This window comes from Calypte anna, chromosome 4A (assembly GCF_003957555.1).
Source record: "Calypte anna isolate BGI_N300 chromosome 4A, bCalAnn1_v1.p, whole genome shotgun sequence".
Classification (NCBI taxonomy): Eukaryota; Metazoa; Chordata; class Aves; order Apodiformes; family Trochilidae; genus Calypte; species Calypte anna.
The window spans coordinates 1,553,891-1,670,751 of NC_044248.1; the positions used below are offsets into that span (position 1 = coordinate 1,553,891).

At 46.4% G+C, this 116,861-nt stretch overlaps 6 protein-coding genes across 14 annotated transcripts; 2 read left to right on the plus strand and 4 right to left on the minus strand.

Moving 5' to 3' along the window:
* Positions 1–443: 443 nt before the first annotated feature.
* Positions 444–8,735, minus strand: DCK (deoxycytidine kinase). The gene is made up of 7 exons (XM_008497401.2): positions 8,630–8,735; positions 7,355–7,473; positions 6,786–6,979; positions 6,348–6,495; positions 4,773–4,888; positions 4,273–4,372; positions 444–1,735 (listed from the first exon to the last, which is right to left on the minus strand). The coding sequence occupies exons 1-7, from the start codon at positions 8,697–8,699 to the stop codon at positions 1,709–1,711; spliced, it is 774 nt and encodes a 257-aa protein (XP_008495623.1). The 5' UTR covers positions 8,700–8,735; the 3' UTR covers positions 444–1,708.
* Positions 8,736–12,319: 3,584 nt separating this feature from the next.
* On the minus strand, positions 12,320–42,814 carry MOB1B (MOB kinase activator 1B). Its single transcript, XM_030449716.1, has 6 exons — positions 42,687–42,814; positions 23,961–24,127; positions 21,217–21,310; positions 18,053–18,186; positions 15,825–15,988; positions 12,320–15,254 (listed from the first exon to the last, which is right to left on the minus strand). The coding sequence occupies exons 1-6, from the start codon at positions 42,698–42,700 to the stop codon at positions 15,177–15,179; spliced, it is 651 nt and encodes a 216-aa protein (XP_030305576.1). The 5' UTR covers positions 42,701–42,814; the 3' UTR covers positions 12,320–15,176.
* Positions 42,815–47,638: 4,824 nt separating this feature from the next.
* GRSF1 (G-rich RNA sequence binding factor 1) lies at positions 47,639–55,940 on the plus strand. 3 transcript variants are annotated; one of them, XM_030450171.1, is made up of 10 exons: positions 47,639–47,868; positions 48,338–48,482; positions 49,253–49,408; positions 49,773–49,913; positions 51,184–51,313; positions 53,273–53,433; positions 53,573–53,697; positions 54,420–54,555; positions 54,748–54,831; positions 55,809–55,940. In XM_030450171.1, the coding sequence occupies exons 1-9, from the start codon at positions 47,686–47,688 to the stop codon at positions 54,804–54,806; spliced, it is 1,236 nt and encodes a 411-aa protein (XP_030306031.1). In that variant the 5' UTR covers positions 47,639–47,685; the 3' UTR covers positions 54,807–54,831; positions 55,809–55,940. The 3 variants fall into 3 exon arrangements, with proteins under 3 accessions (XP_030306031.1, XP_030306034.1, XP_030306033.1); XM_030450174.1 differs by having other exon boundaries at positions 55,813–55,940; XM_030450173.1 differs by lacking the exon at positions 55,809–55,940 and adding an exon at positions 55,452–55,768.
* A 1,674-nt stretch (positions 55,941–57,614) lies between these two features.
* On the minus strand, positions 57,615–100,138 carry RUFY3 (RUN and FYVE domain containing 3). 6 transcript variants are annotated; one of them, XM_030449519.1, is made up of 20 exons: positions 99,650–99,733; positions 92,327–92,775; positions 83,085–83,138; positions 77,112–77,285; positions 76,147–76,264; positions 75,552–75,653; positions 74,745–74,868; positions 74,063–74,124; positions 73,259–73,324; positions 73,087–73,156; positions 71,069–71,161; positions 70,058–70,138; positions 69,357–69,524; positions 68,560–68,657; positions 65,355–65,474; positions 62,942–63,044; positions 61,270–61,349; positions 60,034–60,061; positions 59,466–59,534; positions 57,615–58,277 (listed from the first exon to the last, which is right to left on the minus strand). In XM_030449519.1, the coding sequence occupies exons 2-20, from the start codon at positions 92,502–92,504 to the stop codon at positions 58,134–58,136; spliced, it is 1,932 nt and encodes a 643-aa protein (XP_030305379.1). In that variant the 5' UTR covers positions 92,505–92,775; positions 99,650–99,733; the 3' UTR covers positions 57,615–58,133. The 6 variants fall into 6 exon arrangements, with proteins under 6 accessions (XP_030305379.1, XP_030305375.1, XP_030305374.1 ...); XM_030449515.1 differs by lacking the exons at positions 83,085–83,138; positions 99,650–99,733 and adding an exon at positions 99,836–99,921; XM_030449514.1 differs by lacking the exon at positions 83,085–83,138.
* Positions 100,139–103,565: 3,427 nt separating this feature from the next.
* UTP3 (UTP3 small subunit processome component) lies at positions 103,566–105,250 on the minus strand. Its single transcript, XM_030449520.1, has one exon. The coding sequence runs from the start codon at positions 105,205–105,207 to the stop codon at positions 103,627–103,629; it is 1,581 nt and encodes a 526-aa protein (XP_030305380.1). The 5' UTR covers positions 105,208–105,250; the 3' UTR covers positions 103,566–103,626.
* Positions 105,251–105,271: 21 nt separating this feature from the next.
* Positions 105,272–113,566, plus strand: JCHAIN (joining chain of multimeric IgA and IgM). 2 transcript variants are annotated; one of them, XM_008497400.2, is made up of 6 exons: positions 105,272–105,440; positions 108,640–108,794; positions 109,387–109,498; positions 111,952–112,087; positions 112,723–112,803; positions 113,292–113,566. In XM_008497400.2, exons 1-6 carry the CDS (start codon positions 105,404–105,406, stop codon positions 113,491–113,493), a joined length of 723 nt encoding a protein of 240 aa, XP_008495622.2. In that variant the 5' UTR covers positions 105,272–105,403; the 3' UTR covers positions 113,494–113,566. The 2 variants fall into 2 exon arrangements, with proteins under 2 accessions (XP_008495622.2, XP_030305382.1); XM_030449522.1 differs by lacking the exon at positions 105,272–105,440 and adding an exon at positions 107,112–107,157.
* The last annotated feature ends 3,295 nt before the right edge of the window (positions 113,567–116,861 follow it).

Below are 116,861 nucleotides of genomic sequence, written 5' to 3' on the forward strand. Positions count from 1 at the left end.
CAAGAATGTTTTTAAGGCTTCTACTATGTGTTTCAAGAAAATATGAGCTGAAGCTTTATCCATTCCACTTCATTTCCGGAGCAAAGATCTTAAAAATCTTTCCTTTTGCTAGGCAGCCTTCAAGTCCAAAACAAGATCTTCCACCATGCTACTGCTGTATTCCACCAGAACACGTTTTTTACATGAACACTTCTAGTGATCAGTAAATCACATACCTGATACACCTTTTGGTTAATCCTGTGTCTCTATTCCACAGCTCATTTCCCACACAGGAAAACCCTCTGAAGCCAGTCAGTGTTTCAGAAATCCTCAAGAACTTGCACACCAAATACACCAAGGATACATCATCTTAAATTCATCCGTACCAGTATTACATACCAGCAATCTACAGTGTTATTTCTTCTCTGAGACAAGGGAACCAACACTATTAAGCACCAAAAAGATCATTCCAATCACTTTTATTTTTCAGTCAATGCTCAGAGAACACCAGCACAATTCCAACCACACAGGAAGAAATTTCATCTCAAATGAGCAGGTAACACAGGCACCACAGCAGACAACAAAAGGCTTTACAAAACCATTCAGAACATTCTGCATTCAAAAGCAAACTGAGCAATTGATCAGAAATGTTTAAAGCAGGAGCAAGCAGCTCTCAGTACTTGAGATGTGTACCCTGTGTAGGTTACATGTTCAGCACCTGAAACAAAGCAGCTCAGTAAATAAATAAACCAAAAGGCACCAAACCAGCAGAAACTCCACCAAGATCTCCTTCCCCTTCTTCCCACAAGAGGATGAGAACCCACAGCCTGCTTCAACTACTTCAGGGTCTGGCAGCACCCAGCAAGCCCAGTTATCAAATGGAGAAGCTGGGACAAAAGCAGGAAGCCACCTCTGACATACCAAATGTGATGAAGGTTTAGAAACATGTCATTTACAGATGGAGGCCATTTCCAAAATTTTCTTCTTCCTTTTAGGGTACCCATCAAGCAAACATACTCCTCTACAGGAAGAGAGCACTCACCACCAACAAAAGCCAGCTTTGTTTTATTCAGAGCTTAAAGAAAAAAACAAAAAAAGGAAAAAAATCCAAAAAAGTAGAGAATAGAAAGCCTCTTAATATCCTAGTTTGCAGTGCACCATGGAAACAGAGCTAAAACCTAATCTGCTATCTACAGAATTTCAGCTGTATCTGGATTTGTTTCAATGCTGTGAAGAATTTCATGTATCAAAATTGCCAATCAATGTTGTTTTATACCTTACAAAACTTCAGGCTGCATTAAAATTCCTACACCAGCAAAAATGGCTTTTACTTTATTCTTCCTCAGAACAATGACACATCCATTACAAATCTAAAAAACCACTACACCATCTTGAAAATCAAATAGCTCAGCACCAAATAAATTAACAAATACCATAAAATACTCCAGAAGGACTTATTGTTCAGATTAGAAACAGGCACAACATTTGGGAATTCTCAGAATTCTATTATCTTCAGCACTTGTGGGTGTTACTTAATATTATACTGAATAGATCTACTGATTTATTGAACAATTTCCCTATTCACAAAGTTTGTTTGTTCCTCACAACTAAATCAACAGGATTGAGTCCTGCCTCTCCAGGGGCCCTCTATAAAAGCAGAAGCTGTACTTCAGACTTTGATCACACAGATGGTTGGAAGGGTTTGACTATGCCTGCACTTCAAAGAGGATTATAATGTGCTCAAAAATTCTTTGACCTGCAAAAAGAAACAAATAATCAATCAAACAAAAAGAAACAAACAGTCAAACAAACAAAATATTTATCAACAGAAACATACAGCAACTTCAGCTACCTCTCCACTGCTTTATGCTTTACTACCACCTACAGATACAGAAACTGGAAAAACAATCTCAGGCTCAGCTATGTCACTCCTTGTCTGTCAAGAACTTTTTCAGCCACAGTACCTGTAATTTAGCAGGTGTGGAGAGAGACACATTGGAATGGCACTCATTCCTCCTCTGCTCCTAAACTACAGCTCTACATCCCAAAGGAATTACCTAGGCCTAACCTGAACACGAGGAACATAATGACCACCTCAAAAGATCTGTCATTTGGAAAACACCAAGTCACACCTCCTGCCAGGACATGGTTCACATTTGGTGTCAGTGAACAACCCCATCCAATGAGTATGTTCCTTGGAATCTGAGGCTGGCAAATACATCATAGAACAATACTTAGCAAAATCATAGTACTTGAAAAAAAGCTGGTACTGTAGAATAATGCCATAAATAGTTCAGCTCCTGTTGAACCCCATTTCCATTATTTGGAGAGTGGCTCAAATGGCTACAGCTACTTAAACATCAATAGTGAGGTTCTGGCCCACTGAATGCTACCCAGACCCCTGAGCTCTGTGATCCTACACTGAGCACCAAGACCCAGAGAGCACCTCAAACACTCCAGGCACCTGCATGAGAGCTGGACAAGCCAGGCAGTGTGGCAAGCAGGGGCCAGCACTACACTGAGCAGTGGGCAGCACAGCCAGGCTGAGGCTCAGGTCACTGCCCAAGGCTGCAGGAAGACAGTGTGTAGAAAAAGCACCTCTTGCCACAGGTACTTTGTGCTGTGCCCCCTCCACTCCTCCTCCCCAAAGTAAGAGTGACTCCTCCCTGCCTTTAAAGCAAAGGGGTGGCAGTGAGGGCCACACCACCTTTTATAAAATATACCAACCCAGCAGATTCAAGACCCAAGGAACCCAGGTTAGGCACACAACTCCCATCGCCATTCCAAGAGCATCCTAGCACAGAGCCTCAACTGGAGCAGTTTCCTCTCTGTCCATAACTGCACTGAAAGGACTCAAAAATGGAGTACAGCCTGGTGTTACTCTTTTGGCAGAGGCCCTCATACACAGAGAGCATCTGTAAATGTTCTGTCCAAGTTACTGATGTGAAGGGGAAAAGCATCTTGGATCACTCTCCAGCTGTGACCCCTCCCTTCATAGTTCAGGGATCAAGGGGGTGGAAGGAAAAAACCAAAAACAAGAGGTCAAATGCCTTCATGTAGAGAAGGGAACACATAACCATGCCAATACTCTAACTTGAAAGGGATGACAAGGAAGCCACCCTCCACTTCAGAAAGCAGCACCAGTGACACTGCCCAATGCCCCTTGTCACCATTTACACACCAGGCAGAGTTTCAGGATGGGTGTCTGTGAGTGTGGCAGCAGAGGAGAGCTGGAAGCAGCCAGGGTTTAGGTCCCCACTGGACACAAGTGGAGAGGCCACAGCACCCAGGCTCAGAGAGACTGCAGCAGTGCTGGGACTCCTCTGAGGCAATGCCAGCACCAACATACAGGGATAAAGTCCTCCAAAATCCCACCAAAATCTCCTGGTGCAGATGCAAAGCTGCAATGGTGTCACTGCACCAAGAACAGGCCTTGGAAGAGCAGAGACCACAAGGGCTGGATTTAATCAGATGAACACTTCTACTCAATGGATAAAATGAGATGAAAGGACAAAGGTTCTTTTCTTGTGAGGTAAACAATTCATTTTCAAAGAGTAGAAGAATGTGCTCCTGCCCTCACTGCGGTCTGGAACTCATTGCAACTGCTCAAAGTCAAGTCAAGCTGGATCCCATCAAGATTCAAATAGCAAACACCTGAGCAGTTAAAATGTTGATGGTTCAGCCTAGCTTTAAAATATATTTTACACCTCTTTGTGCTAAGGATTGGACCTTCTGAATGCAAATAGAAACCTCAGCTTGGGATCTTTTTACATCAAATACACGTTATTTTCCAAATACAAAACCCACTTGGTATCTATACAGCATTACTTCCTGAACAAAACTAAAAGTTACATTTGAAAAGTACTCCCTGAAGTTTCAGACCACTGCTTTGAATAGCACTTGAATGAACACACCTGAAGGGAAAAACTTTAATGATAGTGCAAATTTAATAGCCAGGACTAAAAACAGGGAGTATTGCAGCAGGGTGCAAGACTGTGCATTTTCTGAATGCAACTTCCCAAATGAAATGTTTTGGGAGGATGATCATACAGCAAAGCATATTTTCAGAGCAAAGGATCCCTATTTGTATTAGCTGTACTGCCCTTTGCTGTGACATGCTAACTAGAAGCTAAACATTTGGAAAATCTGTGTAGGAAATAACAGGAAGAAGCACAAGTTCTAAGTCTAGTGTGACTTCAAAGAATGCTACACTGTGGGATGCAAGAAGTATCCTGAATTCAGTGTGACATGCTGGCAATAAATCATCAGTTTCTACTGCTTGTAAAGTTTTACCTTTTCAGTCATGTGATCATATCTGTCCTTTTTGCCCTTGAAGTCTTCATTCACATCTAATGTTAAAATAGGTATTTCCTGTAGATACTCAAAATCTGTTCTGGATTGAGAAAGGAACAAAGAAAATTATTAGCTGAAAACAAGTGTACACCATGGAAGTCTCTGCCAGCACATTCATTGTCAAGAACCAGGAATTCCAAAGAAGAGAAAGCAGCTTGAATTTCCAGGCTGGATCCCTGGATATAGGATATATTCTTCAGTGGCCTGTTCCCCCAGCACCTGAAGTTAAACCCAGCTGTGTACTAGAATGAGTTCAGACAAATCTGGCTCTGTGTGAAGAGAACTCAAGGCACATTGCATGCCCTAGCAAAAATCACCATGCTGTAAAGGCAGTGCTGCTAAAGAAAGACAGGCAGAAACATTCCTCGTTTCACTAGTGGAAAAAAGACTTTATGGAACATCCCTCCCCATCTCTAGAGTAAACACCAAACAAACCCTACCGCAGTGTCCTGTGCTGAAGCCAACTTTCATGTTTGTAGTGAAGCTTCTCCAGGTACTCAATGGGGATTTCTTGCTCTTCATCTCTCCCACGCAAGTAAATCCTACTTAAGCATTTCTAGAGACAAAAAATATTTTAAACAAATAAATAACATTGATTGCAAAGCTCTTCACTAAAAGAAGGAATATCAGTGTATGTCATCAAAAGAGCCCAGAAATACCCACTTGACATTACTGACAGGTTTTCACAATCTCATTATATACTTCTGCCTCTCAGGAGCCTCATATTCAGCCATAGTAACCCATTTGTTTCTGTCCTGAACACAACAACAAGCCAGTCAAAACTATTCAGAGCTGTTGCAATTTAAATATGTGTTCTTGACTTAGAGAGGAAAACAACCAAAAAAAAGCCCTCACTAGCAAGCTTGGTAAAAAAGCCCCCAGAGAAACTCTGGTATGTTACATTACACAGTTGTTTACAATAATAAAGTTGAAAGGATAAAAGCTGGAAGTAAGGAAGAAAGGAAGTGACCTGCAAGTTAATTACTGCAATTAGAGATTTTCTAAACTCCCATTTTTCTCTTATTCACATAGGTCTCATACTCAAAACATATATTCATTATGTTGTTCTCCTCCTCTAAAAAATTGTAGATGTTCAAAGAGAAAATCATTGTCCTACAGCCTCACTTACAGTAGGTGCATTCATCAGTGGAGGTGAAAGGGCTTCACAGACACAAATCAGCTGTGACATTAAATATACATTGTTTTACCTACCACACCAATGTTCCTATACTTATTGTGTACTTCTTTTTAGTTCTAGAGGTACTTTCTGGTTTGCCTTTGTTGTATATTCTGGTTTTATAATTAAAAAATCATTATCATCACATTTTATTTCAAAATACACAAGCTACACTTGAACAAAAGTGGTTTGTTGGGGTTTTTTGAACGTTTCCAGAGGGCATGAGTCATAACTCAAGTATTGCAGTCTTCAGGGGAATACTACAGTCTGAGCTGAACTCTAATCACTGAAACTCTTCCAGTGGGAGATAAGGGTAGCTCAACATTTTCAGAAATGTCAAGGAGAATTTCTCAACTGTCTCCTTGCCCAAGATGTTCAAAACAATGCCTAAAACAAAGAGACAGTGATAAGCAAGGACACACAACTGTGACCTTGCTGCCATCGACTGCAAACATTTTACCCTTCTATCACAAAAAAGGTCAAGAAACAAAATTAAACTCTGTAGTGTAACGAGGCAACCAGGTGCTGCTAATTGCCAGGGAGTGAGCATTATCTTGTGTCAAGCCCACCTGTGCCTAATTAGGGTACCTTTTATTGGCCCCCTACTCCTGCTCATGTGCAGTTGGGGCCCACCCTAATTGGGCACAGGTGGGCTTGACACAAGCTCATGCTCACACCCTGGCAATTAGTGGCACCTGGTTGCCTCGTTACACTACAAAACTCTACAGTTTTTAGGAAAAAAACCCTACAGAAGCATAGGCAAAGATCAAAGTTTACAGGCAAGGCACAGATGACATACTGTCATTCTTTATGTGGTCATAAGTTTTTTATTCCTCACCTCAGGAGTGGCTCTGAGATAAATTATTCCATCCAGCTTAAGGCTTTGCCCTAACTGTTCATTCATCCAGTCATGCCAGTCTTGGTAAATAGTCCATTCAGTCTCATTCATGCAATCAGACTCATATAAATTAGCTGCAAAGATGTACCTGTGAACACAAAACTGTTATGTTAACAAAAACCAGCTGGAAAAAACAGAGTTTTCTCTGGGTTTGCCTGCAGTATTGCCCAGTAACTGGAGAAGCTGAGCACAGTAATTCTGTAACTCCTCTGACATGGACAGGATGCATATCTCCATCCTGGAACTGTGTCCATTGCAGCCTTCCCCAGTATCAAAATTATGGTCAAAGCAGACCCAAAACTCAGCCACGCTCTTTTATTTCTGGCTTTTACTTAGGACAATTCTGATCTGCATTTGAAGGGCTTCAGTCTAAGCTACCTGTCACTGTAGACTGATCTCTCGAAGAAGAGCACAGGGTTCTCTGCCTCTCTGAGCTTGCCCTCCAGGGCTCTGAGCTGAGCCCGGATCCTGCTGAGACAGGCGTAGGTCTGGAAGGTGAAGGCCCATCTCTGGGGCTTCTCATACATCCTCTGCAGCACGTTCCCACCGCTCCTCTGGGACCCACTCAGCTCCTGATTTCACACAAAGAATTTCTCTTTAGGCTGAGAGAGGACAGACAAGGTATAACAGAATTGCTTTACTATGTTAAGCTGTTCAGCCTTGATTTCAGGTTGTGTTGCATGGTTTGCCTCCCAACCCTGTCTGTAATTACAGGGCAGCAGTGCCAGTAGTGTTATTCCTCCTGTGGCACAGAGCTGAAGACATCACTGACATCCACAATGTCAAAACACTTGGGTACTAAAAAACATTTTGATCACTACTTTGAATCCTAATAAAAGAACAACATCCTATCAGTACAAAAAAACAACAACACTGTGGAAAAGCCCAGACTCTTTACTCTAGCAAGCAGGATTTCAGGAGTTTCCCCTTGGTTTCTGTCACCATACCTCACACTCATCCGCAGGGTTCTGCTGAACGTTGCACCATCTAGCTACAGGCTCGGGAACAACTTCCCATTCCTCACCAGCTTGTTTGAGGATACTCACAAACGTGGATTTCCCTGCAGCTGCAGAAAAAGCATTCAGGAAGGACAAGCAGTCAAGAAACAGGGACAGTGTTAAAATTTAACTACCATACAACTCCGGGTTCAAGTCCTACAAATGAGTCTCCCACACCCAGGGACTTGTGACTTGATGACAAGCATGAATCACAGAGCATCACCTACCCCAGATCATCAACCAACTGCACAAGGAGGTTTGGTTTCTTCCTGTCTCACCACACCATTAACCAGTTTAACAGACCAGGCATGACAACAAGTCCCAGCCCACATCAGTTATCTAAGTTCTAAATAAAGCTGCAAACAGATCACCAAGTCTGGAATTTTTGAAGATAACCCAATCTCAGGCAGAAAGCTGCAGTCTTCCTAAATTACTTCAGTTGGGGGGAGGGAAGGCAATGACAAAAGAACCAAAAATCAAGTTTATCAAAGGAAAATACAAAGACAGCTAATTCCAGCAGCAGAGGTCATTAATCAATTGAAAAAAAGCCCATAAATTTAAAGAAATATACTTAAAGCTAAAGGAGGCCACCCAGCTGGCTACCAACCCCCAGAATACGTATTTATTAATTAATTATTAATATTAATAAACAGGCAGACGCCCTGGTGACTCTTAGCCACAAATTTCAGCACAGCCTCTTGCCAAAAATGCTTAAAATAAATTAAAAAGGCAAAAAGAAAACCAGCACAAAACCCCTTCCTCTCCTCAATAAAAGACAAGGTCTCGGTAACTCCTCGCTCCGGTCTTTACGACCCTCAGAGACCTCCCCGGGGAACCGGGAAGAGCCGGGGACTGACGCGGGGGTTTCACGGGAAAACTGGGAAACTTGGGGGAGGAGCTGATGGGACTTTGCACTTTTAAAACGGTGAAAATAAATTAAAATTTGTAATAGAAATCTCCCCCCCCCCCCCCTTTATAAATCCCGTCCTTTTCACAGCATGAATCCCTCAAGCGCCAGCATAACATCTCTGAATTTGCTCCCTGCTCTCCCGAGCTTCCCCCAACTCCCCCACACCCTTTTTCCCTGAGGAAAAGCCGAGAAGCGCCTTGCGGGAGCGCGCAGCCCGCACCTGGCTCCACCGCGCCGGGCAGAGCGGTGCTGGGGAAGCCGCCGGTGCCCTCCATCCCCCCCAGTCCCCCCGGGACGCCACCGGCCCCGCTCACCGATGTTGCCTTCCACAGCGACCTTCTTGATCCTGCCCTCCAGCCGCCCGCGCTTGGGAGGAGTGGCCATGGCTGGGGGGCTGCGGGATGCGGGGCTGAGGGCTGCGGGGTTGTCAGACAGGGCAGGACAGGGCAGAGCGGAGCGGTGCGGAGCAACGGCCGCAACGGAAATAACGGAAATAACCGCCGCCGCTCGCGCCCCGCCCGCGCCACCCCCCTCCCCTCCCGCGCGGCCGCCCTTCGAATTTGGCGCGCTGCGAGCCGCTGGGGGCTGTGACGTCACGGGGCGGATCGATGGGCTGAGACCCGGCCCGGTTCTTAGCCCCGGTACCGAGAGAGCGAGGCCCTGGCTCCCGGTCCCGTTCTTATCCCCGGTACTGAGAGAGCGAGGCCCCGCTCTGGTTCTTATCCCCGGTACCGAGACGGCGAGGCCCCGGTTCTCTATCGCCGGTACTGGAAGGGTGAGACCCCAATCCCGGTCTGGTTCTTATCCCCGATACCGAGAGGATGAGGCCCCGGCCCGGTTCTTATCCCCGGTACCGAGAGAGCGAGGCCCCGGTTCTTATCGCCGGTACTGAGAGGGTGAGGCCCCGCTCCCGGCCCGGTTCTTATCCCCGGTACCGAGACGGCATCTCCCGGCCCGGTTCTTATCCCCGGTACCGAGAGGGCTCGGCTCCCGGTCTGGTTCTTATCGCCGATACCGAGAGGGCGAGGTCCCGCTCCCGTCCCGGTTCTTATCGCCGATACCGAGAGGGCGAGGTCCCGCTGCCGTCCCGGTTCTTCTCCCCGGTACCACCCCGGCTCCGCCTTCCCCGCGTCCCCTCCCGCCGGCGCTGGGAGCGGAGCCGCAGAGGCCCCGCGGTGGCTTCCGCGGGAGCGGCCCCGGAGTGAGCGGAGCTGGAAGCGAAGCGGGGATCGCTGAAACCCATAAAACCGCCCCAAAACAGACAGGGTGGGTCCCGCAGCACCCCCGGCAGAACCGCGGTTTGGGTCAGGAAGTGGGGCAGAGCCCTGGCACATCAGGGCACACAGGAGGAAAGGCAAAGGGGAGCAGTGGGTTTATTGCTGTCTGCAGTACAAAGAGTCACAGAGTCTGGGGGATGGTTTGTACAATATAGAGGAAAATAACCATCTGTCTACAAGAGAATTTAGAAACGAGTCCAAGAAGGAAATAAAAGACAGTCATGGTCAAACATAGCTATTTATTTTCTCTTATAAACAGCCTTCAGTTTCTTATTGAAAAAAATCTAGATTTTTAAATATTCTGTCCCATCACATACAACGATCTGTATACAGTATTTACAACTCTCAAAATAAACATGTTGCAGGTTTTTTTCAGACATTCAACTTCTTTAATCAAAAAGCTGTTTTCATTTAAAACTAAAATCCCAATCAGTGACTACAAACTGCAGTGATATTGGCACAGTTAGCTTACAGTAAGGGGTCCCATCTTGCACTTTCAGATTTTACACTGCATTTTTCTCCCATCTATTTTTAGGATTCTAAAGGAGGAGGAAAGTTAGTGCTGCTTTCCAATTGATTTTTTTTTTCTCTTGAAACCTCTCACTTTTATTGCATTCTTCTGTCTTCCATTGCACATCAAGGTGTGTGCTCCTAGGTACTACACAACACAACCTCAGTGTTATCTAAATAGTAAAACAGCCATGAAAATAATTGTTCCCTCCACGACATGTCTCTGAAAATTCAATGTCAGAAGTTGCAAACGTACAAAAATAATGAGTATAGTTTAGTGGCTATAAAAATTAATTTCCCCTAAAAATACAATACTCTATGAAACAGTTTAGGGAATTGGTTCTTCAAACAAACAAACAAACAAAAAAAAAAAAGGAGTTTGATATTTACTTAGGCTGCAATGTTAATCTGGAGAGAGGAAACTGTAAGAAAAGGAGGAAAATAAGGTGGTTTAACACTTAAAGTAACTAATGTTAGTATCATAAAAGAGAAGGTATCCAGGAAAAGACATCAGGCCTCCACAAAACTGCTAGTGGTTTTGGTAGTGCAGTTTGGGGAAAAGTAAAAGAAAAAAGGAAAGGAAAGGAAAGGAAAGGAAAGGAAAGGAAAGGAAAGGAAAGGAAAGGAAAGGAAAGGAAAGGAAAGGAAAGGAAAGGAAAGGAAAGGAAAGGAAAGGAAAGGAAAGGAAAGGAAAGGAAAGGAAAGGAAAGGAAAGGAAAGGAAAGGAAAGGAAAGGAAAAAGGAAAAGGAAAAGGAAAAGGGAGAACTGATCTCAGCAGTGAAGGAAACAAGGTTCAGCCTAACAGGGAATCTTTTTGGGGAAGAAAAGCAAGAAGCCTGTGTTGGTGCTGCAGCTCTTTAAATACTCCAACTAAAAGGGGGTGGTTTATGTACAGTAACAGCACTCTGGCAGGGAGGGGAAAAGAGAAACTATCCAGAAGGATGTGTTTATAGTAAAATTGTGTCCAGTGAGGTGAGGGGAAGGGAGGGGAGGGTGAGAAAGAGAAAGGAAGGATGTGAAAGTGAAGTCCATAGCAGCAATAGGTATCCTCAGCTCTTCAGGAGGGGCAGGCAGGGAGCAGAGTGCTCCTCTGGAGCTGGCAGCCCCAGTCCCAAGCTCTACATTGCATAGAAAGCAGTAACACAAAGCTGACCCTTGCAGAGGGGCTCTCTCCCTCCCTCTCTCCCTTCCCCTTTCACCCAGGGGGGTGCTGGTGTTGCTGTTTTCTGCTCGCAGGTGAAACCCCTGAGTGGAGTTTCCCTTGCTGTGCACACACCTCACCCACACCACCTCAACCAAACCAACCCAGCCTCAGCAGAGTTTGCCCCAGCCCATCTCGAGGTAGATGACCTCCCAAACCACTGATGTGGTCTCTCACACACTGCTAGCTGAAAAGCACCCTAAAACACAGAATTTAAGGACTCTACTGCATGGGAAAGCCTCAGCCAGCACTGGCAGCCCAGCTTGCTTCAACCCCCCTCCATGACACCAAAGCTGAAAGGTTTTGCCCCAAAACACTGATGACATGGGGCCCAGCTGTAACTTGGGGGGTTGTTTCTCTGGGTGCTACCTGGGGGAGTGAAGGGGTGTCCTCCCCCTCCCCACATAATGCACTGCTTTATAAACACATTCACTGGATCCAGGTTCCACTGGTACCACTTGGCAAGTTTTCCATGTGCCCTTACTCCAAAGAGTGTAAGCACACATCAACTTCTGGTCCCATGTCTTTTGGAAGCAAAAAAAAAAAAAAACAAAAAAACAAACAGAAAAAAAATTAAAAGCTGCAAATATAAACAGCATAGAGATAGGAAATCCCAAACACTGCATATGTATCTTTCATCTTGTTGTTTTCAAGTGTTGTATAATTAAACAATGTGTTCATACAGCTGTTAGGCAAATCATGATCTCCAAGCTTTTATTACATGCCTAGAAACTATTCTGTAGCAGTGTCTTCAACTGCCAGGTATTAAATACAAAAAAAGCACTATCCATGGAAGCCTAGTTTCTTTTTGCAGAATACATTCTAATTCTGACTGGCTGAACTGCAGCAGCAGATGCCTCCCAGTTTCTAGAATTGGCTATTTCAAAAAAAAAAATCACCAACAAAGAAGAAAATCACCTCCCAAAACTTCCAGAGCAGGAATGTACCAAAAATGACAACTCTCACACTGGTACCACGCCAAGCAAATTCTCACTTTGAACTATTTTTTGTCTGGTTTGTTTTTTTGTTTTTTTTTTGGTACCTGGCACCAAACCAAGACAGCTTTAAACCTAAAGGAGGAGGAGGCTGCTGCTGTTCTCCCTCTCCTGCTGTGCTGCCACTGGGTGAGAGGAGCTCCAGCCCTGGCTGAAAGGCTCCTCTCCAGCAGCACCCAGGGCTTTCATTGGGAAGTTTACACAATTTCTGATATCAAACTGCACCTGCAGCACTCTTCACTTCTCTGCAGCTGGAAATGTTCAGTCATTAAGGGCTCCTCAACCAGAAGCCCACACAAAAAGGCTGTGTGCAAGATTCTTAACTTCAGCTTCCTGGAGCCTGTGCAGTTCAAATCTGGGAGTTCAGCTGCTTTGGGACAGTCAGGCAGGGGCTGACTGCTCCTCTAAGACTGATTTTCCATCCTGAAGTAAGAAAGCTCTCCTAGCCTGCACCCACAGCTACCACTGTCACCTCAGATGGGACACCAAGTCCTGCAGCTGCCAGCCCCCCAGCAATGCAGTGTCCAGGCAAGCACTGCCTCCTCACACACCTCTGCACCAGGGGACAGAAGGAACACTCCTCCTACAGTTATTCCACAGGATGGTACTTGCTCAGTCCAACACATGGGATATCCTGCTCCTTCTTCCTTCCCAGCCTGGGATTTGACTCCAGAGAGCAGCATCTTGGAGAACTGCACAGGGAAATCCAGCACCTACCAGAGCAGACATACCCTACTAACAGCAGGGCTGACAGAAGCTTTGGGGTGAACCCTGCAGCTACAACTTGCCAAAGCAAAGGAAATTGTGCTCCTGCTTCCTCTTTGATTTTGCCTCTGATTTTCTTATGCCTTGGTGGATATTTTTCCAACCCCCAACTCCCTGAAGAGGTGACAGATATGGAGCATCTCCTCTCTTCTCCTCCCACATTTACACACACAGGAGAGTCAAGATCCTTTCTGGCTGAGAAGGGATAAGATCTTACACTCCACCTTTTCTTAAACTGGTTGTTGAAGGTTGGTGAAAACAGACAAAAGAAAGGAGCTTAAACAGACCAGGAAATCTAACTGCACTGAGAGTAACACAGTCCTGAAAAGAACCTCCAAATGCTCCTGAAATACCTGGTTTCAGCTCAGAAGCTGTGATTCTAGTCTCCCAACTTAGTATATGTTTCTTACTGTGCTTAGATGCTTATTAGCTGCCCACACTAATGCCCAGATCTCTATTTTGCAGGCTGTGGAGCAGTATTTTCCACCTCACTCAGCATTTTCAGTCAAGCAAAGGTACACAAAATGTAAGCTCAGCTTTTCTGTCTCATGCTAACTGTGGCTTCAGCTGTGAATTTCAGAGCTTCAGGAGTCTTTCTAGCACACACAGATCAGTTAAGGCCTCCATGTTATTCAGGTCCAAACCTGATGTTTTTGCAGAGTCACACTCAAGCAAAGCCTGGCACCACTAAACCCCCCAGGATCACACACTGCAGACCCCAAATGCAATGGCATGGAGCAGATGCACAGATGAAGAGATGAGCCAAGCCATCAGGGCTCCTTCAATGGGCACTAGGACTGATGCAGCTGCAGCAGCAAGTGCCAGGGCACTGTTTCTCACTGCTCTGAGAGAAGGCAAGGCTAGAGAAGCACAGACACCAACCCAGGTGGAGGAAGGCCACAGTTTGGTTTGGTTCTCTCAGGAATAGAAGATGCAACTGAGCAAATTACAAGCCACTCAAAACTCACCAGTATGTCCCTCTGACTCTTCCAAACTGCTCTAGTCCCTTGGAGATGAGCTGGGGTAAGCACCATCCCACTAATGTAAATCCAGAGTGGTCCAGGAAGTTATATTCCCTCTGAAATACATTCCCTGCCACAGAAGACACTGGTCACCAGAGCTCCTCCAAAGAGCCAGGCTTTCTATTCCTTACAAACCTCATTTCACCAGTTAGTTTTCAAGCCAGATTTTTTTCTCAGCATCACCTTGGTGCATTTTTTTTTTTATACTGAATATTTTCCCTAACTCTAGTTGTGCAAACTAACCACTCATTTGGCAAATGCTAGGAAATGTAACAGAAATCACTGTCCCAAGTTGATGATTCCCCATTAAAAAAATAAAAGCAACTATGAGAAGGCAAAAGCAATGGCAACAGACTGGTAACCACCTTCTAAGCACAGTTTCTTTAGAATTCTGACACCACCTTTGTCGTTTCACTCTAGTGACTGGAACTTCACCATCCCTTTTCTCTATAAGAAATATCTACTTTTGAAAAATTCTCTATTAATCTCTAAAAAAATAAGAAATATTTGTATTAAAAGCTGGAGATCATTGATTTCAGTAAGTTATGGCTTTTTTTTTTTTTTTAAGTGTAAGCATATATATATAACTTTCTAAAACAAGTATCAGTAAGTGTCCTGGGTGTTAGTTCATACTGTTTCCAGCAATGTTCAGTACTGTATGTGCTTTGCACCTCAGAAGTGAGTCTGCCAAGGCACTTAAGAGAATGTAAGCAAGTCTTTTAGGGACTTGATGAGAATGGGCTACCACTGACACAACACAAGAACCCATCCACCAGCAAAGTCAATCCCCCAACCAAGCATGTTTCCCAGACAAACACTCAGCACCTCCTAAAATTCCACAATGAGTAACAATACCATAAAGGAAAAAAAAAAAAAAAAAAAGAAAAGAAAAAAAAAAGGCTATTTACTGCGTGTCACTAACAGGTAAAAGATTTCCCCTAACAAAAGCACAGAAAGTAGATCTTTGCTGTCATTAGTAACAGCACAGGGTTTTGTTTTGTTTTGTTTTTGGAAAAAAAAATAACACGTATAAAACAAATACCACACGCTTGCTTAAAGAAATAAATGACATCAAGAAATCCTCTTCCTTTTATCTGTCCTTAGAGGTGAGTTTTTCAATCAGTTCTTGAAGTGGTGCAAGTTCTCTTCTATCAATAAGGTTGAATTCCTGTAACAAGGGTGAGAAGAAAGACACAAATTCAGGGTTTCACATGTGCAGCTCAGGTAAGAAGTCTTACTCAGGCAGAAGCCTCTTCCAGACCAGGTTTAGCCACTTAGCAGCATTTTCTGCCTGTCTACTGTTAGCTGAAGAGCAGTGTTTACTGCCTGAAGCTTCTTCCTCCCACTTAAAAGGAAGGAAACATCAGATGATGTTCTTTTTTTCATAAGGGGAGGGGGCAGAATGTAGCTCTGAAGCAAGCACTCTCTTCAATCTAGCCTCAGATGCCATCCTCCCTCTTTCTTTTGTTACCAAGTACTGTTCTGCTGCATTGTTTGGGAGGGAACACTTGTCAGTATTCCATTTTGTACTAAATAAATACTTCATTAAATCTCCTCTACTCCTTGAATGCTTCTAGCAGAGAACATACACGAAATGGAATAAGCTACTTATCTCGGGGTCCAAGAGACTCTCCTATGAACACACCAGCTGCCAAGAACCTCCAGAGGCATTACTTGCCAGGTCATTTTACCAGAATATAAACATAACCATGATGCTCCTGCCTGAACACAGACTTACCTGAACAAAAAATATAAAGTGCTTGAAAGAAGTGTTAAGATGTGCCTCTTCCTGTAGCTGGATCACTGGGTCAAAGTGCTGGTGATAAATGTGAGCATAAACTCTGAAGAGACGTTTTAAAATTGTCTTTGCCACTGACATGAAATTCTTTGGGAATGGTACACCTGGGAATAAGAAAACAGGTGGCTTATTTTTCAGTGCCTAACCCATGTTCATGTGCTTTGAAAGCCATTAGAACCCAACCCTCTCTTGCATAAGTTCTGCTTCATTTAGCAATCCTGTCTGTAGCTGACACAAGGTACTTGGGCTGAAGCATGACCAGCTCATCCCAAGAGCAGAGGGCAAGATGCTCTCCCATCAGCACATCAGTGGCTCATGAACTTTTCCCAAGACAAATATGACTCCCCTGCCACCCTGACCTCTCCTACCTTCAGCTACCAGCTACTGAATCTCACTGCTTCCCTGATCTCTGACACTGCAGAGCAGGCTCTGAGGTCCCTGCACGTGTGCAAGATACCACAGGGACACCAGATACCTTTGTGCAGGTATCTGAAACCACCTCTGGTACCAACCATGGTGTTTAACACTTCTCTTGGCTCAAGTAAAACCAGAAACATCCTCTCTTCCACTTGTCTTGTGTCCAGCAAAGAGACTCCTGCTTCCACCCTTTACCAAAACTACTGCTTTAACTACCTGCTTTATGCTCTGAATTATGCTCCTCTTTCAGTCATTTCAGTGAAAACCCAGGACAGGCACAATCAGTTTCACCAACAGATCTTTGTCAGTGCACAAGTTTTATTAAAATTGCTTAGGAAACTGCAGCCACCTCCTGGGAGCAATAATCTCTGGAGCTGACACATCCACAGGCTAAAAAAAGATTTGTATCAACCCTCTGAAAGAGTCAACCTGGCTCACTTCTCATCCCATAGCAGTTTTCCCAGTCAGCTCAGCTCTCTGGCAGTCATTCCAGTTGCTGAAGCCCTCTCTGAAGGCAGAGACCCAGCCTGGATGCTGCAGGCCAATCCTCACCTCAGCAAGGCTTTCAAACCCTAGCAGTAAAATGTTCATACTCCTGAAGCCTGCCCTGCTTCCATGTACATCATGTCTTTCACTGGCTGCTGCACTGCAGGGGAAGTTCACTTTTAATTGCTTATCCATTGTGGCCTTTAAATCCCTTTCAGAATCACTACCTTTCAGAAATACATCCTAGTAAAAATGTCTTCAGCAACGTATCTGGGGCAGCTACAGAAAGCTCACGTCCTGATGCATTCTTCTGAGCACAACTTCAACTCTATTTCATATCATTCCTATTTGTAGTAGATTTCCACCCCAGCTCTCTACTTGACCCTGGAACACTAAAATGAACACCCTGGTATGCCACAAAACCATGTTCACATCTACTGAGCGGGGAAGTTTTAGCTTTTTGTCACTTCTTCCCAAGCTAAGCAGCCTTTTTTGGCACAGAAAACACCACTTGGTTCTGACAGGTGGCTCCCCCCCTGTTTTTTTTCTCCTGAAGAGGCTTACTGAAAATGTGTCAACTGCTTCTGAAGCCATTCACAAAAATAAAAGCAATTAAGAAACCTCCCTTCCTTTTTTTCCACCCTGGGTCATAAGGAGCTTTAAGAACAACTAGTCCTTCATGCCTCCAGAAGCAGGGTTTTCTCCTCATTATCATTTCTCAGCTGGTGGCTGTTCATTATTTTCTTCCTGCTTGCCTAAAAGAAACCTCTGGAAAAAATGTACATTCTTCATCTTCCATTGAAAAGAAACAAAAAAATCATTAACTGAAGCTTGAAGATGCAGCTCAGCTTCTTTGGAGGCAAGGCCTGGGACAAGTTCCTGCATCAAAAACCTGCCTGTTTGTACCAACTGCTGGTTATCAGGTTTTGAGACCCTCTGCCTTCATTCTAAGGAAACAACCCACTGTTCAAAATGAAACAGCATCAGATTTGATCAACAGTTAGTTATGAAACAGAAACAGTACTTCCTGCATTCAGAACTGTGATAGGTGTTTACTAGGAGTATGAGAAAATGGATCAGAGTCCACATACCACTACATTATTTTTATCTTGAGATAAAAGTGCCTATATATATATATAAAATGTAACCTTTTAAAATTGCCTTATTTGTCAGACTTCTAGGAGACCTCTTAACACTGTAAGACTTTCATTTTCCTGTACAACTGTCACCCAAATACATTTGTCAGTTTTACTCATTTACTTTACCTATTTTAGAAGGAAAAAGCGTTTCATCATCCAGCTGATCCTGGACCCAAGTCATCAGGTAATCAATGTACTTTGGTGCAGAGCACTTAATTGGTTTCTTTATGTTTGTCCCATCTGCCCAGTGGTACTCATATCTGGGTTGGGACAACAACAACAAAACATTTCTTAACACAAGTGAATCATTGACATCAAAGCTGGAAGGCAGCTCAGCCAGCTCTGCTCCCCACACCCCCTCCCACAGCCCTGCCTTGAGAACGAGGTCCCAAAGCTCCCTGAAAGGCCAACACCTTCCCTGGCCTTCTGAAAGCTTGGGGAGTTCAACGTTTTTACCCCTCCAACACAGAAACATTGCAGACTGGTGAAGTGAAACATCAGGGAGTTGGGTGAGGTTCTCACAGAACTGAGCCCCAGGGCTCAGCTGGGTGAAGGGAATTTCCCTCTCATCACCTCTAACCATGGGGTTTTCTCTTTCACCTCCCCTGGCAGAGAGCTGCAAAAGAAGTGGCAGTGCTCTGCATCTACAGGAGCCACCAGCCAGAGACATTAAACCAGAACATTTAGGGAATTACTTGACGTTTGAAAATACTCAACTTGATTTTGCACAACTGAAGGCCAAACTAGGCTGGCTCTTGCACCAGTATTTTCTTCAAGTTGTTAGGCAATGAGTTGTACAGCAGCAGCAGCAGATCTGCTCTTGAGCTGTATGTCAATCTTCAAGTAACTCAGTGTACCAACACCTTGGTAAAAGCCAAGACAGCAATTCTCCCCACAAAGCAAAGTCCAGAAGAAATGAACGTGATCCCACAGCACACAAAATGCACCTGCCTCAGCTAAGCCCTCTTGTTATGATGGCCACCAAAAAGAACCAGTGGGCTGGAGAAGTAGCCACACAGCCACAAGCATCAGCTTAGAGGTAGCCCTTTAGAGAAGGTAACTCTCCCTGTATCAAACACAAACCACAGAGAAACCAGACACAAAGCTAGGGGACCTGTCAGATGCCAAGGGGCTTATTTTACTTTTATTTTTTCAGTTTAAATTTTTAAATTATTATTTTAAAGGGATTTTAAAAACAAAACACCAGTAGCAGGTAGTGCATACAGGGAACATCACACTTCTGCTTTGGTTACCCTCTCACTTCAGACATCTGGTTTAATTTTTCCACAGACTGCTACAAGTTTGTAGTGTAACGAGGCAACCAGGTGCCCCTAATTGCCAGGGAGTGGGCATGAGCTTGTGTTAAGCCCACCTGTGCCCAATTAGGGGCACCTGGTTGCCTTGTTACACTACACAAGTTTGTCAGCTGTCCTGTGAAAACTGTGACTGAGCCAGGAGAAGTCCTGAACAGGACTTTGCACCCCTTTTTTAACACATAGGCCATCAAGTATTTCCCAGTGGGAACACAAAAACCAGGCTTCAGAGCCACAGAGTGGTTGCTGCTCTTGGTTCCCTCCATCTACCCATGCTACACAGCTGCCCAAACTCTCCTAAAAAACTTCATGGGAGTTGTTTCAGCTAACTCAGACTCTTTTGTCTGACACAGATGAGGATGCAATGCCAGTGGTAGCTGAACCAGGGGTGTGAGCAGACAGAAACCTTCATCCCAGAAGCACTGATGAGCACATAAACCTCAAGGCCTCTTCACCTAACACACCTTGAGCCAGAAAGGAACAGAGATTAAAAAATAGAAAAAAAAAAATCCTTCAATATCAGTGCTTTCATCCTGACAGGTTTTCCAGCAGTATTTCCCTGAAAACAACACTGCAGGCTGCCTTTTAAGAGGAAGAAAGGCACACACAAACTAAACTCCCACTGGACATGCTCTGCTGGCACCCACCAGCAGCCTCACAAATTACAGCCCCAGCCCCTCCTGGGCACAGACACTTCTGACCCTTCCATAAAACCCATCCCTGAGCAAAGACAGGAGCTGCAGAGTTTGGGGGATGCTCTGCAAATCCTAGAGACATGATCCCTGAATTAAAACCTTGGCAGAATGCATCTTCCTGCTTCTACCTTCTCTTTTCTACCCCATTTCATACCCATCTGAGTCTGACAGGCATTTCTGTCAATGGTTATTGGTCTCTTTGGAGAGAAATCAATGGTTCAGTCTGGCAACCTGGCAGCCAAGCCTTTAATCATTAACCTCCAGCCCCAAATGACTGCTTCTCAGCAGACAAACAATAAAGCAAAGCAATATTTCCATATTCTGACTTAAGAAACTGGAGCCTGTTCCACATACACAAAGCAGACAAAGGGCTATGTTACTGCACAAACTTACTCTCAAGCTCTTCTGCAGAAGAGTAAACTTCTATTCTTACTCTATTCTGACCCTTCTGTGGTTTGCAGCAGCAGGTCTGCCTACCCACACTGGTTTTGGCATTCAGCAGTGTCCATTTTTAGTTTCAGAACCCAGTGCCAAAGCTTTTCTTGGTCCTCCTGGCTGCTTCCCCCCAGCAATGCTCCTTCCCTGCTGCATGGCCTCAGCTCTGCACCCCCAGGAACCACAAATGGCATTAGAAAGGAGGAGGAAGGGGAGGACAGGACTGTTTTTTTTCCTTGTTTAATAAAGATTTTACAGTAATTTAGAAGGAGGGCCCTCCCTCCCCACAAGCTTAGATCCACAACTGTTTTCTTCTCTGGAAGACACCATGCAGCCAGAGGAAGAAAAACCAAACACTGGATGCCTGCAGAAAAGCATAAGCAAGAATCCAAGATGCAAAACTTAGTGACAGCATAGGGGATTCTTATCCAGGTGACTGAAAACTGTAGCCAAGTGTATTTCTACTGAGCTGCCTAAAAGAAGGATTTTGGTAAGACCCAACCAAATGCTTGCATACAGAAAGTTCAAATCTTAATTCAAGGAGCTCTCATTAACATTTGGGGGGGGGGGAAAGAAAAGGAAAAATAATCTTGAAAATCAGTTTACTTCTCAGCTTTAGGGAAAAAAAAAATTAAAGCAAACAAAACAAAAATAAAAACAAATGCTTTTCCATTCCCTGCTTCCTGAATGAAGGTAATTTCTTTTCTTCCACAACTAACAAGAAATCCTTCCCACCCACAGAAGGTGCCTTAACTCTGGCACCCAACTGAGTTAGACTCAAGTTTTCAAACGCAAAATCCTCTGAAAAACTCCACACTCAGAACACAACGTGTGAAAAGTCTCTTACTTTGGGCCAGCAGACATGACAGGGCAGCTCTCCTCTGTGCAGAAGTCTGTGATGGTCCCATAAAGCATGTTGATCTGGTTGAAGAAGTCGACAGCTGTAAAGCAGTGAAAGCATCAGTCAGCACCCTGCAGTGCCCCAGCCACACACCTTCCTGCACCCCTCACTCTGAAATGCACAGGGCTGTAAAATCCACCTGGATTCCCACATCCCAAAGGTCAGATACAACTTGCTGTGAAAGGAACTGGAGACAAGGGAGGGTTAAATCCTGCAGCTCCCCTCGTGGATTTTCCCAGAGAATAACCCTCAAAGCTTCCACAAACACCATGCCACAAGCTACAGCTACTGTTCAGCCAGTGCTACAACTGGGTGACAACTTCCCAGCTATCCAAAAAAGGAAGCAAATAAAAACTGGTGTGGCACTCACCTACCACAGCTCATCCCCAGCAACATGTCCCCCCCATGCACAGCATGAGCAGAAAACAGAAGAACAACTCTGGGAAAGGTTGATAAAAAGAGGACCATGAGGAGTGGTCCTAAAGCTTGTTTGGGCAGGGGGAGGAGGAGGCAGTTAACACTGAAGGCAGCAAGAGGAGTGTACACAGGAACTGTTAATTAAGTTTCCATTCCCTGCTCCCAGCAGAAACCACAGCCCAATGTTTGCTTGGAGGCAAGGATGGTGCAAAAGCTCCCCCAGACCTGGACCAGAGGCACCATCATTGTGGATCCCCCACCTGCAAGTCCCCAAAGGCCAGGAGACAACACCCAGCACCAGCAGCATGTGACAAACAGAAAGACACAAGAACCTCCTCTCCAACATATGTGAGGCTGTACAGTGGCTCTGCCTCTTCTCACTTCCTTTTTTCACTTGTGCTGAAGATCCAAGGCCTTAGATTATATTTCTACTCCAAGAAGTGCTTGCTCTCTGGTGTTCTTACAAAGAAAGGGTCGAGATGTCCTTCTGAAATTGTGTTTATTATTATTTTCAAATCAAGGAGATTTCACATGAAACTCAAACCTCATTACTCACTTGTTGCCTTTTTTTTTTTTAATTTTGAAAACATATTTGAAAAGCCTACATGTACACCAACTTGTTACCTTAAGTCATCAGTAACAACTGAGCAAGAACTAGAAAAGCAGAGCATGTTTCCTGTGCCATCACTACTGTGAAGGGCAACACCAGTGACACCAGTCAGACATTTTATTTCCTTTTCAGACATCTCAGCCAACAGAAGTGGCTCACAGCTACCTGTGAGTAGCATTAAGTGTGGTAGGGGGATGCTGTGAATGAAGGGAGCACGTGTATTTAATTAATCACTTCTAGACAAACAGAATGAAATATTAAACCCCACTTTGGTGCAGGAGGTATGGAAGATGACCATTTAATAACAGAATGCAGTCACCTCCAGAAGGCAGCTCCCACTCTTGTGCTTCACTGCCTTTTGCCACCCAGCTAATTTAGCAGCTAAGTCATCTGGGAGGGGAAAAACATTGCTGCCACACAGGAAAAAAGAGCCATGGAGTGGAGGAATCACCAAAAGGAGAGGATGCCAGCAATCTGTGAAGCATCTTTAGTAATGCTTACTCATAAAAACAGGCTGGCTTTTTTTTTTCCTGACAGTTTTGCAATACAGCATGAATAAACTTTAGTCAAGAATGGTGTCAGCAATTTCAACATCCCCTGGATGCAGTTGTAAGTCATACACCAGAGCACCAGGAGGCTCATTAAGAACCAGAAAGTTCAAGTCAGTAGGACAGTTTCAATTCCCCAACGTGTCCAAGAGAAAAAAGAGAAATAGGAAGAACCACATAAACAATTATAAACATTTATCTTGAGTGCAGTTGCAGGATCAGTATCATACAGCCATGGAAATGTGCCAAGCCCAAGAGATAAAGGGAATATATAATGGGGAAATACCCAGATGAGGCACAAAGTCTGTGGCAACCAAGACTCTGCATGGGCTCCAGGGCATGACAGGACTTGGGGTAACACATTTTTAAGAGCAGAAGGTGGGAAGCAAATTCATGCTGAAGAAGAGGAAGCTGGAGGAAGCGTGGTCAAGCAATCAGAAAACATGAATTTGGGCATCATTGTTTGGCCTGACCTAGCTCAAAGGAAAGAGCTGGGACAAAGAGCTTCAGAGGAAGTTAAAATAATGACATCAGAGACTTAGCTGAGCAAAGGCTCACAGCTTGGTAGAAATAAAAGGAAGCAATTTCCCTAAAGTTAATGCCTAAGATTGATCTCTGCAGTTGTTACAGGCAAAACAAAAGCCAGGCCATGCACATGACCACACTCTTGAACATCTTTTAGAACCTGCCCTCACATCTCAGTAAATTAAGGTTTTACACTTAGCATGTGGATGCCTGACTGGGTAACAACCTCAGCTGAAAAAGCTAATTAAACAGAGTAAGATGGCACTGACAGGCTACTTTCTAACAACAGCAGTGACATTGCTTCTTCAGGACTTGTGATCAAGCAGGCAGACCTTAACCACTAAGAACAAGCATTATTTCCTTAACAGGAACATATTTTTGGCACAAGATTAAGGAGTTTTTGTCTCCAGTGAACTGCTCTGCATCTGTCAGCTCAAAATAATTCCACGTTCACCCCTCCCAACAGCAGCAGAGTGGTGCAAGCAGGACAGCAAAGCCTGATGTGCTAGAAGGGAGTACACAGCAGTCCTCCCACAAGGTTCAGCCCACATCCAACACCCCCTTGTGAAAAAAAAAAGGTCAGCACTTACTGTTAACTGCAACCCATTCATTTAAGTCTTCACCCTCTGGCAGCATGACAGCCATCCGCAGGTTCCCGCTGCCCAGCGTGGCTTCAGCATGTTTGAGCAGCTCGTACTGGTGAGACCCCTCTGGAATATTCTTCTTTGGTTTGAAGGTTTTGGAAGAGCGACTACCACTGGGAAAGGGAGAGGAAATGTTTAGAGGAGTTGTGGAATGGGAAGAGGAGAAGGAGAGGACAAGTCACCCATAAGCACGGGGTCAATGGTGAATCCTTTCCCCACTCCTGTATTTTCATGCTTGAAAAAGGAGATTTAACAAACTGGGATGCAAATCAACAGGTGCTTTGACTTGCTACTTTAAACAATTAAATGATTTTCCCATATCCCTTCTTCTCATCTGCCCACCCTCCTGTGAAGACAGGCAGACAACTGGGAAGACTCAGCCTCCCTTCCCTCCCCCAGTAAATTGGATTACGGGCAAGATGAGAGCAAAACTAATTCCTTCCCCAAAAGCTGGACAGCCACTTGGGAAGGCAGCCCAGCCACACACAAACCTTTACTCTGAATAGCTGTGAAGCTGGTCTTGGCAAGTAAAGATAATATTTAACAGAAAAAAACATGTTCTTACGAGGTAGCCAGAAGGTAGAGACAAGCTCTTCAAGCCTGTCTTTTCAAACCAGGTGTAATGTGCTAAGGAGTTCCTGAAAAACCAGCTGCTTTCTGCAGACCTACCTGGTTCAGAATATTATCTTGGCTACCAAGGTGGAATAACTTTTCTAGTATCTGGTATTGTTTAGAAACTTACTAAAATTTTACCCAAAAACACACCAGCACTTTAGCTGATGACTGATACAATTCCACACTGTCCTCAATCTAAGTTATCTTCCCCTGGTTTCACAGCCAGACCTTTCAATCCACCACTTAGGCAAGAAATCAAGAACTTAAACTTCCATAGAAGTCATTTTCTTACTCTTTTGTTTGAAAAACACAGACTGACAGTTTAGCCATGACAATGTTAAATCATGGCAGTGAGCCTGGATGCACATTAACCCCTAACATGCCAGAAACATGATGTGTAAAGCTAAATATTTGCAGGAAAGTGTCAAATGAGTCAATATTTGTGAATCTTTTAGTGTATAAGCTGAGAAAAGGTTTCTGTCAGAAAACTGAATTCTGAATTCCAAAGATGTGAAACCCAGACAGCAGAATTTTCATTACAAACATTACCCACTTTTCATTTCAATCTTTGCCAAACTTTCACCAGCTATCTACAGGACCAAACATATTTTTGCTACTGGGCTGTAAGAGTTCTCCTTGGCTCCCTAAATATTTCAACCTCTTGTCTGAACACACTGGGAGGGCAGTTTATCCTTGGGGCAGTGCTATTGCACACTGTCACACAGAAGCACTCCAAATAACTTAATTCTGCACCTTGTTTTGCCCCACCACACCACACCACGCCACACTATGGCCACCAACAGAAGACTAACAGATTAAAATTAACTTTTACAACCTTGAATACCAACATCTCCATCAGAGACACAAGGAGCACCAAAGAATGCAATAAAAATTGCTCTTTCCCATACAAATGCTGGATGATCAAGAACATGTCGTTTGCTGCTCATTAGGACTCACTTCAGACCTGAACGAGAGCACTGGAAGAAAACACACTGAAACTGGAGCTCAGTAACGAGCTCCCCAACTTCTTTGGGGCAGATAACACCACCTTTGGGTATTGAACAGATCCCACAGGTCCAGCTGGTTAGAGATTTACATGGCCCCAGCCCTGTGCTGGCACTCCCTTGCTGCCAAGGTGCAGCAGCATCCTCCCTCTGCTCCAGGTCTCCATGGTCATCCTGTCCCCCAGCCCTGAGGAAGCAGCACTTGGAGGGATGCTGGGATGGTACAGGTGTGACCCCACAGACACCCACCCAACACAACCAAGAGCCAGGAGCAGCAAGAGGAAGGCTGTGGCTCCCATACAGCCTGTTACAGGAGGTGTCTAACATGCACCCAGCCATTTGCATTTCAGCCCTAAGCAAGGATCCCAGATTCAAATGTTAAATGAAATAATTAGCTGCCAGTGGGAGCCAGGAGCTCCTGTGGCTCAGGGAGTGCCCTTCACCTCCCACCCCTCCAGCCACCTGCACTTGTTGCCAGGCCAGCTTCAAACCAACTCTGAAGAAAAGGCAATTGAAAAAAAAAACTCCACCAAACAATAAAACCCAAATCTTTTAAACGATGACTTAAGAGACCCAGGTTTTTCTCTTCAGGAATGTAGCCCCTTTATAGCCACTATGCCAACACAGGGGGTAAAAATCACAACTTCAAAGTCTGGCACTTGGTTTGGTGTGAGGCTGGAGCAAGGTAATATCCACAACTGAAGAGCAAGAGCCAGGTATTGTTAGCTTTCCACAGGTGTCAATGGCAGCAGAAGAAACCCAGCACATGCTGAAGACAAGCACAGCACTTGTTTGCTCACAGAATCCTGTGCTCACTCCATCATACCCAGCCAATGATGCAAACCAAGTCCCAATACTTTCCTGAAAAGGAACCCAAAGGTTTTCACAGCCTTACCACCACTCCAAAGCTCAGGTCATCCATTCTTCATAAATGAGAAAGAAAAACAAAAAGATTTCCCCCTTCTGCTGCTGATTCTGAAAATCTCCAGTCCTCCTTTCAGCCCTAAGGTACATCAGCTCCTCCTCCACATTGCCATGCAGTGATGAGGACTGAAAAGCTGAACTGCTCTTCCTGGCCTGGTAAAGTCACCCCAGCCAACACCTCCAAAAGTCAGTACAGACTTTTACTGCACAGAGGAGGAAAAAAAGCTGTATCCAGGCAGGGAGCACTTACCAAGAGGATTCATGTTGCAAAGAGCAGCACCCCACTTACAGCTTCAGCAGGGTCAGGAGAAGATGGTACAGAAACATATGAAGCAGTTAAGTGGAAAAAGGTTACAAACTCACTAACCCAAGAAACTTCAATTTTAGCAAACAGGATAAGCCTACAGAAGGGATGAGTGTCCAAGAACAAGGCACAGAGCATTGGGAATGAACTCTAAATAAAAAGTTTCTTTTCAGAAAACCCTGAGAAGACATTCACACCATATCTAGCCCAGATCAGCAGCTTCTCAGATAACAAACCAAGTCATTGCAGCTCTGTTGCATACCCAGTAGAGATCTTCTGGGGTCAAGGAAGCACAGAATGCACAACACACTGGAAACTCATCAGCTCTCCCTTAATCCCTGCTACCACTTTCCCAAAATAAGGGGGTTCTTTCCATTAGCTGGCAAAAGCTGTCACAGCAGAATACACAACGATTTGGTCTCATCAGCTAAATAAATATCCTAAATAAACTCTAACTATGCCATTTGGATTTTGTCTCCACACTGCCTTTCTGGTGGCTGCTTCTCAATTTCAACACAGACACCCTAAGACTGCAGGAATGGTCTCACAGGAGAGGCAGGCAGTAATCCACAGGGAAAAGCACTTTGGATAAATGCAGGCTGCTCGTTGTCCTGTGCTATGGCAAGCTCTGCAATTTTGGCCATAAATTATCAGGATTCCATGCATTTATGCAGGTCACCATATGTGAATCCACTTATCTGTATGCATGGTCATACAATCCCTGGTACAAACTCAGGGACTCCACAACCTCATACAGCTTCTCTAAACCAAAACTCTTACAGGACATATTTGCTTTTGGGAATCCTACCTGTAAATGTTGCTGTAAACATTATTTCAGCTACCTTAATTCAGATGGTCTCCTAATACTAAAAAAAAAAAATAAATTATTTCTGCCTTAGCACCATCAGTTAACCACCTCCTCAAATGGTTGGCTACCCTACTAAGTAATCCAGCTTCATCCCTAAGCCCTGACCACAGCAGCATCTTATCCCTGCTGTCCTGCATTGTGAGTCCCAACACTGAGCTAAAAGCATGTTAAAAAAAACCACACCATGATTATTTTTAACTATTATGTCATCCTGTTACATGACACATTTAGAAAGTCTTTTTGTTCCAGGACTATTTCCTCAACTCCTTAAGCTTCAGTGAAAAAATAACTTTCAAAGAGTTGTGCCTGGTGGCCAGCAACACACACAGTAATTGATGTCTTGACCAAGTATAATGTTTTATTTTCACCTCCATTCTGCAAGACAATTTCTCCTGACATTTTAAAGTGCTCCAAGCTGGTGGGCAGCATCTGCCTTTCCCTGGGAAACATCACATTAATGCAGAAGTAAAAAGGGACAGAGAAACCCTCAGAAATACCACAGTGAAGATCCTGTTTTCCTTGGCCTTCCAAAGGCCATGAAATGGGGAACACATTGCATTATCCCCATTGTTTGTCACAACCCATTTGTAGCCATCCAAGCAGAAGTGACTTCCCAAAAAGTCTCTAGCACTTCCAAGGATGTTTAGCTCCCTTCACTCCCACATCCAACACTTCTAGCAGATTAGGCCCCTCTGTTTTTGTGGGTAAGTGGAGCTGCAGGACTGGCAGCTGCTAATCAAAGCCCAGCCCTCCCAACCACCAGAAGCTCACTCTTCCCACTGTCAGAAGCCCACACACTGCCTGGCCTCACCAAGATGTCACAACATGCTTGCAGGAAGAACACCCAATTTCCTCCAAAGCTGTAATTTTATCTAGTCAGCTGCTGGGAGGGAAGGGCTTCTCATGAGGCAGATCCTCCAGGCTGCTCTGCCTCTAGGCTGCCAAGATGATGTTTCTAGAAGAAAGGAAGCTTTTTCCAGGCACCCTGCTGACACCCAGCAGCCCACCTCAGCTCCCAGCACAGCACTGGCCCATCTCCTACCCTCACACCAGCTGCAAATCCAGCCTTGACACACTTCTTGTTAACTGCAGGAAAAGCCACTTGAAGCTTTGCACTCTGAAAGCAGCACTTTGGCTGCCCTAGCTGAGACCTCCTCACACCCAGCTCTTCACTGAAGCTTTTTTGGCTCTTTTTATGTCATCTGCTGCACATCCGGGGAAACCTGAATTAAAACAAACAAGTTTAGGCTCATAATGCACAGAACTTAACAGGTTGCTCTTGCCTCAGTACTCACCTGAAGCTCCCACCTTCTCTGGTGCCAAACCCTTGTCCTGAACCCAGTGTGCTCATGGGCAAGCAGGGGGATGCAGACCCAGCCCAAATCCTGCCTCCACCCAGGCTGACCACTTCATCCTGCAGCAGCATCACAACCCAAACCACTGAAATACTGCTCCAAAGTCTTCCTTCAAGTCCTTCTCGAGTGACCAGAACCAGCCCAAGTTACCCTGTAATGCACAATATTCATTACAGCATCTCAAACTAATGCAGTGCTTACCCTGTATGTGATTACTGTGCCATGGGCAAAATAGGAGACACCACTCTGAAGAGGTAAGAATCTGAAAACCTTTTCCTTTTTCCTCTTCTGCACACCTGCTCACACATAACACAACAAACTGGCACGTTTTACACAAATTAAGATTTCAAAATACCACAAGTGCTTGAGTTTTATGGGCAGTGGAGAAAGCACTGCTCCTCCAGTCTGGTTCAGGCTGCCTTTTAGGCTCAAGAACACAGGGCTGCAATTCCTATAAATCTTTACATTCAGGGCTCCTCAGTGGACTGTATCAGACACTGGAAAAGACTGAAACTTGCACTGAGGAACAATAAATAAAAAACATTGCAGGGGCACCATTTGGAGTGTGCATGTGTGTCCTGTATTCTTCTAACTGGTATATAATACTGAGGCAGTGGGACATTATCTTTCTTTCCCTCTTTCCTTGGGAAAGCCATTGAAACAAGGAATCTAGAAGTTGAAAAAGGTGAAAGTGAGGGTGCTAAGAAAGGATTCTTCCCAAAGCTAACACTGCCCTTGGTAACCAAGAGGCCTCCAGGTCAGCAGGAATGTCTGTGTGTGATAACTCACCTACTGCTGCCCCAGCCACTACCAGTTGCCAAGGGGACATCAGGCTGGTGCCAGGCTTTGTAACCCCCCTTCTAACCCACCCAGCTGGAGCCAAGTTCCTGCTTCTCAGGTTCCAGCATGCTCCTTCTGCAGCCCTGTCACTGGAAAAGCTGTGGGGAACATCTTCAGGAGCAGCATCTGCAGGAGTAAGCAATGGTTTTGCCTAGGAACAATTAGGCTTCCAGCCATGCCCATGCAAACCCATCCCTGAAATGTTCCCACTCCTTTTAAAAGAGAAAAGAAGAAAAAAAGCTTCATTTTCGAGACCATTTTTTGAAGGACTGAACACAGTGCTTAAAAAGAAAGCCCCCAGCACACAGGAACCCAACAGTTTCCTTAAAAAGAAAAGCCCCAGCAAACATAATCCAACAGTTTCCTGGTCTTAAAAGAAAGTCTCACAGACCTGGGGAATCTGAAGCAATTCCTGTATCCTCCTGCAGGTGGGACTGACACCAGCAACACAACACAGGTTACTCCTCAAGGAAGAGCCTCCTCTTTCAAAAAAGTACTGCTACTGAAGGGGGTATTTTTATGATATTTTTTAGTTCTGTACCTATCAAGGCAGGGACTAAACTCTGGCTTCCATTTCTCAGAAAATCAGCTGTCTTCCCAGCCTGAAGTTTCATACAGGATGGTAGCTAAGAGGAGGCAGATCAGAAAGTCAGCAGCAGCTCTCATAACACAGAGGTATCACCACACACAAGACTCTACGTGTTAAAAGAGCAGAACTTTATCAGATGATTCAGATCCAGTAAGGATAAAGTTATTTAAGGTAGCCTTAAGGAATGGTTTTGCTTTTGCTTCCCCCAGCCATCACCACTCAGTGTTGAAAGCTGTCATAACATGTCCACATTCTTAAGGGTTTTTTTTTCTTGTATACATACACATTTCTGAGCCAGTGAAACCAAGCACCAGTGGGCTTCCCCCAGAAGTCAGGGCAGTAACCAGAGCAGCAGCCCAGCATCTCCTGGCTGAGCTGTGCCAAGGGGACAGGTGACAGACTGGCTCCCAGCAATGGGCCATTTAACTCTTCCCTCCCTGCCCTGCAGCACCAAACTCGGTGCCAAACCCACAAGGATGTCAGGTGCCCACAGCCCATTTTCCAGCAGAGCCAGGCACTTATGCTTCTCCCTGCCTCTCTCCACCTCTGTTTTCTGTCTGGAAGCTCAGAATGTGCCTGTAAACAAAGGGGAGGTGTTGGTGCTTCTGCTGTTTACCAAGTTGGATGCAACACTTTTCCCAAGGAATCACAATTCCTAATGCAAGGGAAAAACACGGGTCCAGAATGCCAGCCCCAAACCAGGAAATCAACACCAGTTTGCTGTGCTCAGACAAAAGACATTCCCTTGTTTCATTTACAACGTGTTCATTTAAGTCCACTTTCATCTCCTGGAAAATCCTCAAAATAAACAAGGCAAGTCCCAGCTGCCCTCCCTGGATGCTAGCACTCAAACCACAATTCCCAGAGCAGGCAGCAGTGGAGGAAGTGACTCAACTTCTCCAGAGTTGTGCTCTGGAGGAACAGCAGCAGTGCTGGGCAGGGCAAGGAGAGGGGCAGACCAGAGACACACAGAGCAGCATACAAGGGGAAAACCCATCAGCAAAAAGCTCAGATGAAAAACTAAGGCAGTGCCATTCCCACACCTGACTTGAAGGCAGACACAGCCAGCAGAGGAACTGGGATGTGCCCCTGGAATAAAGCCTCCAGGCTCCCAAAAGGCTCACCCATCACCCACCAAGTTACTCCACTGACTCTTCCAAGAGCCTTAGGACATAAAGGTCACTTCAGGCAAGTTTTCACTCCAATTTGAAGAACAGACACTTTCAGCAGAGACCCCAGCTCTCCTCTGGCATCCATATGAGACCCTGTTACGTGAGAGGAATTCAGATTATACAGAAAGTTTTGCTGCCTGCTCCCAGGTATCCAGATTGCCCTGCAGCAAATGCAGCACTGTCTTCACTCACAACATTTGTCTCCCTACAGACAGAAATTAGATTTTCAAGAAAACTGAGGATTGCTCTTGACTATTTAGTCAGTTTCCTCCAATCCCCCCCAGATTCAACATCCTAACATCATGTTTAATCCTAACATTTGCTGTGTACATACCCACACATCATGGAATTATCTGCCATAGTAAAACCTAGACTTATTTCTGCAGATTCTAATATCCAAAGATTCATGTGCTACTTCTTTAAAAGAATGGGCTCCTAGCAGCTTTGAAGAAGGTAAACACAGAAGTATTCCTTCCTCTCCAACTGCTTTGTTTTTTCCTAAGGGCCACGGAGATGGAATCCAGGACTTTTACCACTTCAGTCACTAAGCTCTCTGCAAACTAAACAGCAATATTTTCTCACTCTTTTCTCAGGAAACCTTCATTTCTGTCAATTGCCATTAGCTTGCTTAAAAGGGGGTGGGCACAGCATGAATTCAAAGAGCAGTTAGAAGAACTTCACAGTTCTGCTTCAAAGTTCAGCTTCCACAAAGGTTCCAACCTCAGTCTGCTGCATGAACATCCCTAATAAATCATTCAGAGGTAACTACACCCCTTTTGTAAAACTCACCCTTTCCCATACATAAAACTTGGCACTAAAAAGCCATCTGAACACTTATTCCTGCTGTACAGGAGTGCATGGAGCATTTTCTTTTGAGGAAAGAGGACAGCACCAAGCTGTAAATAGTAACTACTGAAAGGAAGCTGAAAAGGATGCTGTGGGTACCCTGCAGCCAAGGACTGCTGCACAGCCCTTGCCATGGAGAATGCAGCTCTGCCCTCTGGCTTAAAAAAACACTTGGATGCCTGCAACAGGGAATTATGTAACATTTGTTTTAAAAAAATACACCTATGTGCTCCATAGCCATCAAAACCTGCAGAGAGGCTCAACCCTGGGAGCTCCCCTCCCTCTCCTTTGTTACAGACAAGGATGCAGAGGCAGGAGCAGAATGCCTGCCTGGCTCTGAGAAATCCTGAAAATCTGTCACTCGGAAGCTTCCAAGAAAATGTCATGTTCTAAAGGAAAACAGTTACACAGAGGGAAAATGCCTGGTAACGCACGTGGGAGGGAGGATGACACAGCACATGTTCTGCAGATGCAGGGAAACATGAAAAGCAGCATGAGGCAACTCAAATGTCATGCTCAGCTCAAGGGAAAGGAACCTGGGGCTTTATTTATTTTTTTGTTTAATGGGGGAAGAAATAACACTCAAAAGTCCTGGCCTGGTGAATACTAACAGGAGAGGGAAACAAATCAACATCAGCATCCACAGATGAGCAAGAAATCAAAACCAGAAAGTCCCATTATGGATACAACTAAGCAAATCATAAAATAAATAAAAGGAAATAAATAAAGCTACAAGTCTGGGTTATTTCTTCCAATAACATAATTGACTGTGTTTAAAGGAAAGATACTTGAAACATTAATAAAGGAAGAAGGTTTACTAAACCATTTAAGTAGGCATGAAGGAGCTGAAGATCTTCCAGTGAGTAACTGGAAACATGGGGAAGTGGCCTGGAGAGCTTCAGCTTCCCTGGACCCTGCCAGCCCCATAAAGCATCACCCAGCTTGTGGGGCAGGAGGAAAGGGGAGGGGTGTCCTGTGCCACATAAATAAAGCAGGTGATTAATAGTATTTACACTCCTTTGATTACTTTCCCTTAGTATCTGGCAAAACAAGGACAAAAGTAACCTACCCAAAAGGCAGGTGCAACTTTTTGTAGCCAACTCTTCTGCCAGTCACAGAGATTTCCTTATATTCAGCTGAATTCTCTTTATGTCTTTCTTTACATTACTAAATGCTCTCTGCAGCCTAAGCTGTATCTGCTGGTAACAGTCACACTCTTTAAATACATTTAAGAAAGTAGAAAGCAGAGCTGTTCAGAAAGAGATCTCCATGCCACTGAGGATGATAAATTGCAGCAATAAAAGTTTGGCTCTAGCATCAAATTAGATCCTTACTTATGCACCAAATATAGTGCTGGGAGAACGTGCCTCAGAACATGGATGGTTTCCCAAAATGCTGATCAGAGCTCTGGAAAACCAATGCTTTATGAATGACTAAAGCTAATCAACTCACACACAACCTAAGAAATCTCAGCAGGGCATCTAAAAAAAAAAAAAAACACTAAAAAAACCTAACTTCACTGTTTAAAACAGTCCTCAGTCCTTCTCAACAAGAAAACCAGCAATCTGTCAATGTGCTTAGGAAAATAAGGAAGCTAAAAAAGGAGAAACCTAAATAAATTCCAATGGGGGGAGAGTCACTGGAGCACTTTATAGAAGTGCTGTATTTTGCTGTGATCCTCACTCAAACTTGGTTGATGGTATAAAAATGGCAAATGAGATACCCAGCAACTTCCCAACAGCAAACCTCAAGCATATATGGAAGAATACACTTCCACTTTGATGAACAGGTAAAATGGAGGCTGAATTCAGGAAATAACAGCAGATTACAGGCAAGAAATAACACAGAGAACAACAGGAAGAAGATGTGGACAGGAGGCAGCAATGAGTAATCTCACAGCTTTCCTCAAACACCCTGCATTATCTCATCACCAAGTATTCCTTACACACCCCCTGTACTCCAGAGAATCTTGGATGCTCTGCAACTATCTTCAGTAAAGTTTGCTTAGGTCTGGTGAAGAATCACATCAGGAAAATCCACCTGCCTGCAGGATGTGAAAAGGAACACCAGCTCCTACACAGACAGCAGAACATTTCTTCTGAAATTCCTGAAGCTTCTGCATCTGACAGCTGACTCCAGAGCCACTTCAAGTGTTCTGTGGTGAATTTCAATACACAGATTTCTCCTCTTTTCCACTCACGCTGCAGAAAGAAATTTTAGGACCTGTCAACCACAGAAGTTAATAATAGGAAATTACAGACACAGGAATTTTTTTTTTTAAAGTTCGACTTCAGTATTAGAAAAGAAAAAAAAAAAAGTAATTTGTTGCCACAAAGTATGACAAGTAAAAGACACGTTAATGCCACCTTGATTCTTGGGTCTATAGCACTCAGCAAGTCCCTAAAACAAGCACTCCATTCAAGCAGGACTGTGCTACTGAAGTTGGGAGAAAACATAATTAGCACAGCAGCTAGCAAAACAAAATACAGGTTATTTTATTAAGGTCAATAGGAAATCTACCTGATCATTAGTTGGGTTGAACTTATTTCTACACCAAAAATTAGATTTCTCCATTTTTAGCAAAAGAAGAATTTACCAAAGCTTACTTAAGCTCATTTATACCTTTTCTCATAAAGAAAGGAATTACAGACTTGTGATAAAAAGAGAACAAATCCAGGCATTACAAAATCTTCTCTGCAAGATGTTCTTACCAAGGAAGAGATTAAGATTTTCTGTGTCAGGAGTGCTCAGGTCTCTAGGACACAAGCAATTAACTCTGGAGATAAGCTAACAAATGTAAAGAGCAACCACAGACAGCATCAACAGCAACAACAACCACAAAGTATATGGAAAAGAAGCAAAGTTAAAATAAAACTCAACTGAACTACGGGTAGGATCCCAGGAGGTATGAAAGCATAACAAAAGGAAGGAATGGATGACTGCCAAGAAACAGCTGTGAACTGGAGAGGGAAGAGAGGAGTCATGAACAAGATGGAAGTGTCTTCACAAAAAAACAAAACACCACAAAAAAAAACCCCATAAAATCAAACAACAACAACAAAACAAAACAACCACAAACAGACAAAAAGCCACCAAACCAGCAACAGGGACAAGCTAAGGTCATAGCTGGATTTCAAGAGGAATGGGAAAAGACAGAACAAAGGAAGAAAGACCATTTGCAAGTTGTATCAGTGATCCAAGTCAATGTTTTGAAAGGCAAGGCCTGAACAGCCCCAAAAGCTGCATGTTATCCTTAGCTTTCTCCTGAAAAAAAACAGAAACAAAAAAATGCAAGAGAAAAGTCAATTAACTCCTTTCCAAATCCTGCTTTTTAAAGTTTCAAAATGTAAGTGCAAGGAAAAAAACTAGTGCTACCTTCAGGACTTCACAGAGAGGGATGGTCTTGTCATTAACACAAAATTACCATCTCATACACAGGAATTTACTGTCTGCTGACTCAGGCTGGGAATTTGCCACGGGAAGCCAAGAAGTGAATGGAACAGAACATGTTTGAAACTCACATCATGCTTTACTACACAGCAAAAACTGGGTGTCAGGTCCTGGAAGGCACAGACCCACTAAGCTGACTAAGAAACAAGGAGTCATTTCAAACTCCCCAGAACCAAGTTAAGCTGCACAGATCCATGGCACTCCAATCCCCAGCTCAATCCTCCAGCTCTCCTTCCCTTCTTTCAGATCCCTTGCCCCAAACACTGACCCGGGCAGCAATCCCCTGGAGCACACTTGAGATCCACACACACTGCCCACCAGGCACTGGGAAATTCTGTGAAATATTACCAAGTGAACTCTGTGCTTACTTCTTTATGATGTGCTTTAAGCTGACCCAGAAAAGCTGCACACACATGGTTTTAAATAAACTTAGTTGGAATGCAGTGTAACTCTGGAGGGAAATTTACAGCACCCTGCTCAATTGTAAAATTCAGTGTATTTCCTTCCAGAAGAAGTAAATGCAGCAGATGTCTTCCTCGGGAAGACAGCTCCATGAAAACTTTAAAGAAAAATAATTTGCTTGCCCTAAGTTGTCTTGTAGGGTGCAAAACCAACCTTTTCAGTTTTTTCCCCCAAAAGCTTTCAGCATCACTCATCTGTGATGACCTTCCTGCAGCACAGCATGGGCCTTCACACCACCACAAACACCTCCACCACAACCTCTCCAGAAACGTTCAGGTATCATGCAGCAGGTGACATTATAATACTGACACCCAACATGACACCAGTGCCACAACAGTGCTGGGAAAGGGAAGACAATGCCACATATAACCAAGCAACACGCACAGAGCTGACAAAGCAAAGCACTGAGTCCTGTCAATCCCTCATTGTGAAACTCACAAGCTACAAGTTTTTAAAAAGTCTGTGAAAAGCAATTAAGTTATACTGAGTTATAACTGAAGCAGATTCTACAGGATTTGTAGAGATAACTCACAACCTCCTTGGGTACTTCAAAAAAAAAGAGACAAAACCCAAACAGAGGGTTAATTGTAGCTCAGCTGCAATAGGAAGTGGCTGAGTTGACAAATGCTAAAAGCTTCACAAAGCACATCCTGCAGCTGAGGTTGATTTGAGGGTCAAAATCTTATTGATAGCTTTGGCAGCAATATTATTGTTATTGCTTGCTAGGCAAGACCTGAAGTGGCATAATTAAATGCAGCTATTTACTTCTCAAAAGAAAACCAAGCAGCTCCATCCTGTCAGCCTTGGGCATGAAAACACATCATCACACTTGCAACTTTCAAGCTGCTCCTCATCAAACAAATGCTTCTCATATTTTATCCTTTTCCAAACAAGATAAAAACCAAGACCATTTATCTCTCAGGACACCCATGGTGCAAGATGTAACAGTGACCCCCGGGCTGTCCTCACCGTGGTTATCTGCTGCCATGAAGAGGTCCAAGGCCTGACAGAAAATTATCAAATGCTGCTGGCACCTTTTAAAGATGAAAAACCAAGGCACTTCACATGTGCATAAATAAATCTTCCCCTGAAACTGATCCCTGTTCCACCACTATTGTGCTCTGACAAATGTAAATAGCTAATTGCATAGGTTCACTTACATTCCAAACACAGAGAGAGGAGGACAAACAAGGGAAAACAATTGTGGCATAAAACAAACAATTAGGAAGCAATTAAGACCGGACATCACTGGATGTAGTAAACACAACTTTCACACTGCACACTGCCTTTCTTCATTGCCTGGCTTTGTTTCTTGTTTTGGTTTGGTTTATTATCCAAACTAACACTTCTTCACTGAGAAGGAAGCATCTAAGAGCATTCAAGAGTGCCAATCACTCCATTAAGTACATGTTGTCTATGCCAGAATATAAGAGACAGAAGTTTTTCTTCAAAGGCAATTCCAAGCTTGGACATCTTACAGCCTGAACTGCTCCTCACAGCTCTGCTAAATAAAATAAGAAAACCAATAAGTAAAAAGCATGGCAAGAACTCAACTACCTGGCAGGTGAAGTCTGAAGGAGCAAGCTGGTGATCCAGCTCAGCTCAGATCCATTGTCAGTGTGCACAGAAAAAAAAAATAAGGAAGAAGTCTCCTGTTCTTGCCATGCCCAGACATTCCTGCTGCTTCCACCCAGCACAGCACAATGACACCAACTCCATTTGCAAACATCTAATCCCACCAGAAAGGAATTGATAGTTTTCTGCTGGTTTAGCTTCTTCAACCAGCTCATTAAAAAGGATGAGAAGTGCTTCAGTGAGCTCAATCCTATCAACTAACTGCACCTTAACTCTTCTGGGCTCTCTGGGAGGCTCAGTGAAGAGTTCAGGAGAGTGACAAGCACTGAAAATGGTCCTTTTCAAGGGTCCTTTACCACAGGCAGCACAAAGGGCAACATGAACACCTCTGGGTAAGTTTTTTCTGGTTTCTGGAAGGTTCCTGTTCCCTGATAGCAGCTGTCAGCCAAGGGACACATCTTTTGACAGCAAGCAAACAAATAAGAGGAAAAAAACCCAATTTTACTTTCTGCAAAGTTCACTGTCAAAGCTGACTCTATATAAACTCTACCTACAACCAATTTTTTGCTTTCCTCAAAGCTAAAATTACTGTTACTAAGACTTAAAGAAAAAAAAATTCTTCACAAAGCTGCCAGTAACTTTGCAGTCCTCTCTTCAGTTTACTCAGAGGCAAACTCAAGAGACTTTTCATTTCTGGTACTCTTTAAAAACAAAGACAGAAGGCATCACTAATAGCAGAGGTTGAGGAACAGATTTTGAGGTCATGTAACACATTCATGTGACAAGACTCTGAGCCCTGCTCTCAGAACACAGCCTGCTCAGTGGCCTTACACTCATCAAGCCAACCCTAAAGAAAACCAGCACATCAAAATAGAGGGAGAGAACCATCTCAGTGTGGGGCAACCATGTACTTCCTGTTTCTAACAGTCCACAAACACCTACATGTCAATTTTCCATCACTGAAATTCCTGTTTAGAAGTGCCCAGCAGTCTCCTGTGGAAATCCTCAATAAAGAGACAAATCCCACACCTCCAGCTTCTAACTGCAGAAGGAACACTCAGGAGGAAGCACTGGGATGCTCTCCAGTCAGAGCAAGCTGAAAAACACTCCCCACTTCAGCAACAGCTTTCACTTGGTAACCAGCAGCAACTCAGCATCTAGGAAAGCTGAGGAAGGGAAACAACAGATAAGTCATGATGTTCTGCAGGAGCAGACTGGGAGATCAGGAAAGCCACAGTGCTTGTCACTCTGGAAACCAAGACAAGCACTCAGATGTTGGTATTACTCTGCAAGAGAGGCCAGGGGCAAACGTGATGTCCCACTGCACCTCCTGTACATACATACACACACAAGCTCTCATATTTTTATTTTTTTTTAATTAACCCACACATACCATCAGAAGCAGCTGCTAGGCTCCACCAAGCTGTGTAAAAAGACAGAGAAGAAGAGCACACCTTCCCCAATTTGGTTTACAAGTTAACTTTATACTGATGCATAAACCCACACTTCCCAAAGCACAGCTACTCATCCTCACCCTTACCTGCTTCCCTATACCAGCTCCCAGTCTTCCACAGTCCCATCAGCTACAACTGCTTACATCAATCTCATTTTTTAAGAACTATATGCTCAAAGTAAGAGATTTACTAATACTTAGGTGGGTTTTGCTTTGGTTTTTGCTTTGTTCTGTTTTGGATTTTTTAAGGCAATTTCAAAACTCCAAGAATAAAGCTGAGTCTTTTACTTTTAAAAATAAATGGATTTTATCTCACTTCTTTTTTACGTAAGTTTTGCCAGAGCAGGATAACACAAGCATGCTACCATATGGCACGCCTACCAGAACTATCTTTAATTTTTTTCCTTGGAGACGTAAGCTAAAGTACCTGCAACTATGCTGTAATTTCCTTTCCGAGAGAACAAGTCCATTTTTCTTGGAACCAGAGATTATTTTCTACTCCAATTCCCATTTTTTTAAAGGTAAAAAGGATAATCCATTCAACCACTGGAGAGGTTTATACAGAAAGGAAGAAACAGATCAGAAAATAGCAGCACTGAAAATAATAACTGCGGTCAAAACTGAGCTGTATTAATTCAGTGGCTCGCCTCACAAGACAATCTTTTTATAATGTTACCCATAATGAGAGAAGACAATGGTTTCCCTTGATTTTTACACACACCCCAGCACAGCTTTATATGTCACTGGCCCTAGCAACAGTGAAGAATAGCCATGGATTTGTCAGCAGACAAGGACCCTGCGAGGGGGGCCCCAAGCACCCGGTGTTAACAAAGCACAATCGGCCTCTTATTTGACAACAAGCAAGCCTGGGAGCTTTCCGGATCACACTCCTGTGTCAAACTGACAAACTACAGCCAAGCCCTGGTGATAAACCTGTGTGGCAGGTTGGCTGCCACTTGGAAAACCTCCCCAGTCTGAGGGCGCAGGGACAATCTTCATCTGCTGCGTCGTTGTGGGGAGCTGAGAACTGTGAAGTCAGTTCTGGAGAAGACAGAAGTGTCAGTGGCACAGGGAAAACAGCACAGACAATCAACTTTGCTACCTCCCTACCAAGGAAACTCTGAGTGAAAAAGGGAGTGAATATGTGAAAAACTGTGAAAAACTATGTAAAAAGTACTGTGGAAATAAGGGGAGGGGGTGGTGTGTGTGCAGCTCAACATAGGAGTTTGTACTACTACATCAGTAAAAGTGCAAAGGTGTCCAAACACTGTGAATAACTCCATCAAGCTAACATGAAATTCAAGTTTGACAAAAGATGATGCTAACTTTCTGGATATTAAAAAAAAAAACAACAAACTAAACCGCACAACTAGCACAGTAACACAGAAGGTTTCCCTGGCTGCCCTGAGACCTACCAAGCTTATTTTAAAGTTACTTTTTTTTTTTAAATCCCTTTTAGGCTGCAGATGAGCAAGTATATTAGGTGCTGTCTACACTACTCTGCCAACATTTCCAGCTCTGCCACGCAACAACTTCATTTTCCATTTCTGTGTTTCATCCAGCGCCAGGACTTGAAACAATGGAGGTGGGGGGAAAGGTTTGCCTGGTTTGCTTTCCTACCTTTCAGAAGGGTCTGGAAAAAGAAATGAGCATCTCATTACTGCCTGTGACAGAGGGTGGAGGGTTTTCCGTTACCAGTTAACCAAATGCCACGGAGAAGGAGGCTCTCTAATTTGCAAACCAGACTCCCAGGACACCGCCACCATCCTCCACATCCCCTCCCCTTCTCCATCGCAGCAGCTGAGAATTGTGAAGGAGGGAGACAGCTGGGCTGCTCATTAGGAGCTGGGACAGTCATTTGTGCTCACCTCCCATGTGCAGCTTCCACCCTGTAGCTGGGGGGTGCCTTTCACAGCCTCTCCTGGGGTAGGCACAAGCACAATGACAGCCAAGATGGGTTTGGGATGGGAAACAACGTGATGGAGAGGTTAAGGAGGCAGCCAGTTGGATGTTATTTGTCTCCTACGAGTACATAACTTACCAAAACACTCCAGTGCCCAAGATAAAATATCTTCTCTCAAAGCAGGCTACTTCTACATCTATTGGTGATCAATACCAGCCTTTAACAACTGTCAGATCCCATGGTCATGGCCCCACCAGCTGCTCACACCCAACTCTGGGGGCAAAGGCCCTGATGGAGCTGGGCTCTACATGGGTGCCTCTTTCAGCCGCCCGGATTTCCCTTCCTTCCCCAGAGCACATCTTCACTTTAATTAATAGGTCACTGAACCGGTTTATGTTAATTGTCATTAGTACCTCGTCTTTGTTCCCAAGGGGAGGGACCAAAGTTCATTCAGCTGTTGCCTACGAAGCGAAAACTGCGAAACGTCAAGGGGTTTGGCACACACACACCTAAACTGCCACCGAAGCCTACGGAAGGCTTTTTTTTAGGTTTGGTTCTTTTTTTTTTCCCCCATGCCGCAGTAAACAATCGCCTCATGCTGAGCACCGAGCATCCTGCCAGCCACCCCGCCCGGGCCCCGCTCCCTCCCCGCAGCTGCGCAGCCCTCTACCTGAGCCGGGAATTAACTTTCCCAAACCCCCGGACCGCCATCCCGGATTAACTCAGAGACCGCAGACATGGCCACGGGCAGCAACTTCTGCCCGCACCGGCCTTGCGATGAGTTAACAAAAAAAAATTTTAAAAATTAAAAATCTATTTTTTATTTTTAATAAGGTGTGAGGGGAGGATTATTTCCCCCCTACGGCGCCTGCTCTTTAAATCCACCTCCCCCCGCTGTTCCAGAGCCTGTGGAAGGTCGGAACCCCCCTCCCGGGCCGCCCTCCAAACGCCCTCCCGGCCCCACAGCCGTTAACTCCCCGCTCCTGCCGCCGTTACCGCCCTCAGCGCGGCCGGGACAGCCCCCCCGAGCCCCGGGCCACAAAGGGACGGAGGCAGGGAAGGGAAGGAGCGGGCAGGAGCTGCTCCTCGGAGCGCAGCGGTGCGGGCAGAGCCGCCATGCCGGCGGGGCGGCCGCTCCCTCAGGGCGGCGGGGAAAGGGTGACGGGCGGTGGCCGCATCCCCGCAGCGGGCTGCCCTGCCCTGCCCGGCGGGACGGGGCAGAGGAAGGGACGCTTTTCCCTCCTCAGGCAGGAGCAGGCTCAGCCTCCTCTTCCTCCCCACACGCCGCCGAGACCCTTCCGCGGTTACTCACAACAAGAAGCTCATGGCGATGGCGGCGGAGCGGGACCGGCGGCTGCCTGGGCTCGGCACGGTTCGGCTGGGCTCGGCGCTGCTCGGCTCCCAATGGCAGCGGCGGCGAAGGGCGGGGGTGCGCGGGGAGAGGGCCGCGGGGCGGGGACACGGGCGGGGACTCGGATCGTCACCTCCCGCCTCCCGCCCGGCCGCCATCGCCCCCCGCAGGATCCGCCGCACATCTTCCCTCAGGCCGGCGGACGGGCCCGGGACACCGGTCTCCGTGTCTCGGGTATTCCCGTGTCGCCTCTTCAACAAGCCCTGGTCCCTCAGACCTGTCCCCTGGGACACCCTGTGCCTCCAAACATCCCCCTCAGCTCCCAGACACCCCGGTGCTTCACGGGTGCGACATACCCGCCCCTGACAGGCTTTGGGCAGCCCTGGCGGGGACATTCATCCTCGGTACCTCCCAAACGTGGCAGGAGAACCATTAAAAGTGCCTGAGCAATAGCGCGGCCTCCCAGTGCTCATCCCGCTTCTAGAGCTGCCTCCTGGGGAGTAAGCGAGTAAGTAATGAAGTAAACTAATACATTTTAAATTAACTTACTACATTTTTTTTTTGGGTGAACTTAAAGCAGTTCGCTCTGCTTTATCACCAGGGACACAAAACACGTCACAATTGCATTGTTTATGCCATCCAGGGTTCCCTGGGCAGTCTGCTCTTGTTCTTCAGGGTTCAACTCAACACAGACAACCACCACGGTTATAAAAATAAGGAGATCTTAACTTCAGCATTTCTGCCTTCCTCGCTCACCAGTCTGACCCTTTTGAAAACACAACTTGTCTAAATGACTTGTGGTATTTCCTCACAAACGTTTGATTTGTGAGCCATTTTTAACACAGCTGTCGGGCCTGCAGTCAGAAGGGACACTGCTCTGAAGATAGGAGCAAATCACTGAGGTAAAAAACACCCAGTTTCCTTGCAAACCCTTTGCAAAGTCCTTCATCTGACCTCTGCCCTGAACCACCTCCAAAGAAACATCAACTGCAACATCCAGAATGCTTCAAAATACAGTATTTGCATTCATAGAAAACAAGGACCACTCATTCTGCTGCCGACTTAGCTACATCCTTGCTACCACTGTATGGCAGAAATTACAATCCCATTTCATGTCAAAATCTGCCTCTCTTCAGGTCAATGAGAAGCCAGCTGGATTTTGGAGAGGAGACAGGCCAGGCAGCACGACCCCCAGAGATTCCCCCTGGCCCCAAGGGGACTCTCCAAGCCCTGGCAACCCCCAAAGCCCACCCTGTTACAGGTAGGCCAGAGGAAAACCTGGTGACTCTCAATTTATCAAGCACATTATCTTGAAAGATGCTACAGTCTGGCACAGCACTAAGTTTCTGGCACATAAGGGGTGTCAGTGTAATGCCTTACGTAGCAACATTGACAGCCCTCTGCTTCTCTCATGTTTTTAAATGCTGAAACTGCATTTTTCTACTATTCTGGCTCTGTCCTTCAGACCAAGTCAGAATGCCAGGTCAGTGCATTTCTAAGTAAATTAAAATTACATCGCTGGGTTTAGGACATTTTTTAAATAAAGTCTTTTACTGAGCAGCAAAGGCATAATTAAAAAGCATTTCATGACATTTGCAATTTTCCTTTTGGCTGTGTTAGTAACAGCAGGTATGAAATGGGTCTTGGGGCACTTTTTAACAGATGCTGTCAGACTTACATGGCCACATAAAGTAAAAGAAAAATATTGCTAATCTCTCTGGCACATTCATGTTAGGGCACGAATAACCTCCATTCTCTCTTCCTTCCTTCTGCCCACAGAACGTTTTATTTTTGTGGCAAGTTAAAATTAAACGTCTGTTCCTGCAGCAGGAAATAGTTGGCCTGGGTGGCTCTGAGGAGAAACGTTTATGTAATGTGTACATTTGATGTCTCCCATGAATACTGGCCCATGGGGGGTGGCTGGGGGTCACATGAAGTGCTCACTTCAGGGGACTGGCAGTCTGCTGCAGTCTTGCATAAGAGCTGAACAGCTCAGTTGCTCCAGGAAAGGCTCCGTGGCCTCAAATCTGTCATCTCAGTTTATCCACTACACTGCAGAGCTCAAAGAATTACTCTGAAAGGGCCCTCAAGCTGACAAAGTGCTTGGTCCCCAACTGAAGTTTCCAGCTACTGCAGCACAGCTTGGTAAACACTGAGCATTCCAGCTGAAAAAAGAATTAAAAGATCAGAGATAGTAACACTGAGCATGTATGTAATCAGGAATAAAAAAAAATTGTTTTGAAATTTAAATAATGCAGTATGAAAATACTGTAAACATTCTCCCCACACTCTATCAGTAGCATCCATCAGGTTTTTTAACAGGATCTGTGTCTGTGCATTAAGGGATTTGATTTGTGAAAAAGCAATACCTACAAGGCTACTCATACAAACGTAGTGATTTAAACACCAGATTGAACCTGTGGTGTGTACTTTAATTATTTCCTACAAAAAAAAATGCAATGCATGAAGAAATTATAGGAATTAGATGGTTATTACAGCGTGGTCCTGAGAGTCACCATAATTCTGGAGCTGGGAGAGTACAACCCCTCAGCCTTGCAGAGAGAGCAATAAATTTGTCCCTCTGTCACCTTCAGTGCTGTCACGGGGCTCAGATGTGTGTCACTCCTCCTCATGCATGCACTTCACTAGTAATGCCCTCCAAGTTATTTGTATAGGAACTGCTCCACAACTCTCATCATCTCATCTGTAGCTATGCTGTGGACACCATCTGCAGGGGGTTTTATGATACTTTTCTCCACAAAATATGTTTTTTTTTGTTTTTTTTCCTTACAGAGTCATTGGGTCTGGCTAAGCATACTAACTCCTGTTATTGCCAAGATAGTTGCAGATGAGCAATTGTTTAACAGGCTCATTTTCCATAGAAAATGGTGGAAGTCCCACTGCACCAGTAACTTGCAGCTAAACAAATAATTCTGGAAAATACCACAATATAAGGTCATTTTTTCGTGATGACAACAGAGTGATAAGTAATGTTTCCCAATATAAGATAAGCATTTGTTTTACTAGCAACCCAGATGATTTTGCTTTTGCCTCTGATTAAACTAAAGAATTACTGGTATTAATTAGTCTTAGAAATTGCCTATTTAGTACTAGCCATTGAAAAAGGCATCTTCCAAGGTTGACTCCTTGGTCAACTGCAGCATGGAGGGGCATCTCCTGAGTCTTTGTTTTACACCTACAGTAATGTATTTCACCTCACAAGCTGACTTCATCCAACACCAATTCTATCAAGTGAATAAGAGCAATTTCTATTGGAGGATTTATTACTCTTATCACAGATGCAGAGGCTTTGATCCCTCACGTTGGCTAAGGAAGCTCCAAGATCCAGGAAAACTTCAGTGTCAACCGTGTCCCAACAAAATGGTGCCCTCTAAAGGTAAGTCACACACACTGACAAGCTACGAGACAAACAGCAGTAAGTTGTTTTTTTAAATGTACTCGGGAAGCAAATATATTGAAGGAAAAATAGGTGGAAGATGTGCATCTCAAAGAGACTCTTCCCTGCACCCTGCTTGGTTCACAAGAGAGGAATGCACGTAACATTCCCTTGGGCCACAAGATTCAGGGATCTGCTTATTCAATCATACTTAAAGCATGAAAATCAATATAGATAAAGTGTTCAAGAGGAATTCCTACAGTTATCTTAATTTTTTGCTCCTCTAAAATCTGCCTGCTTGTTTAAAGAAGGTTTTTAACAGAACCCCAAGGTGTAGACTATGAAAAAGTGGAATGTGAACCACTTGAGTGCTGAGGTCAACATTCCTTTGAAAAATGTGTATAATACATAATTTACCTTGAAATTCCAAGAGACTGAGAGTGCTCTTGTCAAGAGACTGTGCTGTTACCCAGGTAATAATCTGTCATAAGAAAGTTTGTTGCAGGAAATAGTTTATAAAAGCAAAAACTGGCAACAATGAGATGACCTAAAATAGCTTGTTAACATTTTCAAAATGCAGATAAGAAACATTCAAAGCTCCTGAGAAATTAATGGGCTGGCAAGACTACCAGCTGGAAGGCTTCTCTTGAAAATAACAGGACTGTATTTTTGAGTGACAGTTTGCAATGGCTTCAGGTGGCAACCCTGAATTGGTGATCTCACATCTAGAGCTACAGGACACCAGAGAAAAGGGGAAAATCTTCCCTGTGATGGAGATATATATATATATATATATATATATAAAACAAGCTTGTACACCCTGAATCTGAGTGACCACTCTCACTTGGCTTCCTCCACTGTTGAGGTTGATATTTTTGGCTTGTCTTTCCTCCCTTTTTTCTTCTTTTCCTCCATCCTGAAGGTTTGCCCCTGGGCTCGCATCCCATCCTTTCCCTTCCCCAGGCGTGCACTTACAAGCTGGTGCTGGCTCTCTCCCTTGTCCTTCAGATGCAGCAACAACACCAGGACTGATTTTTTTCCAAATCAGCCGTTTCATTTTCCTCACAGACGGGTGTCCAAGCCAGCACCACGCCTGGCAAGCTGAGATGAGAGCAAGGGGGAAAAACCCGATCCCAGTCTCCACTGAAAGGCTGCTCAGGGCTCATCGAGCTTAAGCCTGACGTAAAACTTACTGTCACAAATATACCGAGGGGTTATTTCCTTCCTGTTTTGATTAAAAAAGCAATAAATAAAAGACGTTAGCCTTGTTACCCTCTGAATGAAGGGCAGTGACCTCCGGAGCACGCTTATTTACTTACTTCCCTGTCAGTAACGAGCGTTTCGCCTCCCGCAGCTCCCGCCCGCCCTCCGCCCGACACCCAGCCCCGCCACCCGCCCGCCTGGCAGGGGTCACCCCTTCGCCTCTCCCCTCCGCCGAGCCCCGCTCCTTTCCCCTCCGAGAAGCCGAGCTCTCCCCGCGGTTTCCCGGGAGCGGGCGGTCCCAGCCCCGCCGGCGCCTGCTGGGAAGGGGAGGCGGAGCCCCTCAGCGCCCGCCCGCCGCCCATGGCCGCCGCAGCACGCCGGGGTCTGGCTGCCCTGCAGCTCGGTGTCAGGCTGCGGCTCCGCCTGGGACCGCCGCCCGCACGCAGCCTCCCCGCCACAGCCACCGCCACAGCCACCGCCCTGGGGCTGGGCGGCCTCAGAGCTCCGGCTCCGCTCTGCCCTGCCCTCCGCAGATACAGCCAGGTAGGGGCCTAAAATGGCGGCGCAGGGAGCGGGCCGGGAAGGAGGGAGCCCAGCGGGACGGGACGAGCTGGAGCCGCGGGATACTGCGGGAGGAAGGGAGGGAAGGAGAGGGAGAGCCCCGGGACACAGCGCTCCGAGCACCGCCAAGGGCGCCATGTGCGCCCTGCTTGCCCTTGCTGCTCCCTGGCGGAGAGGGTTTGGGTGGGAAGAGACCTTAAAAATCCCCCGCTTCCAACCCGCTGCACGGCAGGGACACCTCCCACTGGGGTGCTCCAAGCCCCATCCAACCTGACATGGAGTATCGTCAGGGATGGGGCAGCCACTGCTTCCCCCAGCGGACTGTGTCAGTGCACCCCAGCCCCGCACCTCTGCACAAACCCCAAGGCAGCTGAGTGCCCCTGCTGAGACCTGCAGGCTCACACTTACTCATCTGTTGTCCGGTTTTCTGTGTGTTTCTTTTCGGTGACAGATTACAGATGCTCCGTCCCAGGAAGGTCACCTCTCAGAGCAGGAATCAGAGTCATCCAAGGCAGAAAATGACAACATCTTTCTCATCAGGGCACAAGGATTCCCCTTCTCATGCACCGAGGAAGATGTGCTCAGCTTTTTTGATAGTATGGGAGTTAATTTTCCTGCCTAACTGTTCAGCATGGTGTGTTATTGAACTCAGTAATTATTAGCTAGCAGAAAAGCAATGTAGAGATTATCTTTCCCTGGCTAGCAAGTTTCTAATATTGCTCCCAGATTGTTCAGTGTACACATATAAACCAAATAACCAGCCTCCAAACTGCTGGATTATTAGAAACTGATCTTCATGATGTTATATATTTAACTGAGCAAGCCTTTCTCTTCTTAGTCTTGTCTCCACAGAAAAGGCAATCCAATTCAAAGTGGTTCCTTTAAAGACCATTATGATTGGCTTCTTCCTTTCCCAACTCCCCTCTTCCCAAACAAACAGGAGTGGTTTTTACTTAGCATTTTAAATTACTGTTGTTTTCCTGATCCTAATGAATAGGCCTGTGCATACCTTTGCCCAGCTGATCCCTCCACACTGTAATATCATCATCCATCCTTCCAGATTTGACCATATTGCCAGATAGAAATTCTTTAATGGGTCAATAACCTAAATTAAATGAGTTTGAAGTTTTAAAGGGCAGGAGCACAGTTGTACAGCTGGGGAAGCTAAGGGGTGAGAAACATTTAGTGCCAGAGTCAAGGTTAGAAGTCAGAGCTCCCCATCCTTTGTTTCAGAGCATTTTTCCCCACTGTTGAGGGTGATGTCTGTGCAGGAAGAGCTTCCACACCCCCCCCAGCTGGAGGGCTGCCCTTTTTGGTGCAGTGGGGTGGGTTTGGGTGTGTGTCTGACATGTCCCTTGGTTTCCAGGCTGTAGAATTCGGAATGGTGAGAACGGGGTCCACTTCCTCTTGAACAGGGATGGGAGGCGCCGGGGGGATGCCCTGATCGAGCTGGAGTCCAAAGCTGATGTCCAGAGAGCCTTGGAAAAGAACCTGAGGTACATGGGCCCACGCTATGTCAAAGGTGGGTTTGAGACAGCAGGACTTACCTAGGGAGAAAACTCCTTGATGAAACGAATAAGAACTGCTTGGATTATAAAGCAGGAGAGTGGGGAGAGGGGCAGGACAGGGGACAAAGCAGCAGATGATCCAGTGAGGCTCCATTAAGCCAAAGCCTCCTGGGCCAGCCAGGAAAAGCAAAAAGTGCTTTAATAGTCAAAGGTTAGACTGGATGATCCTGAAAGTCTCTTCCAACCAAAGGCATTCTGTGATCCTGTGAGTGACAGGATGTGGGCAGGGGAAGAAACATGAAGTTTTGTGGGGAGGGGAAGAGCTGCCTTGCAGAGTGCCAAGAGGGAAACCATGTTTTGCACCTGTGTTCCTTGCAGTTTTTGAAGTGCATGACAGTGATGTGGCAGGCTTGCTGCAGACCCTGAGGGATGAGTCTCAGGCCATTAATGATGGAGTTGTGCTGCTCAGGGGCCTTCCCTTCAGCTCCACCAGGGAGGACATTGAAGATTTTTTTACAGGTAAGTCAGCCTCAGCTCTGCCCTTGGCTCACAGGGCATTTACTTCACCCAGCTGATGCTTAGCTGGGCTGCTGTTTCCCAGAGTGGGAAAAGGCAAAGCACACACAGCCTTGTGCACTTGGGAGGGTATGAAGAGTGGCTGCTCCTCTGCAGCTAGAAGTAACTAAAGCTTTCTCAACACACTTTTGGCTGCAAGGCTTTTTTTGCACCTTTGACTTTGTGCAGTTCTGACCTAAAATCCATGCTTGCAGTACCCTTTGTGGGGATGGGGGAAGGAAAGAGATCCTGTTACCTGCAACTGGATTGCTCCCCGTGCATGATTTGGTGAAGTTAAGAGGGGCAAAATGCCTCTAGGATAGTTAAAGTACAGATGAGTGCAGCATGGGCATGCCCAGATGTAAAATAATGACTGTTTGATCATTTGTACCACTGGTAAAAGCAGGTTTTTTTTTTCTTACTGGCTTGTTAATGGTTGTGGAAGTTAACTGCACCAGTTCTCAGCTGAGCAAGCACTGCACAGTGGTTGTGTCCCACAGTTGGTGCTGGAGCAATCCAGGTGGCTGCTGTCTCCATTCATTAGCAAATAAACCTTTAAAGCTGGTAATAACCAGCAGCATCCTGCAAGCAACCACCACCCACAGCAAAGCTCTCACCTGATAACCAGCAGCTGGGGATGTCTGAGGGCATCTAGAAGCAGAGTTACCCCAATGAGATGAGTGGGACAGCATTTTGGAGCAAGTATTCCCATGTCTTTAGGAGTCTTGGAGAAGGTAACACATGGAAAGAGGAATGCAAAAAGGCATTCCTGAAAAGTGCAGGAGCTCAGCCAAGTGTGTCCTCTGTATCCCCCAGGTACAGCTGTGTGCAGGCTCCCCAGGATATTGTACAGCACAAAACCAGAAGTGCAGGAAATCTGACCTGGGTTTTAAAGAGATGGGGGAAAAGGGCCATAATAGTAAGGGACAACTTTGAGAACATTTCCTTGCTGTCTAGAACTCAGATTCACTTGTTGTCATGGTTAGGTGAAGCCACAAGTTGACTCATTACTGGCACTTCAGCCTGTGAAAACTTAAACCCAGTTAATTGAGTTTAAAAAGTTTTACAAAAGGTATGTAAGCAGGATGAGCAATTGTTTCACAACTATGTAACTGCCTGATTACTTTGTCAAGGGAAAAAAAAACCAAAACAAAGCAGAAAATGGAAGAAACAGTCTTGGAGCTGTATGGCACAAGCTCCTGACAGTGTGAAATCCTTTTTCTCCTTCCCCTAGGTTTGAAAGTCACTGACATAGCTTTCATTTACCGGGGAGAAAGAAGAACAGGAGAAGCTTTTGTGCAGTTTGCAGCCCCTGAGATGGCAGCTAAAGCCCTGCTACGACACAAGGAGTACATGGGCAGTAGGTAGGTGCTGGCCAGGGAGGGGGAGCATGGCAGGAAGGCTGCTGGGGACACAGCTGTCCCACACTCAGGGTAGGATGGAGGGAGATTATGCCCTTGTTACACTTCAAACCCATAACTCAGACTCCAGAGTCAAGTATCAGTAGAAACCACAGCTCAGTGTTCCTCACACTGGTGTCAGGCAGTCACCTGGTGGCTAAAAGCATTTTTTTTAGTAGCACCACCTGCAACACTCTGCAGCCCAAGTGTTACCTCCTCTGGTGAGGCTTTCTGGGCAAAACTGGAGTGAAGGAGATGAAGCCTTTTGCAGGCTCCTGTGCAGTGCAGAGGCAGCTTCAGCACTTGGGGGAATTTGGGTCTCTCAGAATAAATATTAGTTGCTTTTAAGTATTCCTGAAGACAGCCTCATCCTAACAAAACCAAAGTGATAGGATTAAGAGTGGGGAACACCACACAGACACCACACACCCATCACAAGTGCACAGGGATCCTTCCCCCCTCCTGCAGATCTTTTCCCTGTCCCATATTTCCACCAAGTTCTCTGGTGCTCTTCCCTCCAGCCCAGCCTCAGGCACAGTCTGTGCCTCCCTGCTTGCAGAGGACATTGTACCAAGCACAGCTTGCCACTCACCTCTGGCTTGAATCCCTTTCCAGTGTTGTCTGGAGGCCAACACCACACAGTCCTCTTGGCTTTTTGGTGACCACATCCCCCTGGGCTCTTCTCCTGCCTCAGGAATCCAGGGATAACCATTTCCTTCTGAAGCACTGAGCCCTGTGCCACACATTTCCTTCACCAGAGCCTCTTTCTCAAGGAGAAACCTATGCCATTTTTTCTCCAGAATGCTGAGCTGCTCTCAGGAAGGCAGGAAAAAACCCAAACACCACCCTAAGGTTGCTTTTAACCTGCTGAGACTGCTGACTTGGCTTCTGTAATTCCCTACATTCTCTTTCTGAATACCAGGCAGCAGCAAACCTCTCTCTCTCCCTTACCACTTCTCCTGCACACCCCCTTCTTCCTCTCTTTTATTTCCTGCCCCCAGCCTGCATTTCCTTGTTTTTGTCCCCCCCCACCCATGTTAAAAGAAAACAGCTGCTGTGTAGGTGTGCCCAGGAACTGAATTAACTGACACATTCCCTGCCCTGCAGTAGATTATTTCTCAAACTGCCATTCATTTTTCCCTCATCATGATTCAACAAGAGCTGATCTGCCTCACCTGCCCCAGCTCACATACCTGTTGTGTGATGAGCTAAGAAACAGAGTGGTTTCCAGAACTCTCAGCTTGCTCTCCCTCATTCTTTGATTTTATTAAAAAAAAAATTACATGGACCTGTGCACAGTTTATGGGATGTTTGAGCTGTCCCTTAGTGTTACATCACATACTGCTGTGCTCTGCCCACCACGTTCACACACCCTGTTAGATTTTATCCCATATATTTCATAGCAGCACATAAAATCTGATTTAATGTGTGCCTGTGCACCTTGTGTGGCTGCCTGCTTCTGCAGTCTGCTTTGGGCTTGGGTGGTTTGGGTTTTTAATTGGGTTTGTAGAGATGCAACGAGATAAAAGAGCCTGAGGTGCTGGGCTGCTCAGAAGGGCTGCAGTACTACTGAAACAGAAGCCAGGCATCAGAGGAAGTGTCTCCTTCTGTGCCAAGACAGAATTTTGGCCTGTGATTGATACAGCTTCTACCAGCACTGTGCCTGAGGCTCTGAACTGCAGCCTTTGTCCAGCCCAAACTGGTGCCCAGCCCAAACTGGTGCCCAGCCTGGCTCAGCAGTGTGGGTTTAGGCAGGAGAGCCCATCCCTGCAGGGTGAGCAGGGCTTCCAGAAGCCTGGCTGAGCAGCTGAGAAGGATTCATTCCTCCCAGGGGCAGGAGGACACCTGCAGGTGTCATCTCAGGCCCTGGAGTGCCTCTGGAGGCAGGAGCTGTGCCATGGAGTCTCTTCCCTCCAATTCCAGGTACATCGAGGTGTATGTGAGCAGGAGGCACCACATGCAGAAGCACATGCTGTGTGACAGGCACCTGCCACCCTTCTCCAGGCTGAGAAGAGAACAGGAACCTGCCCCCGAGGAAAGAGGGCTGAGCCACACAGGAGGCAGCCTGGCTGAAAGAGAAGGCAGTGAGTCCCCTCCTGTCCTGTTCTCTGGGACCTCTTCCCCTGTCTGCTGGGAGCATGACCCTTCCTGGTTAGAGCTTTCCCACAAAGGAGGTGACAATTGCAACCATTAATGATTTTTCTTTTTTATTCCTTTCTACAGGGTTGTGCAGGGAAGGAACAGAAACCTCCAGGCAGGTTTTAGAATCTGAGAACATCTCATCACCTCCACACTTTGTCCACATGAGGGGTTTCCCTACCCAAGCTAGTGCCCAAGACATAATAGATGTGAGTAAAACCAGGAGTGAACCCTGCTTAGCATCACCAGTGCAAAGCTTCAGCAGTGGTTACAGGGGAAGGGACTGCAGGGGGTTAGTACATCTTTGTCAGGCCTCAGTGCTGCAAATGGCTTTGGAAACCTGAGTTTGCTGAGGGATGGAGGCTGCTGGGGTGGCTGTGGACAGGGAAAGGCTCCTCCAGAGACAAGGAGAGATGAAAGCTTGCTGGGCTGGCTTAGTGCCTGCACTGGGAGCTGAGCAGCCATTTGTCACCTGAGCTGGAGTTCAGACTGCACAAAAATGAGCTGAAGAATCTCTTGAGTACCAGCTGTGCTTTGTTTGAACAGCACAGAGCACTGCAGAGCAAAGGCACCTGCACTTGGCTGTGCACACACCACATCTGCTGTGTCAGGATTGTTGTTCTCTCAAGAATGAGTCTGCCAGGGGCTCACAGGGGGTGGGAGGCTGTGCCTTGGGTGTGCCCCAGCTCCCCCCAGCCTGCCCCGAGGGCCTTGTGCTGCTCAAGGGCTTGGGCAGGCACATGGCTTAGTGGTGACCTTAGAGGTGACCTTACAGGGTTGGGCTGGGTGATCCTCACTGCCAGCCAGCCATTCAGTGATGCCCCCAGAGCTGGGCAGGCTTTATCTCCAGAAATCTGGTTTCTCAGCAGGAGGGTGTGCTGCTGCTCCTTTGGGTCTTTCTCTCCAGACTCTTGTTTTTCTCCTTTTTCAGTTTTTTTCTCCGCTGAAGCCCACGAGGATCATGATGGAATACAACTCCCATGGAGATGCCACAGGAGCAGCAGATGTGCACTTCAGCAGCAGGGAGGAGGCAGTGGCTGCCATGGCTAAGGAGGGCTCACAGCTCCGTGAGTACAGGGGAGGGGTCTCACAGCCCCACAGCTCAGCCCCTCAGGGGGGTGGGCACAGCTGCTGTCACACCCTGTGCAAAACCTTTGACTGAAGTCCCAGTGACCCCATAATGTGAGGTGGGCTTTGGGGCAGAGCAGAACAAAGCAGAGGTGTGCAGGGCAGTGAGCAGAGCCTGCCTCTCTCCCCAGAGTGCAGTGCCATCCACTTATCCCTGAATGAACACCCAGAGGTGAAACAGGACTGCTAGGGACAGTGGCACGGTCTCAGCTTTGGTAAGTGCATCCCCCTCCTCTTGTCCCTGCTTGATTTCCAGCAGCACGTGGCTCAGGCTGGCTGGGATGGGGGCAGGCAGCCTGCAGCCTCTCAGCTCCCTTCCCAGGTTCAGCCAGAACTTGCAGTGCTGCTGCTGCTGCCCCTTCAGCTCTGTCAGTGGGATTATCAGAGGTGCTGATGGGGTTGTGCTCCTGGCAAGGAAAAGGAGACACAGCTCAACCTTTTCCAGGGCTGTGGAGTGACAGTAGCAGTTTGGCTTTGGGTGTTTTGTTGGGTTGTTTTTTTTTGCTGGGAGGTGCAACACTGCTTCCCATCACAGAGGATGGAGTGTGACAAGGACCAGGCTCCAGCTTGTATTTTTCTTTCTCAATCCATCCCCTCTGTCAGTAGCAAGCCAGAGGCATGGCTGAGGAGTCAGCTTGTCTTCAGTGCAGACAGGCTGGAAATGTTTTACCATGATGTTAGCAGGAGGGGGGGAGGGGGAGGTGTCCTGTGTCAGGGCAGTTTTGGGGTGTTTTTTGGTTGTGCTTTTTGTTTGGCTTGGGGGTTTTTATTTGTCTGGTTGGTTTTGTTTGGTTTGGTTTCTTTCAGGGTTCTGAGTTGTTTTTTTTCCCCACAGACTCTTGAGTCTCTCTCTCTGCCATTTACAAGAGAAAAACTGGGGCTGTGATGGGTGTGAGCAGGAAGAAAGTGTCCCCCCTGCAGGGGTGTGGCAGCTCCTGTGACACCAGCTCACAGCCCTCCCGCTGCTGCAGGCTGCTCAGCTCTGCAAACATCAGAGCAGTTTCTGACCTCTGCAGAACTGAACATCCCCAAGCCCCTCTGTGGGTACTGGGAATGTCTCACCTGCTCAAGCTCTTTGCATCATCTCAACTATTTTTTTTTGTTGGTGAGATCTTTTAGTACTGCTGTGGTGTGGTGTTCTGTTGTTGGAGACCATAAAAAAACAATTACTCTTTTTCCTCTTCATTTTTAGGCAGAAGTGAACACATTCCGTGGGTATGAGCATGGAGATGGAGTATCAGTGTTGCTGCTCAGGAACAAGGATAAACTGTACAAAATGTAGTTGAGCACTGTGTGAAAGCAGGTAATAAATTGTGTTGCTGTACTTTGGAGAAGATTTATCTGTTGCAGAAGCAGAACCAGCTGTGCTGGGGGAATGGCAAGCACTGCAGGAGGTTCTGGAGCAGTTCTGGTCTGCAGAGCATTACCCCAGCCAGCAGCAGAGCAGCACCCATCACCCCTGGGTGTGAAACACCTCAACACACAGAGCCAGAGTGGAATGGACAGACCACTCAGGTGTGGGATCCAAGTGTCACCTTTTTTATTGTTGTGTGAAACACCCTGAACAGCAGCACCCCCACCCCTGCTCCCCCCAGCCCAGCCCCCCAGGTGCCAGCCCCTACTCCAGCCTCACAAGCAGCACCTGAGCAAACCTGCCTGCAGCACCCACAGCAGCACCTGGGGCAGAGGAATTCCCTGGAGCCTGAGGCAGCAGAACCAGGCAAGTGCTGACCCAGTGGGCAGCATCTCACTGACCTCTAAATGCCTGGGTCCAGTCCAGCCCCCAGAGCTGCACTCAGAATGTTTCAGGCACCTGCCAGCTCCACCAGAGCTCTGCTGTCACTGCACTTCCCCAAGAGCTGTCCTGCTTTTCAGGTGAATGTACAGGACGTGCCTCGTTTCCAGTTTAATTAAGATGGAAATTGCTTGGGATGGGTGTGGATGCAGGAATTTGCCATCAGGTACCCAGCTGCTCCCTCTGCCTGCATCTCTGGTGCCTCAGCACTGTGCCCACACCTCAGCTCTGGGCAGTGTGGATCAGCACTGCTTACACCAACTCCTGATCTACTTCAAGGGAAAGCAGCAAGGAAATTTATCTGGGAACCAGCAGGAGGGGATAAAAACCAAGCAGAAGAAAAACTAAAGTTTGCCCCCCTGTGAGGTGCTGTGGCTCTGAAGGGCACTAACAGGAGGTGGAGAAACTGGGGGCTCAAGATGCCAAGGCCAAGAGGGAAGTACAAGGGAGTAACTCCTGGTACAAACTAACACCAACCACGTAAAAGCCTCAGCTCTGACACCTCTGAAAGCAGTGCCAGCCACTGGGGAACAGCAAATCCCCTCTGAGGAATTAAACCACTAAGCCCCAGTAAAATCTGTACAAAACCAAATGCTTCTGTCACATATAAATTTATCAGTTTTCTACAGGCTACAAAACATTCTGAGGTCTTTAAAGACTGAAGCAAGACTTCCAGTATAAACCAGACCAAACACAACTGGGACACACTGTGTGCTTCATGAGGAAGCCACCACTGCTCTCTGGAGGAACACAAAATCCCTTAAGGTAACAGCAACAAAGAACCACACAGCCTGAACTGTCCAGCCTCTTCAAACTGTTCCAAATCAGAGTTTCTTGTAGGTGAGAAGCATTCCCACTGCATCTCACCTTCCTTTTGGTCTAGCAAAACAAAGAGCAAAGCTCCAGGTTTATTACCTTTTAATTTTTTTATGTGCACAACCACAAAAAGGTGATGGAAGTGGCCCTAAACCTTCTGTGGCATGATAAGGATTTGGAAAATCCTGGGGAATGCAATGTCTCCAGTTCCCACAGCCAGGTACAGTTCCACCCCCAGCTCTGAGCACTCTTTTGTCACCACAAAGTCACAGTGAGGGTCTCAGAGGTGCAGATCAGCGCAGGCTGTCAGCTCTCCCATGGTGCACACCTCAAAACCACCTACATCCCCAGCCCCTAAGAAATACACAACTTTCACAGCTTTTTTTGTTTTTTTTAAATACATATATCTACACTGATTTACCTAGCAAGCCCGTGGCCAGAGGGCTGAGCCCAAGAAGTGAAGCTTGGAAGTGTCCAGTGGCCTCTCCCCTGGCACTGGAGCAGCAGGGCTGGGTGGCACAGGGCCCTGGGGAAGGGGCAGAGAGGAGGCTGCAGGGTGCTCCCTTCCACCCCACAGGCTGCTCCCCCTGCACCCAGAGCTGCTCTGGGGAGGGCTCTGTTCTCCCTGCAGCCCAGGCTGCTCGGGCACACCTTGGGGATGGCTGCAGGATGTCCCCAGAGCAGCTGTCCCAGCAGGAGCTGGGGCTGAAGACAGGCAGAGGTTGTACAGGGAAGGCTCAGGCTGTTGTAGTCACAAGAGACTCTAAACACCGTGGAGCTGCTTCCCCCAAAAACCTCTGAAGAAAACAGGCAAGTGTCTTCTCCCCACGTTGCCCCAGAACAGCTCCAGAACCCATCGCAGCTACAAGCCCCTGTTTGGTGACCTCCCCCGGGGCTGTCCCCTCCCTACACGGGGCTGGAGCAGTACTGCTGGATCAGCCGCTGGTGGCAGGGGTTGCAGACACGCTGGGGGTTAATGCTGGACGGGAGGGGCAGCTCATGGGCTGAGCAGGCTGCACAGAAGGTGCCACCACAGTTCTTGCAGATGTTCTGGAACGCAGGAGAGGACAGGAAAATCGTAAGGAGATGCACAAGACACAAACAGCACAGAGAAACTTCTGTCACTCTCATTCCACCCACTGAAAGCCTCCACTGGGCTAGAGAAAGGCACCCCAGAACTCCACTCTGCACCTCTGAAGTCAGAAGTTTGCTCCTGTGCCCATCTCCAGTTTACAGCAAAGCTCCTGAGGTCAAATGAGAAGAATCCCAGAGTGCCAGGGTGGAAGGGACCTCAAGGATCCCCTGCTCCAACCCTTCTGATATTATTGTTTCTCTGAGATCTCTCAGCACCCCAGAGAGCTGAGACTTCAAACTTCCCAAAGTGGGGGAATCCCCCCCTTCCCCTGGGAGACCATCCCAAGGTCTGACTGTCCTCAGGGGGAAAAATTTCCCTCTTGTGTCCCATGGGAATCTGCCCAGGAGCACCTTGTGCCCATTGCCCCTTGTCCTGTCCAGGTGAAGGTTTGCAGCAAGGCAGAGGTCACCAGTAATGAACCATTTTAACTGGCTCACCCTACCAGAGCCTTTGTCACCAGAGGTGCAGACGTGGCTTTCACAGCCATGGAAACACTGGAATGAGAGAATCTTGCCCAGGACAAGCATTTAAATGTGCACATGCTTTTGGGAAGGTCTCAAACTCAGATGTAAAGCTGTGGCTTTGGCTTTGCTTTGAACTCGGGTGTTGTTCAAAAGATAAACACATGGGAATGGGAGAGACCAGAAACCCTACAGAGCTGCCATGGGTGATACAGAAGAGGTGCAGGGGGTGCCTGAGGGGGCAGTGGGCACTCTCCTGAAATCCCTCTGGATTCAGACTGAAGCAGGGAGGAAAACAAGAGAGGCTTAGTCATGGAAAAGAATAAAAATAAGAGAGAAATAAATAAGTGTTCACATTTGTTCCCAGATCTGATTGACACCTGGCAAGAAACCCCACTCAGCTGAAAAGGGAAGAAGCTGCTAAGGGGGAGGAAAACCAAATGACTGAAAGCAGAGCAGAGCAGGGAACCCTCAAGTGAGTGCTGGTTAATAAGGGTCCTTTAAGGGGAGAGCAGAGTTCAAAAAGGGCTCATGCCTGTACCCAGGTCACCAGCAGGGAACCTGTGCTGTATGGAAATGCAAAGCAGGAGAAATGCACATTCCCCAAGATGATGGAGATGGAAACACAGGGCCTGGAGTTACCTTTCTGTTGCTCCTGCTGCTCTCCTCCTGGCAGAGCTGGCAGATCTGTCCAGGTCCTGACAGCTGCTCCTAAACCCCAGTGAAATGCAAGACATTCTGCTTTACAGGCAGGAAGGCTTCACATGCTTGGGTTTTTAACCCTTCTCTGGCCACAGCACATCTGTGCATTCTGCAGGATGATCTGGACTTGCAGTGCCTGCAGCACAGCTCCCTGAACCAAACACTGAATTCCAGTATTATTGTTATTTTTCAGTGCTCTTTTTAGACCCACCAACCAAAGGGACAGGGCAAAGGGATAATAAAAGGGGTTAATACCAGTTTAAAAACCAACATGGTTGTGCTGAGGGGGCAAAATGAACTCACACAGGTGCAGCACTACCACCTAAAAGCCTTTCTAATGGGATAAGCAGCACTTTTCCACCAGGGAATGATTGCTGCTGTGGACTCTACAAATCATGAGGCAAAACCTGAAGGACAAACTTCAGGGTGTTTGGGCAGGGAAAATGCTGCAACAACCCAGGAGCCTCAGGCCCTTCAGTGTTCCAATGGAAGAAAAAGAACCACCAACCTGCTCCTCCTGTGTGCCACTCAGGAACCTGCAAGAGAGGAACACTGTCACTTGAACTGGCACTTGAGCTGCTGCTACATTTAAGCAAAACATCTGGATTATCAGAGAATTGCCTTGTCCTCTCTTTAAAATCCCACCCATACAGATTTTTTATAATTTTCTTCTCCAAAACCAGGCTGCCAAGTCTGCCAAGCCCTCAGCACTCCCAGCTAAATGGGAAGAACAGGACAAGAACTTGCACAACACCCTCAGAAGAGCAGAGGAGAGGGAGCAGGAACATAGAGAAGATTGCTTAGATGGTACAAAGACAGCTTAAAACTGGCTTTACAGAAATTACTGCAAAATGTTTGATCCCTGATGTCTGTGACCAGGCAGCCACAATGTGTGCTGAGGCCTCTGGGATGCTCACACTGCTCAAACACTCAAGGTGAAGCAGGGGTAAAAAAAAAAATCTCCAAGGCCTGGAAGATCTGTGGTTCCTGGTAAAGCAGATTTGAATGGAGCCTATGCTATTTTGAAGACAATACTTTCCTGATCAGAGTTTTATTGGCAGTCAGTGCCCTGTGTCAGAGTACTCAGAATACTTCAAGCAGGCTGTAACCACCCTGAGCACAGGCCTGGGGACACAGCTGCTCCCTGGGGCTTTTAAAGCATCTGTTCCCATTGGAAACCAAACCTGAAACTTGGCTTTCGAATGCTAAGCAAATCCTACAAGTATCTTCCTCTGTAATACTGACTTTAGAAGCATGTTTCCTTCACTACATTCCTCTACAATCATCTCCTTGACAAGTTATTTCATGTTCTCTTTCTCTAACAGCTTCTATTCCTGGCCAGAAGCCAGTGGTTATTGGCTCCAAATGCCCACCAAAACTTCTCCTTTCCCTCTGCCTTCTTTGGACATGAGCACTAAAGGTCCAGGTCTCTCCAGCATTTGGCTTCTGAATGTCCTTTAAGTATGAAAAGTGAGTAAACAAGAGATTTATACAGACAGAAAAGGTAAACAGGAGAGAGACAGAACTTGTCTGATGCAGAACTGGTGATGGCAAGCAGCAGAACCTCCTCCTTCCCTTAAGTGCTACAAAAAAGCAGCAGAGACCTCAACAATCAGCATGAAGTTGAAACATCTGTCCTAGAAAATGGAGCTGCACTATCCCAAGCTTCCCATCAGCACAGAAATAAGAGGAAACAGGACTTAGAAAAGAGGGGGACAAAAATGAGAGTTCCTTTCTTCCATACTTGTGTGGCAGGATGCTGTTCTCCTCTCTTGGCAGCTGTTTCTGTTTAGCATTTTCCTCCTGGCCTTTGGGCTTCCCATCCTGCCAAAAGGAAACATTCACCCATCAGTGGAGCTGAACCAAGACCCAGTTCCACCCCAGCCACACTCCCAAGGGAGCCCCTGCATGGCTGTTTTACAGAGGGGTGTTTCACCACCTGGAAGCACAGCAACCCCAACCCAGCCCAGGAGCAGCCCTAAGGACCTCCCCTCAGGCTCTGCACAAAGAGTTGACCCCACATTTTAGAAAGGGAGCCTTAAACATGTCCCATGACTTCCTACCAGGAAGCACAATGGACTTCTCAGTCCCCATTTTTCATTTAACAGCAGTAAGGTAGCTGAGCTGAAGAGGATTTATAAAGACTGATCAGCAAGACAAATCCTCTCAGGATTTCCAGGGAAGGAAAGGAAAGGAGTCCTCCTCTCCTCTCCAGGGAACACCTGGGTTCACAGTCCCAGTGGAGCTACTCAACACCTGCAGATGGCAACTTCCACTGGGTCAAGCCCCACCTGCAGGTTTCATGGTAACAGAGAAGTTTGTTCTGCAAGGGCTTTTCTGGCACAGCCATTCCTGGCGGGAACTGGTGCTGCAGCACTCAGCCAACTGAGCCAAGGGGCACAGCACCCCCCAGGGACCTCTTTTCCAAGGCAGTGACAGGCTGGGCAGCCAAAAAAGCAGCTCCTCTAAGAGCTGAGCAGCTCCTGCTGGGAAGATCAGACCAGCCAGCCTGGGCCTGGGGGATTCCTGGGCTCCTTTATTACTCTCCAACTGCACTGCACTTCAGAGTTCCTGGTTCCTTCTGCTTAACTGGAGCTGTTCTGCTACAGCAAACCTGACTCTGGTAACTGAGTCATGATGCACAAATCATTTCACTGAAATGCTGTGTAATCCTGGTAAAAAAAGGAAACACAGAACGGGTCAAGCAGCCCAGGGAAGGCAACTCCTGCAGAGCAGCACACACAGGAGCTGTGGGAACAACCTCTGCTGCTTTGCAGTTCTCACAGTTGCAAGTTTTGTTCTTCAGAACTACTCCTTTCCTGCCAGTTCTCAGCACAAGAGCCTCTTGTTGTACAGAGAAAGCTGCAGAGCAGGTTTTCCCATTCTCAAAGGCAAATTTATTGCTGAAAAGGGAGTTCTGCTCTCAAGATGAAGGGTGTGCTTTGCCTTAAAAAACAGAGTTCACAGATGTGCAGCATTAAGAAAACAAAATGCTCTCAAAAGATAATTAATTATGATGCTCTCAAAAAATAATTTCATCTTCCAAGCTCTGCTATTTACTTTTGAGAGAATTTCCCTTATTATGCTGGAATACAGAAACCCAAGCTTGCTTTCCCTAAGAGGCAACATGTACAGACTGTATCTCTCCTGCTGTATTTTATTAAACTAGAGAAGGAAACCCACAACCACTGTCCAAATTTCACCAGGCAATGCAGTGTAATGCATGAAGTGTGACACTGGCAATGTTCTGGTGAGGCTAAACTCAATAAACTGCCATTTTATTGTCTATTAACAAAATGTCCCAAAGCTCACACTGCTGTGGCAGATGAATAATCCATATTTATTTGCCTAATAAAGCTCAGGAAAAGCAACAGAGGAGAATAAAACTTCAAACAGAAGAGTAAAAGCCACATTACCTGTCTCAGCCAGTTCTTTACCCCTTTTTTGTTCTCTTGGCTGAGCTGGTGACTCTGTGACCATCTGTCCCTCTCCCTCTTCAGTTCCAGCTCCAGGTGGCTCCTGGAAGAGGGAGGAGGAGCTGTGAGTGAAGGCTGTGCAACAACTGACAGCAACAGCAAGGAACTGTTTAACCCCTTCTTTACAGCAACTGAACCCCAGTTCAAGAGCTGAAAACTGCCTCTTTGAATAAGAAGTCAAGCCACGGGTTAGTACATCAGGATGGAAAATGTTAAAGCTTATTTAGTTACAGCAGAGTGTGGAGGGAAACAAACCTGCTGACTACGTCTGCAAGCCCTTAAAAACCCTGCTATTCATCTGTTACAGAACTGCTGCTCAGCACCATGTTCCTCAGCACCTCAGCTGCTGCAGGCCAGGCTCAGCAGGTCAAGGATGGATGAAGGAGCACACCTGAGGTGCCTGGAGTAGGCTGGGGAGGTGCCAGACTAAATCTACCTGTGGGTCACAGACCCTTTACTCTGGGGCAACAGGAAACTCAGCATCTGAACTGCAGCCTGGCTGCATGTGGCACTGACCAAGCTCTGGGGCTGGAGCACCAGAAACCTCCTTCTCAGAGATCATGACAAAGTGAAATAGGGTAGGAGGCACAGGGAGTGACCCTGACTCCAAAACCAAAGCCCTGAAACTGAGTTACCTGCAGGGAAAAGTGCAGTGGCAGGACTTGGACTGCAGAACATTCTGAGTCCTCAGTGCCATGACAATCACCATTACCCATTACTGCCCCCCTTACCCTCCACACCACTCCAGCAGCCTTCAAACACCTCCTGGTGCCACCAGACTCATTAATTACACCCCTTAGCTGAAGGGGACTCAGATCCAGAACGGAATCCTCACCCAGGCTGACATTTAAAAACAAACCAACCAGGGAAAGTCCTGCTTGGAACTTGGGTTTAAAACCACCACTACCACGTAGATAAAAAGCCCCATTTCCTCCGACAGAGAATCCAAGCAAGACTGCAGCACCCTCCAGAAACTCTGTGCTGTAGGAACCCAGCTAAATAAAGCAATCCAGGCTCCTGGGAGAGGCTCCATCATCCCCACACTGCCAGGCTGGATGTAGCTCAGTGAGGAAGGGATCAGAGCAAGTCCAACTGATGCAAAAATAGAACAATTTGGAAATGCTCTCCCCAGGCAGCTCCACACAAGGTGAAGCTGACTCAGCTGCAGGTGCCAGTGCAGAGGAGATGTGAGAACACCAGCCAGCTCACCTACCCTCAGGCCTTGGTATAAATCTCTGATCAAAGCCATCTGCTGGCTCTGTAAAAGCTGGGCCAGGAAGGGAAGAGGGGACAAAAAAACCCCAAACCCTTCCCCTACCCAGCAAAGCTTCCACACAATCCATGCCAGTGACCTTGCAACAAACCCAAGATGCACCAGGGCTGCAGAAGGAGGGAGGCTCTTCTATTTTAAGGCAAGAGGATTTCTGTTTCCTGCTACAGGGAAACTGATGAGACTGCAGGGGAAAACAGGAGAGCTCCTGCCAAGTTCTGTACGTTTGCCTTCCAACTCTCTGCCTGCCTCCCAGTGAAACTGAGGCCAGTGTCAGCTGGAAAAATAAACCACCCCACAACAATTCCAGCACTGTTTTTATCAGACTGACAGCCAGGCTGGACAACCCCAGCTCTCCAGTGGGAGCTCTGGGGGAAGGCTTGGCTGCTCCACCCCTGCTGAGGAGCAGTGAGTGGCTTTTACTTCTAGCTTTAGATGCCAGATTCCTGTACTGAGTGGAAAATCTGATGGAAGGGCAGGCACTGGAGAGGTCTGTGTCCTGTCAGAGACCTGAGTGTGACACCCAGGAACCCCCATTCCCTGCAGCAGGTGAACCTGCAAAGTGACCTCACCACAGCCTCAGGATCTGCTCAGCATCTCCTGGGCCCTGTCCTGCATCTCTAGAGCTGGGAGGTTTTCAGAAGAGATGCTTATGGGCCAGACAAATCTAACCAGAGTGCAGAAAGCCCCTGTGGACATTTTGGTGTTCAGAAAAACATCCTGACATTTCATTTCCACCTAGGAGATGTTTTACAACCTGCTTCTGATATTCCATCACCACAAGAGCTCTCTAGTTTTCCTGGGGGGTTCTGCTGATCATGTAAAGTCCTTTTGGTTTTCTGGGGGGTTTTTTGTTTGCTTTTTCCACCCTGATTTTTCCAAGTTGTAACTTTAAAAGAAGTTGTAACTTCTTAAAAGCTTTGCCACCTCCCAAAGCATTTTACCTCCCCCCAGAGTGAATGCCATCTAAAAATCCCACTTATCTCTCTCCACCTCCAACCCCCTCTCCCTCCTTTTGCTTTCTGCTAGGCACAATAAAAACAAAAAAAACTCAGAAAAGAGATGAGAAAAAGATCTCTTCACCGCTGCCTGGAGAGCTCTTCCACTTCCAGCTGGAGGCTGTTGATTTTGTCCCCAAACTCCTGCTTGAAGAGCTTGTTGTCCTGCTGGGCCAGCTGACGGTCCCTCTCCGCCTGTCGCAATCTGGATTTGAGCCACATGAACTTGTGATAAAAAACAAAAGCCATGGTGGGGAGGAAGACCAAGTTTAACCAACAAATTAAAATAATAAAAAAAAAAAAACCCAGCGAAAAGGTAAAGAAAAAAAAAAAAGAAAAGAATGATAAAAACAATGGAAAGGAGGAAAATATTTTAAAGAAAAGCAAAATGGAGGTGAACCAGGCAGAAGCTCTGATTTTCAATAGGTTTTATTCTATTACTACAGTTTACAGCCAGTAGATGAAAAACAGAAAACATCACTTTTATCCAGATTCAAAGCAAACCTCAAGTACACAGAATTTTCAGTCAAATTGGATTTTAATGTATGTTACATTTCAGCTTTACACGTGTAACTGGAACTTGCAACATAGGTTAGCTATGATATTGAGAATTAGTGCATTTTCCTGCTCCCTTCCACAGCCTGGCACACCAAAGCACTTCTGCTCTGGGCCTGACATCAGAAATGGCCAAATCCTTAATTCTGTCTGATCTTAGTGTGACTGTGAGAGCAAACAACCCCAGCCCAGTCCCCTGGCTCCACAGAAGACACCTGGGGAGGGGCAGGGGAGTTCCCTGCTCTGATCAGCTATTTGGCTTCCTTGAGGAACGCTTCCACCTTTTGTGTATTATTTCCTGTTCTTTTTCTCCAGGTAGTTAAAATGCATTTCTAGCAAAAGGTTACTGAAGGGGAGGTTTCTACTTCCAAGCATGCAACCTGGGCATCACGCAGAGGTTTAGAACAATCCCAACTGCTCTCCAATCCATCTGTGTGTCCCCCAGACATGCTACCTGGTGGCACACACTTGCCCAGGGGAGGACTGGGCTGAGCCTGGAGGATTTTCACACATCCCAAGCAGAACCCACTGGGGGTTCTCTCCCCAGGTGCCTTTCACTCCCTTTTGCTGCCCCAAGGAGCACTGTCCCACAGGACAAGAGGGAAACTGGCACCAAAGACTTTCTACAGGCATCTCACCAGAGCTAAAAAAAAAAGCCCTTATTCAACACAGAAAACCCCCAAATCTTATCTCTTTCAAAGGAAAAAGGAATCTCTAGGAGCACCTATAACCTAAAGCCTGTGACAGGCCAGCACAGTCAGCTTCTGTGGCCACAGGGAAGGGGACATTAGTTTAGAGAAGTCCAAGCTACAGTTAAAGTTTTGCACTGGGGTGCTAAATGGGCAATTGTTTTTCCTTACTGAAAGCTCTCTCCAAGCTTTGGCTGTTCTTTCTTTTGGCAAATCCCATTTGTATTGAGCAACAGAAACTCAGAAGTGAATGAAAGAAGTGTCACAGTAAAAGGCACCTCTTCCTTTTAAACCATCAGCTACTCCAACAAGGAAAGGCCAAGTACCAAATGACCACTTCCACTCCCCACCACTGCATATCTGCTTTCTTTTGGTTGGGTTATTTTTGTTTTTTTTTTTTAATTTTATGCTCTAAGGATCAGATTATTTTTTTGTAAAACGTGTGACTTCCCTTTCTTGGAAGAGGAGAGCCCCACCAAAACACTTCTCCTCAGCTTCCTTCTTGTCAGGAAGAACCACAAGGTCTGTCTAGAGGGGTTCATGGCAGAGGTAGAAGGCAATGCAAAGAGAAGGAGGTTTCCACTGAACTTACCACTCTATCATGTTACTCTAAGACACCTAGCTACTAATTCTGGACACATGAAGTTTAAAGGAATAAGGATAAGTCCCCACCCTCCCACCAAGATGCGAGCAGTTTGGGGTACACAAGGGCTGGGTCTTCACCCTGAGGAGCTGCTGAGCTGCACCCCTTCCCCTGGGACCTGGGGACCCAGCCCAGAGAAGAGAGTGGGGTATGCACACAACTACGTTCAACAACTTCCAGGGATGCTTTTTTTTTTTTTGGGTTTTTTGGGTTTTTTTTTTCTTGTCTACTTCACAAAAAGGGGAACACATAAAACTAGTTGACTTTCCAGAGCTGGCCCATCTGATCCTGGTGGGCCCCCAATGCACCAAGCATCTGCTGAAGGTAAGGTTTGCATCACCGAGGTGCACAGAGCCAGAGCTCAGGGGTCATTATGCTTTCCTGGTGGGTTTCTTGGCCAGCTCATTGGTATTTTAACACAGTTTAAGTGGCAAAGGTAGGGATTCTTACACCCAGCTCTAAATCTCCGAAGAAAAAAACCTCATTGATTTTAAAAATTCAGCAAATTCCAAATCAACTTTAGGTGACAATTAATATTTAAACAGTTGCTTTTAGCAATTCTTGAGTTCTCCCCTCAGAAATGAGTTCTGATGTCAGAGCTGTGAGGTGACCAGACATAAAAATGTCTAATGATGCTTCTGCACCAGTTTGTTTGCTGCACTATTTAAGATTTTTGCCTGTTTCACCAAATCCTTTCCACTGCATGAGTAAGAATGAGGATGATGAGAAAACAGAAAAAATAAGAACAGCAAGAGAAAAACAGCAAACAGATTAGCTGAGTAGACATCATAAAACATGGACAAATACACATTTTCTACATATAAAATGAGCTGGTTTTATATAGAGTCGTTCAGAACAGAAAGCCTAAAATGAGAGCATTAATTCAGTGCATTGACCAACTCATTAAATTGCCCCCAGCCTGATTTTCTGAGCTGGCAGGAGAGCCCAGGCCATGCACTGAGACTGAAATTCTGAACCCTTGGCCAAGCCACAGCAAAGCCTGACTTCCACAACAAGGCAAAGGGGAAAAGGAGCACTGCTCCCACCTGCTCCCCCTGACAGGTTGTCATTAATGCTCAACCACTTCTCTAAATTCCTGTTTCTGGTTTTTATTGGTGCTGTTGGAGACAGTGAATGACTTGTACTGAGTGGATAACATACAGAAGTGATGTAGCTCAGCAAAGCTGCTGTGTTCATTCCTGCTTTGGCAGGATATTCTCTCCTAGAGGAGCCCTCCTGAGCATGCAACACACCTCTAACTGCATCCCCAAAACTGCAGCTCTCCTCCTGTAGCTGTGTTTATCCCTGGCTAAGCTGAGCACTCAGACTCTCACCAGGACCAGTGGGACACTACCACTACAACACACAGATTATATAACAATTGCAAAAGTTCCATTTTTTACCTTTGTTCAAGCTGTTTGATGATGGCAGCCATCTGATTTGTTTTTTCTTCCAAACGGCTGTTTAGTTCACTCTTCTGTTTCACTCCCATGTCTGAACTCTGGGAAAATTAGGACCATGGTTTTTTGTAAGTAGCAGTAAAACCAAAATAAACCAAAGTGGCATGGAAACTGAAAGGGGAAGCAGCTAGAGGGGCAGGAGAAGGTGCCCAAAAAGCAAATGCCAGGTCAATATTGCAAGGACAAACATCTTGCTGTACAGGTGCAGGCTGCACCTGGACAATGCCATAAAGAGTGAAGCTTTGTGCATAAGACATATTCATGCAGTACCTGTTAATATAATTTGACTTTTTTGCACAGAATGATTGGCTCAAGAAGAGCAGAAGCAACTTTTTCCTGTTCTGAAGTTTATTTTTAGATTTCTTGCTGGGCATTTTGTGTTGCTCTTTGTCATAAGAGTTTGCTTTTGTCACTACAAAGTGATGTATGCAATGACACCACACACCTTCAAATACTACACTGTACAGGAACAGAACCTACCATGGCTCAGCTTTTAAACCACATAAACACAGAGGTTGCTTTGCTCAGTCCTACAGACACATTTCCAGATCACCATGAGTATTTTTTTAAAAAAACCTGCATTTTCCTTTAGCTTTCAACATGTTCAATTGTTCAGGTACCACTGTCCAGCCTGTGAGCCTTGCACACCTAGCACCTTTTAAGCAGGCAGGGAAAAAAAGGAAGAAGAGCTATCACTTTTTCTCTGGAATTCACTGCACCTGATTTAATCACTCCCCTACCTGCAGCTTGAAGGACAGTTCATGCTTTAGGGCCCTGAGATCATCCAGCTGCTGTCTGAGTGCCACCAGTGCATCCTGCTTCTCACAAACATCCTTCTCCAGCATCTTCATGGCCAGCTCCATCTCCTGCCTCATCCCAATCTGCACCTCCAGCTCTTTCTCCACATCCTGGAACATATGGATCAGTCAGCAGCTCCTCCCCACACCCAAGGGATAAGCACACTCTGCATCTGACCCATCAAAGGGAACAGAGGACAAAACAAATCTACATTTTTGGGCCACTATTAAAGCAACAGAACCAGCAGGAGTGGCCAAGAGTCAGCACTACATGGCCCAACCTTTCTGATGAGGAGGGGCTGGTGAAAAGCTGGCAGACTTAATTCCTACAAACAGTCCTGCTCAGGCATTTTCTCCCCACCAGCTGAGCACAGAGTGTCACCCAGCAGCTCAGAGGGTGACAATCTCCTCAGCTGCAAGGGGGATCTGTGAGACTGGAAATACAGCTGCTCTGCTCCTGTTGAGAAGCAGACCTCAAACTGAGCAGCAGAGCCACACAATTAGCATTGCTTCTGACCAGCAGATTTCAGAGCAGGCTGGAAAGAATGAAATCAAATCCCCTGACCCACCACTTTCAGCAGGGATTGTCTGCCAGGGAGGCACTAAGTGAATGAGCCCTTTGTAGGGAGCTCCAAGCTCCTTACCAGCCTCAGCTGAGTCTCCTCCTTTAACTGTTTCCGTGCCTCAGTCAGTGCTTGCCCATCAGCAGTTCTGTCTTTAGTGACCTGAGTTAATGAAGACACACAATTAGCTCATCACTATACACCCCTCACCCTCACATTTACTGATTTGCTTTCTCCATCACTTCAGAAACAAATTCTGCAACTACCCAACCTCAGAGCCCTGTTGGGTTCAGGCAGCTGCAGCTCCCTTGTGAAAAGTTCCAACTGAAAGAGGGGAGACTTGGGTTAGATACTAAGAAAAAATTCTTCACCATGACAGTACTCAGACCCTGGCCCAGGCTGCCCAGGGAAACTGTGGCTGCCCCATCCCTGGCAGTGTCCAAGTCCAGGTTGGATGGGGCTTGGAGCAACCTGGGCTGGTGGGAGGTGTCCCTGCCCATGCAGGGGGTTGGGACTGGGTGAGCTTTAAGGTCCCTTCCAACCCAAACCATTCTGTGATTCTATGAAAATCCTTCCTTTCCCTGTTTCCAAGGTGTTTGGAGCACAGCAAAGGATGGGAATGAAATGGCCAGACTGTCCCTGTTCAGAACTTTCACAATACACTAAGTTCAATCACAAAACCTCAGAAAAATATCTTCAGGGTCGTAAAACTAAAACCAGATTTTGCCACAGTTGTGAGTACTTGCAATAAATCAACAACAACAACAAAAGATTATAGATCATGCTCCTTGATTTCTGAAGAGGGTAACACTGCAGGCCAAAAAAAGCAGAACTCCCAGGTCCAAATTATTCTGCCATCCCTCAGTAACTCATCCTTTCTCCTGCCCCTCCTGACAGCTCCAGAGAGCAAGCCAGGAGCAGGCTGTGCCATGCTCACAGCCAGGGTCCATATGCCATCCTCTGCAGTCACTCCTCCCTGGATCAGTTTTTGCATGAGATCCATAAGGAAAGAGTCTCTCCCAAATGCCCATTTCTCAGTCAAACTGGGCTGGGACTGCCTGGAAGGCTCAGGAGTTGTCCTTGCACACCAACCTTACGATTGGACTCTAAGATGTAAGAACTTTCCTCTTTAACCCGTTCCATCTCTTCCTGCAGAGTAATGATCCTGTTGTTTGCAACTGCAAGCTGGGAACAAAACAGAACAATAAAATCAAAAATAAACTTGGTTACTTTTTTCTCCTCTCTAGACACATTCTCTGTATTTTTTTTTTGACAGTCAAAGTGATAAAGAAAATAAATATTTGGAATGGGAAAGAACAACTCAGTCTGCACCATGGAGAAAGACTCTGAAAAAGCATCTGCTGGTGTCAGGCTGATGGGTTTCCACCACCAGGTAAAACACAAACTCCCCAACCCATTTCAGGTCCTGTCTTTCAGTTAACTTACTGACTTCTTCAGGTCTCCACCTACCAGACTGTGAAAGGTGTGGTTAGCACAGCCCAGCAGAAATCCTCACTCCATTCCCCTTCCCTTGCCAAGCATCACAAGAAGGGAAAACAGCCAAGTTTTGCTGACTTCTGGCAACTGAAATTCCTGCACACTGCAAGCTGCTCTTTGGGCAGGAGAAGCACAACGGGAACCTCATCAGAGGAGGAAGATTTGGCTGGAAATGGAGGATCAGTAGCACCCAGCACCCTCAGGAGATTTCCTCAGAGGAATTCCCAAGGAAGGCATCACCACAGACTCACAGATCACTTTGAGTTGTGTGGTCAAAGCCCAAAATAACTTCAGAAAACTCCTTCTGGCTTTGTAAATCCTAACTTACACAAGCCTTGCCCACAAGCAAAGCTCAGTGACATTGCAAGAGATCAGCAATGTTAAGTGACAAACCCCAACAGGAATTACCCTGATAAATCTGCATTTTTGGTACAGCTCAAGCCAAACAGACAAATTGCTGTGACATGTAACACAGCTCATCAACTCCACCCTGCAAACAGCCCTGCTTGGCATGGGCACAGCATGTTCCTCTGTCACTTCAACTCCTGCTTTGAACTGCATGCAGACTTCACCAGGACATAAGCAAATAAATTATTAAAAATAAATAATTCAGTCAACATTGCAATTAATCTCCTGAGCACTGTGTCAAATGGGCACAGCACTTGTACCCTGCAGGTAATAAATCAAAAGCCACTTATTAGAGCAGTGCTGAGAAAGGGAGCCTCTACTGCACACCACTTCTTGCTAATTAAAGATTTAATTGTAAAAAACATTTCTTGCTCCTTAATTACAGAAGTGGATTACAACAGTTTCCATCACTGAAGCTTCTTATCACTTGCAATGCATCCATCAGAGTAAGTATTCAATCCCCAGACACACAAACCTTCTTTAATCACAGTGAACAAGTAAAAAAAATCCTATTTCATATTTGTACTGCAAGAGCACTGAGACATCCCTAACAACATCATTCTGCTGAGCTAAGTGACATGGAGACAGAGATACTGGAAAACTGGGAATGATGAGACTGCAAGGGAACTGACCCCAAAAAGTTTTATTACATTTATGCCATTACCAATGAGCTGCAAGGCCAATTTAAAAAAAAGCTTTCACTGTGACTCACATAATAACCATTTCTCATGCTCAAACTGAACACTTTATCTATAACAGTAATTTTTCCTTCTTGCAAACTCTGACAGGCTGGAGAGGAAGTTATTCAAGCCTTTCAGTGTCTTGACACTGCAGTAAACTTCTGCACCTCTCAAAATAAAAGAGCTTTAAAAATCCCTCATGTCTGGATGTCTCCCAAGCTACATGGGCTGTGCAGCATTCAAACCCATAGCTCCCATACAATTTATTCTAAGACACTTTCCAAAAATTGGGAAGGACTTCAGAGGATAAAGTGTATCCAACAGCTTCTGGTCTTTAACAGAAACATTCAACTGCTTTTCCACCTCACAGCAGCAACAGCTAGTGGAATTCCTTGGCAGGCCACTTATTCCAGTTCCATCATGAAACACTCATCATTTTGTACACCAGAGATCTGCAAATAACTCCTCCCATACCTTTTTAATCCCTAATCCCAAAACATCAGGTGATTTTTCTATTACACTTACCTCCTCAGTCAGTTTAGTGTTGGATTTTTCTAAAGCATCCACCTTGGCCTGCAGGTTGTTTACTGTAGCACTGTGGAAAAGAAAAAAACCCTACAGTAATTCCTTTTCTCTTCAATGCCATTTTTTTACTTTGCTATCCTACAAAATAAGAAATAGAGAAATCATGTCTTACCTTAAATGTCTATTGAGTTCTTCTACATAGTTCTTCTGGTCCAAAATAGCAGTTATCTGACCATCTCTGTAAAAAAAAAGAAGAATTATTCAGTTGAGCTGTTTGGATTCCAAGAAACAACAGAGAGCATTAAAATATCTCAGAGGAACCCTGTGCCCCAGCTCCCTGAGTCCCTGTGGGGTCTGTGTTTTAGCAAAGCTGAGTTCCAGGCTGTGCCTTTAACATCAGTAACTCTGCCCTGACTCCTCAGAAGATGCAGCTGGGTGACATTCAGGCACTGAGGGACACACAAAGCAGGATTAAGGCAGACAGTATTTCAAAGAGTTCCGCAGAGTTTCAAAGAAAAAAACCCCAAAACCCACTGGTTTTGCACTGCTTTTTCTGACAAGAGTCATCTTACCCACCTCCATCCAAGGAAAACTGTCAACAAGTCTATGTTTTGCATGAACTTGTTGCCTACAGACCCCCTGGTGCCAAACCCCAGCTCCTGTCCTGCTCTCCATGCAGCTGGTGAAGGTTTTAATGAACAGCAGCCCTAACCCTGCAGAGGGTCCACTTTTTAAATACTTTAATCTTCAATTCCCAGTTAAGGAAGGATACACAAAATTCCTGGGAGACCACCTGTTTCCCCTGCCCCCTACCAGTGCTTCCAGTCTCTGATTTATATACTATGGTTTAGCAGACAAGAGCATTACAGTCTAAGGAGCTTTGCAATTAAAAATGTGACAGCTTGCAGGGCAACCCAGAATACTTTAACACAAACTGCCAAGAGATAAGAAGCAGAACAACTGTGCATGTGCTCACCCTTCACTGCCCTTTGTGCTGTTCCCATCTTTCAAGTACATTGAGAAATCAATAACTCCAACCTAAAAAAGACAAAAATTACATTAATCCCTTTTCCTAAGGCTAAACACAGTCCCCAGCCACGAAAGCTGAGAAGCACTGACTGAGAACATTGACTATCAGTGTATGCTGTATCTCAGCAAGGATTCATTATGCCAGTAACCTATCAAAAATTAATGAAAACAGTTTATTTCAAGCAAAAACAACTCAGGACAGCAGCAAGTTGGCAAGCAATGCTTGGGACACAGGGTCAAACATGCCCATGACTCTAACTGTATATACTCTGTTTATGCAAGCTGCCAGGGCAGTGCATGCAGGTTCCTTTTCTTTGGTTTAGCAGCAACCATGATCTCATCCCACAGCATGAGTGAATTAACAGTTCTGTTCTCCCCTCATTTTGGCCAAGTCCTTCCCTGGCTTTGTCTACTTTTTCCTCTGCTACCTTCCCCTTCACAGTGACTTGCATGAGCAAAGCTTAACAGCAAAGAGAAAACCAAGAAAGACCACAACCTGAGTACCAAATATTAAGTCTTCTATCACATAAGTAATAAACTTCTATCTCAGCTGATGAAAATCCTCTACAACAGCAAGTTCTCCCAATTTAAATGATCAGAAAAAAACCCACTAACTGAATACCCAGTACCTGTGAGTCCAGGTCTTCTCCCTTCATGCAGAAGTTTGCATCAATGACATTCAAACCTACAAGGAGGCCAGCAATGATGGCACCTTCTTCTTCCATCATCAGTGCATTGGGCTCATAAAATTCACTGCAGGGTGCACAGCAAGAGAAGACAAGGGTTTCATCTTTAAAGGTCAACCACAATGATGTCAACTCACACTGGGGCTTAATATCAGGGGGGTTTTACTACTATTCTTAACACAAGTCACCACCATATTTTCCAGTAGACAATTCCAAGTTCTTTTTTCTAGCTCCAAGTCAGGAAACCTACAAACCAACAAAACCTACTTGTTTAAGGAACACCAGCAGGTTCATTAAATCCTGCTTTACACAACCACAGTAGTGCAAATCCATGGCCTTTCAGTTAAGTTAATCCATAGCACCTTGTAGTTAAGGTGCAAAATTGTTGCTGTTTTATGTGGGAAGCAGAGAGACAGAGAAGTGAAATGACTTGTTCCAAATCAGAAATAAATCCAGGGCCAAGATGATGCAGAGAGTTTTGTATCCCCTTTGTACAAATATTGCACCCAAATAATCTCTCTGGAACCAACATTTGTGTTTATGCTAATGGGTATCTGAGATAAAGTAGAGAAATAACAGCTTCTGAATTAAGAACAAATGCTAAGTATCTTTTATCCCTCAGAGGAAGCTTTATATTTCACAAATATTAGACTTTATTTTTAAAAGTACACACATTTTATCATTTTGGTGTAAAGGATCATAAAGCTCTTACTGGAGGGTTAAAGTGAACTTGAACTAATCTGGCCTCACCTGAGGAGATCCTTTCTGTTGATCAATGCTTTCATGTATTCTGAGAGTTTCTTCTGCATTAGAGCCAGGCGAAGCCAAGCTCTTCCTCTGCCCACTGGTGTCCTACAAAGGCCACAAACAAAGCAGTTACAGAAATCCTGCAATGCACATTTGCAAACAGCTTAAATAATCCCATTCTATCTAACGTTTCTGCATTCCAAAGACAGAGCTGGCACTGGTGCAAAGGGGGAAAAGACAAGGTAGTTTGCACTAGTGACAGTGGCAATAGTGACAGGATAGTTTATCTAAGCAACCACTGCTTCTCCAGAACTAATTCTGTATTTGCTGTAACACAAAAGTGGTTCCCTGACTTTACCCCAGCTGGACAGGGATCAGCTGCTTCTACACATCACCTTTTAATTCCAAATCAGCTTGGGACAAGGCAGATCAGCACAAGATGTATACCTGGGTTCAGCAGGAATGCCCAAGCACCACTGCTTCAGAGAAGGTGGCGGGTGTATTACTGAGGTTATTTTCCCTTCCTTCTCTTACTCAGGAGCTTACTTACAATAAAAAGAACATATTATGTAGCTGTGCAGTAAAATATTGTACTTACTTCAGTCCTGGGAGATCCTTAACACTCGCTGTAATTTCTGCAGCTTCAGGAACAAGTTTTTCTACAAGTTCTAGAGGTCCCCAAAATGACTTATTTTGCCCAAGAAAAGTTTTTTTTGCTAGAAAAGAAAAAGAGATAAAAAAGAGATAAAGTGAGCCTGTTTGTGCTGGCTAAACACATTCTCATATTTGGTCAGAAGTGAATGAACAATAGACAAAAAATTCCAGAAAGATTCTTTTGGGACTGCTGCTGGGCAAGGAAGGAAGATGACTTTTTTTGTCCAACTGTGGCCAGTACTGGTGTCACTCAAACAAGGCAAGAAGAGCTGGAGACAGATGCCAGAAACATTCCATACACCCCCAACCAGAGCAGCACTGCAGGATGTGTGCATGGGTGCTGAGAGGACATCCAACATCCTCAGCTTTGCATCTCAAGCATGTCAAGAAAAGCAGTGTGGTACTTGGCTACTGTGGCTCTATTATTATATAGCTAAATATCTGCTCTGCTTGCTATTGTAGCAAGCAGCTGACAGGACATGAGCTGCACAGAGCCAAAATCTTCAGTTTTGATCCAAATCTTGAGAAAGGACCCTCTCTCCCTGTTGCAGTTCCTCTTCCAGCAAGAGGGCTGTTGGATCCCTAAAGCCATGAGGAAGTGCAGGGAAAAAGGGAGCCATGGGTTTTCCAGGGAGCTACTCCCATCACTGATCACTCACCTACACCCCAGTTATCTGAAAAGTTGTTTTTAAAACGTGCAAGCACTGTGCACCTTTCACCTTCAGCAGATTTGTTTTTTCTCTTCCTGGGGCCTGTCAAGTCAGCTGTGATCACACAGTGACCCTGCCCTGCCTCTCATTCCTTTCCTGGAGAACACAACACCAGATTCCAAACCCAGGATTGCTGTTCCTTGCCCTGTGCTGTGCCCACAGCCCTGGAGGAGGGGTGGCTCCTCTGCAGGCAGGTTACCTTTCAGGCCATGCTTCAGGCAATGTTCCATCACAACGAAGAACTGCTGGAGGGGGGCATAGTCAGAGTCCAGAGTCCTGCCCAGGTTCAGAGCTGATTCAATCAAGCCCTTGATGCTCAGCTTTGCCATGTTCATCAGGTTCATGCGTTCATTAGCCATCAGGTAATTCGGATCTAGTAAAAAAAAAAAAAGAAGGACAACACTGCTGAGTAACAGAAGCTATTTTGAGTACAGTGATACCCCAATCTCTCTGTCCTTCAGCTCTGAGGACACTCCTAGGGGCAGTGACAGTTCCATGGGAGGCACTCTCTTCATGTGCCACAAAAGGCAGGGGAACCTTTTGCTTGGAAAGCTCAAAGCTCAGTAGGATTTGATGGCCCAAGTGCCCAGGGAGCAGGTGGTAGGTGACACTAAGGGTGCAGCCAGCTGTTAGTACTGTGCTTCACACCTTGAAACCTGGGCCTGAATGCTGCAGCCACCTCTTGCTCCCCAGCAACTACAAACCCCTAAGAACTCTCCACTTGTCATTTCTTCTTCTGCCTAAAGATAAACCACAAATCCTCTCACACTTCACCCATCCATGTGCCTCTCTACCCAATCTTACATCTTTCCTTCTCATTTTTTAATTATTATTTTTTTTAAACTTGGGTACAGAGCCAATTCCCACCTCCCTCTTTCCATCCCATCAGAACTGACAACCAGAAGCTCCTCTGACAGCTCATTCTAAGCCCCAACAGGCACAGATCTTCCAAGGCTATATTCATCCTCCACCATATTATTAATATGCCATTAATAATTCCAATGCCTCAACAAAGAAACTCATTCACAAGTGAAATGGTCCTAGGACCACAACAATAAAGTGTGCTGTATGCCTGGAGGTTCAGGCTAATTCTGACTCCTAAAATGACCTTGCATCAGTTGCAAGCTTTCCGTCTGTATCCTACAACCTCCCACCCAATTTTTAATCTACAGTTCTTTGGCACAAGCAGTTCCATCTCTATAAGGCACATTTATTCTAGGGCTGCTTTAAACAGCCATGGACCCTTTGAGGCAATTTCCCACCTTTGCAAGTAAATTCAGTATCCCCAGGAGCAGAACCATGACCAGAGGACATGTAACACCACAGCAAAGCACAAGGCACACATCTGATCTGCCACACTGACTAAACATGCTTGGATTTAGAAACCTCTAAGGCAAATATTGGAGACTGAAATCCTTCAGTTAGAGCAGATATATTTCTATTTCAAATGCACATAGCCAAGTGTGATGGGAGAAGCCATCAAAAACATCCAGAAATGTAAGCTGTGGGAGAAGAGCTGCTCCTGATGACCCTGTGGAGTTCCACCACCACCAGGGTGTTCTCAGGCTCTGCCTCTGACATCCAGACAGCTCAGGCAGGTTCCTCCTTCTCTCCTTAAGGAAGGAGAGGCAGAAGATGCAACCCTCATCCTCACCCCCTAAGTGAGGTCTGGCAGAAGTATGGGTTGGGCTTCATCAGGTTTGCCCCTGCACAGACATCAAATCTCTACTGGGCAGGTGGGTTTGAGCTGTCTAGATTGTTCAGAGTTCTCATCCTCTTGCCAATACAACACTGAAGAACAAATTCTTGCAACTTAGACAAATGAGGCCAAAGGGCCTGTTCTTCTGGGACTGCTGGAGTGTCCTACAGTTCCTGTCCTGATGAAACAAGGCATCAGTCATCCTGCTACACTGGAATGGTCTCCCAGGGGAAGGGGGGGATTCCCCCACTTTGGGAAGTTTGAAGTCTCAGCTCTCTGGGGTGCTGAGAGATCTCAGAGAAACAATAATATCAGAAGGGTTGGAGCAGGGGATCCTTGAGGTCCCTTCCACTCTGGGATGCTGTGCCAAAAAGAGAGCAAGGAGCACAACTTTAGAGAACCACAGAATCTTTAAAAATCACATTGATGCCACCTCCAGCTTCAGGTACCTCCTGCAGGTTGAAAAGCACCACAGGCTCAGCAGATGTAGCCAAAAGGAGTAATAGGGGATTTCAGTAGCCTACAGCTAACCCAGAGCAGGGCAGAAGAGCACCTGCCAATGGAGACTCCTCATGCCAGACAGGAGACACTGGAAGCCACCTCAGGGCTGGGAGATGCAAAGCAAATACTGGAGACAAAAGCATCCTCAGTCAAAGAGGATGAGAAATGATGAAAGGGAATCAGAAGGAAGTGTTTGTGAAACCTGGGAACAAAGATTAACCTGCTGAACCTGCCTCTGAAGCACCCCAGGGTCAGGGTCCCACAGCCCCAAGGCTGGTGAGGGTCTGGTTCCTGTCACCGAGTTTTGGGTGGCCTGGCTGCCAGAGGACAAGGATGCTGCTGGTGACTCCAAGGCACACCCAGACCTAGCACTGTGACAAGAGCACTCGAGTACCCTTCATCCAAGGGGCTCTGATCACCCATCACCAGCCACTGGCCCAGGCAGGCTCCATCCCACAGCTGCTGCCATGGACAAATGCCTTCTTGTCCAGAGGAGTGGCAAACAAGTCCAGTTGTTCCTCTGCCTCCAACCTTCTGCTGCTGAGGGACAAAGTGACCAAGCCCTCCCTGAGTTCTGCTGTCCTCACTGCTCACTCCTCACCTCTCATGACGTGGCCAAGGTCAGGCACTGGTGGATTCTTTTCATGGTTTAGAAGATTTCAAAGCACTCATTTAGGAATGCAATCCTCATAACTGCACTAGACTGCTGAGAGATGTAATTGAGTGGGGGAATTTTATGGCCTGTGCAGAACTACTACTGTTTTAAGCTGGCAGATTTGGCATGTGCAGTGAGCAGATGAGCTGCTTGGTGATTTCCAAGCCATTCTAGGGTTGCAGACTCAGGAAAAAGAAGTCAGACAGTATTACACCTGCCTGCAAAAAACATTTTTGTACATGCAAATAAAGCCTTCTGTCTATTTGCTTCTGTGTACTTCTGCATATGACTAATGACCACCCCCTCCAGCAGCACCCATCACAGCTGCCCCCAAGGGAAGATGGATTTACTTCTGAAGCAGACAACTACTCTCAATATTCTGCTTTGTTGTGGTACCATGATTCAAGCTTTGCTGAGAAAGAAGCTTATCAAGTCAAACCACCATCAGCTCCCCCCAGCACTTCTGCCAGCACAACTCCACCTGTGGCACAGCCATGCTCCTGACCAAGGCCAGCAGAAATCTCCAATAGGATGAATTACCTGAGGCAACTGGTATGTGGACCCTCAAAAGACTAAGTTAAAAAGTGGTAAAAGAAGCAAAGAGACTTTATCTTCTTTTGCTGTTAATTTCAATACATTTTGTAGACTGAACATTATTATTTGCCTGGCCAGTCTTTGAAGAACTCCTCAGTGCATACTGCTCTGAGTGTAAGTGATCAGGCCTGAACTGGACTTGCATCCCATTACAATGACAGGGTAAAACCATCAGCTCATCTTTCTGCTTCCTTAAAATGTCCTTAAAACATTGAAATTCCAGTTTTCCAAGGAGGTGGAACTGTAGCACGATCACACACATGCTAACAGCATGAAAAGCAAAGGGAAGCTTACACAAAGATGACATTTTCAAAAGCACACAAGAATCTCAGGAACTCTGTAATTTGATAAGAAGTTAAAATATGTACCTAGGAACCTAAAAGACAAGGGAAAAGTCAACTCAATACCAGACCTCTAAGGGTTAAGTTGCAGCTGTGGTCTAAGAACTTCTCACCTGATGACACTGAATTATATGGCTCCTCACACTGAATTACCATAAAAGAACTGGAAAGAAATCAAAATAAAACTAGAAGTGTAACAGAAAGAACACTGCAGAACAAATCTGCTTGAAGCAAGGCCAATTAATTAGGGTATCAGCCAGGTTCTTCATGGGCTGAGTCCATACCAAACCAAGAACCCAGACTTGGAGCCACCTGATGCTTGGAAAGGCTGCATCCTGTGTATGGAAGAGAAACAGCATCCTGCAAGCAGTTCAGCCTGGGCCAGGTGAGTTGAGACATGGTCAAAGTGAAGCAGCCAGCTGGCTACAGCCCTCTGAGTTTCAGCCAAGCAAACTGACTTCAGGAAAGGCATTTGTTCCAGCTGATCTGGCTATGAAGTCATGCACACAGGCACAAGTTCAAATAAATGTGGAAAGCAAGTCCCAGATAAATTAAGGACTTGCATCCTTTTAGCTGGAGTTCACCACAATGCTGTCTTTTTAAAGCTATTTCAGTAGTTTTGTCCTGTGCTCTGCCTTCCCCCAACACAAGCTCCCCACTACCATCTCAGGGCTGAGGTGAGACATGTCCTGCCCATCATGCAGCCCATCTCCTAAAGGGAAGCAGTGATTAAAATAAAAACAGGGACTATTCACAAGTGAAAAGCAGAGGCATGGCTGCCTCTACTGCATCCTACTGAAAAATGTCTGATTTTACTAGTGGGTTTGCTTCTAAATGCAAAATCCAACCTGTGCACCCCAAGGGGCTGTGGCCAAACCAGACAGCAACCAGACTAATGCCACTTTAAGGAAATGGAATCAGATTCCCTAAACCAAGAAACATTTTCACAGAGAGCTTAAAAGATTGCTCCATTTATTCCTGCCATTATGCCCTTAGTGTTGATTTCAGAGGGGGAAAGCACTCTCCCCAAAGAGCACCCACCCATGGGATGGATCATGAGGACAGCTTCCCCCACACACCAAGCTTTAAGAGATTAAAAAAAAAAGCCCAGAACAGGGCCATGGATGTGGGAAACAAAGATACAAGTGTGAACAGAAAAAAACACATCTTAAACCTACCCTACCCCAATAAAACCCCCACAAAAAAATCTGTAAGTGTTTAATGGGAAACAAATCTCAGCCTCTCCACCTGGCAGGAACATCCTTACAAGGATTTGCCCTGCTAGGGTTTTCCTAAGTGAGTCCCAAGCTGCATCACCCTGCCATCCTTAACTATCAGTTGTTATACTTCTAATAATCACAGCTGGTATTTTAAGACAGATGTGTCCTGCCACATCAACATGATTCACTGCATTTCACCATTTTGCTTTACCAAATTTCACCCTGAAATTGCTTCTCTGGGCTACAAAGGAACAAAGCTGCCTCTGGTTAACATCCTGCCAGGGAGAATGAGAGAAAACCCAAATAAAACAATGGTAACAAACCAGCCACCCTGCTATTTTATACCCAAATAAAACACTGGTAACAAACCAGCCACACTGCCATCTGCAATCCCCAGCACCTCCAAAACACCCAGTGCTGCTTTTTAAGGCTCAAGCAAGAGGCACCACAAAAATCTTATCATTTAGTAGCTGACAAGCTTTGATCCAAATTTGTAGTTCAGGTTTTAGAAACACTTTTGCAAAGTCTCAAGTTGATAAATGGAAGCTCTTCAGAGTATTCGAAGCTTCAGGGTGATCTCTGAAATATTTTTTGAAATTTAGCTTCTGCATATTGTTGCAATCTTTTAAGTTGTGTTTGCATCAGGCTCAGGAAAATAATTGCTTCAGAAAGCATTTATTATAAATAAACTAACCCCTTGCTGATTCACTTCTTCTACCTCCACTTCAAGTCAAAATAACCACAAAACATTCAAGACATGTTTTAAGCAACATTGTATGACCATGTTTTCAAAAATAAGAAATAATAAAAAAAAGATTGGTAAGAATTTAGAAACCAAAACATATGGCATGGAGCCCATGAAGGGGTCTATACATTTAGAAGAAAAAGCCTTCACAATATCCATTTTCAAGGTCAATTCATCCACCTGCAAGAGCAATGCATGCAGCCTGGGTGACCCGAGCCATTTTTGTCACCACAGTAGGAGCAGGAAGGAGACATCCCCAGAGGACAACTCCTCCTGGCTGCCAACCTGGTCCAACCAGCCCAGCACCTGCAGGAAGCCCCAGCCATCAGCTGTGGTTTGCACCCAGGCTGAAAACCCCAAGTCAGAAGCCACTCATCAGTGGCAATCCCAGGTGAAAGATGTTGGTGTGGCACGCACCTTCAGTCTCACCACGCAATTGCTCCACCACATCTGTCAAATCCTCCCAAGAGTCTTTGCAAAGAGCCAAAAGAAAGGAAAAGAAAGAAAATGTCATGCAGGCCGTGATCTGAAGGAAAGATTCAAAAATCAAGGCAATAAGGAAAGGGTAAGTGAAAGGGAAATTTGCATAATACAAGACGTAATTGGTAGTGGGAAAAGATTTGCAAGTCAGAAGGTTAATTAGTCTGCACAAAGCAACACAGCAAAGAGGGGTTCTGCTTGACAGGCAAACTTAGGTAGGCTTCAATACAGCTTTAGGAGCTTGCTTTCTGCCTTAAGACAAGCAACTTTTTTGTAAAGCACATGGTAAAAAGAAAAGAAAAGCATTATTTTGTTTGCAAGATCAAAGCACTACACTTTTCATATTTAGCCAATCTCAGCATTTGCTTCCATTTCCTCCTACCCAGCCCAAAAAAGCAATCCCCTAGCAGGGAAACACAGCCAGGCATGGAAATCAAACACATTTCAGGAGAAGGACTCTGTGAGTAAGGTTACATTACAGCCATCACCCCAAATGAACATCTCAGGGATGTAAGGTTACATTACAGCCATCACCCCAAATGAACAGCTCAGGGATGTAAGGTTACATTACAGCCATCACCCCATATGAACACCTCAGGGATGTAAGTTTACATTACAGCCTCAACCCCAATGAAACATCTCAGGGATGCAAGGTTACATTACAGCCTTAACCCCAATGAAACACCTCAGAGGTGATGCAGCCCAGCCCGGATGTGGCTCCCAGGTCTGACTCCATCATCCTGCTGCTGACTGAGGACACCTCCATCTCTTTGCTGGCAGCCTGGGGCAGACAGGCCCGGGGAGAAGGTCAGGATCCTGGGAGAAGAGCAGGCAGGGCAAGGCAAACATCTTCCAGGCTGCCCATTCCCTGGTCCCAAAGGCAGCACAAGAAGCAGCAGAGGGGCTGAGCCCTCAGGATTTGCAGCTCCCAACTTACGTGTGCCCATTCTGCTGCTGAACATCTGAAGCACAAAAAAAGCCTCTGTTCCCTTCCTGGCCCAACAGTGCCAAAGTCCAGAGCAAAGTACACCAACTCCCAAGCCCTCCTCCCTCCCAGGGAGCAGCTCTGGGCAGCCTCCTCCTGCTGCAGGAGCCAACTGCACTCTCACACTCAAAGAAAAAAAAAAAATAAATCCTAAATACCTGGAAGTTCAGCAGACTTTCTGCAGCTCAAAGGGAAGTGGTGGGCTGAGATGTCTGATGCTCCTCTGGACCCTACTGCACTCTCACCTTGGAGTGCTGCAAACTGGACTCTGACTCAAGAATCACCTTCCCCTCCACCCCCTTTTTTTTCTTTTTTGTAGGGCTTAAAATGCAGATGTTAGTGTGGAGTTCAGCAGTTGCAGAAAATACCTAACAACACTCCATCAACAAGACAATAAAATAGAGCTAGTGTCCTCCAGCTGTATTTCTAGCATTTCTGAAAGCAAATCAGATGAGAACGTTGCTGCACACACAATGATTTATTTACCATCAGTTTCCATCACGTCCAAAGATCAGAACCAGGTTCTCATCCCCCCAGAGCCCCTGTGTGCACACAGTTTGGAGCCAGACATCAGCACTGAGTTGCCTTTTATCTAATACTGAGGGCTCAGGTGTTTTCCTTCATCTAAAAGGTGAACAGTGAAGAACATCCCATAACCAAATAATATTTACAATTACCTTAGCAGTGGGGACAAAGCAAACTGCCAGGCTTCACGTGGTCTTTCCCACTTGGATTCCATCACTTCACACTCCTCCCAACACAAGCCATGTACCCTCCAATTCTTTCAGCTCCTCACTCCTCCCTCCAAGCCTCTTTCTTTCCTCAGATCCACATCAAAAACCTAGACCAAGACCTCCAACCTACTCTGACAACTGTTGAGAAGAGGCTTTGCTTTCTCATCACTTTGATTTATTGTTGTTGGTGTTGTTATTTTATTATATTATTATTAATTGTTATTATTATTATTATTTAAATACCACAGGAAATCACTGCACACAGAACCTGGGTTCTGCTTCCCAGGAAGGTGCAGAAAGCCTCAGGACAGTGCTGTCTCTAGCTGGACAACTGCTACCCACTTCACAGCAAAGGATTAAGGATTTGTTTTCTTTTTAAACCCCTCAGCAAGTGGTTCATGTAAAGCTTACAGACAAATGTCCACTGGAATCACAAATATTTTTTTTCCCATTATGTCCCTCCAGGCAATAATCCAATCCTTTTTCTGGTGAAAATGCTTGCAAGAATGTAATGACTTTATCCTGGTACCAAGGCACTGTGCTGTTTGTACAGACTGAGAGGCAAACACACACATTTTGTTAGCTCTTTCACATTTTTGTTCACTTCTTCACCCACCTAACTGCAGTCTGCATGCATTTTACTTCTTCTCCATGGCACGGTTTCCCCCACTTGTCTGGAATTTCCAGTGAATGGCCAATAGTAGGGAAAGAAACCTTAATACACATAAGTAAATAAAAATAAATCCCAAAGACATGCAACCTGGTGCTTTCCATGCTCCTTCCCATGGCAGTCTAAGACAAACCCAATACTTCTGACCAGTATGGAACTGGTGTGTACCAAGTTTAGGAAGCAGGATGACCAAGACTTTTGTGTCTTCATAACAGGATTACTTATTCCAACTGGAGTCCCAGGAAGATCAGTATTACTACCAGCCACAAAGCCTTTCAAATCCAGTGACAAATAAGGTTTAGCAAGGCACTCTGTCCTTTGCTAAGTTAAAAAAAAATGGTAATAATAAAAAATCATCTTGCTGAGCAGGAATACTCATGTACAGGAAGCACTGGCTTCTTTCTGCTGGGACTTTGCTCCTGCACAGGATGCTTAAAGAGGAGCAGCCACTCATGGGTAGTGACTTATTACATCCAGTGGAAAAAAATAAACAAAACCTTTCAACTTTTATCTTTCTGAATTTGCTCCTATCTTAATTTTTGGCTTAGAACTTCTCACAGACATACAAAATAAGTAACAGTTACACTGAAATCTGGAACAGCTCGAGCAGAGATAAAGGACAGTGCTAGTGGTGAATCCCCTTCCCCTTGAAGGTAAAAGCTTTAAAAATATATATCCTGGAGGAAAGTGCCAGCATAAACATTATTTCATGCTGCTATTAAACAGAAAAAGTGCTTCGTTAATTATTTAAATTTTATTTTTGAAAGATAATAGCCTAAAAAAGGGCCAGGAGCAGAAACCTCTGTAATGATTCCCAAATACCTCTCCAGCTCCCACTCCTACACCTCCTGGCAGCCCTCAGCACAGCTGGGGAGTCCCAGCCCAAAGACACCAGAGCTAAGCAGTGCTGGGGGTGCTGAGAAATGCACAGCAGCTGAACAGCCAGTACAGAATGCACTCATTAGGAAATAAATAACGTGCAATGAAAATCATCACCTCAAACACAGCATCTTCCCTTACCCCAGGGGATGCCACCTACCAGCAGACTCCCAGGATTTACCAGGGCTGCAGGTTTCCCAACACACACAGCTTCCTACGCCAGCCAGGTTCTCTTTATTTTTATTAGTAAATAGCAGTAGGGCAACCAGGAGGATGGAATGCCCCAAGCAGCTTGCACAGCCAGGGCATTTTTGTGTGTGTTAAGTCAGACACTCAGAACAAAGCAAAAAATCCACACAGCCTTCTTAGAGTTTCCAGCTATGATATGAGACCCAGGTTCCACCACAGACAGACTTAATAGGTCAGGATCTGCTTGGGTTGGTTGGGTTGTTGGGGTTATTTTTATTTTATTTTTTTTTTAATAAAAGAAGTTCTTAGCAAATGTGTAAGGAGGAAAAAAAAAATACAAAAACCACTCAAAAAAACCCAACAGCAATTTTGGGAAGTGAAAATGGGACCTGATACAGAAAGCACTCAGAGGGGTGAGATGTCAGGTTTGAGGCTTGGCACAAATCTGCTACTTTTTGTGCAGATGCTTCCAGAAAACATGAACTCTGCTGAAGAATTTATAAACAAACCAAGACCTAACAAGACCAAGGTCCCCATGTTCTGTTTACTGATGGAAAAAGGTTATTTTTTAAGCTTGCCCACAGCAGAAGCAGAGCTGAACACTAAACTCTTTAGCTGCTGAATGTCAGTACCAGAAAAGACAATTAAGCTGCACCCAGTTAGCACAGCAGTGTTAAATCTCCTCTGCTCCTGCCTGGGGATTTGCCACACTCAAAAAAAGGTCTGAGGGAAGAATTAAAAAACACTGACACAGATAAAATCAGACCTACATAAGCACTGGCAAAGTAGTTAGGGCTGGATGTGATTTTTTTCTCATTAAGAGCAGCACACTCTCCACTGTATGGCCAAATATTACTTGTGTCATGAGATGGAAACCTATAGTCACATTATTATAGTGATTTAAAATGCATTGTCTCATTGGTGCCTTAGGGATGGTAAAGAATACATTTAATAGGAAATAACTAAAGGGGATAAAAAAGAAAATGAAATAGATACTAATATGAGTGGATGTATTTAACGAATTAATTCAGATTAGATGTGCAAATCAGGTGGCTCACAAAGCACTGAGTGACCAGCAAAGAGTTTTGGCATCATGTTCATTCCCCTTGCTGTCCAAAACTGGTGGAAGCCAGCAGCCAGCCTGCAGCCTAGAATGCCAGAACAATCATTACAACTTCCAAAGTAGCTTCAGAAAAAACAGTTTTTAAAGCACACTGCAGAAAAATCCCATCTCCAAATATATAGAATTATATATATATAATGTGGATGTATATGGAGAGAGCATTCCCTAAAGAAATAAGTCCATTCATTTCACCCTGCAGTTTCTGGGAAAGCTGTTTTCAAAACAGGAAGGCTGGAGTGTGGGATACTAAAAATGCAGAACACAGAGACTCTCCTGGGCCAGTTCTGCTGCCCCAGCTCCCAACTGGGCTTCCAGAGCAGGGGAACACAGAGGGGACCTCTGTTCTCCTGTCACCTCCAGCTCTTCCTTGCTCCTGACCTCAGCATGATCTGCTCCCAATAGCTAAATGCATTTATTTCCTCTGCCCACACCATGCACATCATCTCAGTCCCTGGGCTGTCACCCCACAACCCCCTTCTTTGTGCTCTCAGGCAGTGCCTTATCCAGCATCCTACTGCCCAGAACTGCTTCAGCTCACCTTGCAGCACCAAGGGCTTGGGATTAGTTTCCATCTGCCACAACTCACTGCAGTATTTTGGTGTAAAACTCTCAGGAGGTTATTTTTCCTTTCAAGGCCACTGACATTACTCTTGTCTTAATGCATGCTACACCTCAGCTGGCAGCACCAGGGCCACAGACTGACATAACCACACCTCACATCAACAGAAATATTAGAAGGGTGGGACCAGATGATACTTAAGGTCCCTCCCAACCTGATATTCTATTTAAATGTCTGTTTATTTCTCCTACTCCACGGACATTTTGACATAAGGTTTGCACTGTGCTAACAGGAACAGTAGTCATGGATCTGCAGGATGCCAGGAGATAAAAAAAAAAAAAAAGGAAGGAAAAAAACAATGTACAAGAGCTTCAGGAATTCCCAGCCTACTCTCCATCACATGGATGGCACAACTAAAGAGCAAAGTAAATCACATGAATGGTGAAATCCCCAAGTTAGTTTTACTTCTGTTTCCACCTCAACCATTTCTGTATGCTGCAACTCTGGGGAGTTCCATGGAACATTTCTCCAGTCAGCCTCTGTCCTGAGGGAAACATATGGGTGAATGCCACAGGAAATTTCTCCTTTTCTTCTGGCACACACACACACACACACACTTGAACATGCTACAGAAATACAATCAGGATGCTTTTCACACCTGCAGATGCCTCAGTGATCACTACACACACTGTCATCAAAAAGGAGCTTCATAGCCACGAGGGTCACATTTCATTTGGTGATGCCTGTACAGCAAAGTTCTGATTATGAGAACCACTCTTTGTTTGGAAAAAACCAACCAAATCCCATTTGCAGCCAAGCAGATTAACAGTACACAGCAAAACCTGCTTATTTTCCTGCTCACAGAATTGTTCCAAACAGTTGGAAAAGTAAATTAATAGTTTTTATTGATAAAGAGCCTCCATGTTACAGCTTATATTGAACACGTATGCAAGCAGGAAACTGGGCAGCTACTCTCTTCTGCTACATGCTACTCTTCAACTGAACACTATTTAAGTTTTGCTCAGTTCCACTCCAAAACTCCAACTCCGTAGCAGGAATGGAATTACTCCAAATATACACTGCTTCAGATCAGATCAGAATCTGTCTCCCAGAGTGTCTCTTTGGGCTTAAGAAGCAGCAGGATTTGGTTGGGTTTTACAGGAAACCATCACCAGCAGAGGAGGATGGATTTCTGTTGTTTTAAACATCACTGAGCACTATGTCCTTCCATGAGGAGCTCCATCCCTGCCCCTCCAGCTCCTCTCCCACTACTGGGCCCCAGTGGGGTTATTCCAGAGAAGGCTCCAGCAAAAAGACTCCTGAGCAACAGGCTGGCAGCAGCATCAGCTGCCTCTCTGCTTGGGAAGCCCTTGGAGTACAACCCAAGCACAGCAATCTGCCTCCTGGTCCTTTGACATCCCAATTCCAAGATCTGGCACCATTAAAATTATTTTTCTGATGCCCTCTTGCTGGAATTAAAACTCAGTGTTCCAGTGAGGGATATCAAACCATAGCAAGGAAAAATCCCTTAGTTTAGCCTTCTGAATGTTAAGCTGTCACTACTAATATGCTTTAAAAAAAATCAGTAAAAAGGACAAAGAATAAAACCAACCACTAATAACAAACTACTTCTACTTCACTGGAAAGGAAAATCATCTGCTGCAGCTTCTTATTTAGCAGCAATTCCATTTTGTCAGATACTTTTCTTTGGCCCTACCTTTGGTACAGCTACAAGAAAAAACAAAAGCATCTTTAAAAACAGTGGAGGAGAAACTCCCACCATAGCCAACCATCCTAAGAAAGGCTGGAAGGTGTAAGGCCTGTAGGGCAACTCCACTGAAAAACTTGGGAACCCAGAAGAGGAGCTCGGGATTGTCCATCTCCTGTACAATAACAGCCAGGCCACCCAAGGGCATTACATAGAGCAGATTCCTCACAGCCCCTACTTCTCTCCATCACTTTTGTGGAGTATTACAACACACACCAGCCTCAGCTCCTAGTCTCCTGCTTCCCTCTGAGCCTGCAAGCACCATCTCCCTGTCCCTGTGAGCCAGGCAGAGGCAGAGCAGCTGCAGAAGCACCAGGGAGGATAAAGCTGTGTCAGCTTTTCTAGTATGAACACTTTATGACCTTATAGCTCTGTTACAAATCTGACTTGGGTCCAAACCCTCCCCCCAGACAACCAGTCTTCCTACCTCCCAACAAGCAACCTTCCTTTCTGAATATATAAACATTTCCAGAGAGGTTGGTATGATACAGTTGAGGTTTTTTAACTGATTTTTGACATGTGAATTCAATAGCATGGCAATGAAATGAGCAAATAGTATTTTCTAACCCTTTCTGAAACTTGAGTAAAAGAGAGTGAGTGTGATTGCAGCTTTGAAAACAATTATTCTTCTAGTTTTGGGGAAGGAGTAGTACAGTGTTAGTGTCTGAAATGCTTCCTTAGGCATCCAAGAGTGCATCTGGAACACTGCTCAGCATCTTAGGGAAAGGCAACCCAGCAAAGCTCTGTTGGACACTGCTCATCCAAGCCTGCCTTCCTCAGCAGCTTGCTCAGAGCAAGGAGGTGAAAGAGAGGAGAGAGACACACACAAAACCAGGGAGCTGACTGACCCAGGGTGTGACTAAAAAGGTTTTTCCAGGCTGTACTATGAGAAGCCCAGACTGCTGAGAAGGTCATTTACTAACTGCAGCATGACAAGTCAAGGCAATAGTTACTATTTATGAAAGTGATGGAAAGAGTAGGAACAAATCAATCCACCTACACCAGGATGTGCTGTTGAAATCACCAAAAGTCCCAAAACATGCAAGTAAGATCAAGCAAGGTCTGAACTGGCCTGTGCCACATACAAGGACATGGAACTGGAAGTCCACTGAATTCCTGCATCCTTGGCTTACCTTCTCCTCACTGCTCTGGCCCTGCACTCCCCAGCCTGCAGCACCTCCCTGAAACTGAGGGCCATGCTCCAGAGGGAGGGTTGGTATCTGCTTTTGAAACCTCTGTCTAATAACCCACTGTGTGACTGCTTATTTGGCAAGCAAATCCAAACCCAAGGGCTGCTACCACTGGAAGCAGCTGTCACATGGAAATCAGATTATCACCTGGGAGTTGATTTTAACACTCAGATTCTCACCACAACTTGAGCTGCCTCATCCAGCAGGACAGCAATGCAGTAAGAGATTACTGACTTGACATGCCAGCATCAGACAGGTCAAGTGAGACTACGTGGCTGAATCCCACCTCAGCAGTTCCTGGGAAAGGGTCAGGTGTGAAAAGACAGAGCCCCCTCACTTAGACCAAAAGATGCTCAGCATCCAGCAAAGGGCACTCAGAACCTGGCAATGTTTGTGCCATTGGCAAAATTCCTGCATAAATTCATCCTGCCTCCTTCTTCCCCACTTTCTGTCCTGGTAGAGCAATGCATGGATGTCCTCTTGTGCTGTTTGTACTCATGTAGCTTCCAATCCTCATTTTACCTGACCTGGTATTAAACTGTTCTCACCATCAACCCAGATCACCAATCTTTTTCTCAAGAAGAAAGCAGGATGGGCTACACCTCTGTTTTTCAGGCTTCCAGGTCATTTTAAACACCACCACACTCGACAGAAGTGACTTGGGATGGTCCCATCACCTGACCATAGGTGTAACCACACAGTCACCTGGGGCTTCCCAAAAACTGCCCTCTGGCTGTGTTCTGCCAGTATGCTGTGTTTGTGAGAGCTGAGCACCAGAGCTAGCAGCCCAGCCTAGCCCATCACTAAATGTCTCCCTGAGCACACATGGTGCTATCTCCCTTCCTGAGATGCACAAACCCTATCCTTCCAGATACACCTTACAAAACAGCACCAGCTAAGCACAGACCTCTCTCTGAGGGGTGGCTGAGGAGACCCAGCAAATTCTAAGGGCGACGTGAAGCAGGAATTGGGCTCTCTAAGAGGTCAAACCATGCTGAGGTTCTGCAGGCAGGACAAGAGCACCTCGTCCTGCAGACATCCCCTCCCAAGCTGTGCTCCCGAGGCGGGGAACCGGACGGTACCTTCGTGGGTAGGCTCCGGGTCGGGTGTCAGGGAGATGTCATCCAGCTCCCGCAGGCAGAGCCACTCTCCATCCATGGACACTCGGAATTTGCAAAGGTAGATGGTCTCCATGGCAGCCTGAGTGATCTTGTCTGTGGTGGGGGTTGGCATGTCGCTTTGAGGCGTCAGAGCAGACATGATGACTCAGCTGGTACAACAACAGCGTGGAGGGGGGGAAATAAGGACTAAAATGAAAAGCTTTCCGGAGAGGAAAATAAGAAATACGTCGCTGTTAAAGGGATGATGTGCTCAGGAGCTCACAGGCTGCTCCGGCCTTTTCCTATATAAAGCAAGGTAGAAAGGCTGCTCCTTCTTGCTTGTCTCTTGCTTCCCTCCTTCCCAACAAGGGTCGTTGTCTTCAGCTGTGCTGGAGGCTACCGATCCTGAGCCACCACAGAAAACCTGGCTTCTGCATCAAAGGCAGGAGGTAAGGAAAAAACCAACCCAAAAAGGTAAAAAAAAAATTAATTAAAAAAAAAAAAGAAAGAAAAAAGCAGAAGAAGGAAAAAGAATGGCTTCCTCTGATGATTACCCAATCCAAAACAAAGGAAGACTGCAGAGCCAGATCTCCAGGTTGCTGAAATGACACTGCTGGTCCCTTTCTTCCCAGCCCAGGCAGGGCCGGCGGTGCTGCCGGGATTGGCCGTGCGCAGTGAGCAGGGTGGTGACCAAAATGGCTGACTAATGAACTGAACTGAAAATTCAGCCTCATGTGATCAGCTGCTCCCAGCGTCGGGCGAGCAAATTCCCAGGATGCTTCCCAGAGGCTGCTGATGCAGGGAGGGGCAATTAAGGTCCCCTCATCCCCAGCATCCCAGCGGCTGGTGAGCGAGCATCATGTACCACGCACGCTTCTCATCCCTCTTCCCCCTCCTGCAAAGCAACGCTGCCTGGCAGTACAAGGAATACAAAGACACATCTGTATTCCTTTCACACGCCTGGATGTCACTACATGAATTAAAGAAGCACCTTTGTTCCCACAAAGGCTGTGAGACTTGCAGTTTGTGTTTTATTCCTTGTTTGTCCTTGCGTGTTATTTCTGTTCTGAAGGGTACCTCTGTGCTAAAACCTCCCACGTAGGAAATAAAAAATAAATGTTAGGATGGATTTATCCTCTCAGGGAAACAACGAGGGGGAAAAAAGGATCTGTCTCTAAGCACTTCAGTGAGGAGGACTGAGCTGGTTTTGGAGGGCACGTGAACAGGGAAGAACAATGAGGAGCAGCACCACAAACACGTATTTCTGACTGAATTTTATGCAGTAAAACCTCACCTGAAAATTGGTAGTGCTTGGGTGATGCTGAAAAAGAATTACTACCTCTCAGGAGGCAGAGAAACAGGTTTTCAAGCTCTCAAGAACGACAGCACTGTGTTGCCCTGTCCCTTCCCAGCTGGCTGAATCTCCCCCATGTCCCCAGCCCAATGGAGCCCCACCTCCTGGGGACAAGAGGTCCCAGGTCCACAGACACCCTTCCTATTCCCAAGGTCACCATCTAAGCAGGCAGTGGGACAGGATACCTTCACCCACTTCAAATAAGATCCAAGGCAAGAAATTACCTTATCTTACTTTATTCCTCTGTGGGTTATTTGCTGAGAGCAGAAACGTAGCATCTTTCTGAAAGGGATGCCCAGTGTCCCCCCCTAAATCTGGGAGAACTGTTCACCAAATAAGTGTATACATAGGAACACACAAATCATTAGCCCATGTGGCCTTATTTATGCTCTGTACATTTTCTCCCCCTAAAGACTCCAAAGGCAGTGAAGTTTCTCAGGATGTGAAACACACGTGCTGATCACCCGCTACAGAATTACATCAAAGCATGCAGCTTTTTGAAACAAGCACTCCTTATGGAAAGAGCTCACTGAAGTGGAAAAAAGTGTTCTGAGCTGCTATTTCCAACAGGCAAGAGGAAGCAGTTGCTCTCAGTGAACACTTCCTGCTTGGTCCGTATCATTTTGACTCAGCAACTCTTTCCCCCACTGTTTCCAACAAACACAGAGCCACGCAGCAGATTATTACAGCTCTGCAAAGGAGAATTATTTCACAAAAGACAACAGCTGCTATTGTTCCTTCTCCCTCAGAAAGAACAAGGTTTGGAAGCTGTGCTGACAGCATTTTAACTCCTATGATATGGATACATCCTTCCCTCTGTGACAACCTCTAGCTTGGGCATTCATTGTCCCACTCCTAAAACCAGTGAAGGTTGCCATGAGCAGCTCCAGGAGAACAGCTGCTCACTCTTGCTACTCTTTTTGAAAGGTCCAAATAGGAAATAATCAACAAAGTATTACCAGCTATTGTGCAACCTATCCTCCAACATACCTAATTATTAGACAGTTTAATTTCTGGTTTGTTTTGAAACAATGAGAACCACAAGCAGCCTGAGGTGTAACCCTGCAGCTCCCATTTTGCAACCTGGGTCTCCAGCACTGACAAGCAACCCACAGACCAGGAGCAGAGTGGAAGTCTGTAAAAAAATTAAGTAACTGTTCAACTGCTTTTCTTTTATGCCAGTTTGCTGCTGCTTAGCATTAATAAATAAAACAACCCAGCCCCTTCCAGCTCAGTTGTATTTTCAAGCTCATTAATGCAATGTTCCTGCTGCAAATACTCTGTAGGGCTATTTAAAGCACTCAGCTTTGATTAATTTCAGTTTATTAGTATGTTTTGCTCAAAACAAAGCTTTGGACACAAAACACCTTCTAAGAGATTTAGAACAATTGCCATCTTGAATGAAACTGAGCCACTGGACCTCTGTGAAACTGTACCTTTCACTCCTCTGGTACAAAGACCATATGAAGTATCCATATGCCTGAAACTCTGATGAGCTGTAATTGCCTTTTTTAAAAATTACAATTACAGAACTTATTTTTCAAGCCTTTTTGGTTTGGTTTGGTTTTTTTGCAAAGTTCTGATATGGGTAATTGAAGACCTAAGAACTCTTCTACTGCCCAGAGGAGATGGTGAAATCTCCAGGCTGCAGTACATGGCTGAAGTTCTATCTGCAGTATAAAAGCAGAGAAACTGGCCTGCCCAGTGCAGCTTTCAGGATAAGCTAAGGCAAGAGGCAAAAACATAAGCAGGTAATAACCCTATGTCAGCTAGAATACTATGGGAAAATAAAAACTCTATTCAGACAAAAAATCCAACAAAAAAACCCCCAACAAACTCAAAAAGCCCCAGACAGGAACTATCCCATCACTTACTGACCCACAAGCCTTTTATCACCAGTTGGAAAACAAACACCTTTCCCTGCCCCCATCCCACCTCTCAAAGGTATAAACCTACACAGCATCTTACAGAGAAACTAACAACAGATACCCAAAACTTGTATTTTCAGAAAGCTCAAACTACCATGGCAACTCAGGGCCAAGTGGTAAAGCTCCATCAGGGTTCAAGGAGTAGTCAAAGGAGAAGGGAAAACCAAGTGTAGGTATAAATGAAGAGGAGGTTCTTAATGCAGAAGCACTTTCTCAATCTCAAACGAGTCAGACAGCCTCGACTGGTCTTACAAAACCCTCCTATCAGCAGCATTTTGGCAGAAGCAGATAGAGGCTTTGGCTACATGACAAAACAAGGCAGTTTTCTGCAATAATGTTTTCAAGATTAAAGACTTATAAACTATGTTGGAAATTTAAGACTAAGCACCTGAAAGCAAAGCACTCCATCAGCCACAAGTACCTGAAAGCTCAGCTGTGCTGGAAACTGGTTTTTCTTTCAAAAGCTGAATATATTATGCCACAAACCCCAAACAAATTCCCAAACAAACTTCTGGACTCCAGAGGCCACTTCTGCACCCCCAGCACAGTTTAGAGACTGCAAAGCAGCAAAATGGCCCAGTTGGCAGATGGGACTGCTGCTCCAGGTGACTGTGCTGCTCCTGGCTAGTTCAAATCCCCAGAGACCACCACATCAGAAAACAAGCCACTCATCCCATACAGCTGGAGGCAACTGCCCCGTGCTTACAGCTTGGATGCACTGCTGAGCAGTAAAATAGTTACTTGGAGTGCTGAGACTGCAACTCCATGCAAGCAGGGTAGGAATGATGAAGAAATGCTGATGTCCATATCACAGCCTAAGACAAGCCTGAATCAGGAACAGGTTCTGGCAAGTTTTCCCAAAGCCTGGAACCTGTTTGGGGCTGCTGTATCCAAGCAGGCAGCCTAACAGTCTGGTCCAGTGAGGCAGCTCCCACGTTTCACAGAACCATAGATTGGAAGGGCCCTTAGAGCTCCTCTGCCATGGGCAGGGACACCTCTCATCCAGCCCAGGTTGCTCCAAGACTCATACAGCCTGGGCTTGAACACCTCCAGGGATGAGGCAGCCACAGCTTCCTTGGGCAATCTGTTCCAGAGTCTCAGCACCCTCATACTCAAGAGCTTCCTGTGATCCAGTCTAAACCTCTTCTCCTTCAGTTTAACCCCATTTCCCCTTGTCCTGTCTCTGGACACTCTCATGCAAAGTCCTTCTCCAAGTAAGGGACTTGGAGTGGGAGGGACTTCCAAGTGAAACAACTCTGATCTCCCTATTTTCTGCCCCTGCTCTTGTCTCACACATGAAAACCTGTAACCAACAAGCCCACAAACATGACTTTTCTCTCATGACTTTTCTGCAGCTTCAATTCTGCAGCAACATGCTGTCCAACCACCCCGAGGTCCTCTCAGGAGCTTCTGATCATCACAAAACAGCCAACGAAGCTGCCACTCCACAAAGTCCATGGTCACAGTCTTCCCACTGCCTCTCTCCAGGCCACCTCTTACTTGGAATGTCATCTCACAAGATGTAATTAGTAACAAAGCATCCAGGTTCCAAAGGCTGGCTGTGACCCTTCTGCCTGCACAGCTAGGAAACATTACCTCAGACAGCAGTGGCACTTTGGACCTGGCATGCTAAAAACATGAGTGGGCAAAAGGAAGTTTAAACAACCAAAAAAAACCCAATTACACAATTTCTTAATTCCTGTGATAAGTGACAAATCGTTTTCTGTTTACCTGCTGTGAAACACAGAGATATTTTAGGATTCAAATGAAGTAAAACCTCTCATCTAAAGAACAGTTTAATGATTGCAGAATAATGGGGGACTAAAAAAACCCAAAACCACTACTTCAAATAAACCTCTAACATATATTGAAATATTGACTTTTCGGTATATTGCTGCCTCAATACAGAGTGTTTATTTTATTATTTTTATTTTAATTACCACTGATGGGAAGGACAGCCTTCAGGCACTGCATGGAGGAGCTCTGACCCAGCAGGAAACACCCTTCACTTACATCTCTGCTGTCACTAACAGCTACACAGACAGATTAGCATTCACAGAGTGTAGAATATTGTTTCTATACAAGCAGAAGATGCAAAAATAGCCTTCTTCACACTTCTTGATTTATCTCAACTCTAAAAAAAACCTCCAGGACTGGAGAACTGAGGGAAGCACACATGAGCAATCACATCAGGTACTATCACAGAAACAGATGCTGCTGAGCTGTTGCGTGGTGTGACAACCTGAAGTCATGACACTTGAGAAGAGCCTGTGAAACAGGGTCCAGAGCCCACCCCTGGGTCCCTCCATTAATTCAACACCAGCAGGACAATCTTTATAACCCAGAGCAGGATTGAGGCCACCACACCTCAGTGCTGCTGCATGGGGCCCCTGCCAGCTGGAGCAGACTCAAGAAGTGACAGCACTTGCAGGGCCTGACTCTTCAGCTGGTGAGGATGAAGTTCAGCTGTTAAACACACATCCTGGCTGGGAGCTTCCCACTGCTTCTGTGGCAATCCAGAACAGGCACTGAGCAAGCAAAAACTCCACGGCAGGATCCACTGCTCCTCCTGCCCAACCATGAACAAACAGAAGCCACTTTTTCAGGTCTAAGAACTGGAAAAAAACTAGAACACAACCAAAACCAAACAAACCTGGGAAAAATTGATTCAAAGGCAGTTTGCTCAGAAAAAGCAAAGACACCATGCAAATAGATGATGATTGCTGTTCCCTTCATTTGCTGCTATCGCTACACTCAGTTACCAAACTGGCTTTGACACCTGATACAGCACAGACATCTGATATCACCTCTGAGACTGGGAAGAACAAGGAACTTTAATACACGCCTCAAATGGCTTTTTCCACCAAGTTTCTATGAACAGCCACTGCAAGGTGAGGCTGCCACGAAGCATAAAGCACTGCTCAAATGAAGAGTTTTTACTCCCTGTGAACAAAGATGCTCATCTCAATGTCTCAGTCCCTCCACATCTACCCAGAAGCCTTCTCACAGCCAAGTTTGAACAGTAGAAGCACGATGCCTGACATTCAGTACTTCTCTTAAAGGCTTCTTTTCTTTCAGAAATAGCTCAGTCCCTTGCACACACATCACAGGACTACAGTGGGTAAAGATTTCAAAGTTAGGTGATTTCATCTGTTCTTGGCATTACAGGAATCAGGTTCTTACCTCACTGATTACAGCTCTGCTGAGTAATGGCTTAAAGTACATCAGCTGCAAAAGAAGGGGAGGGAGGAAGATCCCCACCCCAAAACAATCAGCTGATGAGTAAGTGAATGCTCACCTGGGACAGAGGCAGAAGGAGACAAAGCACAGGCAAAAAGCTCTCTTGGCCCAAGCCCAGAAAATGAAAGTACTGCCTATTTTCAAGATGAACAGACAGAAAAGGGAAGATCTCTTCTGTATGCACCCATGCTCACATAGTTTCTGTTCGCTTTTAGAGCAGATGCAACAACTACTTCACAGTACTCCAGCCTACCCAAACACACAACGAGAACATTGGGAACAATTTTATGCTGCAGGAAACTCTTCCAGCACCCCACAGGAGAGCAAAGGCAGCAGTGCACCCTGACCAAGCACCCAGCACACCACCACGGCTTTGCCTTCAGCCCCTTCCCAACACCAACACCATGAGGACCCCCGGGCAGGTGTTTCCCACCCCATGACTGCATCCCAAGCCAAGGGCAGCACTTTGATTACACAGGGTGGCACAAACACTTCCCAGAGGAAAGGCTCCGGAAAGCTGGGTCTGGGGGTTCTGCTGTGCCTGTGGGTTCTGCCGGGTCTGTGTGCCAGCCCAGCTCACCAACACCTATAAACACCACCTCCTCCCAGGGCACTCCCTTTCCCCTCTCAGCTCACACACACGCTGCGGTTTCCCTGTGCCAGGCCCGGCACGGCAGATCCCTGCCTGCTCAGGGGGTGCTCCGGGGAGGATCCCCCGTGTCCCGGAGCCCGGGGATGCGGCGGCAAACGCTGCCCACCCGCCCCTATTCCGCAGCCCCTCACCCGCATCCCGCCCGCTGAGCCCCGAGACCCCAGCGGGACCCCCGGAGCTTCCCTCGGCCCGGACGCGGCTCCTCCCGGTGCCCACACGGCCCCGCCGCACCGGAGGGCCCCGAGCCACCGCCCCCCGCTCCCCACCCCGCCTCGGGGGAGGCTCCCGGCCCGGGGAGGAGCCCCGCGGCTACTCACGGCTGCCGGTACCGTCGGCTCCGTCCGGTCCCGGGTAGCTCAGCACCAGCACGGGCAGAGGGGCCCCGCCGCGGGGTGCCGGGGGTCTCCACACGCCGGGCGGGGCGGCGGCGGCGGCTCCATGGCCGGGGTAGAGGAGGAAGAAAGGAGCCGAGACAGTCGCCGCCTCGTCCTCCTCCTCCTCTTCTCCCGCCGCCGCCGCCGCCGCCTCCTCCTCCTCCTGCCCGGGCTCGTCCCGCTGCTCCATGGCTGGGGGCAGCTCTGCTCCGGCCCCGTCCCGGGAACTTTCCGGCGGTAGCAGCGGCCCCCGCTCCGCCTCCGCCATCGCGGCCCCGGGCCCCGCCCCGCCCGGGAAGCCGGGCCGCTGCCTGCCCCAGCCCTGCCCTGCCCGCCCTGCTCCCCGCACCGGGGGGGCTGCTGCTGCTTCCAGCTCCACATCCAAACCCCTTTCCCCTCCTCGCCCCCCGCCGCAGCCGCCCTACCTGCCGCGGGGCCCGGCCCGGTGGGACCAGCCCTCCCCTCGGCCCGGGAGAGGCTCCCCCGGCCCGGCCCGGTTCGGCCCGGAGCAGCAGGCCCCCGAAGGATGGGTCAGGGCAGCCGGAGCGAAACCGATCACTGCACTCCCGTGGGTGTCAGGGGCTGCCGGCGATACGGACAGGACCCGGGTTCCACCCCTCTTTCTTTAGAGGGTTTTTTATTTTTTCCAGCCTCACACCCATAACACTTTATTTTTCATGGCTGCTGATTCGTCTCACGCTTGTGAGAAAAACCAAGCTGAAAACAAGCCCGGCCAGAGTCCAAACATCAGCTTCCCAGCCCTGCTGGCTGTGGGGAAGGGGCTCCCAGCAAGAGGTTTGTATTTCAGGTCTGCTTCTACACCCAGCCCCAGAGGAGGAGGCAGCAGCTTCGTGCGTGCTGTCACCTCCTGGGAACAGCTCCTCGTCCCCAGGAACCACTCTGAAGGAAGCCTGACTCCCCCCTCCTTTAAATTCCCCTGAAACGAAGATGCTACACCATCTCCTGACCCTTCCCCAGGGTCAGAGCTGAGGAACAGCAGCGTTTTCTTTTCCAGATCCTCTAAGAAGAGGTGCCAATACCAGTTCCAAATATGTTCCTCACTATTAAAATACCCATGGGGGTGTCACTCAGGACACTGTTTTTCTGAAGGCAGTAATAAAGGTTTCTCACTCAGGCAGGGCAATTAACATGGACCATAACTACCAACAGGCAGGGAGATGGAATATAAATCTGCCAGTTTTTAAAGAATATCCTGCACTTAGTACACTGAGGGGAAGCTGAACATGTTGCTGCTTTCTTTTTAAATCTCACATGATTTTTTTGCAAAAACAAAGCTGTAAAGGCAACTGATTACTGGAGACTTTTTCCAGCACTGCCCCAAGTCCTGCAGCATGTTGCAACTAATTTAACAGATGCTTTAATATGCTTTAGGAATCCAAACACTCAGCTTCAAGATTTGCATTTGCCAGATCTAGCAAGTTTAAAAAAATATTTCCAGACTGTTGCTGGTAGATTATGAAAGCCTTGGCAAAATTTAAGGCAGCAGCAGATATTCCCATGTGTGCTATTTAGTGTATTTTCCTTGCCCTTTATAAATAGAAATTTAAAGGTTGAGTGGCAGAAAGCATTGTCCACCCCTCTGCCACTGTACATGTTCTGCCCAGCCTCACTCTGTGTGCTCATCACCCACCAAGGATTATGTTTTCCAGGTGAAGAAAGACAACAGAGCAGCTCATATCTCAGAGCTGTCTGCTCACTGCCTGTGTGCTTCTGAAACAAGAATAATTTACATGCCAGTGTGCAAGGGATTCTCTCTTGCATTACCATGCTAAGAGTGAGCTGATGGGCAGGACCCCAGGGCAGGTGTGTCTGTGGCTCTGCAGGGTGGTTTAGGTGAGATACAGGTGGTGCCTGAGCCTCTAAGTCCTCACCTGTGTCAGGTGCTGCTGAGGCAGAGCCCAGGACCAGTCCCTTCTGAGCAGGGCAGCTGGTGGTGTTTCTCAGCAGGCTGATTGCCATTCCCCAGCTGAAGTCAGTGTCAGCACACTCTCCAGAAACACTGCTGAAAGGAAAAAAACCAACAGTGATCATGACCTTGTCCCCCTTCTCATTTATTTTCCTGACCATCACCTGTGGTCCTTCCCCTCTTTCACACCTATCCATTTTCATTGGGATCTTCAAAACCTTTTTTTCCATCAGGGATTTCCCTTCAGCATGACACATCTCTAAGAACTGCCTCAGCAATTCAGAAGTATTAATTAGGGGAACATGACAGTGTCCTCTCTCCCGTGGCATTAATAGCTATGGCATTTCCATGATCATTCATACATAAAACCATGCAGGAAAGAACTATTTATGGCTTAGTCCAATCTCTGAACTAACCAGCTGAACATAATGCCATGTTTAATCTTCATTAGTGCTGCTGAGACTTGCTGTGCCATCTGCCTGCTCTGGGCCAGCTGAGCTGCTGCCTTCAGCCTTCACCCCAATGCTTCTGAGGTGCACGTCTGCAGCAGCACACTGATTTATTATGTCCCTTATTTATTGCAGTTGCCAGAATTTTCCTTGCCAGTTGCCTACAGCTTTCCAAGGGAACACAAAGCTGCCTTGGATCTGCTTACCTGGAGTTCTATGAAAGTTGGTCAGCCCTTCATTTTGGCAGGGCCAAGCACATGAGCAGGAGCTGCAGTAATGGGATCAGGTAGCATCTCTGCTGGATAGCTTCCACATCCCATGGGATGCCTCCTATGGAACACCATCCCTCCCCAGAACAAGCACCTAAGATGCTTTTTTTCCCCCAGCATGTTGCCTTTACCAACCTCTCTGCAAAGCCTCAGGGGGAGTTCCTCAGTGGGAGTCTTGTGATGCCAGAGCAAAGTTAATAAAAGGTGGAGTGTTGGGAAAAGCTCTAGTCCCTTCCTTGGCAAGGCTGGGAGCTACCAAAAGCCATGCATCTCCCACTGGGAAGAGCAAGAGAAGACACCTTCAATAGCCTCATCAAGCAAGCCTCACTTTGCCTTGGTGACCCTCACAGAATGAGGTAGCCCCAGCTTCCCTGGGGAAGAAAGGCTCCAGACTACAATTTTCATCTTAAAAAGCACACCTGACATTACAACTGCTCCTCAGCCCTTGAGCTCCTACAAGAGCAGAGCTCCCCTTTGCTACCTGCAAAGCACTGCATTAATTGCTGTGTCCCAGGAGGTTCTTCTGATCTTAAAATCCTCCCTCTCTTTTGCAAGGTTTTAGCCACAGGGAAAGCTGTAAAGGCTCACCCCCAGCCACTTCAGGATGTGATGAGTTAATCCTTACTTCCCTCTGACCTTCCCTCTCCCCATGCAGCACAGGCCCAGCACTGACCTGAACCACACCAGCTTTTTCTTCTCCCATCAACACTCCTCTGGCCCTCACAGGAGTTTCCATTGCCCCTTGCCATAATGCCACAGCCCTACAGGCAAAGACCTCCCAAGCACTTTCAGGGAGGGGATCAATTCCCAATGCTTTGTAGCCTGTTACTATGCAGCAATTTTTGCCCTTAATTTTTATTTTTTATACTATTATACAGTATTTTTTATACTACTATACATACTATTGCTACTTTAAGAGATGGCAGCTTCTGAAAAGCTTCCTCTGAAAACACAAATTAAAAAACACCACCACCACCATCACCACCACTCCTGTTTTCTTAAAAATAAGAAAACCTATGTCTTTTTATAAAAATTTTATTGGGTTCAGTGTTGTTACTGGGGGGTGTCAGAAGCAGAGAAAGGCAGGTATCACTGAAGCTTCCTGCTCTTCTTCACTCCTGCCCTGATGCCAGACAGTTCCCCTCCATATCTGTCCCACTCCCTCCTCACTTCCCGGACTTGGCCCTTGCGCCGGATCTTGGCCCTGCGGAACTTCTCCCGGTGCTTGACCCGGGGGTTCCTATCAATCTTCTTCCTCCTGGGTGTCAGCCCTCTGTTCTTGATCATCTGGTAGGTCACACCTCGCTTTTTATCCGGATCCTCTCCTTCCAACCCTGCCTCCTCTTCACGTGTATCTCGGTCTTCCGTTCTCTTCCTCTTGAGCTTCAGCTTCTCCTCCATCATCTTGTAATACTTCAGGGCTGCCTCTTCATCCAGCTCAGACTCCTCTGACAGTTCATCACCACTATCCTGGCTGTCTGCAAGCACAGGAGCACGTTTGGGCTTGGTTTTCTTTGCCTCTGGTGGGAGAAACACTGCAAACTTCTTCTCCTTCCGTGATTTCCCTTCCTTCCTGTCATAGTAGTTTTTCAAAAGCAGTCGAACCTCAGGGGACAACTTCTGGTCTATGACAGAGAGCTCATTGATGATGTTTCTGTAGGCAACCAACCGCTCGATAACAGGGTGATTCTGAACTGCCACCCTCTTGGACTTCAGCACCAAGTAGAAGCTGATGTTGGCACAGTAACTCAAGTAGAGATGATACTTGGTCTGCAAATACTGGCTGCCTTTCCCCGGGGGGATGGTGCCCTTCCTGACCATCTGCAGCAGCGGGTGCAGCTCGTCCTTCAGCTCCATCAGCTTGACTTCAAAGTCCTCGATCAGCTGTAGGAGCTCAGGGGACTCCTGCTTCAGGAGCTTCAGCTGCTCCTTCTTAGGAAGGGCCTGCAAATCCTTGGCAATCTTCTGTCCTTTGCTATCTTGGGTTTTCTGCTGCTGGGCCAGATAGCCCTGGATCACATCCAGCCCGTAATCCTCCTCCCCTAAGTCCCGCACCAGCCGCCTCTGGATAACTTGAGCCTCCTGCTCCTCTTCCTCTTCTTCAGCATCAACTTCTTGCTGGGGACGCTTGCCCTTGGCCTGGGCATCACTCCCATAGTCTGTGTCATAATAAAGCTGCTTGCGTTGGCCCCAGGAGAGCTCGTGGGGGAGCTTGGTATCCTGATGGCTTTCCTCCAGGTCACTGTCCATGGACAGGTCCCCATCTTCAACCTCATCTTCTTCTTCCCCTTCTCCATCTCCATCCTCCTCCTCTTCCCCTTCTCCATCCTCCTCCTCTCCTTCATCCTCTTCTGCGCTATGGTCCACAAAAAGGTTGGTCCCCTGCGCCTCTTCCTCCTCCTCTTCCTCACCCTGTCCATCCTCCTCCTCCTCGCTGTCCTCGGGCAGCTGCAACCCCAGCACTTCCTCCTCCTCCTCCTCCTCGCTGTCCCCAGCCTCCTCCCCGCTCTCCAGAGCCGCCATCACCGCCTGGAACTTCGCCTCCTGCAAGTCCTCCTCCACCTCCTCCATTCCCCGGGGGTCCGGCTCCTTGCCATCCTCATCCTCCTCTTCCTCCGGTTCTGTGGGGACTGTCCGGGGCCGCAGCACGGTTCCACGCCGGGTCCTCATGGCTGCTCCGCTCCGCTCTTTCCGCTTCCCGCAGCTTCCGCTTCCTCCTGCCCTGCCCGCCCCTTCCTTCCCCATCCCCCGGTACTCCCGGCTTGAATCGGGAGTCACTCCGGATCTGCAGCCGAATGACTTTACATCTGTTTGACAGGATCACTCGGATCCGTCAGGAGCTGCCCGGCCGGGGCAGGCACTAGGTATGGGTTCTGTTCCGTCCTGGCTGGTACCAGCACCGAGTAATGCCACCTAAACCTAAAAGTTCCTCTTTTCTCTCCTCAGCTTTGGTTTTGTTTTGTTTTGTTTTGTTTTCACCTAAAAGCCCGCACGTATTACTGCTCTCTGCATAGGGATTTAGAGGGAAAGAGGGGAAAAAAGGGCAAGAGGGGAAAAAAAGGAAGCTGGAAAGCACAGCTGATACCTGTCCCCTGGTAACTGAAACCTCCTGGGACTCGGTTCCCTACAACCAGACCGAATTTCCAAGAAAAACTTCTGCAAGCCCGCCTGGACACACGTATGAACTATCCCTAGCCCTGCCTGTCCCCGGGGTGCTGCTGCTGAGGGACAGAGACCTCTCCTGGCAGGAGCCAGGTTTGTTCTGGGTCTGCAAAGCTGCTTCTCAGTCCAAGCCCAGAAATAAAATCATAGATTAAGCAGCCACACACACTTCCCAGCAAGGAGCTGTGTGTAGGACAAGCAGAGGTGGGTTTTTTGCCTCACCGCAGAGCAGGTGCAGGTTTGTTTATAAATACTCCAGCCTGCCTTCTTGTGGGGAAAAAAAAATTAAAAAAGACATGTCAAGCAAGTTATCTGAAACAGAGAGAATACACAACTGTACTCACCTCTGGCGACTGGGTTCTGGTAGGTCTGATGGCAGACAGGTCTCATAATGAGCCTTTCCTCTGGCACACTCTGGTTCTCCACGTGGTCTCCTCTGGGTCAAAATTTTCCAAGTCTGCTCTTGCACCAGAGACCTCTTTCCTCAGACTAAGACATATTCTCCAACTCTGTCAGGTTTTGAGTTCTCAGCTCCCCTGGGTGCAGGGCTGTATGAGAGAGCAACAAGAATAACTTGGGTGAGACCTGGCATTCCCACCCATAACTTGGGTTTGTTGAGTGAGACGTGGCACTCATCTCATCTGTTAGCCACACCTTGGGGGGATTCTGACTTCACACAAAAATAAATCCTCTAAATAAAATACATCCTCTAAAAAAATGCAGCCTCTAAAATACATCCCTGCTGCTTGGGCTGTGTCATCCAGAGAGCTCTGCAGCCGATTTCTTCATGGTTAAGATTCCAGGTAACTTCTTCAAGTGTGCCCCTGACCCTGGCAGAGTCCATCCCACTCCTCACAAAGGAGGGCCCTGCATTTTTATTTTTTTTTTAAGCCTTCCATTTCAAAATTCAGAGCTTTAGCAACAGACCAACCTCCACCTGGGCTCATTTGGGTGGGACTGGAATTGACAGATTGCCTTTCAATCCAAGGTTAATTGATAAGAGCAGAAAAGAATGAGCATCTCCAGACACTGAAACCTCCCTGGAAACATCCTCCTGCTTGTGAAGCTGGAGATGACCTCCAGTGTGTGCCAGTGAACCCAGTTATCAAGAACTGCTCCAGCTCAACCACACCAGTTTGCTGTAAGCATCAGTGGGATCACCACTACCAGTGCAATAACCAGAGACTGCTGCAGGTCTTTTTTAATCCACAGTATTCCTTGCTTCCAAGTGAGAAAGGAGAACAGAAAAGCACAGAACAGGGTGGTAGTGGATGGGGTGTTACCTGGAGATCCCCTGTGCCCTAGGACAGCTCTGCTCCTCTCTACCCTTCAGCCAGCACAGCAAGGACACACACACACACATCACCCTTTTGCTTTACTCATCCAGGCATCTGCCCAGATTCTTACCTGGAAAACCCTGGTTCAGCATGTCCAGAGCCAAAGAGAGGCACAGGACAGGTGAGAGGAAACAGACTGCAAGGCTGGTTCCCATTTCTTGTTAAATTCTCAATTATTCCTCTGCCTCACAGTGAGTTTGGGAATCTAGCTCCTCACTCAGACAAGAATTTAAGCCTGGGGTGATGGGTTGCCTGTCTCTTCTCAAATTGCCACAGTTCTTTAACACCTGCTCCCCCAGGAAATTTCCTGGGATTTCAAAAAGTGCTGCAGAAAAAGGGGGATAGTTCATAAAAGTAACAGTCCATAAAAAAATAACCAACTTCCTCTGAAGAGCTCACAAACTTGATGAAAATTCTCAGAGACATGCAGGTGGCTGCATGGGATTAAAAATAGCTCTCCCACCACCACGTAGAGCCTGAGGGGAGTACCTGCAGTCATGTAGATTTAGCAGCTGAAATTCAGATATGCTGAGCACCAGCAGCCAGGGAAAACCACCAGAATCAACAGAACCACACAGGACAGAAGTTTGCTCAGTCTCTCCCAGTCTGTAAATACTCAGAGATGTCTCTGCATGGATTTTATCAGTGCAGGCTGATGAAACAAACCAGAGCCCCCTTCTCAGTGGTACTGCCTGCACCCCCTCTTTGGATATTTCTAAAGAATCCCCTATTTTTGTTACAAAACACATGACTGAAACAAAGAGTGCTTTAGATAGAACCCCCTGCCTCCCTGTGGTTAGCCAGCTTTATTCTCAGCCTCTGGCAAAAGGGGGGGCAGGGAACACCTTACTGCTGCTTCAGAAAAGTGCTTCACAAGCTCTGTTGGTAGTACTTTCTGGGGAAGGGGGAAAGGAAACAAAACCAATTTGTGTCCTTTTAAAGACAGAGCCCTAGTGAGAAAACAAGGTTTTTAAAGAATTATGGCATAAAGGGATGCCTGGCAAGGAGCTGGGCTCCCAGGGGAAACTCTTCCTTTGCTGATGCAAGACAAAAGCTCATTGCATCATGCAGCCACCAGATGTTTGTGCTAGAACCAGCAGCTCAGGACACACATCTGGGGTCTTTCAAGAGCTCTGGGGTTAGGGACACAGCCAGCAAGGTCTGAAGGAGGGGAAGGCAGCCTGTAAGGTGACAAGCTTCAGCAGCTGGGATGTCTGGTAGCATTGCCTGATGACTGCAGCCTCTTCAGAGCCTGGCAAGAGCAAGACCCCAGGCTGTACAAAGCCTTTATGCAGCCACAGAGCTGCTGCTCTGCTGCCCAGGGAACAGCTGGAGCACTCAGGGGTGTTTGCCAGGAGCTGTTAATGTTAATTGAGAGGAACAGACCTTGCAGGTAGCACAATTTGAGAAAACACTGATGCAATAACCCTGGCAAAGAGTGGGCCTCTTGGCACGGTAGTTTGCTCTGCCTCCCTTTTTGTCCCCTGCTGCAGGTGTTTGGATGCCCTGAGATTTCCTTAACGTGTGGCCTTTTCTGCACAGGACACACACTTCAGAGCCAGCCCTGGTGACTGCAGGTTACATTGCAATATTTGTTTTCCAGAGTTACACACCAGTGATCCCAGATCTGGGACAACAATACCCCAGCTCATCTCCAGTACTCCCCTTGCTCAGGAGAAGCCTGCCTGCTCAACACCTCACAGAGCGTGCCTGGGACCTGCCTCATATCACACATCCCATGGAGTCCCTTTTCATTTGGTAAGGAAAGAAACTCCTCAAGGGAGTGGGCAGAGCTGGAGGAAGAGTTTGCCACAGACCTCTGGTTTCTTTTCCTCCTTCACTCCTCCCCTTTCTCATCTTGACTGCTTTGCCTGCAAGCCCTTTGGGGCAGCTCAGGGCCTTTACTGGAGCTTTGCACAAACTCTGGCAAAGAGGATTCTGATCTTGAAGCCTGAAATGTTTCCTGTAATATGAGTATTGTGATCTTTAGGTCTGATTTCTCAAAACTAGGAGCCAAGGCTGTGGCTCCTTCAGCTATCTGGGCACTTCCCTTGCCTCCCACTCCTCACCCCAGGTGGAACAGTGCCACTGGCTCTGGGGTTGTCCCCTCAGGACCAGGGTGGTTTTGCACTCCCTTGCCCTTAGCAGCTTCACTGCTTGTTGGTGATGAGCAGATGAAAGTGCAGAGTACCAGTGCAGCCTCCTGCCCCCATCACCTTTGAAAGCCTGAGGTGTTGGTGCATGAAACATGCCTGGTTTCAGTCCCCAGCCTCCTCAGTGTCGGTGGCAGCCAGCTGGGCTGTTTATTTCAGGAAACAAATCTCTGCATCACTTGCACACACCCTTATAGGCAGACACAAGCTCTGCACTCCTGTTCTTCAAAAGAAGGGAAGGCAAGATGAAGAGCTCTTTGCTGCTCTGCCTGGCCTTGGCCATCTCCATGGGACTCATCCTCGTGGCAGGTATGTGGCAAGGGGAGAGCTGTGCTTAGGGGACCAGTCACAGGGTTTGTGGCCATTAATAAAACTTGTACAGTCCAACCATCAAACCCCAAAGCTTGCTGAAGCTGGTGTGCTCCAAGGGTGCTGGGACACCTCAGTGTCTTCCTGCACTGCAGAGCTGAGTTTCTCATTTAATCCTCACTGGATTAAAGCATGATGTCTAGCTCCAAATCTAAGAGTTTTTCATTAGCCATTTTGGATCCAGTTTCTGAAGCAAGAAACCACAAACATGCATTCTTGCTTTCCTGCAGTGCTAGAAAGCTTGCAAGACTCTTGCCTACGAGATTTAAAGCTTCTAAAACCTTCCTGGTAATCCTGTCTCATGGCTACAGTCAATTTATTTCTGATTAAACTCTAGCTTGTCATGCAACTCCACTACTTGTGTTGAAATTAATGTATTTTGAGGCTACTTGAGCCTCTTCTACTCTACTGAAGTAGCTATTTGCACCTACTACTTCAGGGTAATATATTTTTGGAATTAATTTGCTTCTTTAATGTGCTGCAGTTGGATTCTGATTGCCTTCACAGTATATTCCAGGACAACCCAGTATTGGGAGATGAAGAAATTTGTCAAAATAATCTCTGCATGAGTGTTGAGGGGAGAGGGGACAACGTTGCAGTAGATCATGAACCAGAAAACCCAACCTGCAGATGTTTAGAAAGGCATTAAGAAATGTTGTGTTAGCTACCTGCTCCCCAGAGGGACTGCTTTCTGGGTGATATATGGAAATATTGCTGATAACACTGTCTTTTATACAGCTTTGTAATTTTACTTTAAAAACATATGTGGAATACTGGTAACTTTTATGGGTACTGAAACCAAGAGCATCATACATGGAATTAATTCAGAACAATGTTTTTAGAGTACAATCAAAAAAACCCCCACATATTCATAAAAGAGTGCATTGCTTCATCTCTTAAAATGAAGTTAAAGCTGATTCTCAAAGGTTTTGGGACAACTCCCAAAGCTAATAGGATCCAACTTGAATATTTGCTTTGGATTAAGTGTTTAGAAGGGCACACATTACCTACACCAGAGGGAGAGCTACATGAAGGACAAGATCACAGAAGGGTTCTGTAAGAAAAAAGAAAAGCCAAGACTCAAGGAGGCAGAGGCTAAAGAGGCTTTTCTAATAAGCTTCTTCCTCAGGGGGAAATGCTCACGTGGAAGGATGAGTTGGCAGAGAGGAAACATGCAAAGCAAGAGAGATTGGAATAAGGGGTATCAAGAAAATCAGCATTAAGCCCCAAGTGGCCATCCCCAGGTGCAGATATGGTGCTGCATTTCTGCCCTGGGGCAGACATTTTTGTAGAGCTGGGAGCCATAAGGAGAAGAGCTCTGAAGGACTCACTGGGCACCTGCTGTAGAAGGATAAATAAATTATGAGAGCAGTAGAAGGGGCAACATCTCCTGGCATGGCTATGGTGGCTTCTTCCACTGCCCAAAGCAAGGGCCTGGGGTAATAATTGCCTTCCTAATTGAGAATATTTATAGGGAATCTTCTTTAGGGGGTGTTCTGTAGCCAGTTTTCACAGAAAAGCAGCAGATGAATTGCAGAGTTACTCTGAGGCATCATTTTATAGACTTTTGGTGCCCTTTTTATACTTACAGTGCCTGTAAGGAGTGGAAGCAGAGGAGACCAGTGTATTGTAGGGGCAGGAATGCAGCTCTGAGAAGCCTTAGGTAGAAAACCTGGCAGGCTACAGACAAGATATCTGGGGCTCTGCATGCACATAAAAGCAAAGCTGGCTTGTTATGTGAAAAAGACCAGAGGCTCTGGGTTGGGGAAAGCCACCTAGCAAAGAACAAGCTACTTAACTCCATCTACTTGCACAGTAGGCAGTGCATGTCACCAGGAACATGCAACAAGTCCTCTGGGTAACAGATGTGTTGTTTTATCCTGGTTTGACTCAGCTGCATACTGAACAGGATGCTAAAAGCACAGGGGACATACCCAGAGTTTTCTGTTTGAGTAAGAATATCAGGACTGGATTGTCCCTGCAAGGACCACGTGTCTCCTACTGCCAAGTCAGCAGACTGCCTTCCTGCTGGGGCCTGGGGTGCTCTTTGGCTTCTGTTCCCTCAGGATCCTGAGGGATAAGACAGCACTCAAGGAAAGCTGACATCAGCCACCTTGGCAAGGGCAGAGCCATTTATTTAGAGGCTAGATCCAAACTGGGACTGCTAGAACAGCCCCATCACCTCCAGACAGAGAAGCTGTAGACTGAGGAGGGCAGGGAGGTGAAATCATCTTTGCTAAGAGGCTCATTTGTACCTGTTGCAGCCTGGAGTTTCATCAGTCAGATGCTATCCCAGTGCACATTCCTGGCTTCCTCAGCACTTGGCTCTCTGCTAGAGCAGGATTCAAGCTTTTCCTCCTTCATCCCTAGGACTGTGTGTCCTGTGTTTGCAGGTTATCCACGGGACCCTGAGGACAAGGAGTACGTGCTGGTCAATAACAAGTGCAAGTGTGTAACAATGACCTCAAAGTTTGTCCCCTCCAAGGAAAATCCTGATGAAGAAATCCTGGTGAGAAACATCCGCATCATGTAAGTGGCAGCCAAGTGTGACACTTCACCTCCTGCTCACCTCTGGAACAGGGCTTCCCTTTGCTCTGCTTCCCAGCTCCTGCTGAAGTGAAGTGCTTTTCCTATGGGGGCCTGGAATGTTTCTTTTTGCTTTGTTTTTGGAGCTGACATGAAGCTATCTGGTATTTGTCCTTTGGATACAAAAGCCCATCCCCATGTTCTAAGCAGTGCAGTAGTAACTTAACCAGGTGGGGAAGCAGAGCATCACTTTTATAGAGTTGATCTGATCTGAAACCAAACTGGCTCCATGACACTGGACTCATTTACCAATCCTATAGCAAGCCTGCTGGTTTATAGGAAATAAACCAATTCATGCCTAAAATACCAGAAAATGTGAAGCCTATGAGATAGCTCTGAGTTCAAGAGTAGGATTTTGTCCTCTTTATTCCCCCAATCCTCACAGAAATGTGTGTGTGTGTGTCTCTTGCAAATGGACTAAGCTCAGGGTCAGTGCTGCAGGAGTTCTGGTAGAACTCACAAGGGAAGGAACACTGATAAAATTCATGTTTTATAAGGGCTGGGAATTGCTCAGAGCAGAGCAGTCCCCTGTTTAATAAGCAGTTTTCATGAGACCTCTTCTCTTCACTCCTTTGCAGAGTCCCCCTGAAGGCTCGAGAGAACATCTCTGACCCCACATCCCCCCTCAGAACCAAGTTTGTCTACCGAATGACTGACCTGTAAGTAGTTCTGTTTGCTAAGTTCATTCCCTAAAACTTCACATCTCCTGCAGCATTGCCCACACCAGCTCAAAAACCTGCTTTAGGGCCAGGAGAGGAGGTGAGGTGGGGTGACAGGGGAAAGCTTTCCCCACAGAGCTCAACTTTCATAGCCTCTTGTGAGACCAGAAATTTGAATCTCTGGGATGAACTCAAATTAAAAGGCCTGACATTTACAGGAAATGTTTTCTTCTTCCTCCTGTTCCTCTCAAATGTCTTCAGTGTAAGTAAATTAGACACTGCATGTTTAAGGCTCCCCTTCAAGGGCAGTTTGGCCAGTTGGGGTTTGACCACACTAAAAGCACCTGGCTGGGAGTCCCTGTGGAAAGCCCAGCAAGGCCACAGAACTCTCCTGGCTACATCTGCAGATCCCCAAGGAAGATTTGGCTTTCACCAGGGGCATCTTTTCATCCCAACCCATAACACTCCCTCTATTCTGTCTCTTCCAGCTGCAAGAAGTGTGATCCCGTAGAAGTTAATCTGGGTGGTGAGAGCTACCAGACCCAGCCAAGCAGCTCCTGCAGTGACCCTGAGATCTGCTACACCTACAACAGGGACAAGTGCTACACCACAACCCTCCCATTCCTCTACCATGGGAAGGTTAAAAACGTTCCAGTAGCCCTGACCCCAACCTCCTGCTATGCTGACTAACTCAGCCCTCTGCTCTGCCCATGCCTGCTCACACTCTGCCTATCCAAACACACCTCTACCACCCTAGCACCCAGACAGCACCGCCCAAAGCATCAGCTCCCAGAGTAATCATAGAATCATAGAACTGGCTGGGTTGGAAGGGACCTCAGAGATCATCAAGTCCAACCCTTGATCCACTCCCGCTGCAGTTCCCAGCCCATGGCACTCAGTGCCACATCCAGGCTCTTTGGAAAGATCTCCAGACACGGAGAATCCACTACTTCCCTGGGCAGCCCATTCCAATGCCTGATCACCCTCTCCAGAAAGAAATTCTTTCTCATCTCCAACCTAAACCTCCCCTGGCACAACTTGAGACCCTGCCCTCTTGTCTTGCTGAGAGTTGCCTGGGAAAAGAGCCCAACCCCCCCCTGGCTCCAACCTCCTTTCAGGGAGTTGGAGAGAGTGATGAGGTCTCCCCTGAGCCTCCTCTTCTCCAGCCTCAACACCCCCAGCTCCCTCAGCCTCTCCTCATAGGATCTGTGCTCGAGTCCCTTCACCAGCCTGGTTGCCTCCTTTGGACCTGCTCCAGCACCTTGATATCCTTCCTGAACTGAGGGGCTTGCTGCTTTGTAATACTGCCACCAGCACAGAGCCAGCTCCCAGGAGCAGCTGCTGGTTGTGAGAGGCTGATCTGTCCCTGGCACACACCTGCACTGCTGCTGTTGCACATCTGGGATGCTGGCACCACCCAGACCAGGTGTATTCCAGGGGAATTCCCTGGAAGTCAAGGGGACTCCATCCATTTACTGGGCAACCTGCCTTTGAGTCTGCCTGCAGTCTCCAGCTGCCATGGACATCAGCTGGATGTCTGGGTACCTTTGCACAGCCCTTACACCAGACCCTGGGGTTACACTGCCACATTCTGTGCCATCACATTTCAGAGAAAAGATGTGGGATGGGACAGAGTTCAGGTTTCAAAGTGATTTTACAATTGGACACTCTAGACCCTTCTGGCACTGACACAACTGCAAGCTTCTAGTTTTCAGGTACATCTAGGAGATCAAAAGATGCTTCTACCCTGAAGTGCTTTGCAAGGCTGCCAGGACCAGGCTGTCCCAGGAACAGCAAGCTCTCCTGGGATGGGTTAGGAATGTGCCTTGCCATGCTTACTGATACTGCTGCCTTCTTTCAGCCCTGCTCCCAGTTGAATGGATGAAAAAAAAAAGCCCAAGTCAGCTCAAATTTCTGTTCTTGTTCCTCACTTTGCCTTTTATACCTCAAGAAATTCTATGAAGGTGCCTCAGTTGCTGGAGCAGGACCCTAGTTAGGGATTCCTTCCTTCTTCCCACCTTTTTTCTTCATGCAGGAAACCCTCACCAAAGAAAGGAGCAGATGCTGTATTACACCTTACACTGTTGTCCCCAAAAACATCACACAGATTCCAGTTGGGATGGGCTGGTATGTTTCTCACTCTTGTCAGAAGTTGATTGTAAAGCCCTAGGCTGTTCTGAAAAGACCTTATCTGGACTGAGAAATGTAACTGGAAACAGCAAAAAACAAACAAACCAACCCAAACCCTTATTGCCATAATTGTAGCTTTGTTAGTGAAACATTAAATCAACTTTTTTTCTGCAGCAGCCTGTGTGTTGTGTTCCAGTTCAAGAACTCATAAGAAAAATGCCAGTTTTATAATCATCTTCTTCCCTCCTTCACAGTGAAGCAAGCAGCTGGCCCTAAATAACTGCTGCTATCCCCAGGCAAAGCCTCCTGAAATACCAGGACAAAAATATGATTGTGCAGTTGCAGAAATAATGACAGATTGGGGCTGAACTGGTTTATGATTTTGGGATCAGCTCTGTGTCACTGAGCTGCTCCAGGGCCCTGAGTCACTGCAGCATCAGAGTCTAAAAATCCAAATATTGCCTAAACCTCTTGAAATGGCAATCCACAGAATTGTCCCTCGCCACTGGGAAATGTGCCTTTATGACAGGAATGTTGAAGGTGTCTGTTCTGAATTAAAAAGTCTTTTGGGAGCCAAATTAATTTTGTCTCAGCCTTGTAGGAACACATTTCTATTTCATCTCCTCACAGGCTCCTTCTAGACTGTCTGTCCTCCTCCTCAGAGCACTCTGCCTCTGCAGAGTTAAGAAAGGATTTCTGACTATTTTTTCTTAGAAGTCTTTTAAATCGTGGGGATTTATTCTCACAGTCCAGTTTGCAGTTTGACCAAGAAGTTTACTTGCTAGCAGAAACTACAGCATGTCCCCAAACTGAGCAAAACACACTGCTGAGCTCCAAGACACTGTTTTTCTGTAGAGAACTGAGCAAGAAAGCAGCTTCTGACCATAACCAGCCATGCAGAGCTGCAGTTTCACTCACAAATAGCCCAGCTGGTACCCAGCCTGCAGCCAGTGATGCCTGAGGGAACTGAGGCATCATTTATTTGAACTTAACTTATTTATTAACTGATTTATTTTCTGTAAAGCTGTGGGCACAATGTGGATGCTCAGCAAACAGCAGGTTGGGGGTGGATTAGGATTTTTGAGGCAGTGTTCCAGCTCAGTGCCTTCCAGACAAGCCCAAGAAGTTCTGAGCTACCCAAGTGGTTTGTGTCTGGGGTTTGGGAGTCCAAATCCTCCCTTCAAACTACCTGGCCGTGTCAGAAGTAAGGCAAAGCTCCAAGTTCATTCTAATGTAGAATGCTCAGCAAGCAGTTTCTGTTTATTTTAAGATAATTTATAAATGAGTGTTAACTCATGTAAGAACCTTGTCTTGCTTTGTGTCACATCTCTAGAGATTTCCTTGCAAGTTTGGGATGTCTCCTCTAGAGGCTCCATTGTCATTTCCCCCAGCCAGCGTTTTCAGAAGGAACTGAAACAGAAGTTTCAAGATAAACCCTTCTAGATGGGACATGGCTTTAGTGCCACCAGCTCCTGGTTTTGCCTTTGGAAGGGCTGCCCTCTAGAGCAGGAACAAAGCCTGTTCCCTTTGGTCTGGCTGTTGAGCATCAGCACTTTTACATTTGATTTTTTATATATATATATATATATACACACCCCGGGACTACAATGGAACAAAAAACCTCAGGAGCTCTCTTCAAGCTGTAAAAATTGCAGTGCAGACTCAGTCCTCCCTCCAGCTGATGAAACCCAGTGCTAAGCCCTGTGGTGCTGCACAGATTGCTTCCCAGCAGCAGCATCCCCCGGGATTGGCATTTTCCCACTGGAGCTGCAAAGGAGTGAGCATCCATCCAGGCTGTTCCTGGAACAGCCCCCTCCTTGGCTGAACAAGAGACACTTAGCAGGTCTCAGGTTGCAAATAATTTATGAGCCTGTAACGAGATCCAAAAATAAATATTTGCCTGGGGCTTTGAGACTTGCTGCTTTTTC

Excerpts from the sequence above, each read along its gene's own strand:
- DCK (XM_008497401.2), bottom strand. The coding sequence starts at position 8,699 with ATGGCCACTCCTCCCAAGCGCGGGCGGCTGGAGGGCAGGATCAAGAAG. Across the intron at positions 4,889-6,347 it reads ATCTCAGAGCCACTCCTGAG|AAATGCTTAAGTAGGATTTA; the intron begins GTGAGGAATAAA and ends TTTTGTCTCTAG. Across the intron at positions 1,736-4,272 it reads ATGATCACATGACTGAAAAG|GTCAAAGAATTTTTGAGCAC; the intron begins GTAAAACTTTAC and ends TTCTTTTTGCAG.
- MOB1B (XM_030449716.1), bottom strand. Across the intron at positions 21,311-23,960 it reads TGAATGGGTTGCAGTTAACA|CTGTCGACTTCTTCAACCAG; the intron begins GTAAGTGCTGAC and ends ACTGCTTTACAG. Across the intron at positions 18,187-21,216 it reads GTCATGTCTGCTGGCCCAAA|ATATGAGTACCACTGGGCAG; the intron begins GTAAGAGACTTT and ends GTCCCAACCCAG.
- GRSF1 (XM_030450171.1), top strand. The coding sequence starts at position 47,686 with ATGGCCGCCGCAGCACGCCGGGGTCTGGCTGCCCTGCAGCTCGGTGTC. Across the intron at positions 49,409-49,772 it reads GGGCCCACGCTATGTCAAAG|TTTTTGAAGTGCATGACAGT; the intron begins GTGGGTTTGAGA and ends TGTTCCTTGCAG. Across the intron at positions 53,698-54,419 it reads GTGCCCAAGACATAATAGAT|TTTTTTTCTCCGCTGAAGCC; the intron begins GTGAGTAAAACC and ends CTCCTTTTTCAG.
- RUFY3 (XM_030449519.1), bottom strand. The coding sequence starts at position 92,504 with ATGTCTGCTCTGACGCCTCAAAGCGACATGCCAACCCCCACCACAGAC. Across the intron at positions 75,654-76,146 it reads AAGGATCTCCCAGGACTGAA|GACACCAGTGGGCAGAGGAA; the intron begins GTAAGTACAATA and ends TGGCCTTTGTAG. Across the intron at positions 68,658-69,356 it reads AACTGTCCTTCAAGCTGCAG|AGTTCAGACATGGGAGTGAA; the intron begins GTAGGGGAGTGA and ends TAATTTTCCCAG.
- UTP3 (XM_030449520.1), bottom strand. The coding sequence starts at position 105,207 with ATGAGGACCCGGCGTGGAACCGTGCTGCGGCCCCGGACAGTCCCCACA.
- JCHAIN (XM_008497400.2), top strand. The coding sequence starts at position 105,404 with ATGGGTTCTGTTCCGTCCTGGCTGGTACCAGCACCGA. Across the intron at positions 105,441-108,639 it reads CTGGCTGGTACCAGCACCGA|AGTTACACACCAGTGATCCC; the intron begins GTAATGCCACCT and ends TTTGTTTTCCAG. Across the intron at positions 112,804-113,291 it reads GTCTACCGAATGACTGACCT|CTGCAAGAAGTGTGATCCCG; the intron begins GTAAGTAGTTCT and ends TGTCTCTTCCAG.